We start from the raw sequence: 144,179 nt of genomic DNA, 5'->3' as shown, positions 1-144,179 counted from the left end.
TGTAGATTGCTTTGGGTAGTATAGTCATTTTCACAATGTTGATTCTTCCAATCCAAGAACATGGTATATCTCTCCATCTGTTGGTATCATCTTTAATTTCTTTCATCAGTGTCTTTAGTTTTCTGCATACAGGTCTTTTGTCTCCCTAGGTAGGTTTATTCCTAGGTAATTTATTCTTTTTGTTGCAATGGTAAATGGGAGTGTTTCCTTAATTTCCCTTTCAGGTTTTTCACCATTAGTGTGTAAGAATGCAAGAGATTTCTGTGCATTAGTTTTGTATCCTGCAGCTCTACCAAACTCATTGATTAGCTCTAGTAGTTTTCTGGTGGCATCTTTAGGATTTTCTGTGTATAAGTATCATGTCATCTGCAAACAGTGACAGTTTTACTTCTTCTTTTCCAATCTGTATTCCTTTTATTTCTTTTTCTTCTTGGATGGCCATGGCTAGGACTTCCAAAACTACATTGAATAATAGTGGTAAGAGCGGACATCCTTGTCTTGTTCCTGATCTTAGAGGAAATGCTTTCAGTTTTTCACCATTGAGAATGATGTTTGCTGTGGGTTTGTCATATATGGCCTTTACTATGTTGAGGTAGGTTCCCTCTATGCCCACTTTCTGGAGAGTTTTTATCATAAATCGGTGTTGAATCTTGTCAAAAGCTTTTTCTGCATCTATTGAGATGATCATATGATTTTTATCCTTCAGTTTTTTAATATGGTGTATCACATTGATTGATTTGCGTATATTGAAGAATCCTTGCATCCCTGGGATAAATCCCACTTAGTCATGGTGTATGATCCTTTTAATGTGTTGTTGGGTTCTGTTTGCTAGTATTTTGTTGAGGATTTTTGCATCTATATTCATGAGTGATATTGATCTGTAATTTTCCTTTTTTGTGGTATCTTTGTCTGGTTTTGGTATCAGGGTGATGGTGGCCTCATAGAATGAGTTCGGGAGTGTTCCTTCCTCTGCAATTTTTTGGAAGAGTTTGAGAAGGACGGGTGTTAGTGCTTCTCTAAATGTTTGATAGAATTCACCTGTGAAGCCATCTGGTCCTGGACTTTTGTTTGTTGGAAGATTTATAATCACAGTTTCAATTTCATTACCTGTGATTGGTCTGTTCATGTTTTCTATTTCTTCCTGGTTCAGTCTTGGAAGGTTATACCTTTCTAAGAATTTCTCCATTTCTTCTAGGTTGTCCATTTTATTGGCATAGAGTTGCTTGTAGTAGTCTCTTAGGATGCTTTGTATTTCTTTGGTGTCTCTCTTTTTTCATTTCTAATTTTATTGATTTGAGTCCTCTCCCTCTTTTTCTTGATGAGTCTGGCTGATGGTTTATCACTTTTGTTTATCTTCTCAAAGAACCAGCTTTTAGTTTTATTGATCTTTGCTATTGTTTTCTTTGTTTCTATTTCATTGATTTCTGCTCTGATCTTTATGATTTCTTTCCTTCTGCTAACTTTGGGTTTTGTTTGTTCTTCTTTCTCTAGTTCCTTTAGGTGTAAGGTTAGATTGTTTATTTAAGATTTTTCTTGCTTCTTGAGGTAGGCTTCTATAGCTATAAACTTCCCTCTTAGAACTGCTTTTGCGGCATCCCATAGGTTTTGGATCATCGTGTTTTCATTGTCATTTATCTCTAGGTATTTTTTGATTTACTCAGTGATCTCTTGGTTATTTAGTAACGTATTGTTTAGCCTCCATGTGTTTGTGTTTTTTACCTTTTTTCCCCTGTAATTCATTTCTAATCTCATAGCATTGTGGTCAGAAAAGAGATGCTTGATATGATTTCGATTTTCTTAAATTTACTGAGGCTTGATTTGTGACCCAAGTTGTGATCTATCCTGTAGATTGTTCCATGCGTACTTGAGAAGAAAGTGTAATCTGCTGTTTTTGGATGGAATATCCTATAAATATCATTAAATCTATCTGGTCTATTGTGTCATTTAAAGCTTCTGTTTCCTTATTTATTTTCATTTTGGATGATCTGTCCATTGGTGTAAGTGAGGCGTTAAAGTCCACCACTATTATTGAGTTACTGTCGATTTCCTCTTTTATAGCTGTTAGCAGTTGCCTTATGTATTGGGGTGCTCCTATGTTGGGTGCATATATATTTATAATTGTTATATCTTCTTCTTGAATTGATCCCCTGATCAGTCTGTAGTGTCCTTCCTTGTCTCTTGTAACATTCTTTATTTTAAAGTCTATTTTATCTGATATGAGTATTGCTACTCCAGCTTTCTTTTGATTTCCATTTGCATGGAACATCATTTTCCATCCCCTCACTTTCAGTCTGAATGTGTCCCTAGGTCTGAAGTGGGTCTCTTGTAGACAGCATACGTATGGGTCTTGTTTTTGTATCCATTCAGCAAGCCTGTGTCTTTTGGTTGGAGCATTTAATCCATTCACGTTTAGAGTAACTATCGATATGTATGTTCCTGTGACCATATTCTTAATTGTTTCAGGTTTGTTTTTGTAGGTCCTTTTCTTCTCTCATGTTTCCCACTTAGATAAGTTCCATTAGCATTTGTTGTAGGGCTGGTTTGGTAGTGCTGAATTCTCTTAGCTTTTGCTTGTCTGTAAAGCTTTTGACTTCTCCATGGAATCTGAATGAGATCCTTGTGGGTAGAGTAATCTTGGTTGTAGGTTCTTCCCTTTCATCACTTCAAGTATATCATGCCACTCCCTTCTGGCTTGTAGAGTTTCTGCTGAGAAATCAGCTGTTAACCTTATAGGAGTTCCCTGGTATGTTATTTGTCATTTTTCCCTCGTTGCTTTTAATATTTTTTCTTTGTCTTTAATTTTTGGCAATTTGATTACTATGTGTCTGGGAGTGTTTCTCCTTGGGTTTATCCTGTATGGGACTCTCTGCACTTCCTGGACTTGGGTGGCTATTTCGTTTCCCATGTTAGGGAAGTTTTCAACTATAATCTCTTCAAATATTTTCTTGTGTCCTTTCTCTCTCTCTTCTCCTTCTGGGACCCCTATAATGTGAATGTTGTTGCATGTTGTCCCAGAGGTCTCTTAGGTTGTCTTCATTTCTTTTCATTCTTTTTTCTTAATTCTGTTCCGCAGCAGTGAATTCCACCATTCTGTCTTCCACGTCACTTATCCGTTCTTTTGCCTCAGTTATTCTGCTATTGATTCCTTCTAGTGTAGTTTTCATTTCAGTTATTGTATTGTTCATCTCTGTTTGTTCTTTAATTCCTGTAGGTCTTTGTTAAACATTTCTTGCATCTTCTTGATCTTTGTCTCCATTCTTTTTCCAAGGCCCTGGATCATCTTCACTATCATTATTCTGAATTCTTTTTCTGGAAGGTTGCCTATGTCCACTTCATTTAGTTGTTTTCCTGGGGTTTTATCTTGTTCCTTCATCTGGTACATAGTCCTCTGCCTTCTCATTTTGTCTATCTTTCTGTGAATGTGGTTTTCATTCCACAGGCTTCAGGATTGTAGTTCTTCTTGCTTCTACTGTCTACCCTCTGGTGGATGAGGCTATCTATGAGGTTTGTGCAAGCTTCCTGATGAGAGAGACTGGTGGTTGTAAAGCTGGGTGTTGCTCTGGTGGACAGAACTGAGTAAAATTTTAATCGGCTTGTCTGCTGATGGGTGGGGCTGAGTTCCCTCCATTGGTTTTTTGTCCTGAGGCGACCCAGCACTGGAGGCTACAGGCTCTTTGGTGGGGCAAATGGTGGACTTTGGGAGGGCTCATGCCAAGGAGTACTTCCCTGAGTTTCTTCTGCCAGTGTCATTGTCCCTGCCGTGAGCCACAGCCACCCCCTGTCTCTGCAGGAGACCCTTCAACACTAGCTGGTAAATGTGGTTCAGTCTCCTTCGGTGTCACTGCTCCTTCCCCCTGCGTCCTGATGCACACACTACTTTTGTGTGTGGCCTCCATGCGTGCAGTCTCTGTTTCCCCAAGTTCTGTCAAAGTCCTGCAATCAAATCCTACTAGCCTTCAATGTCTGATTTTCTGGGAATTCCTCCTCCCATTGCTGGACCCCCAGGTTGGGAAGCCCGATGGGGAGCTCAGAACCTTCTCTTCAGTGGGTGGGCTTCTGTGGTAAAATTATTCTCCAGTTTGTGAGTCACACACCTAGCTGTTATGGGATTTGATTTTATTGTGATTGCACCCCTCCTACCATCTCACTGTGGCTTCTCCTTTGTCTCTGGATGTGGGGTATCTTTTTTGGTGAGTTCCAGTGTCTTCCTTTTGATGATTGTTCAACAGTTAATTATGGTTCTGGTGCTCTTGCAAGAGGGAGTGAGGGCATGTCCTTCTACTCTGCGATCTTGAACCAATCTCCTCACAAATATATTAATTTTTTATTTTATGTGCATGGGGGTATCACAGAAAGAAATTAATGCCCAAATCAGCAGTGAGATTTGACAGTTTATAGGGGAAAAGCAGGGGAGGGGACGAAAGGCCACTTATGGGAGAGCAAACGATTTTTAGGAAAGATAAATGAGCCCTTAGGAGAATGGATGGGAGATAATTTTTGACAGTGTCTGTTTGAGCATGGTACTGACTTCTCTCCTCTTTTGTGATAAGAGTCAGTCTTCCCTGGTTGATTAATCTCTGAAGGAGAAGATTTATGACAATTGCTTCTTTCTTTTTTTTTTGGAGGATCTGTTTTTAAGCAGAGAAGGTAATTTCAGAGAAAGCCTCTTCTTAAATTCATTGATTCTCAAATGTCTTCAGCTCAAAATTATCCTTATTTAAGACTGGCATATTTGGGGGTGGCATATTTTGATCACCTGCAAGTTCTATATATGACCACTGAATCAAGATTATTAACTGTGTTGTTTAAATCTACTCTATTCTTACTAAATATTTTTTACTTGACTGATCAGCAATTTAGAAAATCTTTTTTTTTTTTTTTTCTCTCGGTACGTGGGCCTCTCACTGTTGTGGCCTCTCCCATTGTGGAGCACAGGCTCTGGATGCACAGGCTCAGCAGCCATGGCTCACGGGCCTAGCCACTCTGCGGCATGTGGGATCTTCCCGGACCAGGGCACGAACCCGTGTCCCCTGCATCGGCAGGCAGACTCCCAACCACTGCGCAACCAGGGAAGCCCTAGAAAATCTTTTTTTTGGTGGTACGCGGGCCTCTCACTGCTGTTGCCTCTCCCGTTGCAGAGCACAGGCTCCGGATACACAGGCTCAGCAGCCATGGCTCACAGGCCCAGCCACTCTGCGGCATGTGGGATCTTCCTGGACCGGGGCACGAACCCATGTCACCTGCATCGGCAGGTGGACTCTCAACCACTGCGCCACCAGGGAAGCCCTAGAAAATCATTTTGAAGTCTCCCACCAAGAGTGTAAATTTATTAAATTTTCTCCATAGCTCTGTCAATTTTGCTTATATTTTGAGTCAACATCTTTTGATTTATACTACTTAGGATCCTTATATTATATTTTCTGAGTCACCTGAACATTTTATCATTATGTAGTAGCCCTCTGTATCTCTTATAATGCATCATATTTTAAGGTATATGTTGATATATACTAATATAACTACCCAAGGTGGATTTGTGTGTGTGCATGTGCGTGTGTGTGTGTTGACCAAAATTCTGTCCTTGAGCAAACTCTACTCAAGCTCCTCTGAACTTTTTTCAACTAGGCCTTGACTTTTGTACTTCTGTATTCCTCTCTGTATTGCCCAATTTTAGCAAGAATCCTACTTAATCTGCTTAGGTAGAATCCCCTGTAGTCCATATCTGGTCCTTGATATCTGTTGGGTTACTCATCCTCTCCTGTCCCCCAGGTGATGTCTGATTACCCTGGCCTGTCTTAAGCAAGAATCCTATTAGGTTGGCTTAGCCAGAATCCTCCCTTACCTCTGATGTTTCCTCTTAGTAATGTTCCATTCAGTGACCCCCATCCTGCTCCTTGGCTTTAAATTCCCATTTTCCTATGCTGTATTCAGAGTTGTGCCCAATTTCTCTCCCCGACAGCAAGACTCCATTTCACTGGTCTTCTACTTATCACAATAGTCCCACCTTAAATAAAGTCTTACTGTCTTTATACAAATGTCATTGAATAATTGTTTTAAACAGTATGTGTATGTGTGTGTGTGTGTGTGTGTTTGTATGGGTGTGTGTGTGTGTGTGTGTGTGTCTGTCTGTGTGTTTTGGTTAGTAAATGCTTGGTGAATCTTTTTATTTTTACATTCAAATTTTTCTTGTCTCCCTAACTTGTGTTACACAAAGGCATCATCTCCTATCCTTGGGCCGCTGGTCATTTAACATTCAGGTCTCATCATTACAGTAATGAGAGAATGATTCCAGGGCAGCCATAGATTCCACTGTAACTTAACTCTCTGGTTTCCTGCTGCTTCTTTGTTTTTCGCCCTTGGGGATATCCTATCGTTTGTTTTGAGTACTATTATGAATTTGAAACAGCTGTTTTTAACCCAGATAGCATGTTTTGCATCATGTGGTGAGCTTTTAAAAGTACCGATGAACCTCCAACACAAAATAATTAAATCCAAATCTCTGGGGCTGATATCCTGGCATTGGTATTTTATAAGCTCCCCAAGTTGTTATAATGGCAGCTAGGTTTGAGAACTGCTAAGTTTGAGAACCTAGCTGCCATTATAACTGTAACAGGGAAGAGCTAAATCGGACTCCATGTTCAATCTCTTTCTTTGACTTTAACGTTTGATTTTCGTTGCTTTTGTTATTAGAATCATACATAATGGCCGACCTCAGGGAACCCTGCCCTTCTGCCTGAATGTTAAACTAAAGTGCCTCTGTTCAGCTCACAGGGAGACAATCTGACCTCACCTTCCTGTGAATGGCTGCAGAAAAGAAGAAATTAACACATCCCCTCACGGAGGCTAGCCATTCCAGGGGTTGTTTTGCAAGACTGATGGCCCTTTTACCTTACTTCCTCACCGCCTCTCCCTCTCTGATTCTATAAAAGAAACTGGCATCCAGACCCCGATAAGATAAGATGTTTTTTGGGGACCCTAGTCTGCCGTCTTCTTGGTCTGCTGGCTTTCCATAAAGTCATATTCCTTGCCTCAACACATCATCTCCGATTCATTGGCCTGTCACGTGGCGAGCAGAGTGAGCTTGGACTGGTAACATAACCACTTGGGGAGCTTTAAAAACTGCATATTTAAAAAACACTTATTATCTTTAATCCAAGATATTTATATGCTGCATAAAGGTGGGTTTTTGTTTTAAATTACTGTGCCATTTTGCAAGAAATGTTAGTTAAATCTAAGTTTCATGTTTTAAAAACTGTAACCTTAAAATCTGACTAGAAGTTCTGGGCAATGTATATATTCAAAGAATTTTAGAGTGTAGATAGCTTTTGCTGAAACACTGAAATCTTAAAAGCTATTGAGTAATGGAAGAATATCTTTTTTTAAATAGTCAATTGAGAAGGCCTTGCTTTTCATTACTTTGAGCTTCTGCAGCACCCAACAACCCACAGCAGTTCTGTCTTTCTTTTTTTTTTTGTTTTTGGCTGTGCTGCTAAGCTTGCGGGATCTTAGTTTCCCCGACCAGGAATTGAACCTGGGCCCCTGGCAGTGAGAGCACCGAGTCCTGACCACTGGACTACCGGGGAATTCTGGGAAAAATATCTTTTGTCATGTTGGGGAGGAAAAAAATTTTCCTCTACCCTCCTAAGTTCTTATGGTTGGTCTAAGAATTAAAATGATGTGAGATAGAGTAATAGGTGAAAAACCAATTTAATTTTGTATATACAGAAAGATCATGAAAATCATGTTCAGAGAGTTACCAAAAGTAGGCAGCTTTGATATCTTTTTACGTAAAGAAATGTTAAGTCTGTGAGGATTAGACAGCACAAAGAAGCTTAGGTTTGTGTGCCTAATTAGTGAGGAATTTAAGCAAAGTTTGGGCTTGGGGTAGTATATTATTAAAGAAGAAACATGGTTTGTTTATACAGGCTTCTCAGCCTGAATTCCCTATCTCTAGTGATAACGGTGTCTCTTGTTAGCTTCCTAGTGTAAGAAGGGTACCCTTCACACATGGGAGATTTATTTCCTTCATTCAGGGAGACAAAGGAGGGTCAAAGTGTTCTTTCTGAACCAGCTGCTTTTCAAGTAACTTTAATTCAAAAAAATCAATATGCCATTAAAGCATATTTTGGGGCAGCCAGCCCTGGGTCCCAACAATCAGAAAAGTTAAAAATTTCTGTGGATTAAAAATTCCATAAACAAATTACAATTTAAATGTAAAATTGAGAAAAGTATTTGGAGCACACAATAGAAATGGAGTGACTCTCTTACAAATAATTATAGACTAATATCTTGATACAAAAAAATGAAATGTTCAAGTGACAAAAAAAGTCTTATCTCCAAATAAGAATAATTCAAATAAAACAGAAAGGAAGTAAATATTCCTTTATCACATTAGTAATGGTGAAAAGATTGACTTCACACTGTCACTGTCACAATGTTGGCATGTGTAGGGGAGGAAAAATTGTCCTTGACCCTCTTATGGTTCCTAGCTGGGTCTGAAAATAAAACTGACAAAGATTAACAGGAGAAAAACATACAAATTTGTTTATGGGATACAAGAGCATTCATAGGGAAATGAAGACCCCAGGAAACAGTTAGACCTAAGTATTTTTATGCTAGGTTTGATAGAGTGTGCAGCTGTGCAGCAATATGGTAAGTTAAGGACTATGAGGAAACTGTAGTAAACTGGGGAAAACTTAGCAAGGCCTGTTTGTTAGGATTCTTCTAGGTGTCCCCTGTCTTCAGAGATAAGGATGCTCCTTTCCTCCAAGTATAGGGAGAGCACCTCTCACATGAGGGTTTTATGACCTGTTTCTGGAGAGAAGAGCTAGAAGGGCTGGGTTGGAGTTGCGGGGAGAGGTGAGGAAGGTCAGCGTGACCTTCCTGATTTTACTGTGTTGACTTAAAAAAAATGCACAACATGAGAGTTGAGAGTTAAGTTTTATTTGGGGCAAAATGAGGATGATAGCCCAGGAGACAGCATTTCAGATAGCTCTAAGAAACTGCTCCTGAGAGGCAGGGGGGAAGGTCAGTATATATGTGATTTTGGTGAAGGGGGAGTACATGCAATCGAGCACATATTTTTTGCAGAAGGTTTCTGCTAGTCTCGTGAAAGTTACTGCTAGTCAAGAGGAGCAGACATCACCATGAAGGATTTTAGTGTTTTTCTGGATATGAGGAGATAAAAGAATTGGGCTCATAAAGTCGGCTTCTGAAAATATCTAACTATCTGAAGACCTATTCTGCCAGTTTTTCCCAGGGCACAGAGTGCCTCATTTCTGCTCTCCCCCCCTGAACTCCTTTCAGGGGGTGTTGAAAGTCAGCAGCTGCAGCAGCACATGATTTAATCCTTGTAGAGGTAGATGGCAAGTGCCAATGGCGAGGGCCAATTTGTAGTTGACACCTGTTTTCTCAAACTCCTTCAGCTTAAAATATTCAATATCCCAAGGTGCTATAATTTGTGGTAGCATTTCCTGAATCCCATCACAATGTAGGAGTGGAAACATTTCCCCTTCTTCCCTTTTAGGTTCTTTAGCTGGTACAATAATGAAATTGATATGACAGATTAACAGGAGAAAAACAAACAAAATTACATACATACAGAAGCCGCATAAAGATATGAACACACAAATGGCAACCAGGTAACTGAAGCTTATATAACATCCTGAGTTAAGGAAAGGAGTAGGGGTCTGGGGATGCAAAGAGGAGAAAAGCCACCTCAGAGGAGATGTTTAGAAAACAAAGTTTGCCCTGTTATGCAGATAAGTTTCATAGGTAAAAAGGTATCTCTGGTGTTAAAAAAAGAAACAACAGGCCCAAGGTGGAGTCATTTGCTCTGAGAAGAGCAAACCAAGACTTAATTGTAGTTTCAGCCTCTTTCAGGAGTGGAATTTTAAACTAATCAGTCTGGAATTTCCTGGCCATCACTAGTGAGCTAATCTGCTTGAGACCCCCTGCCTTCCCCTAATGGAAGGTAACTTTGCCTGAAATAATCCACTCTTTTAACTTCCCTACACCACCTCCTTTCTGCCTATAAAAACCTTCCATTTTGTACAGCTCCTCAGAGGGCCTTTCTACTTTCCTAGGTGAGATGCTGCCTGATTTATGAATCACTTAGTAAAGCCAATTAGATCTTCAAATTAACTTGTTTGAATTTTGTTTTTTAACACTGGTAATAGCTCTCTTCCTGGTACAGGCCCCTTTCCAATGTAAATTTAGGCAGTTGAGAGGGAGGTGAAGAGCTTTTCCTGAATCTGCTGGGTTTTAATCTGTCTTTTCTTCATCTCAAAATAATCCTCATGCCAAAGTGGCATATTTTGGGATGACAAATCCTAGTCCCCTTCAAGAAGAAACTGGAGGAAAAAGAAAAATTGGTAAAATCTCTATAGAGGACAAATAATACCTGTCAACACATAAAATGCATACACTGTGATTCAGAGATTTCATTTTTGTCTAATGAGTCCTCCATCTCTACTACCTCATATATTCACAGCATATATAAAAGACCGCCTACTGCAGAACTGTATTATCAAGACACTGAAGAAACTCTAAATTTACATCAGAAAGAGTCTATTTAAATACATTTTAGCATTTTTCTGCAACTGAATGAAGTAGTTTTGCATCTCCTGATTTTGAGTGCAAAACATTTCATAGTTGAGTTAAAAACCTTTTGGAATATAAAGTTGAGTGAGAAACTCTCAAATGCAGAATAATGCCTTTTATAAATAAGAGACACACAGTACTGATATACATATGTATGTATATGTCTGGAAGATTTTTGAAAGGACAAACAAGACAACTGTGATAATGTTTACCTCTAAAATACAGGATTATGGAGTATGGAACTAGTTAGAGGGAGCCTTTTCCTTTACTGAATATATGTACAATAAGAATTTTTACCCAGAGCAAGTTTTATTCTCATAATCACTCTTTGAAAAGCAACAAAGGTCCTTTTACTTCTAGGTATTACATAATAAATATGGCAGGTTAAAGCTTCCACTGACCATGACTAAAAAAAATTGGATATTTTACAAAATCATATTTTAAAGGCATCAGAAAACTATGGAAGCAACAATCACTAAATTGACTAAAATTTGGAGATTGAAGAACTGAGCAGATTATTGGTCACTATTTTTCCACTGTGGGCATTTGCTGTTTCTGGGCATAAAGGAAGGGCCACGTCTGGAGAAAGAGAAACCAGCAGAGCTTTTATTTATTACATGGTTCTGGTGTGACAAAACTGGAAATTAGGCCTCAAATACAGAGGCTTTATTATGATCCTATGTAGGAAGGTAAATAGCCAAGCTAAAAGCTTCAGAAGGGCAAAGTAAAATGTCCCGTGGGCTCAGAGTATTTAGGAAAAAGAGACTAGCGAGGAGGAAGGGCCTGCAAAATCAAAACAGAAAAGAAATGAAAGCTCTAAAAGGAGTGATGAGTTAACACTGAGGCTGTATGGTCCCTTTTAACCTGGGGGCATTTATTAATGCTGGATTCATCTAGAGTTTACAAATGTAGGTTGGACCTCGTTTAGAAGGCCACTGTTGGGGGCAAAGATCTGCAGAGATTTTGGCATTCATGTGAGGCTACAATGACAAAACTGGAAATTTGAAAGGCCTCCAAAAAACATTGCTATTTCCTGCTCAAGACGTTTACCAAATTTTGAAGCTGAAAATTTCTAAAGGGCAGAATTGAATCTTTAACAATCTTCCAGGCCAAGGAGACAAAGCTCTACCAAGGTTTCAGCTGAAAACAATGGAGGGACAATGCCATAAAATCACTGACGATGTAGAGGTAAACAACCTTATGAAAATTTAAATCCAGTAAAAATTAACTCAATCCCTGATTAGATTGTCATGACCATCCCTTCCCCCCCACATCATATACTATTAGCTTAATAGACAAAAGGTAGGCCACCTGTGGTAGAAGGTGGCCTCATTTGGAGTTTCTGTGGTTCTTTAATTAATAATGTTGGGTAAACAATAAAAATTATGACACATATAAAGACGCAAGATGATGTGACAGATGTCAAGAAAGAAAATAAAAGATGTCAAGCACCCTCACAGGTGATCAAGATACTGAAGTTAATAGAAAATACTTGAAAATAACTATGACTAGGGCTTCCCTGGTGGTGCAGTGATTGAGAGTCCGCCTGCCGATGCAGGGGATGCGGGTTCGTGCCCCGGTCCGGGAAGATCCCACATGCCGTGGAGCGGCTGGGCCTGTGAGCCGTGGATGCTGAGCCTGCGCGTCCAGAGCCTGTGCTCCGCAACGGGAGAGGCCACAACAGTGAGAGGCCCTCGTACAGCAAAAATAAATAACTATGACTAGAATGTTGAGTTTAATAGAGAAAATGAACAAACAAATAAATGACTGGATTATTTCATCTTAGAATTGGAATCTATAAAAATAATTAAATAGGCATTCTGAAACTGATAAATACAATACCTGAAATTAATAACTCAATGGATGAGTTTAACAGCAGATTGGACATCAATTCCAGAAATGGTTAAATAGGAGCTAGGTTAATAGAAAATACATAAACTGAAGTAAAAAGAGGAAAATAAAATGGATAAAAACAGATGACATATTAAGAGACATGTTAGACATATTCAGAAGGTTGAACATATGGGTTGATGACTAGCATTTTTAGCAATAAAGTATTTTAAATTAAATATGTACATTTAAACAATTTTATTTATTTATTTTGGCCATACCACGTGGCATGTGGGATCTTTGTTCCCCGACCAGAGATCGAACCGAACCGGCACCCCCTGCAGTGGAAGCGCAGAGTCTTAACAAATGGACTGCCAGGGAGTCCTTTACATTTTTTTAGACACAATGCTGTTGCACACTTAATTGACTACAGTATAGTGTAAACATAACTTTTATGCGCACTAGGAAACCAAAACATTTGTGTGACTTGCTTTATTATGATATTTGCTTTCTTACAGTGATCCGGAACTGAACCTGCAGCATTTCTGAGGTATGTCTGTAGTTCATTTATGTATGTTTAGAATTCTTAGAAATCATAACAGGAGAATAGTTTTATGGAGGAGCAGGCAGCTTTCTAGAGAAGACTTCTTTAGCACAAATGTAATATGTCAAGGTAACATATTTTGGGGTAGCATATCCTGAACACCATAAACTTTTTTAGTGTGTATTTTGGGCTGCATATATTTGATAACCTCTTCATATGTCAATAATTTTGTAGTATATTTTGCAGTAGAATGTTTTGAATGATAAGATAGCCTGTTTTTTTTAAAATTTAACATCTACATTGGAGTATAATTGCTTTACAATGTTGTGTTAGTTTCTGCTGTATAACAAAGTGAATCAGCTATATGTATACATATACCCCCATATCCCCTCCCTCTTGCATCTCCCTCCCACCCTCCCTATCCCACCCCTCTAGGTAGTCACAAAGCACTGAGCTGATCTCCCTGTGCTATGCAGCTGCTTCCCACTAGCTATCTATTTTATGTTTGGTAGTGTATATATGTCCATGCCACTCTCTCACTTCATCCCAGCTTACCCTTCCCCCTCCCCACGTCCTCAAGTCCATTCTCTATGTCTGTGTCTTTATTCCTGTCCTGCCCCTAGGTTCTTCAGAACCATTTTTCTTTTTAGATTCCATATATATGTGTTATCATACAGTATTTGTTTTTCTCTTTCTGACTTACTTCACTCTGTATGATAGACTCTAGGTTTTTTCATACTGCTCACACTTTACATCATATAACCTACTTATAACTTAGCTAAAAATATGTCTCCCCTGAATGGAATGTAAACTGTATGGGTACAGAGATTTTTGGGGGCTGTTTTGTTCACACTTCATCCCCAGTACCTAAAGAAATGCCTGGTAAGTAGTAGCTGTTCGACAAATATTAGTTGAATAAAATAATAAATGAATGATTATTGATTGTAAGCCAAATGTGAAGTTTTTTTTTAAAGTTGATTGCATTCAGATGTGTCATGGTAAGTAGAAAATAACCACTTTGCCTCAAATACCAGGAATAGTTCATAAGAGGAAATTGGTAGGCAGAGATAGAGAGGTTGTAAGGCAGCTCACACCTGAAGAGACCCCTAGAAGCCCCAGAGGCCCCTCAGGGCACTTAGGCTTCTCAACAGCAGGTCTGTCTATCTTAGTGGAACCAAGGGTGATCAGGCAAGCTGTGCCAAAAGCACTTTAAATGCAGTCTCACTGTTGTATATGAAGTCAGGTAAATTATGTAAACTCTTGTCAAGTATGAAGCTGTATTACTTCATAGAACGTGAAACTGCAATATTTGTGAGAACTTAATTGTCAGCATACAAATCCCATACACTGCTTTAGGACTGTTACAAGGTGGATTTGATTATGTTAAAAACAAGTGCTTATAATATTAAATTTGAATTGTTACTTGTCTCTATCAATTTTCCTATGGCCTCATATGGAAGATGTTGGGACAATTACAGAGTTTATTGTAATCAACTCCTACTTACCAATGAAAGCCTTAAAGTAGTCTGAAGATAATTCAGACAAACTCTATCAGGAATTCCAACAGTTCAGTCAATAAAGGGAATAGAAGCCTATGCTGTTTCTCATGTCAAGTATATTTTAGTAACACTATTTTGAATTGGCAACTTTGCATAATAAGATTGATAAAAATTTGAGCAACATAAAAAAATGAATACAAAGTTATCATTTGGGTTCAAAATTTATGACTGTACAGTCTTGTGCTTATCTCTTTTGTTTATTTCGTTTTTATAACATTACTCCAAATGGGTTATATTTATTGTGCTTATCTAAGAAGATATAATTATATTTCCTGTAACTGCTCTAATTGTTTATTTATTATAATACAAAATATGACAAAATATATAATGTTTTGTGGTGAGTTTTTTCCCAGTGGTATTGATTGGCATGAATATATTTGGGATATAATTCATTTGCAAACTCTGGTATTTAATAATTTATAATTTTAATAATTTAATGATTTTTATTTCTGTAGTTTATTTCTTGCTGACTTTACAGTTTTAATAAAAACTACTTTGGACTTCTTATTCAAGATGGCAATTATATCCCACATATTTATCACTCCTTCTGCCCTAGTTCTTGTAATTAAAGGAATATAATAATTTCAGTAAACCCTGGATCAGTACTAGAAGTAGGGAAGGTTGCCAGCAACAAGCTCAAATTTCTAAAAGATAATAAAAGACATGATCAAAATATAGGAGTATTGCCATTACTTTGATATCCAGAGTATGCAAAGAAAAAAATCTCCAAAGGAGGTTATTCCAGGGAAAAGAAAAATAGGAGCTAATGGGTTGGAAGAGTAGATAGCAAACCTACTAGCATCAGCACAATGAGGAGTTGGCCATGTCCTTCACTTTAAGACTTAATCTTTCAGAAGACCCTTAGATAATCCTGCTTGCAGGCTAACGGGTTTTGGGAAATTGGCCATGTAAGTCATTCCTCTTGGAAAGAGAAGGGATTGATGCACTGTCACTAGTGTTCCTAGAGCATAATACTAGAAGTCTCTGTCCATTCCATCCCAAGAGATGATTTACACAGGTTGTAAACAAGGGCTGGAAATGGACATATATATTAATCTACAAAATTCTTATGTATCTCATTGTCCAGAAAGCATATATGCATACAACATTTTAATGATTCTATTATAGAATAGGAAAAAGAAATCTGTCTTTCAGTGCCTTGAATGGAGATGAAATGTAAAATGTAAAAGTTGAATTTCATTATTGTGAATTAATACTACTCAGGAAAGTTTATAAATAAAAGCTGAGATCCAGACACTTTTCCCTTTCTAAGCAGTTACAGAATATGACTATGAAGCTTGACTTTGGGCTTGGCTTTCTCTTTGTCCATTCCTTCAATTTGGAGCACATAAAACACTACTGTGACTTCTGAAGAAAGAAAGAAAGAAAGAAAGAAAGAAAGAAAGAAAGAAAGAAAGAAAGAAAGAAAGGAAAGAAGGAAGGAAGGAAGGAAGGGAAGGAAGGAAAGGAAGGAAAGAAGAAAACTCACTAACAGAGATCTGAAAAGCATTGAAAATAATATTTGACCATTAATATTATATTAGGCTAAAAGATAAGGGAGTTGTATAAAAAGTTTGATATTTCTCTGTTTCTTGGTGTCTTGAGATTTTTATCTTATTCATTTTATAAATAGTCAATGAATTAGATGGAGGGGAACATAGAGAAGGAGGCAGTCCAGATTTTGACAAGATACTCAACTAAGGGAATGCGTAATAACTAAAATGAGATCCTTAGTTACAGTGGATTCCTAATGAGAACAAGCATGACAATTAAAGAAGTGTAGTGCCATGGCCATCATATATGGCTGGGCAGATTTTGTGAGGTGCTATACACTTACACTGCCAGAGTCACGCAACTCCGTGGCCCGGGGTGATGTCCCAGGTAATTTAGGGCTAACCCAGTTAAAATCAATTACAGAATATACATTTTGTTATAATATGTTACATGCATTCTAGAAAAATAAATCTCATATCATGCAATCTTTCACTAAAAATAACAAGGTTTATTGGAAAATAAGTTTGAAGCAGGTGATTCAAAACATATGCAACTTTGTAACTAGTGCACTAACAAAAACAATAACAATTTTTTATTTTTTTTGGCCACACAGCATGCAGGATCTTAGTTCCCTGACCAGGGATTGAACCCATGCCCCCTGCAGTAGAAGTGCAGAGTCCTAACCATTGGACTGCCAGGGAATTCCCTAAAAACAATAACAATTCTAACCAAGATAGTACCACAGTTAAAGTGCTCAAGAGGATATTGCATCCATAAAAAGGAAAGAATTTGAGATCAGAAATAATAATATTCAGATTAAAAAATTAAAATATATGCTCAGTTAATAAAATGTTGGGTATTTCAGAACATGAAATCAGTAAATCAAAGTTCAGTTTAAGGGACTTCCTTGGTGGCACAGTGGTTAAGAATCCGCCTGCCAATGCAGGAGACATGGGTTTGATTCCTGGTCTGGGAAGATCCCACATGCCATAGAGCAACTAAGCCCGTGTGCCACAACTACTGAGCCTGGGCTCTAGAGCCCGCGAGCTGCAACTACTGAGGCCTGCGTGCTCTAGGGCCTGCATCCTGCAACTACTGAAGCCCACATGCCTAGAGCCCGTGCTCCACAACAAGAGAACCCACCGCGATGAGAAGCCCATGCATTGCAACGAAAAGTAGACCCCGCTCACCACAACTAGAGAAAGCCCACACGCAGCAATGAAGACCCAACAAAGCCAAAAGAAAAAAAAATTCAGTTTAAGAAATTATGCTAGCACTTGGAAAAAAGGGATGTGTAAATGACTATCATGAATAAAAGGATGAGACATGAAAAAAATGATAAAAAACATCTAAAATGTATATCATAGGATCCTAGAAGCATAAAACAGAGTACATGGCTCAGAACAAACAATAAGAAATTATAGAAAAAATTTCCCTATAGCTATATAAAGTCTTTTCAAACTCAAAAAACCTACCAAGTACTATAAAAAATTAAGGAAAAGAGATCTACATGTATACAGTATTGAATTTTAAGAATGAAGTAAAATTCTACAAGCATTAAAAAAATAACCTGTCAGGAAATTTGGGTAGCAGATATGTAGGTTTGAGGGGAGAATATTTTTATCTACGAATTCTATGCCCAACTAAGCTATCATTTATGTGCAAGGGTAATAAAGAGATAGTCTCAGATTTGCAAAAACTCAGAAAATATACTAATAATTACTCTTCCTGGAAAAATATTGTTTAAATAGTTTTAGAAAACTGAAAATGGAAGTAAATCAAGAGTTTAAGAAATAGGGACAAGTTATCAGAGCCATCACTGAAACCAGTAAGCTTTGAAATTAATGGATGATGTATAAAGGTTATAAAATCAATATTAATGGCAAAAACTCTTCAATATAGAATCTAAGTAATGTACAAAATAAATCAATAATGTGAATATCAGTTGCTGAGATTATTAACAAAAACTAGGTACAAGGAAAATACAAATGAGGGTCTAAAACCATTATCCATATCTCATGTTACATATGAGAAGGGAATAAATATTTTTACATTCGTGTTGGAAATTAAACCAATTCATGTAAATACTGAAAAAGAGCTGGTGAAATGTAATATATCAAAGAAATACAATTCGTCAAGTATGGAAGTAACAAGTTGCCTAAAATAATCAAGAAAGTTATTTAGAAAGCATAAATGCACTTAATTGGAACTAAGAATGTGGACATAATCACTGATTAAAAACCTAAAAGAATTAGATAGTACTTTATCATATCTCCGAAAATATATTTGAAAGTAAGATAAAATTAGTGATTTGAAATCAAAATTCCTTGGAGAAGAGATAGAGAATAAGAAGAGATAAATTAGTATGGAAGAAATTGAGAAAGTTGTCAATGAGATTTCCCTCTAACCCCAAAGAAAATCCCCAGGGCAAGATTTTGTAGCCCCAGAACCCAGGTTTTACAGGTGGAGTCTTTCTAAGCTTCAAGAAAAGATCAAACTTTTTTACTCAAATTCAAACTATTTTAGAGGTGTGGATCAGGAGGAAAGCTTCCAAACTCATTTTATGAAATACTGTTAATCAACATTGAGAAAGATTATAATAATGTAAGTAACTATATTATTTCTTTGTCTCTGATTTCTTTGACATGGCTGAATCACAACTTTTATAGGCTCACAACAACACACACACACGTGTATATATGTATATGTACGTATGTATATATGTAACATAAATATATATATAAATAGTTCTTTTGAATTTTCATTATATACCATAAAATTCATCATTCACCTGTTTTTTTTTTTTCTTTTGTTTTTCTTTTTTGGCCGTGCTGTGTGGCTTGCAGGATATTAGCTCCCCGAGCAGGGATCAAACTGGGGCTCTGGCAGTAAAAGAGCTGAGTCCTAACCACTGGACCTCCAGGGAATTTCTTCATTCACCTGTTTTAAGTGTACAACTTAATTTTAGAATGTTTCATTTGACCCAATAAGATCTCTGCTGCCCATTTACAGTTAATCCATGTTCCTATCCTTAGCCCTAGACAATCATTAATACACATTCTGTAGGTGAATTGTCAATATTCTGGACATTTCATATAAACATAATCATATTTATGAAATATGTGAAGTGAAAATACTGACTTCTTTCACTCCACATAATGTTTGCAAGCTTTATTCATTTGTAGCAGCTATCAGAACTACATTTTTTAAATTGCCAAATAATATTCCATTTCCTGAATCTACCACAATTTATTCATTCATCAGTTGATGGACATCTGGGTTGTTTCCACCTTTTGGCTATTATGAATAATGTTGCTATGTACAAGTTTTTATGTAGACATATTTTTTCCATTCTTGAGTATGTACCTGTGGGTAGAATTGTTGGATCACATGGTAACTCTTTGTTTAATCTTTTGAGGACCTGCCAAACTGCCCTTAGCAAAGGTTCATTTCAATTATTGTACTTTTTAGAGCTATAGGATTTCTATTTGGTTCTTATTGATAATTTCTACCTCTTGATTGATATTCTCTCTTTAGTGAGATGTTGTCATTCTTTCTTATTTATGGTTTAATAGCAGCTTTGAAGTCTTTTTCTGCTGAGTTTAACTGCTGGACCCCATCAGAATCAAATTCTATTGCCTTCTTTTTTTCCTGAACATGGTTCACACTATTTTGTCTCTTTGCTTGTCTAATTTTTTAAATGGATAACTAGATATTTTAGATCATATACTGTAGCAAGTCTGGATTCTGATTACCCACTAGGGCTTGGTTTTTTATTTTTGTTTGTTTCTCAATGACTTGTATAGACTAATTCTGCAAAATCTATTTCCCACACAGTGTGCAGGCCTCTGATGGTGCAACTCTATTTTTTCTCCTTGAGTTTATTTTATTTATATATATAAAAATGTATTATTTATTTTTGGCTGCGTTGGGCCTTTGTCGCTCGTTGCTGTGTGCAGGCTTTCTCTAGATGTGGCGAGCTGGGGCTACTCTTCGTTGCGGTGTGTGGGCTTCTCATTGCGGTGGCTTCTCTTGTTATGGAGCACGGGCTCTAGGTGTGCAGGCTTCAGTAGTTGTGGTGCGCGGGCTCAGTAGTTGTGGCTCATGGGCTCTAGAACCCAAGCTCAGTAGTTGTGGTGCATGGGCTCAGTTGCTCCGTGGCATGTGGGATTTTCCTGGACGAGGGCTTGAACCCGTGTCTCCTGCATTGTCAGGCGGATTCTTAACCACTGTGCCACCAGGGGAAGCCCCTCCTTGTGTTTATTTTTAAAGTCTGGCTTCCTAGAAGTCATCCTTAAAGTTAGCACTGCTTAGTGTTCTGCTAGTGATTTGGCATAATTGGTTCTTGATTCTCGTGAGGCAGTAAAACTTCCATCCTTTGCAGATAAATCTGTGTGTGGCTTGGGGAAGGCTTTCAGATCTGTCCCATGTCTAAAATGTCCACTCTAGTCCCTCCTGAGTGAGTGCAGCCTAGCATGTATGCACAGCTTTCTAGACCTCCAGCAGTGAGTATACTGTTAACAAGGCCCTTTTCTTTTGCTGGTTCTCTCTGTTAAACTTCTCTCTGGTTTTGTTGCTACTAGTTTCATTGCGTTATTAGCTTTCTCTGAACTGCTGACCACTAACAAAGTAAAGGATTATGTGTTTACTTACTGGCTTTACAGTGACTTGAAGTAGTAAGTAATATGTAATATGCTATTTTCTATTCTTCTTTAATCACCTAAGGGAAAATAGTGTACATTTGGAGGGCAGAAGATCTATTGATTGAATCGTAACAGAGAAGTGAACCAAGAGTTTCCAAAATTGAACCGAAGGGTGGTTCCTACAATAAAATGAAGGACCACTATCTTTCCCTTAAGACACTATCTCTTTGAAACAGCCTCTGGTCTGTTATCATGGTATCATTTCAGAAGACCAGGAGGAGTGACTGAGAAGGTGTATAGGTTAATGTATGTGCTTCTCAGTTGCTTTTAGTGAAGGTACTTTCAGGGCACTTGGCTCCCACTCTAATTGTTTTTTTAATTTGGCCACATCACGGGGCATGTGGGATCTTAGTTCCCAAACCAGGGATGGAACCCACATCCCCTGCATTGGAAGCGCAGAGTCTTAACCACTGGACCACTAGGGAACTCCCACACTCTAATTTTTAAAGATGACATATTCCTGAGGTACCATCTGAATTGGGGCATCAGGATCAGGAGGCATCTGGGTGGTTTAGATTATTCTCAAGGCCCAGTAAGCTATATGGCACAGCAATGGCAGTGTAAAAGGTCAAAGTGTTCTGAAGAAACCAATAGAATCACCAAAGTCCTTAGTTTCCACCTAGGTAAGAGATCCAGGCTGTCATGAAGCTCCAGTGGCAACGTAGGCTATGGTTTGTCCAGAGGTTGCCAAACTAACTGTGGTGGTATCTTTGAATTCATTACCTGCTTGAATGCATTTTTCACAGAGCATCCATTCAAAAGAATACAGACACTTAGTGTATAATTCAATAATTTTTAGTAGATTGATAGAATTGTGCTACCATCCCCACAATCTAGTTTTAGGACATTTTCATCACCCACAAAACTTCCTTCATGCCTATTTGCAGTAAATCTCTACTCCTACTACCAGTCCCAGACTTGTAGATTGTACCTCAATAGAACTGTGTTAAAAAATAATGCAAATAAAATCTTATCATGTATTGCTTCTTGTAATATTAATTGTATTTATTGTTAAAAAATAAAATATTTGTAAAACTGAAAAAAATTATACAGATATGAAAGAGGAAAGGAGTGAACAGTAGAGGAAAAGTACTTAATGATGGGGTCCGGAGACACTTGAAACTAGAGCAGCTCCACACTTCAGTGATTTACTGAGAACCCATACCCTTGATGCTCAAAGGCCTGCAAAATTCTCCTTAGAATCATGCAGTGGGGATATTAAATTATATTACCATCCAGGAGCAGCTTTCATGTAAGTTATTGCCAGTTCTGTTAAAAACATACCCTAGTAGGTTTTGGAATTGAATGTCTCTCCTGTTTTTTTTTTCCCTTTGAGCCTTTTTGTTGACTGTCTCTGTTAGACCGTCTTACACAGAAAGATTACTTCAGCTGGGAAGAGCTAAGCTAGGTTTTTCCATAAAAAGCATATGGGTAATTTCTGAATTAAACATTGAAATAAAATTTTAGCCTTTTTGCCTAGTAAAATTAAACTACTTGCTATGGCCTGAATATTTGTGTCCCCCCTCCCCATTCATATATTGAAGTTCTAATGCTCAACATGATGGTATTTGGAGGTGGGTCTTTGGAAGATGCTTAGGCATGAGGCTGGAGCCCTCATGAATGGGATTAATGCCCTTATAAAAGAGGCTTCAGAAAGCTCCCTCACCCCTTCCACCATGTGAAGACATGGCAGGACACAGGCAGTCTGCAACCTAGGAGAGGGCCTTCACCAGAATAGAACCATGCTGACACCATGATCTTGGACTTCCCAGTGTCCAGAACTGTGAGAAATAAATTTCTATTGTTTACAGACCACCAAGTATGTGGTATTTTGTTATAGCAGCCTGAATGGGCTAAGACACTAGTCTTAGAATGAATCCCCTGTTGAAATAGTAATCGTATTTTCTTTGATGTTAGAATGTCATCGGCAACATTATCTTCATCATCAAAATTATTCTATTGTGTTTCAAGCACCCCTTTCATCTTAAGCATAAACAAGTCACTTCTGAGAGAGTTGTCTTTGTCACTATGAATCTCATGTTAGTCGTTGTTTGTTCAATCCTTGTCCCCTTTTCCAACCTATTCAGGGTAAAACTCTCTCATAATAGGGATTCACAGTGGACTATACATGGCCATCCTTATTAATTTTAACGGCAGGAGTGAATGAATTTTAAAAAGGCTATTCCTAACTTGCACTCATCTACTTCTTTACCCCATTTTGAAGTGGTAACACTTGGAAAGATGCACTTTAATATGGGTTGTGCTTCCTGCCCTGGGGAAGCCAGTTTTGCCTATGGGACAGTGAAGAGGAGTCATATGGTATATTGGGAACAGCACAGCCTTAGAAACCAGATAGTTCAGTCTCTGCTCTTTCCAGCAGTGTGATTTAGGGGAAGACCCTTTACCTCACTGACCTTGGTTTCCATTATAGCAAAGTGGAGATTTTTAAATGTATGAACCACCTGTTTACATAAAACAAAGCACGTCTGTGTTTGGCCCCTTGTGAGGTTTTAAGACAGAGAAGTACAAAAGGATCAAGAATAAAGTTTCCTTCTGTGTCTTCCAGTCCAGCTTCTCAGACTCTTAACAAAAAGAAATTTTTTTTAGAATAAAATAGAAATAATTAGAGCTAGACCTGGAGCTTAGATGTAAGGTTAGAAGAAAGTTTATAGTTAGCCCTAAGGGAGGGGTAAAGACAAAGGAAGCATTGGAGTTAATAGTAAGTGTGAGGTTAGAGTTTTGAGTAAGGTTAGAGTTCGCAGAAGGCAGGATCATGGTTAGAGTTAATTTAGAAACAAGAGTCAGGGTTAGAATTAATTATAAAGTTAAGAGCAGGACAGGATACACATAGAGATAGCTTTAAGGATAAAGTTAAGAACAGAAATAATGAGATAGCTTTAAGGATAAAGTTAAGAACAGAAATAATGTTATAGGTAAGACATGAGGGTATGGATAGAGTTAGGATTAAATGGAAAGTAAACGGTAGGGTTAGTTTTGGTTTAAGAAATAGGTTCACTAAATTTCTGTCCCTCTGCTACATGGAAGCAAGTGTGAAGGATGAAGCCTTTATCACCATTTTTTCCCAGAGTAACTATGATGAGAAGAGGTTTCCTGGCAACCCACGTTAGACATGGAGTGTGAGAGCAAAATGAGTGTTTGTTTTGTTAAGCCATTGAGACTTTGGGATTGTTTTTTACTGCAGCTTAGCCTGAGCTATCCAGATGGGTTCAGAAATCTGTTGATTGAGAACACCTTTAGCATGAAAAGAAATCTCATATAAAAACATATATTTATTTTCACCTCCATTTGCCTTGATTTTGGCTTAAGGAACAGGCAGCCAGGTTCTTTCATGTTATTTGTATAGGTGCTGAACTAGGTGGTGAATCTTTTTGAATTAGGTGGTGAATCTTTTCTACTCAATAAATGTACTATTTGTTATAGATGCTATGCTACACTGACCAGATCCTACCTTCAGGGCTGAAGGGTTTATTCCCCAGGTGATGGGAGATTGTGGACTTGACAACTTTCAGGTATAAGCCCTCTTGGGGAGTTGCCTCTGTTGGAGAGAGTGACCTGGCATAAAGTCATATATCTCTCTTGGGGACAGTGGTGCTATAGAGGATTGGACCCTTGCTTCAACTTGGGACAACTCTGAAGCTTCCCATGAGAGTCATCTAAGTGTGATATTGTTTTTGTTGTTCACACCTCTCAATTGTCTTTCCGCTGGTGTTATAGTCTTTGAATACATGCAGAATTAGTCAGGAAAGGTGATACTTTTTGGTTAAGTATGTCTTTTTGAACTTATTTTATAGAATTCAATTTAACTTTCAAAGAAAATGAGGTGAAGTGGTATATTTTCCCTACCAAAGATGCAGGGGGAGTAAGTCCTTATTGTAACTACATCACAGCCCAACTTTTCCCTCTGCCCAGTCATCCTTTTTTCCCTTTCCCCGTGCAGATGGGTCCCAAGATCACTTCCTAATAAACATCCTGCACACTTATTTCCATCTCAGAATTTATATCCCAGAGGACCCATCTTAGAGCTATTTATGTTTAAAAGTGTGTGCTATATGGGCTTCCCTGGTGGCGCAGTGGTTGAGAGTCCGCCTGCCGATGCAGGGGACATGGGTTCGTGCCCCGGTCCGGGAGGATCCCACATGCCGCGGAGCGGCTGGGCCCGTGAGCCATGGCCGCTGAGACTGCGCGTCCGGAGCCTGTGCTCCGCAACAGGAGAGGCCACAGCAGTGAGAGGCCCGCGTACCGCAAAAAAAAAAAAAAAAAAAAAAAGTGTGTGCTATGGGTCACATAATATTTGAGAGCCACTATGCTGTCACCTACTCCTGTTGGCATTGCCTATAAAAATACCTCTTTCTAATATATTCACCTTTCTGTGTGATATGTTAATATATGTCTAGGGGAATATACAAGGAGAAATGGGCCTCAACCATGGAGATTGCATTGACTTAAGGGGGAGCTGATTAACTGTGTGGAAACTGTGTGTTTCTGCTGTAAGCAGAAATGTACTGCTGCCTGATGGCAAGGAGCATCTTTCTTTCCTCAGACCATGAAGACCTTCCTGTACAATGGGATGCGGCACTCCAGTCTTCCTCTGCCCCTCCTTCCCTTTCATTGGTAGTAACAACTCCAGGTCTGTGCCATCAGAAATTTCAACCTTTCTCCATTGCCTTGCTGTTGGGGAAGAGTAGTCCCTAGCTTCAGTGGTACAAGATATTTCTAGCCATGGGCAGCAGTGACGCTGTTGTTTCAAAGTGGCCGTTCAACCTTTATCCTTTGACCCATTCCTAGGACTCAACCTAGTCATGGTTGCAAAGGAATGAGGTATTCCTGCTTTCTTCTCAGGGAACTGAACTCATGCCAGTGGGCTCACTCAGCGTCAGGAAGGTACAAATGTTGAAAGAAAAGGCCAGTGTATTTTGTCACCCATGGCTTCAGGTATGGAGGAACAGAGCAGCTTAGTATGGTGACCCTGATGATTGCACAGGTATCCAAAGCCATTTGGGATAGGGGTCAGTTAAGGTGATCAAGTCACACCACATGACTGAATAGTGGGGAGTTGTAAGACTCCTTCTGGCAACAGGAACAGATAATACAATGCCCACAAATACTGACGCTCAATACGTGTCTGTTGAACATAGAGTGGCCGCTATCAACTGGGGATAAAACCATCAATAAGGTAAACATGGTCCTCTCTAGGGGAGCTTAGAGTTTGATGGGAATAAGATAGCAATGATACCTATAGCAAAGAGAGCATATGAGCCACCCCAGGCCCCTGCTCAGGTTAAGGAAAGTAGGATAATTTGAGACCGCAGTTATTCTGCTTACCAGGCATCAGTGATGTTGTTATTAATATTGCGTTTGTTGTTTACACCTCTTGTCTTTCCTCAAGTGTCACAGTCTTTGAGTACATAGAGAAGAGTAATATTTTCTGGTTGTATTTGTCTTTATGAACTTATTTAACAGGTTACAATTTAATTTTCCAAGAAATGAAGTAGTGTATTTTTCCCTCAAAAGATGCAGGGGGAAAAAAGACAGGTGACATATTAGGCAACATTTAATAAATTTAATAAATTAATAGGAAGTATCACAAAAACCTGGAATGGATAACATACAGGAACCAGGAATAAGACAACACTTTGCAACCACTCACAAAAAGTACCACTTGATGAAAGAAGACTTACAGGAAATAATATAAGGCAGTCTGTTGCACGTGTCTTAAACAGATATACATACATAATAGGACATCAAAATGATCTGTTTGACAGTAAATTCACCACGTTTACACTTATCACATGGACTTTAAAACATTTATAAAAGGTGTAGGTTTAACATTGAACTGTAAGGTTTATATCCAAATGAGTATACTTGTTTCATACCGAACTGCACAGAACTTATGAATAGCACACAATTTGAGAATAATTACTGTGTTGGGTACTATTAAGTACTACTACTTGATGGCATAAGAATTATTAACAAATGTGCTGTAAGCTATTATCGTTCAACTTATTGCTAGTGCTTTTGAAAATCTGTGGTTTATATTTTATTTCTTTGTAAAACATGTGCTATGAGCTTGCCCCGATAGTTCAGGAAAGAAATCAGATGTTTCCAATTTTCTCTAACACTCACCATACTTCAGATCTGATTGCGTGGTCTTTTTAAAGACTGCTGAAGGATTTGCTTCAGTCCTTCTTATATCACCTACTCTGCCTTACATTAATACAAATCGATGGATTTATGCATCATACACGGCATACATGCAGGACACCATCTGTATGTGCAGAACTCATGCTCAGTGCATGGTGTGTTTCTTCAGACATTTTCATTTCAGTAAGAATTAGATCTCACTCAATTTCATATAACTGTTTTAACATGCAGTTCAACAGAGCCAACAGGCAGGTAGACTTTACTTTCATGTCATAATTGGGCATGCTCAAGCAATTGACCGGCATTTGGCAGTGTTGCAAATCACGTAGGGACTGTATGAGTGTCCTCAAATACGTCCGTTGGCTCTCCCACCGCCCTTGTGGCAGACTGTTGGATTTATCTATGCTGTGTGTTGAGGACACACACCAGGGATTTTAGAAATTCAGATTCTGCCTTCACCAATTTCAAGATACTCTAAGGTGTGTAAGTAACTGTCAGGCATAAGAAATAGCATCATGAACTCTTCAGAAATGGATCCACAGTTGTGTGACATGGACACACATGGAAATACAGTTACTGGAAACCCTTGTACACTCTGCACACAGCATAGACTTAATGGTCTGACTTTAGCAATGTTTGAAAACCTTTCACGGTTAACAAACTAGTAAAATGGTACTGAACTCTTAGAGAGCAGCAGGCCCAAGAATGAAACAATGGCCAACACTTACTGTAACGCAACACTATATTTTAACAAAGATTTAAACTTCTGGTACATAATTGCAGTACAATGAAGAGCTTGCCACTTTTACAAATTAGCTGCAGCCTTGCCTGCACTAGAGAGTTTGGAAGGATCTGTAAATGAGATACATTTTGTTTAAAATCCAAATGGAAACTCTGTATTTCTGTTTTTCCCAAAGTTCAGTAAAAGCTTCTTTTTAATTACTTTTTTTTCACATTCTAAGGGCCCAGTTCTGTAGTCCTTAATCAAGCAAAACTTCCAAGCTTTTGATCATCTATGCTTCCAATGCAAGTTTTACTCAAAAATGGACTGCTAAATTAGGTCCTATAGATAGAGGTACCATAATTAATATACTATTTTAATAAGGCTCAAAATGCTAATTTCATTTTGTGTGTAGCACACAAACTTCCAGGATCCTGAGATCAAAACCCAATTGATGATGAATCCTGGATTGGGAAATAACTCTGGGATTTTGTTTCCCAGTTTAATCATGGAATTAGGTATTTACTAAGGACCAGAATGAAAACACTAATTCCAGTTTGCTTGTCATTATAATCGGAATTTGAACATTGTCTGTAAGAAGTGAAAAGCTGTTATTGGTGTATATATCTTGTATCATCCTTCCACTTCTGTAGTCCTGGTTAACCAGCTGCTATGTTAAAATACCACTATGTCTGATGACAGACATTGCAGTAAAATATCAACAGAACATTCTGACAATGTCAAAATTTCCCCTATGTGTGACAACAAGGCTAAGTTCTGCCTTTGACTCACTAATAGTTATGATAGATTATCAGAAGGCAGAACCTATCTTACTGTGTTTATGTGTGTAGATGAGCTGAGCAAGAATTTAAAGTGTATATTTACTGTTAACCCAGAAAATAGATTTCACTGAATTTGTTCAATTTTGGCGTGGTTGAAGTGTAACCACTGTCCTGTGCATCATTCTGGTCTCCTGCAAATGTCACCTGAGATGAAGATCAACACTTCCGTATGTGAAAAAGAAAAAGAGAGAGAGAGAGAAGAGGGAAAGAAAGAAAGCAAGAAAGAGAGGGAGGGAAGGAGGAAGGAAGGAAGGAAGGGGGAAAAAATCAACATGTTTGCATCAAACAACCAAAGTAAATTATTCTCAATCTATTATAAACAGTAAATACAGAACCCTAAATCTCACTACTATAAGCATGATTGTAAAGTACAGGATTGCAAAGCTATATATAAAAACAACTTTTTCAGACAGCAATATTTACATTAGGTTATGACCGACAGAAGAATTATAGAACAGTTTCCTACATTTGTAGCTTTACTGTAGGAAAAGACTGCACCGCTCTTTCTTACACACTACTAATCCTTTCACTAACCACATTGGAGGGATTAACTGGTAGCTCCAAATTCTCCATTTGCATCTCTATACCGGCCTCCTGGTCATCAGCTTTCTTAATCACTGGTTCATTGGTGTGCCGGTAAATGTTAACATTAAGCTCCCTCCCAGACAAAGCAGTGGCAGCAACTCTCGGTATTTGTCTGATCGGAGGCTTTTTATCTGCCTTATAATTGCAGCGCAAATAGTTGGAGAAAGCCCTTCGGTAAACTTTGTTGAAAAGAGTGTACACCAGAGGATTAATTCCTGAACAAACATAGCCAATCCAAACAAACACATTCAGAAGTTTTTCCATTAGCTTTTGATTACAAGCCTTCCCACAAAGAACCGACAGGATATTAGTAATAAAAAACGGGCACCACATGATCAGAAACACAAAGAAAACAATGCCAAGGACTTTCGAGGCTTTTCGTTCATTGTTGATAGCTTGCATGGTGCCCCTTGGCCGTCTTTCCTTCTTCTTCCTTCGGCGTGGGTTCAAATCTTGGTTAGGGTTTGCAGAGTTCTCTTCATCAGTATTCCTCTTGCAGCACTTCAGGAAATCCAGGCTAATTCCGGGCGGTTCCTCCGTGTGGCCGTGCAGTAACATCAGAGCTTGTCGGCGAAGGACGTGGATCGTTAGACAGTATGTAATCACCATGATCGTCAGCGGTATGAAGAAAGCTACGAAGGACCCAATAAGAACGAAATTTGGGTCATTCAGCACGCAGGTGGTGTTGTTGATGAACACCTTGTCTTCATCCCTCAGTCCAATCACTGGGATAGGAACTGATACACCTACAGGAACAGAAAAGAAGGTAGGACATTGTTACAACATATTGAAGGGTCGCACAGATTTGTACAGTGGGATGCATTTAATTGCATTTCACTGAAGAAAATTTAGATCTATCTGTTGAAGGCTATTCACAGCATAAATGGGTAGTCACATGAAAGAGTAGCAGTATGATATCAGAAAATGACAGCTTTTTTCAAGTTAGGAATGCCTTCTCGCCAAATTTCCTGTAGAAGATGTGGAATTATCATTATTGAGATAATTATAGGTATGGTTGTGCATAAGAGTGGTTCGTGTCTTTTTTGTTTTATCTCCAATTCCTAGAACTGTCCTGGCTCATAGAAAGCACTCAATAAATATTTGTTGAATGAGTGAATAACTTCACATCTATACTCAATGACGTCAATAAATTCAACTGTTCTTTTTTTTTTTTTAACATCTTTATTGGGGTATAATTGCTTTACAATGGTGTGTTAGTTTCTGCTTTATAACAAAGTGAATCAGTTATACATATACATATGTTTCCATATGTCTTCCCTCTTGCGTCTCCCTCCCTCCCACCCTCCCTATCCCACCCCTCCAGGCTGTCACAAAGCACTGAGCCAATATCCCTGTGCCATGCGGCTGCTTCCCACTAGCTATCTACCTTACTACGTTTGTTATCAACTGTTCATTTTTAAGCAGCTTCCAAATGCAATAAAAATGATGTGTATGCCACCTACAAGAGTAATTATAGCATATCAGGGTTGGCTGAGCTTTTAGCCAAGGACATCTTTTCCTGAGGAAAGTGGTCAAGAAGAGGAACTTCTGTGTGTGTGTCCTTTGGAGACAGGGCCTAGGAGCTCTGGAGTTACTGGAGATGGAGAGGATAGTATGTCCCCCAAACAGGAATTAGATCTGACCACAGTGTGGACATAATCTATGCAGAAACTGAAAGGATTGTCTTTTTAGTAAGCATTTTCCTGAGACTCTGTGCTTAAGCAGGGTCAAGAGACAGATAGAAATGCTGAGTTGGGAAAGATACAGTCCTCCCATTTCTGTGTGGAGTTTTGAACTCTTTTGTTTTTTAAGAATACTGAGAGGTAGTAATTTGGTAAGCACTTCCATTAATAAAGAAGCTCACAGGCAGAAGATATCAACAAGGAGGTGGGAGCAGAAGGTGCTCTTATGCCTGAGCATAAGTAAGAAACCTAGAAATTTTTAGAAATCATTATGGTAGATCTCGAAGAGGTCCTACATTAATAAGTAGGGATAACTTGCAAGTGAAATTCAAATTTTAATGTTAATTTATTCTCTCTTGTGTCCACAGGAACTTGAAGCCTGGGAAAATTCAGACTGCATTTTTAGGATTCCATCAGAGATTATTATGAGGAATCCTGAGCTGGTGGATATCTGCACTATGAACTGTGAGAGGGGATAGAAGCGCACTCTCAAAGATCATTGTTGGCTTTAGGGAACGGTGACAAATCTGAAACTGAAAGTCCCTATAGATTGTCTTTTTTTTTTTTTTTGCCGCACAGCGTGGGTGATGGGATCTCAGTTTCCTGACCAGGGATTGAACCCAGAATCCCAACCGCTAGGCCACCAGGGAACTCCCCTACAGGAGTCTTAACACACTTTGTCAGGTATACAGTGTTTGGCTGGATGATCAAGAAGGAAATAAATGGTAAATGTTTCTTTGCCAAGAGCTCGCTGAGGATATTGATTGGTAATTAATTTCTAGGAAGACATGAGGAAGAAAGAGTCTTTGGAAAGTGATCTTTAAGCCTTCTAACTCAGACCCTGAATTTCTTAAATGACCGTTTTTTTTTTGTTTGTTGTTTTTTCTAGAGAAAGAGGCCAAGTGATGGTATGAGAACCAGTGATAGATGTGACAAGACTTCTTGGGGTATTGGTATATGCCTGCAACCCTGAACCTGGGCATGCCATTCAAGAAAGTAAAAACGGCTGTGAAAACTAGGAGACACTGCAAACAGAAAGTGTCCTCAGGTAATACAGTGCAGGATCCGGTGAAAAGACCTTTGAACTCTGGATGGGAAGAGTGGCAAGTATCAGAAGGTAATATTCACCCAGTTTGATGAACCACGCAGATTACATTTCTTAAGAGTTATAAAATGACAGGTAAGAATGTGGTCGGTTTGTACTGTTAGGATCTTTATTCCAAAAGTTATAAATATGAGGGAATATCTAGAAAGAGTGTAGATCCAGCTTGCCTGAAAAAAGTCAGTATTGGCTTTATCCTTCATGAAATGTTTTAGTGAGGATTAGGCTGCAGGAAGTTTTCTGGAGTTAAGGAAGCTAATATGAGATTAAGAAAAGAGGGACGGGTTACTTAAACACAAATCATTTACAAGAGAAAAAATTAGAGCGAGAACCTAAGATTAAGAGAGACTTAAAAGACCTATCAAGCATTATAATATGTGGACCTTCTTGGGATCTTGATGCAAATAAATTTTAAAAAATATTCATGACACAGGTGGAAATTTTGAACAATGGCCTTTTGATGATATTAAATAATTTTTGTTCATTAATTTTTAAAAGTGATGTTGATATTGTGGTTCTGTAGAAAAAATCTTATATTTTTAGATATAGAGACTGAAGTATTTAAGGATAAAGCATTACGATTCTGAGGTTTATTTCAAAATAATATGGGAGGGAGAAGTGGATGGAAGTATGGATGAAAGAAGGCAGTCCATAAACTGATAAATCTTGGAGCTGGGTAATGAGTACATGGGTCTTTACTATATAATTCTATCTAACTTTACAATCTTTGGAAGTGTCTCTAACAAAAGTTTAATATTTTAAAAATTGAAGAAATTAAAAGAAGACATAGAAGTCCTTTCTGGAACAGAGAAAGAAATGGCTATTAGACCTCAGATCATAAAAGTCTCTAAGATTTACTACCACTGCTAACTTTGGAAGTGATTATTTCTAGAGCAAAAGGCTTGGCCTCCTGAGTGGAAACGCTCAACATTTTCATATAAATATAGAGAAGAAGGCGGTTTTCTGACAAAATGTTGGTAGAAAACTATGTTATACTTTCTCAGGATCCTATAGTAAGACCAGAGGAGGGGTATAGTGGAATGGCTCCCCTTCCAAACTGCCCCCCTCCCCTGCCCTCTAGCAATGTGAGAACCAGAGCCTGAGGCTAGAAACTTGATCTGGGGAGTTTGCATTCATTCTGGAGGAATCCTGACAAGGGTAGACATATCTACACTCAGGAAACAAGTGCTGGAGTGGAGATTCAATTCCCAAGGAAATGCTGCACAATATTTTAGGTATTTCTAGATATCTGAAGTTTCTAGGGAAGGCCTCACACTCTGATCAGAAGGTCAGTGGAAGTCAGCATTACTCAGAGCCCAGCTCTGAACTGGTATTAGCTTATTTCTGTTAAAAGATTTATTCACTTTCCTAAAGGATTCTTGGGCCTAAAAGTAAGCCTGTTGAGAGACAACAAGAGAGGGTAGCAGAGTGATCCCAGATGAGCTAAAGGAGTTATTGGGTATGTGACGCCAATTTTATCCCTGGCATCTATTTGTATAATTTTATGTACATTGAACAAAGAGTGATTCTAAGGCTGCCTTTTATTGAGTCTATCTTGTATGCCAGGCATTGAGCCATGCATATTACTGACATTAAAGATATAAAATGTATTATCTCAATTTGGTTAAAACTCCTAAAATACAGATATTATTTGGTGAAGGAGCTTAACCGTTTTACCAAATCTATATCATCACTAGTTTTATTTGTTTTTGGTTTTTCAGAAACTGTGAATGCAGTCAACAAAACAAGAAACTTAAGTTCTTTTGTCAGTATCTGGAAATGAAATGTAAATAATAGCAGCTAAAGCAGCATTAATAGCAGTACCTATTGTACAATTTATCTTAATCAATACTTAAAAAACAATTAAAAGTATATGTCAGCAGTTTTCAAAGTGTGGTTCAAGGACCCTGGGGGGCCTCTGATACTCTTTTAGAGAGTTTGCTATGTTTCCCTTTTCCAGCTATTTATCTTTAAAACTGCATTTTCTTTATAAACTTCAACCTAATAACATAAAACAGGTTGAATGCAGATACATAAATGAGAATCCAACTATATTTCCCTAAAACTAAATATTAAAGAGATTTTAAAACTGTAAAACAACGTCGGCCTTCTCTCAATTATTTTTGGGAAATATAGTTTATTTTTATAAAAAGTATTTACATTGACATTAAATGGATTCATTACTGTTATTTAAAATGAAATGATTCATAAATATGTTAAATATTTCTCAGTTTTAAGTTATATTATAATAAATATCAATAGATATAATCCACACAAACAAAAGCTCTTTGAGGTCTTCAATTATTTCGAAAAGTATAAATAGGTCCTGACACCAAAGAGTTTGAGAGCTGCTGTTCTATATTAATGGATGAAGTTACTTAAGCCCTGGAGAGTTAAATTCAGCAAATTTATGAAGTCTTTCTCAGTATTTTAAATTTGTCAGCTAGTAGAAATTCAGGTGATGTTATGTCAGGGTAAACATAAACAACATCAGTAATAGCAACTAAATATTTTACATGCATCATCTCACTCATTGTCGTAAAAATTATGAAAGGCGCATGTTATTTGGTGAAGTTAACTTCAGAAAAGTTAAATTAATTTAGCAAGTATAATGAAGCAGTCTTTGATATTTTTAAACCTTTGATATGTCCAAGGAGAAAAAGTGAAAATGAACTCCAAAGAAGATATACAGATTGCCAACAAACACATGAAAGAATGCTCAACATCATTAATCATTAGAGAAATGCAAATCAAAACTACAATGCGATATCATCTCACACCGGTCAGAATGGCCATCATCAAAAAATCTACAAACAGGGGCTTCCCTGGTGGCGCAGTGGTTGAGAATCTGCCTGCTAATGCAGGGGACACGGGTTCACACCCTGGTCTATGAAGATCCCACATGCCGCGGAGCAACTAGGCCTGTGTGCCACAACTACTGAGCCTGCGCGTCTGGAGCCTGTGCTCCGCAACAAGAGAGGCTGCGATAGTGAGAGGCCTGTGCATCGCAATGAAGAGTGGCCCCCACTTGCCACAACTAGAGAAAGCCCTCGCACAGAAACGAAGACCCAACACAGCCCAAAATAAATTAATTAATTAAAAAAAATCTACAAACAATAAATGCTGGAGAGGATGTGGAGAAAAGGGAACCCTCCGACACCGTTGGTGGGAATGTAAACTGATACAGCCACTATGGAGAACAGTATGGAGGTTCCTTAAAAAAGTAAAAATAAAACTACCATACGACCCAGCAACCCCACTACTGGGCATATACCCTGAGAAAACCATAATTCAAAAGGAGTCATGTACCACAACGTTCATTGCAGCTCTATTTACAATAGCCAGGACATGGAAGCAACCTAAGTGTCCATCGACAGATGAATGGATAAAGAAGATGTGGCACATATATAAATGGAATATTACTCAGCTATAAAAAGAAATGAAATTGAGTTATTTGTAGTGAGGTGGATGGACCTAGAGTCTGTCATACAGAGTGAACTAAGGCAGAAAGAGAAAAACAAATACCGTATATTAACACATATATATGGAATCTTAAAAAAAAAAAAAAAAAGGTCATGAAGAACCTAGGGGCAAGATGGGAATAAAGACGCAGACCTACTAGAGAATGGACTTGAGGACACCAGGAGGGGGAAGGATAAGCTGGGACAAAGTGAGAGAGTGGTAGTGTATATATGGATATATATACACTACCAAAAATAAAATAGGTAACTAGTGGGAAGCAGTTGCATAGCATAGGGAGATCAGCTCAGTGTTTTGTGACCAGCTAGAAGGGTGGGATAGGGAGGGTGGGAGGGAGGGAGATGCAAGAGGAAAGAGATATGGGAACATATGTATATGTATAACTGATTCACTTTGTTATAAAGCAGAAACTAACACACCATTGTAAAGCAATTATACTCCAATAAAAACGTTAAAAAAAAAAAAAAGAAAGAAAATGCCAGGTATAAATAACAACAATTGCAATAATAATAACTACTTTTTACTGAGTGCTTTTTATTTGTCACACGCTGAGTCATGTGTTTTATAATTATTACATACTTTCATATATTATTTAATCCAGACAAAAAACATAAAAAGAAGGAATTATTAACTAGAATTACTAAGTCTTTCTGAAATTAACTTCAATTAATCTACATCATCTTTAGAATTTTAGAAAGAACAAAGATAAGTTATAATTCACATTCGGCTGAAAATATCAGGTACTACTTCAACCAATAAACAGTCAAATATTTTGCATGCATTATCTCATTTAGTTCTCAGAAAATCCTGTGAAAGTGATTATTATTCACTAAGGTTACTTAAACTCAGAGAGAAAAAAATACTTTCAATAAACATGTGGAGTCTTAGCATTTTAGGAACACTGAATTCAGTAATAGTTATAGTTCAAGTTTTTATTGAAAATATGTGTTACTATGACTACCACGACTACTATCATTTATTGAGTGCTTACTAACTTTGGTACTGTATCTGCAGTATATACTTTATATGCATTATTTTATTCTAGCCTCATAAAAGCCATAAAATAACTTGGTGCAGTTATTTTACTTCAGATAAGGCAAGTAAGTTCAGAGAATGTATAAAGATGTTCACATTATTTCTTGAAGCCTTGAATTCAAGCAACACAGATCAATTCTCTTCAATCAGATAATAATACCATATGCCAATCATTCTTAGATGTACATTTCTTTTAGATTTTAACATCTTCTAATGTGTGATGCATCTTACAATTGATAGTATCTTACAATCAGTGTTGGCCAGACAGTAGTCATTACATAGCGTTACATTGTCAGCGTATGTGTGAGCCTGGTCTGATAAACTTCTTTTGACATCTTCTGGTAAGATCAAAATTACCAGTAGCAAAATTTGCAAAGTGGCTATCAGCAGCATGGTAATAGTTCACTGTGAACGAAAAATTATGTCATAACAGGCAAAAAGAGGGAGTGTTCTGAACAAGGCATCCTCAACAGCATCAAATGTCACAGAAGAGTCTAGAATTTGAAACATTTCCTCTGTCTTTGAAAATGAGGTCACTGGTGATTATAGAGAGAACAATTATAGTGGAGTAGTGAAGACAGGAAACAGATTGCCAAGAGATGAATAATAAATGGTAATTAGATAGAGGAAAGAGAGATTATAAAATACATTTCCTGGAGCAGATTGACCAACATCAAAATGAAAACATAGATTAAGGGAATTTTTTTACTGAACTGCAGGGCTATCTCCTAGGTATCTATTTTCATGAGTTTTTCATGGAGAGGAATTTTTTCAAGGACACCTAGGAGGATGACACAATGTCAGGCTGATGGGAATGGTCCCTTGCCTCACAGAGTAATAAGTGAGTCCCTTGACAATGGGAATTGACAGCAGAAGATGAAGGAACTATTTTCAGAGAAGAACATAGAAGACAAAACAAACACAAGCAGTGCTGCCTTAGTTCTCAGGTGACAAAGTGTGACTGAGAGTTGGAGAAATATTTTGCATACTTTGGCAGATAAATCAGTATTGTGATGATGCAGTGGGAATTTTAAGGAAGTCAGAATCAGGTTGAGAGTCAACTTTGAACTTAAGGAGTTTTTAGCTTTGAGAAGAGTAGGAACCTAGGCATGCATGAATGAAGGATATCGAGTAAGGAAAAGACCTTAAATGACTTTGAGGGAAGTGGAACTAAAAGAAGAAGATTCTTCGTAAGCAGGAAAGCATGAGAAGACAGTTCATGAGGTGACAAAAGGAATGCCCAGGGTTTGTAAGATAAACCTGGGTAAGAGTTTCTGGACAGCTGGGTGTTAAAAAGAAATAGCAAGCACCAAATGGAGTCATCTGCCTCCATGACAGCAAACTAAGGCTTAATAGTCTCAACTTCTCCCAATAATGTGACTTTTAAGCAATCTGAAATTTCCTGGTCAGCACTAATGAGGTAATCTGCATAATGACCCCTTCCATTACCTTTTCCCTCAAAAGAAGATGACCTAACCTGAAATAATTATTTTCTTTTGCTAATAACTTCCTTGCCCCACTCTCCTTCTGCCTGTAAAAACCTTCCATTTTGTCCAGTCCTTTGAAGTCCTTATTTATTCACTAGAAGGGATGCTACCCAATTCATGAATCATTGAATAAAGCCAATTAGATCTTACAATTTACTCAGTTGAATTTTATTTTTTAAACAGTGAGGGAGGTCCTAGGGAGGTCCAACTATAATATGGCTGAGTGCATGAGGAAGTGAAATTTGAGATAACATCGAAATATGGCAACATTACTACTGATGGGTAGCAGAATATGCCACACCAAAATATGCGTCTTTGGCGTAAGGATTATTTTGAGTTATTTTGAGAAATGACAGACACAAGAGAAGCTCTGAAAACAGCCTAAGAGAAATTTGCATTTACAAAGGAAATCTCCATTCGTAAACATTTTCCTCTCTGTACCTGGAAGAGAAGGATGACTAAATCATAAGAGAATCTTATCAATGGAGAAGAAGCCCACTTAATTCTGCATAACAAACCTAACCCTTGTTTACCTAGCTTTTCCTGGTCACCTCTTATAACTGGTTTCCCCCACCCCACATCTTTATTTGTCTTTAGCTGAAGATGGTATTTAAGGTGATGGCTTACACCATTTGGGGTAGTTACTTAGTTTTTCTGGGTATCTCCCATGTATACATAACATATACATGTTAATAAACATATTTGTTTTCTCTTTTTAAACTGTGTTTTATTATAGGAGTCTAAGCCCAAAACTCAGAAGGGTAGAGGGAAAATTATTTTTCCTCCCCTACATTGCTCACAAGCTAATGAAGATTGAGGAAACTAAGATTATATTTAAGGTACAATAATATGCTTACACATTAAAGGTGAAGGCCAATAGAATGGAAGAGCTTAAAGATACAGAAAAGAAAGGTTAAGATGTTAGATAAAGGTCCCTGAGGAGGCAAAGTTGGAAACAGTTGGAAAAATTACACTAGGTCTAAAGACTGGTTGTTCCTTTCTATTAGAAGACATAGTAGTATGAATGGGTGGCAGAAATTATTGGGCCTTATACAAAAAGGTAGAAGAGAGATGAGAAGAAAGTGTTAAACGGCAAAAGAACAGAGTTGTTAACTGGATGCACAAAGTGATTTAAATGTATATCTGTTGATTCCACAAAGCAGAAATAAGGAGAGTAAATGCAGATAGATGAGTGTGGATAGTCAGCTTTCTTAAAGATAAAATCAGACAGTTGAACACCCTTACATGCTATTGGAAAAACATTCAGGAGAGGGAGTTTGAAGATGTGGAGAAAAAGACATTGAGTAATGGAGCCAGACCCTGAGAACTTGAGAAAAAATAGACTCATGGGTTCCAGGAAGAAAGTCAAGACTTGGGTAGAGGGTGGCCTCAATTCTCTTGTAACAGGTTAAAAAAAAAAAAGATTATTATACAAGGGAAAGAATTAAGGGAAGAGTAGAGGGGATTGGGAGAATAGACAGATTTTTTGAGCCATTTAGAAGTTCCATTGATAGGATATGGTGATTGATAGGATGTGGCATGTGAGGGAGAGGCAAGAGTTAATAAGTAAATGAAAATTTCTGTTTTGTGTCATTAGGTAGATGGGGATGCCATTAAGCACAAGAACATAGATGAAGGAGCAGGATTTTGGCAGTGAAAGTAATGGACTCACTTTGGATTGTGTAAAGTTAGAGATGTTTGTGAGTATCAATATGGAATTCTCTGTGAATATAGTTGTTTAAAACTCAGGAGACAGGTGCGGTTGGGAACAGGATCTTTCTTATAAAGAGAAACTTCAAGGTCATGATCTTTTAGGGAGAACTTTGGTGAAAAGAAGTCATACAAAAATCTAGGGAAAGGGTTCCAAACCTTTTTGTACATAAGGATCTCTTCTTAGAATAATTTTTTTTTTTTTAGAATAATGTTTTTAATATATAAAATAACATACAGGAGATTGCAAAGGAAATAAATTATTTTGACATTCTGCTATCAAAATATTAAAGATAAAATTTAGAAACAGTAATATATGCAGGTTTTAATTAGCACATTAAATAACAAAATCTAGTAATGGGCCTAACAGCTCCTGAAATTTGAAATAGTGATGAGCATCTATCATATGGCAAGATATCTGCCACAACCGAATATGATTTTCAAGTATTTGTAATGACTATTGGTGATACTCTTACAGATATTGCAAATTACTATTTTGGTTTATTGCTTACATTTGTAATTGAAGTAAATCCCAAATTTCAGTTATAAGTTAGTTAAAATAAAGATGCAGGGAGGGAGTGGCCAAGATGGTAAAGTAGAAAGACCCTGAGTTCACCTCCTCTCATAGGAACATCAAAATTACAACTATTTACAGAACAACCATCAATGAGGACAACCTGAAGACTGATAGTAAAGATCTTTTACAACTAAAAATGTAAAGAAGGAACCAAAATGAGACAGGTTGGAGGGGTAGAGACACAATATAGTCAAGACCCATCCCCCTGGGTAGGTAACCCACAAATGAGAGGATATTACAATTGCAAGGGTTCTTCCTAAGGAATGAGTGGTCCAAGCCCCACGTTGGGCTCCTCGCCCAGGGGGCTTGCACCAGGAAGACAAGTCCCCAGAATGTTTGGCTTTGAAGGCCAGTGGGGCTTACTTTTGGGGAGGGCTGTAGGAAAAAGAGACTCTACTCTTGGCACACACAAAGCCTCACAAGCTCTGAGACCCAGGGCAGAGGCAGTAATATGAAAGGAGCCTGGGTCATAACCACTTGCTATCTTTGCCTCCTGGAGAGGCAGGAGAAAACTTGGATCCACCCTGGGGACATACATGCTAGCAGTAGCCATTTTGGGGAGCTCATTCTACCATGAGGACAATGGTGCTGGCAAGTGCCAATTCTAGCACCAGAGATCACAGGACCCTACCCTGCCCACCAGCAGGCCAGCATTAGCCTCAGGAACCCCTGGACTATGCCACCAGACATGATGGGACACAGCCCTGCCCACCAGCAACCAGCAATCTTCACAATATGCAGGGCCCAGCAGCCAACCAGACTGGGGGCCAGCCTTACCTACAAGCATGCCTATAGTAGTCAGCCCACCACAAAAGAAGGGCCCATGCAGCTCACATAGATGACACCACTAGAGCATGTAGCTCTGGTGACCAGAGGGGAGTGCACTGCTGAAAGGCATAGGAAGTCTCCTACATAAGGCCACTTCTCCAAGGTCAGGAAATGTAACCCATCTACCAGAAACATAGAAATAAAAACAGCAAATTAGGCAAAATGAGGCAGCAGAGAAATATGTGCTTAAAGGAGGAACAAGATAAAGCCCCAGAAGAACTAAATGGAGATAAACAGTCTATCTGATAAAGAGTTCAAGGTAATGATCATGAAGGTGCTCAAATAACTCAGGAGAAGGATGGATAAACACAGTTAGACGTTAGAAGTTTTTAAACAAAGAGTTAGAAAATATAAATAAGAACCAAGCAAAGCTGAAGAATACAATAACAAATAAAAAATAAACCAGAAGGAATCAACAGTAGATTAGATGATACAAAGGAAGAGATCAGGGAACTGGAAAGCAGAGCAGTGGAAATCACTCAGGCAGAACAGAAATTTTTTTTTTTTTAAATATCAGGACAGTTTAAGAGACCTCTGGGACAACATCAAGCCTATTAACACTTGCATTGTAGGGATCCCAGAAAGAGAAGAGAGAGAAAAATGTGCAGGGAACTTATTTGAAGTCATAATAGCTGAAAACTTTTCTAACCTGGGAAAGAAAACAGCCATCCAGGTCCAGGAATCACAGAGAGTCTCAAACAGGATAAACTCAAAGAGGAACAGGCCAAGACACATTGTAATTAAAATAGCAAAAATTAAAGATAAAAAGAGAATATTAAAAGCACCAAAGGAAAAGCAGCAAGTTATGTACGAGGGAACTCCCATGAGGCTATCAGTTGACTTTTCAGCAGAAACTCTGCAGGTCAGAAAGAGTGGCATGATATATTAAAAATGATGAAAGGAAAAAACCTACTACCAAGAATACTCTACCTAACAGGGCTGTCACTCAGAATTAAAGGAGAGATCAAGAATTTTGCAGACGAGCAAAAGCTAAAAGAATTCAGAACCATGAAATCAGTTTCAGAAGAAATATTAAAGGTACTACTCTAATTGGAAAAGAAAGACCACAACTCCACAACCAGAAAAATGAAAATTACAAAAGAAAATCTCATTGCTAAAGACAAATATATAGTGAAGGTAGTAGATCAATCACTTATGAAATTAGTAAGAAGCTTAAAAGACAAAAGTAGTAAAATCATCTATATCCACAGTAAGTAGTTAAGGGATACACAAAACAAAAAGGTTGTAAACTATGATGTCCAAAACATTAAAAGTGGGGAAGGACATAAAAATTCAGGTTTGTTAAAATGCATTTGAACTTAAGAGATAGCAACTTAAAATAATCATATATTTATATAGATATATATAAAGTTCATTGTAACCACAAACAAAATCTATAATAGAAATACACACAAAAAGAGAAAGAAGTCCAAACATAACACTAAAGATAGTTATCAAATCACAAGGGAAGAGAACAAAAGAAGTATAAATGAAAAAATAGAACTACAAAACAGCCCCAAAACAATGACCAAAATGGCAATAAGTACATACCTATCAATAATTACTTAAATGTAAATGAATTAATGTTCCAATCAAAAGACATAGAGTGGCTGAACAGATACAAAAACAAGCCCTATCACTATGCTGCCTACAAGAGACTTACTTGAGATCTAAAGACAAGAGAATGAAACTGAGGGAATGGAAGAAGTTATTCCATGCAAATAGAAATGAAAAGAAAGCCAGCACAGAAATACTTATACCACAAAAAAATAAACTTTAAAATAAAAACTTGTTACAAGAGACAAAGAAGGACATTACATAAGGATCAAGGGATCAATCCAAAAGAAGATATAACAATTGTAAATATGTATGCACCCGACATAGGAGCACCTAAATGTGTAAAGTGAATATTAACAGATAAAGGGAGGAATTGACAGGAACACAATAATAGTAGGGGATTTTAACACTCCACTTACATCAATGGACAGATCATCCAGACCAAAAATCAATAAGGAAACACTGGCCTTAAATGATACATTATACTGGATGGACCTAATAGATTTATATAGAACATTCCATCCAAAGCAGCAGAATACACATTCTTTTCAAGTGCACATGGAACATTCTCCAGAGTAGATCCCATGCTAAGCTACAAAACAAATCTTAGTAAATTGAAGAAGATTGAAATCATATTAAACATCACATTGCAACACTATGAGATCAGAAATCAACTGCAAGATAAAAACTTCAAAAATCATAAACACATGGAGGCTAAACAATATGCTGCTAAATAACCAATAGGTCTCTGAATAAATCAAAGAGGAGATCAAAAAATACATGGAGACAAATGAAAATGAAAGCACAATGATCCAAAATCTATGTGATGCAGCAAAAACAGTTCTAGAAGGGAAGTTTATAGTGATACAAGCCTGCCTCAGGAAACCAGAAAATCTCAAATATACAACCAAACCTTACACTAAATGAACTAGAAATAGAACAAAACCCCAAGTTAGTAGAAGGAAAGAAATCATAAATATCAGAGTAGAAATAAATAAAATAGAGACTAAAAAAATAGAAAACATCAGTAAAACTAAGAGCTTGTTCTTTAAAAAGATAAACAAAATTGATGAACCTTTAGCCAGACTCATAAAGAAAAAAATGAGAGAGGGTTCAAAACTATAAATTCAGAAATGAAAAATGGGGAGTTAAGTCAACATCACAGAACTACAAAGGATCATAAAATATTACTATGAACAAGTCTATACCAATAAAATGGACAACTTAGAAGAAATGGACAAATTCCTAGAAATGTACCTCCCAAGACTGAATCAGGAAGAAATAGAAAATATGAACAGACCAATTTTGAGTAATAAAATTGAATCAGTAATAAAAAAAATTCCAGGAACAGATGGTGACAAAGGGGAATTCCACCAAATATTTAGAAAAGAGTTAATGTCTATCCTTCTCAGACTATTCCAGAAACTTGAAGAGGAAGGAATGTTTTCAAGTTCATTCCAAAAGGCCAGCATCGTCCTGCTGCCCAAACCAGAAAAGATATCACAAAAAAGAAAATTACAGACCAATAGTACTGATGAACATAGATACAAAAACATCCTTAACAAAATATTAGCAAGCTGAATTCAACAATACATTAAAAGAATAATAGACTGTGCTGAAATAGGGTTTATCCCAGGGATGCAAGGATGGTTCAATATTCAAACATCAATCATGTCATACACCATATTAACAAATTGAAGAATAAAAATCATATGATCCTCTCAATAGATACAGAAAAAGCTTTTGACAAAATTCAACATTGATTTATGATAAAAACTCTCCAGAAAGTGAGTATAGAGGGAACATAAGTCAACATAAAAGGCCATATATGACAAGCCCACAGCTAACAACATACTCAGTGGTTAAAAGCTGAAAGCATTTCCTCTAAGATCAGAAACAGAATGATGCCCCACTCTCACCACTTTTATTCAGCATAGTATTGGAATTCCTAGCCACAGCAATCAGACAAGAAAAATAAATAAAAGGAATCCAAATCGGAATGGAAAAGGTAAAACTGTCACTGTTTGCAGATGACATGATATTATATATAGATGCATAAAGATTTCTACAAAAACTACTAGAACTCATCAACGAATTTGGTAAAGTTGTGGGATACAAAATTAATATGCAGAAATCTGTTGCATTTCTATACACTAACAGCAAACTATCAGAAAGAGAAATTAAGGAAACAATTACATTTATAATAGCGTCAAAAAGAATAAAATACCTAACATTAAGTCTAACTAAGGAGATAAAAGACCTGTATTGGAAAACTATAAGACACTGATGAAAGAAATTGAAGATGAAACAAACAGATGGAAAGATATACTGTCTTCATGAACTGGAGGAATTAATATTGTTAAAATGACCATACTACCCAAGGCAATCTACATATTCAATGCAATCCCTATAAAAATACCAAAAGGCATTTCCCACAGAACTAGAACAAAAAATTTCCCAATTTGTCTGGAAACACAAAAGACCCTGAAGAGCCAAAACTATCTTGAGAAAAAAGAACAAAGCTGGTGGTATCATGCTCCCTGATTTCTAACTACACTACAAATCTACAGTAATCAAAACAGTATGATACTGGCTCAAAAAACATACACTTAGGTCAACGGAAGAGAATAGAGAACCTAGGAATGAATTCACAGTTATATGGTCAATTTATCTATGATAGAGGAGGCAAGAATATACAATGGAGAAAAGACAGCCTCTTCAATAAATGGTGTCAGTAAAACTGGACAGCTACATGTAGAAGAATCAAACTGGACTACTTTCATACCTTGTATGAAAATAAACTCAAAATGGATTGAAGACTTAAATGTAAGACCTGAAACCATAAAACTCCTAGAAGGAAATGTATGCAGTGTGCTCCTTAACATTGGTCTTAGCAATATTTTTTTTGAATAAGTCTCCTCAGGCAAGGCCAACAAGGCAAAAATAAACAAATGGAACTACATCAAACTAAAAAGCTTTTGCAGAACAAAGGAAATTATCAACAAAGTGAAAAGGCTTCCTACTGAATGGGAGAAGATAAATGATGTAACTAATAAGGGGTTATCTGCAAAATATACAAAGAACTCACACAACTCACATAAAAAGTAAATAGCCCATTAAAATAATTGGCAGAGGACCTGAGTAGACATTTTTCCGAAGAAGATATACAGATGGCCAACAGGCACATGAAAAGATCCTCAATATCACTAATCACTAGGGAAATGCAAGCCAAAACCACAATGAGCTATCACCTCACACCTGTCAGAATGGCTGTTACCAAAATGACAACAAATAATTGTTGGTGAGGATGTGAAGAAAAGGGAACAATTGTGTACTGTTGGTGGGAATGTAAATTGGTGCAGCGACTATGGAAAACAGTATGGAGATTTCTCAAGAAATTTAAAAATAGAACTGTATAATCCAGCAATTCTACCCCTGGGTATTTATTCAAAGAAAACAAAAACACTAATTTGAAAAGATATATGCCCTCCCGGTTCATGGCAGTGTTATTTATAATAGCCAAGATATGGAAGCAACCCAACTGCCCATCAGTAAATGAAAGGATAAAGAAGATGTGGTATACACACACACACACACACACACACACACACACACACACAAAAGAACATTACTCAGCCATAAAAAAGAATGAAATCTTGTCATTTATGACAACATGGATGGACATAGAGGGTATTTTGCTAAGTGAAATGTCAGAGAAAGACAAAATACTGTATGATTTCACTTACATGTGGAATCTAAAAAACAAAATGAACAAACATAGCAAAACAGAAACAGAGTCATAGATACAGAGACCAAACAGGTTGTATCCAGAGGGGAGGGGAGTAGGGAAGGAGAGGATTGGTGAGGGAGATTAAGAGGTACAAACTTCCAGTTACAAAATAAATGAATCATGAGTATAAAATGTACAGTGTGGTATATATAGTCAACAATTAAGTAATATCTTTGTATGGTGACATACTGTAACTAGACTTCTCATGGTGACCAATTTGAAACGTATAATGTGTAAATAAACAAACTCATAGAAAAAGAGATCTGATTTGTGGTTACCAGAGGCGGGAGGTGGGAGGAGGGGGAATTGGATGAAGACAGTCAAAAGGTACAAACTTCCACTTATAAGACAAATAAGTACTAGGGGCACAATGTACAGCATGATAAATATAATTAACTCTGCTGTATGTTATATATGAAAGTTATTAAGAGGGAAGGGGTTCTCATCTCAAGGAAAAAAACTTTTATTTTTTAAATTTTGTATCTATATGAGATGATGGATATCCACTAAACTTATTTTGGTAATCTTTTCATGGTGCATGTAAGTCAAACCATTATGCTGTATACCTTAAATTTATACAGTGCTGTATGTCAATTATATCTCAATAAAACTAGAAGAAAAATGCAAATTTTTTTCACCATCAAAATGTACAGGGCTTCCCTGGTGGCGCAGCGGTTGAGAGTCCGCCTGCCGATGCAGGGGACACGGGTTCGTGCCCCAGTCCGGGAAGATCCCACATGCCGCAGAGCGGCTGGGCCTGTGAGCCATGGCCACTGAGCCTGGGCGTCCGGTGCCTGTGCTCTGCAACGGGAAAGGCCACAACAGTGAGAGGCCCGCGTACCGGAAAAAAAAAAAAATTAAAAAAAAAATGTACAAACTCCCAGCTATAGTCATGATTCAATAGCTGGTATCAGAGTCAGATTTAACTTCCTGCCACAAAAATCTATAAGAACTTGTAAGTAAATACTATCATTTTCTAATAATGGTGGAATAGTTTATAGAAGACTAGGTCTCCTGCTGACAACAATCAAAAGCTTGAACAAAATTTAAAACAACCAACATGCGAAGATACTTGAGAGTGAACAAAAAGCAGGTATAAACTACAGGGGACTGTGCAATCAGAAAGAGGACAAGCTATAGGCAGGAGGGGGTTTAAAATTTCTGTACAAACTTCCCTCACATTCTTGTTTGACACCTGAGTCCTTTATTTGTGACTCTCCAAGGAACTCATGGAGCAAGCAACATTTGAGAGGTTGAAAATATTTAATAGAGATCTCAACAGTTTTCTACTGAAAAGGAAACAGAGTTGGGAGTTTGCATCACACCAAGTCAGGAAAGCTTAGTAAACACCCTGGCCTTTTCATCTATACTCAGAAGGAGCATGCCTTAGGAAAAAAGCCAATTTCTTGAGAATAAAGGATTTGACCTAGGAATAAAAGCAAACCTGGAACCCACCATAACAAAGCAAAAACAAGGCCTCCATAAGAGTATGTGTATAAAATTACTAAATATACAAAGAAACAGAAAAATGTGACCCATAATAAAGAAGAGAAAATAGCATGCCACCCCCAAATTGAACACTCTTTAAAAGAAACAACACATTCCAGACTCTTTTCAATGTATCATTTCCAGTGCCCTGCATAAAATTACAAAAATATAGATGATAGGCTAAGAAATAAAGATATTAATTACACAAAAAAGCAGTCAATGAAAAAAGATTCCCTGTACCACTTAATATTGGAATGATCAGATAAGGAATTTATAGCAACTGTTATTAAGATGTTCAAGGACTTAAAGGCAAATGTGGTCCTAATGGGTTAAGGGATGCTAACTCTCAGCAGAGAACTGTAAATTGTAAAATGAACAGGATGGAAGTTTTGGAATTACAAGGTTAAATATTTGAATGAAAAATAAACTGCATAAGTTTAACAGACAAGTGGAGATGGCAGAAGAAAGGAACCATGAACTTGAAGATATTTATACAAATTAATCAGAAGAACAAAAAGAAAAAAAATTTAAAAATAGAGTTTCAGTGACCTGTGGGACAATATAAAGCACTCTGACACACTCGTAAACTGGAGTCTAAGAAGAGGATAAATAATGGGGCAGGCAAACATTTGAAGAAATAGTGGTAAAAACTTCTCAAATTTGGTGAAAAGCATTAACCTATAGATCTATGAAGCTCAATAAATCTCTAGTAGAATAAACCCAAAGGAAACAAAACATAAGAATATTATAATCAAAGTACTTATAACCAATATAAATAAGAAATCTAAAAGGTAGCCAGAGAAAAATGACACATTTCATAGAGAAGATTAATATAGAAATATCCAAGGACTTTCACATCAGATTCCATAGAGAATGGAAGATAATAAAACTTTCTTTTAAGAGAATAAATATAAATGATACAAACTCACAGCCGTCAAACCAGAATTTTATGTTCAGTGAACAGATCCTTCAAAAATAAGGGTAAAATTAAGGCGTTTTTCAGCTAAACTAAAGCTGGAAGAATTTGTTGCTAATAGATCTTCATTAAAAGAAATGCTATAGGAAGGTCTTTTGAGGTTGATGGAAATGATACCAGGTGGAAGTTCAGATCTACAAAAGGAAAGAGGAGCATGTGAAATGGTAAATACATAAGTAAATGTGAAAGACTAACTTTTGTTTTATCCTAATTTCTTAGAATGTATAAATGAGGTTTTGAAGCAAAAATAATTTAAATTTAAGGTTATGTCAGTAATATATGTAGAAGTAGCATACATGAAAACAAGAACAAAAAGAAAAGGCTTGGTAAATGAAATTATACTATTTTAAATTTCTTACATTTCTGAAGTCTGATGTGGGAAAGTGGTATATTATTGAATTTAAGGATGGTTATGAGCTAAGAAAGCATGTGGTAATTCCTAGATTAACCTAGATCAACTAAATATAATTTAAAAGATGTATGGTTAAAAAAACAATATAGGAACTGAAATGTAATGTTAATAATATTTGGTAAACAGAAGAGAAAGCAAGAAAAGAAGAACAGAGGAACAAAAATCAAATGAAACAAATAGAAAGCAAAGAACAAGATGTCAGACTTAAATCCAGTCATATCAATAATTATATAAAATGTAATTGGACCAAATACTCCAGTTAGAAGACAGCACTTTTTATAGTAGGATAAAAAAGCAAGACTATCACTGTCTAAGAGATGAACTTTAAATATGAAGACACATACAGTCATATCTTGCTAAATTTATTTATTTATATTAGTAGTTTTCTTTTTAGTATAATAGATTCCTTAAGAGTTTCCACATAGACAATTGTTATCTTCAAGTTAAAAAGTTTTAACTTTTCCCCCAATCTTTTTCTTTTTTTTATAAATTTATTTATTTATTAACCTAAATGACTATGTTACCCCTTGCTCTTTAATGTATGGTCTGTGGCCAGTGGCATTGGCGTCACCTGGGAACATTTTATTTAATTTTATTTATTTTTGGCTGCGTTGGGTCTTTGTTGCTGCACGTGGGCTTTCTCTAGTTGTGGTGAGTGGGGGCTACTCTTCGTTGCGGTGTGTGGGCTTCTCACTGCAGTGGCTTCTCTTGTTGTGGAGCACAGGCTCTAGGAGTGCAGGCTTCAGCAGTTGTGGCACATGGGCTCGGTAGTTGTGGCTCACGGGCCCTAGAGCACAGGCTCACTAGTTGTGGTGCACGGTCTTTGTTACTCCGCAGCATGTGGGATCTTCCCAGACCAGGCTCAGACCTATGTCCTCTGCATTGGCAGGCGGATTTTTAACCACTGCACCACCATTCTCCCAATCTTTGTTATCTCTATTATTTATATTTGCCTTATTCACTGGCTATGAACAAAAGTGAGTCAAAATGGAAAGAAATAGAAAATTGAAAATTCTCTTCATCTATTAAAGTAATTGAACTAATATTTAAAAACTTCTCCAAATCCAAATGGCTTCATTGATTAATTCTTTCAAACATTTAAGAGAGAAACATCAAATTTACACAAATGGAAAAGTAAGAAATACCCCTCCCTAATGTTATGAGGCCAGCATAACCCTGATCTGAAAACCTGATGACTTTATCTGATAGGACTTTTATAGAACAATATCATTTATATACATAGATGCAGAATTCCTCAATAACACCTGTAAATCTGTATATAAACTCTACCTCAATTATTGACTGATCTTTAAACTATGCAGGCACAGAAGAAATATAGGAGGAATACACTAAAAAAGTAGAAGCTAGAAGCCAAGAAAACTGAGCAGAGGCATTAGATGCTGCATAATGTGAAGGACACAAGTTTTATAGTTTGAGTACAGAAGGGTAACTGCCTACTATAAGACAAAAACAATAATCTTCACAAGAGAAAACAAACTCCAGAATATCACAAAGTATAAAAATGTCCAGTTTTAAATCAAAAGTTATTAGCTATCCAAAGGAACAGAAAGGTGGGAACCACAATCAGTGAAAAGAGAAGTCAATATAAGTAAACTATATTTATTGGTCACAGATATTGGATTTAGAAGGGGAGGGTGGGATGAACTGGGGGATTAGGATTGACACATATACACTACTATGTATAAACTAGATAACTAATGAGAACCTCCTGTATAGCACAGGGAACTCTACTCAGTGCTCTGTGGTGACCTAAATGGGAAGGAAATCCAAAAAAGAGGGGGAAAAAAAGAAATCAATTGCATTTCTATACACAAACAACAAAACATCTGAAAAAGAAATAAAGAAAACTATCCCATTCACAATAGCTTCAAAAACAATAAAATACTTAGGAATAAATTTAATCAAGTAAGTGAAAGATGTGTTCAATATAAACTATAAGACCTTGATGAAAGAAATTTAAAAGGACACAAACAAATGGAAAATTACCCCATGTTCATGGATTGGAAGAATTAATATTGCTAAAATGTCCATACTACCAAACCCATTTATAGATTCAATGTAATCCCTATAAAATTCCATTGGCATTTCTCACATAAATAGAAAAAGCAATCCTAAAATTTGTATGGATCCACAAAAGGCCCTAAATAGCCAAAGAATCATGAGAAAGAACAGAACTGGAGACATCACCCTTCAAGATGTACTGCAAAGTAATTTAAATGGTATGGTACTGGCATAAAAATAGATACATAGACCAATGGAAAAGGATAGAAAGCCCCCAAATTAACTCCTACATATATGGTCAACTAATATTTGATGTGGAGCCAAGAACACTCAATGGGGAAAGGATAGTCTCTTCAACAAATAGTGTTGGAAAAATTGCATAACCACATGCAGAAAAATAAAATTGCACCCCTATCTTACATCAATCAAAAAGTTAACTAGAAGTGAATTAAAGACTTAAACATAAGACTTGATACCATAAAACTCCTAGAAGAAAAGGAGGAAGAAGCTCCTTGACATTGGATTGGGCAATAATTTTTTTGATATGATACCAAAAACACAAACAACAAAAGCTAAAATCAACAACTAGGATTACATCAAACTAAAAAAAGATTCTGCACAGCAAAAAATAAATCATAAAATGAAAAGGCAACCTGTGAAATGGGAGAGAATATTTGCAAGCAATATATCAGATAAGGGGTTAATATTCAAAATATATAAAGAACTCATACAACTGAATTTTATGAAAACAACGCAATAAAAAATGGGCTCAGGAACCAAGTAGACTTTTTTTTTCAAAAAAAGGCATATAAATAGCCGTTAGGTACATAAAAAGATGTTCAGCATTACTAATCATCAGGAAAATGTAAATCAAAACCACAATAAGAGGGACTTCCCTGGTGGTGCAGTGGATAACACTCCATGCTCCCAATGCAGGGTTCCCGGGTTCAATCCCTGGTCAGGGAACTAGATCCCACATGCATGCTGCAACTAAGAGTTCTCATGCCACAACCAGGGAGCTGGTGAGCCACAACTAAGGAGCCCTGGAGACACAACTAAGGAGTCCACCTGCCACAACTAAGACCAGGTGCAACCTAATAAATAAATGTATATTAAAAAAAACACAAAATAAGATATTACCTCACACTTGTTAGAATGGCTATCATCAAGAAGGCAATAGATACTAAGTGTTGGAGAGGATGTGGTGAAAAGAGAACTCTTGCACATTGTTGGAGGAAATTTAAATTGTTGCAGCCACAATGGAAAACAATATGGAAGTTGTTCAAATAATTCAAAATAGAACTGTCATGTGATCCAGCAATTCCCCTTCTGGGTATATATATCCAAAGGAAATGAAAAGAGGATTTTAAAGAGATATATTCACTACAGTGTTTATTTTTGTATTATTCACAATAGCCAAAAAATGAGAACAACTTGTGTGTCCATCAATGGATGATATATATGATATAATGGAGTATTATTAAGCCATGAGAAAGAAGGAAATCCTGCCATTTGCAACAACATGGGTGGACCTAGAAGGCTTTAAGCTAAGTGAGGTAAGTAAGACAGAGAAAGACAAATATTATATCATGTCACTTATATGTGGGATCTAAAAAAGCCAAACCTGTAAAAACAGAGAGCAGAATGGTGATTACCAGAGGCTGGTGGGTGAGGGAATTGGGGATATGTTTTTTAAAGGTACAGACTTGGAGCTAGTAGCTACATATGTCCTGGAGAGCTAACATACAGCATTGTGATTATAGTCAACAATACTCTATTATAAACTTCAAAGTAGCTAAGAGACTAGATCTTAATTGTTCTTAAAATGAAAAAAGTAATGACTGTTATATGATGTGATAGAGGTGTTAGCTAACACTATAGTGGCAATCATACTGCAATATATAAATGTATCAAATCAACATGCTGTGCATCTTAAACAATTTTATACATCAATAATATTTCAATTTTAAAAAATGGACATTTCTTTTTCAAATGCTATTTATGCATATATTGAGATGATCATGTGTTTTTTGTTTTTATTCTATTGAGATTAAATCAATCTTTCATATCTGGGATAAATTCCACTTGATCATGGTATGTAATTTTTTAAAATGTTGCCACATTCAGTGTGCTATTATTTTGGTATTCAACTATATTTCTATACACTAGCAATGAACAATCCAATAAATGAAATTAAGTAAACAATGCAACCAAGGGGAGAAAGCGGGCGGGGGGCAGTTGGTGGGATGAACTGGGAGACTGGACTTGATGTATATACACTAATATGTATAAAATAGATAACTAATAAGAACCTGTTGTATAAAAAAAATAAAATAAAATTCAAAGAAAAAGCCCAATGCAATTTATAATAGCACTGAAAAGAATAAAGTACTTAGGAATAAATTTAACAAAAGAAATCTAAAACTTTTAAATTGAAGAGTACAAAACTGTTGAATGAAAGTAAAGAATTTAAATGAATGGAAAAAAGCATATGTCTATGGATTAGAAGATTTAAAATTGTTGAGATGGCAGTACTCTCCAAAGTGATCAAAAGAGTCAACGCAATTCCTTTCAGCATCCCAGCTGACTTCTTTGTATGTAGAAATTGACAAGCCAATTCTAAAATTCACATGGAATTGCAAAGGACCCAGAATAGCCAAAATAATTTTGAAATAGAACATAGTATGAGAACTCACACTTTCTGATTTTAAAACTTACTACAAAATAATGATAATCAAGACCATGAGGTACAGACGTAAAAATAGACATACAGATCACTGGAATAGAATTGAGAGTGCTCAAGTAGACCTATGTATCCATAATCAGCTAATTTTCAACAAAGGTGCCAGGACCATTGCTATGGTCTGAATGATTGTGTCCCTCTCAAACTTCATATGTTGACATCCTAACCCCCAAGGTGCTATTAGGAGGTGGGGCTTTTGGGAAATGATTAAGTCACGAAAGCAGAGTGCTCATGAATGATATTAGTGCCCTATAAAAGAGGCTAGATAAAGCTCCCTTGCCTTTCTGAGATGTGAGGTCATAGTGAAAAGATGGCCATCTAGGAAGTGGGACTTCACCAGACACCCAATCTGTCAGTGCCATGATCTTGGATTTCCCAGCCTCCAGAACTGTGAGAAATAAATATTTTTTCGTTTATAAGTCACTTAGTTTATGGTATTTTGTTACAATAGCCTGTAAAAACTAAGACAACCATTCGAGGGGGAAAGAATAGTCTTTTTAAATGGTGCTGGGATAACTGGATGTCAACATACAGAAGGAGGAAATTGGATCTTTACCTTTCACCATTTACAAAAATTAACTCAAAATGAATCAAAGACCTAAATGTAAGAGGTAAAAATTATACAACTTTTAGAAGAAAACATAGGGATACACCCTTATAATTCTAGTGTTAAGAATGTTTTACTAAATGTGACACTAAGAGCACAAGCAACAAGAAAAAAATAGATAAATTGAACTTCATCAAAATTAAAAACTTTTGTACTGCAAATGATGCCATCAAGAAAGTGAAAGGACAACTCACACAGTGGTAGAAAATACTTAGAAGTCATATGTCTTCTGTGTGCCTTTCATCCAGAATATATGAAAATGCTTGCAATTCAATAGTAACAGATAGATAACTCAATTAAAATTGGGCAAATGATATGAATATGTATCTTTCCAAAGAAGATATACAAATGACCAATATGTACATGAAAATATGTTCGTCATCATTAGCTATTAAGGAAGTGCAAATCAAAATCACAATGAGATACCACTTTATACATACTAGGACAGGTATAATTATATATATAAACAGCAAAAAATGTAGGTAACAATGTGAAGAAATTGGAGTCCTCCTATAAGGGTGATGGGAATTTAAAATGGTACATCAGCTTTGGAAATAATTTGGCAGTTACAATGTGATCAAGGAATTCCTTAGTTATATACGCAAGAGATTTAAAAACAGGTGTTCAAAGAAAAATTGCTCCATGAATGTTCACAGCAGCATTATTCATGATTAAAAAAGACTGGAAATAACCCAAATGCCCATCAGCGGAAGAGTGAAAAAATAAGTGGTAGTATATACATACAACAGAATCTTATTCACACTTAAAAGATTACTGAGTGAAAAAGCCAGTCACATAAGACCACATATTATATGATCATAACTACATGATATCCCATCTATTGCCAGAGTAGGCACACCTATAGAGACAGGTAATTGATTAGTTCTTGCCTAGGCATGGGGGATGGGTAGGTAGGGGTGGTGATACTTATAAGGTTTTTTTTTTTTTTGTGGTGACAAAAGTGTTTTAAAACTAATAAAGGTGATGGTTGCACACATCTATGAAATATTAAAAAACATTGAATTGTATACTTTAACTAGGTGAATTATATCTGAATTATTTCTCAATCAACTGCTAAAATCTAACAAAGAAAGGAAAAAGGTAAACGAAGTACTAATGTATGCTACAACAAGGAAGAATTGAAAAACATTATGATATTTGAAAGAAGGCAGATAGAGAAGGTCACATATTGTATGACTCTATAGAAAATGTCCAGAGTAGGCCAATCCATAGAAATAAAAAGTAAATTAGTGATTTCTAAGGTCTGGGGTGAGAGGGATTGGGAAATGACTCTTTTAAATACTTTTTTTTTGGTGTCATGAAGATGCTCTATAATTAAATAATGGTGATGGTTGTACAACCTTGTGAATACACTAAAAACTATTGAGTTGTACACTTAAAATGGTAAATTTTAGGCATATTAACTATATCATGATAAGAAAAAAGTAAACAGAAAGGTGGAATGGAGCAACAATAAAGATAAAAGATGAATAGAAAACAAATGCCAAAAGCAATATCAATAATCACATTAAATGTAAATTGACTAAACCCTCTAATCAAAAGTTAAAGGTAATCAGATTGAATAAAAAGTTTTAAAAATAAAAGAGATTAAATTTTTTGCTGCTAACGAGATATATTTTGATTATGAACATACATATAAGTTGAAAGTAAAGAATTGAAATATATACTACATGAAATGATATGCATAAAACACTATAGTACATATTAATTTCAGATAACATATACTTAATAATATGATTAGTATTAGAGGCAAAGAGGGAGGTTGCATAACTAAAAATGGGTTAATATAGCAGGATGATATAATAATTTAAAAAAATATATGCACCTAATAACACAGTTCCAAAATACATGAAGCAAAATCAACAGAATTGAAAGGAGAAGTAGATAAATTAAGACTTTTAGTTGGAGTTTCAATATCAAACTCTCAAAAATTAATAGGATGAATAGAAAAGTAGAAGGATATAGTAGACCTGAAAAGCACTATGAACCAATTCAACATAATTAAGATTTATACAACTTTCACACAAAAGCAAGATACAAATTCTATTCAAGTGCCTATAGACTATAAACCAGGACACACTGGAACATATCCAGGGACATAAAGGAAGGTGCAAAAATTTCACGGTCTAAAGGTATTGAAATCATACAGGGTCTGTTCTCTTATTACTGTGGAATTTTGTTAGAAATCACTATCAAAAGGTATTTGGAAATAACCCACATATTTTCAAGTGCAATGTGACATTTACCAAGAGAGATCTTTGACTTAGCTATTGAAAGCGTCAATAAAGTTAAAAGACTGAAAAAAACACAGAGGGTGATTGCAGAGAAGAAAACATTTAAATGAGAAATTAATATCAAAAGATACTTAACCCCCCCCCCATATATTTGGAAATTAAATGTCCACTTTTATATGATGGGTGTATCTAAGAAGCCATAACAAGGAAAATTAGAAAATATTTGGAACCGAATAAAAATGAAAAGAGAATTTATCAGAATTTGTTGGATGCAGCTGAAGCTGCTCAATGCAACTAAATACAATGTGGAATCCTGAATAAGGTATGAAAACAAATAATGGACAGTAGCAGAAAATGTGAAATTTGAACAAAATCTGTACTTTAGTTAATAATACTGTACGACATGATGATTTCCTGTTTTTGATCATTGTACTATGGGTATACAAAATGTTAATATTCAGTGAAATAGGATGAGGGATGTAAGGGGACTCTCTGTGCTATTCTGCAGCTTTTCTGTAAGTCTACAAATTAGCTAAAAAAATAATAAAAACTGGCATTACCAAGTGGCAATGAAATCATAGATCAACTAGAACTCACATATGTTGCTGGTGGGAATACAGAATAGTACTGCCACTTTGAAAACTGGTTTGGTAGTTTGTTTGTTTGTTTCTTCTAAATAAAGATAAACCTACAACTTTGTTTTGACCCAGCAATTCCATTCCTAAGTATTTACCCAAGAGAAATAAAAACAGAGAACCTAAAATAGACTTTGAAAAATAATTCTCATACCAATTTTATTCCTAATAGTCCCAAACTGAAAATAATGTAAATATCCATCTGGAGATAATTGAATAAACAACTGGTTGTATATTCATGCAATGATAGTTACTTAGTAATAAAAAAGAGCAAGTTAATGATAAGTGCAACAAAATGGATGTATCTCAAAATCACTATATTGAAAAAAGATGATAGACACATAAAAGAATGCAATGTTTATTTTCATTTATTTGAATACCTGGGAAAGTTAAAACTAAATATTAGTAATAAAGAACAATGGTTGTCCCATTACAGGTGTATTGCCTGGAAAGTGAATGGGGACAATTATTGAGTGGTAGAATTACTTTAAATCTTGTTTTATTTCTGATGGTTACATAGAAATTATCATCTTTTCTTACTCATCAATCACTATGCATAAAAAGCTGTACATTTTATTGTATGTAAATTATACCTTGGCAACAAAAAACAAGGCTGCACCAAATACATTATACAATTGTTTCTATTTACTGGATAAGCTAAAGTGCAAAGCTACAATCTTTAAGAGACAGGAAGCCCATGTTTGAGCTCCCATTTACACAAGCTTCCTCCTGATGAGCAATTTTGAAACTATGTTTTAAGGAAATAGAGCCCAGTCAAAGTGTAGCACTTTTGCTGGGAAGTTGAGACATAAATAACATTTCAGAGCTGAATGGAGACTTAAATTTGGGTGTTATGCCAGGAGAGAATGGACAGACACACAGGGGATTCTCTGAAACTTGCATAAAATTTCTTCTCATGATTTTGGCCAACTCCTGAGATGCAAATGACCTAGGTAAGCCTCTTGGGGTCCTAGCATATAACAGACACTGGAAGGCTGGAAAGCAAAGCTGAGATTTTAGAGATCGTATACGCATAGTGGACCGTCTTTGGAAAATACTCAGGGCCTTTAGTTGAGACTGAAGTAAGTCTATGCGCTAGGAATCTAATGCAGTATCCAGGTGATATGCTGATAATTTAACTTTCAGTTAGAATAAAATTTAACACTTACGAGAGAAAGATGACAAAATCAAGGGCTTTTATAATATAATACCCACAATGCTGGGCATACAATTAAAAGTACTAGATATGCAAAGAACATTGAAGCAGTAACTGCTGATCAGAAGATGAAAGAGTTAATAAAAGAGACCCTGAGGTGATTGAGTATTGAAAAAAGAATAAGAAAAAAAAAAAGAAAATAACAACAATAAAAAAGGGACAAATAATAAACAGCAAAAGATTAGTTTTAAACCCAACTATACCAATAATCACATTAAATATAAAAGATATAAATATGAGCAGTGGAGATTGCAAGATTAGATAAATAAACAAGACAACTATATTTTATCTATAAGAAACCTAGCTTAATTATAAAGACAAAAGGAGGTTAAAGTAAAGAATGATGATACAACTGAAGGTGACATTAGTGGAAATGGTGATAAAGACATAAAAATGCTCTTATCTATAAAAACAATGAGAACACTGGAAAATATTGTCAAAATCAACCTATCAGAACTCCAGAAATATGCCAAAGTCTTTCAGTAATTCGGGGAGTATTTATTCAAGAAGAAAGCTCTGGCTCGGTGCTTTGTGACAGCCTGGAGGGGTGGGATAGGGAGGGTGGGAGGGAGGGAGACGCAAGAGGGAAGACATATGGGAACATATGTTTATGTATGACTGATTCACTTTGTTATAAAGCAGAAACTAACACACCATTGTAAAGCAATTATACCCCAATAAAGATGTTAAAAAAAAAAAGAAGAAAGCTCTACTTCCGTAAGAACAGTGTTTTGTGGAATTTGAACTTGCCTTATTCTCATTCTTTCATTCAAAATTTGTACCATTTTTTTTTAGAATCCACATATAAGTGATATCATATGATATTTGTCTTTGTCTGACTTACTTCACTCAGTAAGATAATCTCTAGGTCCAGCCATGTTGCTGCAAATGGAATTATTTCATTCTTTTTTATGGCTGAGTAATTTTCCATTGTATATATGTACCACATCTTCTTTATCCACTCCTCTGCCAATGGACATTTAGGTTGCTTCCATGTCTTGGCTATTGTAAATAGTGCTGTGATGAACATTGGAGTGGATGTATCCTTTTGAATTATTGTTTTCTCCAGATACATGCCCAAGAGTGGGATTGCTGGATCATATGGTAGCTCTATTTTTTGTATTTTAGGGAACCTCTATACTGTTCTCCATAATGGTTGTACCAATTTACATTCCCACCAACAGTGTAGGAAGGTTCCCTTTTCTCAACATTCTTTCCAGCATTTATTGTTTTCAGATTTTTTTATGATGGCCAGTCTGACTGGTGTAACATGATACCTCATTGTAGTTTTGATTTGCATTTCTCTAATAATTAGTGATGTTGAGCATCTTTTCATGTACTTTTTGGCCACCTGTATGTCTTTATTGGAGAAATGTCTATTTAGATCTTCCACCCATTTTTGGACTGGGTTGTTTGTTTTTTGGATATTGAGCTGCATGAGCTATTTGTATATTTTGGAGATTAATCCCTTGTCAGTCGCTTCATTTGCCAATATCCTCTCCCATTCTATGGGTTGTCTTTTTGTTTTGTTTATGGTTTCCTTTTCTGTGCAAAAGCTTTTAAGTTTAATTAGGTCCCATTTATTTACTTTTGATTTTATTTTCTTTAGGAGATGGATCAAAAAAGATATTGCTGCAATTTATGTCAGAGTGTTCTGCCTATGCTAAGAGTTTTATAGTATCTGGCCTTACAGTTAGGCTTTTAATCCATTTTGAGTTTATTTTTGTGTATGGTGTTAGGGAATGTTCTAATTTCATTCTTTTACATGTAGCTCTCCAGTTTTCCCAGCACCACTTACTGAAGAGACTGTCTTTTCTACATTGTATATTCTTACCTCCTTTGTCATAGATTAGTTGACCATAGGTGTGTGGGTTTATTTCTGGACTCTCTATTCTGTTCCATTGATCTGTATGTCTGTTTTTCTGCCAATACCATGCTGTTTTGATTACTGTAGCTTTGTAGTATAGTCTGAAGTCAGGGAGCCTGATTCCTCCAGTTCCATTTTTCTTTCTCAAGATTGCTTTGGCTATTTGGGGTCGATGCAGAGATATACCATGTTCTTGGATTGGAAGAATCAAAATTGTCAAAATGACTATACTACCCAAAGCAATCTACAGATTCAATGCAATACCTATCAAATTACCAAGGCATTTTTTCACAGAATTAGAACAAAAACTTTACAATTTGTATGGAAATACATGAATTAAAAAAAATACACATGCTATGAAGACTAATTCACAAAGAAAAAGAAAATATGAATAGACCTGTTACAGTAAAGAGATTCCATTTGACATTAAAAAAACTCCACTAAGCACTGCTCAGGCCCAAATGGCTTCACTGGTGAATTCTATCAAATATCTAAAGAATTAAAACCAATCATTCAAAAACTCTTCCAAAAAATAGAAAAAGAAAGAATGTTTCTCATCTCATTTTATGGGGCTAGTATTACTCCTGATACCAAAAAAAAGACAAAGATGTCATATAAAAAAACCACAGACCAGTACTTTTTCTTAATATAAGTACAAAAATCCTCAACAACATACTAGCCAACCAAATCCAGCAACATATAAAAATTAGTATACATCAAGACCCAGGGGAATTTATCCAAAGAATGCAAGGTTGTATCAGCATGTGAAAATCGATCAATGTAACGTGATATTAATAGAATAAAGGACAAAATGCAATGTGTTTTTATGATAAAATAGTGACCATACAAAAAATAGAAGGGAACTTCCTCAACCTCATAGAGGACATCTGTAAAACACCTACAGCTAACATCTTCTGCAGCATGTGGGATCTTCCCGGACCGGGGCACAAACCCATGTCCCTTGTATCAGCAGGCAGACTCTCAACCACTGCGCCACCAGGGAAACCCTACAGCTAATATCTTACTTCATTATGAAAGACTGAAAGAGGAATTTTTGGTGAAATTAAACTTTCAAAAATATGAAACACACACACACACACAGAGTGAGAGAATGATTATTTCTGGTGGAATTATTGGTAATTACAAAATATTAGAAATAAATGCTCATACTACACAGGAGACTGGTTAAATAAATTACAATATATCTATAAAATGCAGTACTAATGAGCATTTAAAAAAGGAATTTGGCTTTTAAACAGAGTGTTTAGGTCATTTACATGATATTTGGGTTTACATCTACCATCTTACTATGAATGGATAGAGAGGGATTCCCAGGACATATTACAAAGTAAAGAACAGCAAAGTGTTAACATGTATGTAGTATTTTATCTTTTATCTAAGAAAGGAGAAACAAGAATATATATAGTTTTTTGAAAAAATAAACTTCAAAGTGTAGTCTAGAAATTATTGAATGGGTTAACCAAGGGAGAGAAGAAAGAGTGACACTTCTCTGAGTATACTATTTGCATACTTTGGAACATAATATTAAGGTCTTACATATTAAAAAATAAAGGCAGCAAGGTAGGGTAAATCAATACTGAATGCATACAGAAACCAAAAAAATCCCTAACTTTAAAGAATTGGTAACAGAACCACATAGAAGAAAATATCCATATTAATTGTAATATTTTGAACAGAATGCTTTGACATATAACCTCAGTGGGAAACATTCTAAAGGCAAAAAAAAACAACAACCCAAAAACCAAAAAAACAATTGCAATACAATTTTAAACATAGCATTTTATTTATTTAGTGGTATGAGGATAGCAATTCTGAAATGAATTTTCATATTGTAGGATTTAGAAAATATTAAATAAATATCTTGATGCTTTTGAGGATCAGGTTACTCATTGTGAGAAAGGTGAGGAATAACAAGGAATTGGGAAGGTAGCAGAAGAATCCTGTGTTACTGGATTGGAATTAAAGGCATAGATATAGCAATGAGTGTACCTAGATACCATATCTGTCTGTAAAACCTCTGACCACTAAAAAAACCCAAGGGTTCCTTGTATGAAATAACTGATTTCAGAACTGGGACATGGAAAATAAAGGGTAAATCTGGCAAAATCAACGACAGAAAGTAAGAAAGTGCTTAATGTGCTGATGGGACATAACAAAAGGAGTTATTGGACAAATCTGGGACAATTTGAGCGTCAAAATAATTAAGGACAGTAATGAATTAAGTTATATTGATTACAAAAGAATTCAAGAGTATTTACTTATATGAATAAATGAATAACAAAGTGGGAGGGAAAACCTTCCTTACAGTACAATGCCAACTAATAAAGGAAGAAAGAATAATAAAGTGAGAAAAAATCATTAGTTTACAATCACATAATAATAAATGGTTCAGAGAAGAGTCATCAGTGGATTCTAAATCCATTGGGTCATAGTTTATTGGAAAATAATTTCTTAATTTCCAAATATATGTAGATTTTTCTAGTTACCTTTTGGTAAACATTTCTATTTCATTTGAATTTGAATTACTTTATGATTCCAACACTTGAAATTTATTGAGAATTAATTTATGGCCGAATATATGGTCAATTATGATAAATATTTCTTATGCAAATGATAGGAATATGTATTTTCACTTGTCCATTAGTTCAGCTTTTTTCATTGTCCTCATACGATCACTGAAAAGGGTGTGTTAAAATTTTACACCATTATTGTAGACTTGCCTATTTGTCCTTACAATTCTGTCCATGTTTAATTTAGTAATGTTGAGGCCATAATATTATATACATACATTCATTATTCTGTGTCTTCCAAATGAATTAACTCCTTCATAATCGTGAAGTAACCTTCTTTCTTTAAAATAATTGATTTTGCTGAAAAATCTATTCTGATAGATTACTACTATAGCTATACAATCTTTCTGTTGGTTAGTGTTTGTGTGGAGTACCTTTTTAATCCCTTACTTTCCTTATGATATATATGTGTCTTATAAACACATAGTTGGATTATTTTTTCAAATCTTATCTGACAGTCTTAGAATATTTAGTCCCATTTACAATTAATATAATTATGGATATATTTGGTTTTAATTTTGCCATCTTAGTATGTGTTTCTATATTTTCCCACCTGATCTGTGTTACTATTTTTTATCTTTTATTGCCTCCTTTTGGATTTGTTATATTATTCTCTAATATTCTTCTAAAAATTTGGAAGGTAAACGTTTCCTTTCTATTAGTGATTACCGTTGAATGGACAGTTATACTTTATTCATCAAAGCTTAATACTAAATATCATTTTTATTTTTCTCCTGGACAATGATAAAAGTTTACTTTCAACCCTCTGTTCTTATATGCTATTGTGTTGTGCATTTTAGTTCCATTAATATACTGAATGCCATAAGACATTATCATTATTGTTTTATACAGTCAATGTTTATTTATATTTAACTACACATTTACCATTTTCATTGCACTTAATTGCTTCCTGCATCTCCAACCTTCCTTTTGTGGCCATTTTCCTTTGTTTGAAGAACACCCTTTAGTATTTTGTTAAGAAGGAGACTGCTTTTGTCACGTTCTCTTAGTTTTTGCTTGATAATGTCTTTATTTCACTTTGATTCTTGAGGTATAATTTTGCTGAATATATGATTCTAATTTAGCATTCACTTAAAAAAAAATTTTTTTTCACCACTCCCTGTGCCATGCGGGATCCTAGTTCCCAGACCAGGGATCGAACATGCGCCCTCTGCAGTGCAAGTGTGAGTCTTAACCACTGGACTGCCCAGGAAGTCCCAGCATTCACTTTTCATCAGCACACTGACACTATCATTTTAATATCTTCTAGTTTTCACCGTTGCTGTTGAGAAGGCATTCATCCATCTTATCGTTGCTCTACTGAACTAACTTGATCTTTTTTTTTTAAGGTTGATATATGTTTTCTCTTTTTCTGCAGTGTCACAATGATGGGTCTAAATGTTGATTGTTTTTTATTCATTCTGCTTGAGACTTGTTGAGCTCTTCAAATGAGAGAATCGGTGTTTTTCATCAATTTGAAAAGCCATTATTTCTTCAAATATTGCTTTTCTGCCATTCTTTTCTCACCTTATGGAATTCTTCTCACTTTGTACTGTATGTCCATTATCTTCTTATTTTCTCTTTTATATCCTTCTGATTTTCCTTGCTTCATTCATCACAGTTTCTTCTGACTGACCTCCAGTAATGCTCTCTTTAGCCATGTCTAATCTGTCTTTGAGTTCTAAGGTTTTCATATGTTTGAGCTCCAGGTTTTCTCGTTGTTTCTTATATCTTAAATGTCACCCTTTACAGCTTGCAGTTTCTTGCTGAAATATGTAAGTTCAGCTTGTAATTTCCATGTTCACACTACGAATAGTTGTTTAAAGTCTATGTCAGGTAATTCAACTATCTTGAGTGCCTGTGGATTCATTTGTATTATCTTTTATTGTGTTATATCTAGTTCATTTGTCTTGTTTCTTCATGTGTCTGTTTATCATTGTATTTCAGTTACAGGAATTGAAAATTATTGAAAGAAGTCATTTGAAGCCTAGGATGATAAGGATTTTTTTGTTTATACCAAGAAAATTGGAAAGGTGAAGACTATGAAATCACCTTAATCCAATTTCCAGGCTCAAGATTATTTTGCTTAGATGGGTGGCTTGAACCAGGCCTGAACTCCATGCCAAGGGTGGTTTAACCCTGGTTCATCCTTACTTCTAGTGTACAGTCCTTTGGGATCCCAAACTAAGCCCAAGTTCGTTGGCCCTTGCCAGGCTCGTGAGACTTGAATGAGCTTCTCAACCTGTCATCACATCTTCAGGTTTGCAAATGCCTCATTAGCAGACGTGACCCAAAAGTCATAATCATTTTTCCTGGATTTCTGTCTTTTTATGGATGTCTCACTATCTTTTTTTTTTAACATCTTTATTGGAGTATAATTCCTTTACAATGGTGTGTTAGTTTCTGCTTTATAACAAAGTGAATCAAATATACATATGCATATATCCCCATATCTTCTCCCTCTTGTGTCTTCATGATGGAGAGGGTAAAATGTATAAGTCCTTGAATATGTAGGTCAAATTGTGTATATAGATTCACTTTTTTTCTTGGAGAAATTTCATTGTTTTTTATCTGAAGGGATGTGTGTGTGTGTGTGTGTGTGTGTGTGTGTGTGCGCGCATTCACCTATAATAGAACAATCTTAAAACTTAAATTTATTTTATCAATGAACCCAGAGTCAAGATCTTTAGATGATATCAGTAAAGACATCTTGATATTGTAAAATTTATCAGAATCTTTTACAGAAACATAACTTTGAAGAGGAATTATTTAATGAGACACTAAATGTACGTTCCAACTGGAGGAGAAAAAAAAGGAAAATACGGATTGTAAAATCCCTTATATTCCAATTGGTTAAATTTTGTGACTTGAATATTAGTATTGTTGAGCATGAATATTTTAAATAAAAGCAGTAAGATGATCATTTCTCTCCCTTTAACCTCCCCGAAATCTTTAAAGAAACCAATAGATGTTTTTGTTTCTGTATAACCAGAATTCAAGGAGATATTTAAAAGTGAAGGGGAAATAGTATATTTTAGGTTGATTAACAGCATAAATTTTGACATGTTTACTTTGTGAAGATTCATCTTGCACTATAAAGTTTTCCACTGAAGATATAGAATTAGAATAAAAATATTAAGATTAATATTCTGGGATAGATTGATCTCTTCTAAGATTTAAAAGCTGCATTTTAAAAATTTAGATTTTACCATGTATCTTTGTCATCTTCAAATCGTTTTAATTATCTCAAAGGTTATGTGTCTGTGTTGCAGAATTCATTGGCATTTTTGACACATAAAATAATTTAGCAGGATAAATGGAAACTTTACATTTGCATATTTATATACTTTACATTTCTTACATTATTGTTAACCTAAATATCAGATAAATAGGTTAAGAATAATTATTAAATAGAAGAATCCCGATTAAACGCAAATGTTACCAGTCGACGTCTGTACGTTGTTCACAGTACATAATCCGAAAGTATTGAGCATAGCCGCTGCAATTCTACTGGCCAAGAAAGTTAATTACCTAAAGAAATTGCCCAAACAATAGCAATCTTCATGATGGCCTTAGTCCGTGAATTGAAACGGCTATGCTCAATAGGATTACGTATTGCTACATACCGATCCAGCGAAATAGCGCAGAGGTGCATGATGGACGCTGTAGAAAATAAAACATCTAAAGAAATCCAGACGGGGCACAAATATCTAGGTAATGGCCAGACATAATCTGAAAGAGAACAGAGAGAAGACAAGAACATGTTATGTAAATTATACCAACTGTAGTTTTAAATTTAGTCTACGTATTTTTTCTTCTCATAATCTAAGTTTATAAAAGAAAGTAAAATTTGGTAAACATTGTTTTCCATAGTAATGATATGACGATGATGATGATAATGCATTCAGTGTTACATTATTTTTTATTGAGGTAAAATTTACATATTATAAAATTAATCACTTTAAAGTGTACAATCTAGAGGCATTTAGTCCATTCACAACATTATGCAACCATCACCTTTTTCTGGTTCCAAAACATTTCATCATTGCAAAAGGAAACCACTACCCATTAGGCAGTCACTCTCCATTTTCGCCACCGCCCTCAGCCCCTGACAATTTCTTATCTGCCTTTTGTCTCTTGAATTTAGCTAATCTGGTTATTTTATGTAAGTGGAATCATACAATAGGCGACCTTTTGTGTCTGGTTTCTTTCTTTTTGAGGTTCATCCATTTTGTAGCTTCTATCAGTACTTCATTCTTTTCTATGGCTGATGCTCTTATCAGTTGAAATTTTTTTGCATGCTCTCATAAATGAAATTTTCTTAATTTCCTTTATGGATTGCTCATTGCTCTTGTTTAGAACTATACCTAATTTTCATGTATTAATCTTGAAACCTTCAACTCTGCTGAATTCATTTATTAGATCTATATTTTTGTGTGTGGGTTCTTTAGGATATTCCATATGTAAGATCACATCATCTGCAAAGAGAGGTAATTTTATTTTTTCTTTTCCAGTTTTCCTCTGCCTTTAATTTTCTTTCACTTGATTTCTCTAGATAGAATTTCCAGTACAATGTTGAATATAAGTAGTGAAAGCAGATATCTTGTCTTTCTCCTTATCTTAAAGAATAATCTTTCATTATTTCATTATTGAATAGGATATGTTAGCTGTGGGTTTTTCATACATGCCTTTTATCATGTTGAGGAAGTTTCCTTTTATTCCTAGTATGTTCTGTGTTTTTAATGATGAAAGAGAGAGATTGTTAAATGCTTTTTCTACATCATTTGAGATGATCACGTGGTTTTCTTACCTTCATTCTATTAATGTGATGCATTACATTAATTGATTTTTTATGTGCTGAACCACCTTTCATTCTTGGGATAAGTCACACTTGGTCACGGTGTATAATATGATGCCGAATTTAGTTTGCTAGCATTTTGTTGAGGATTTTTGCATCTATATTCATAAGTGATATTGGTCTATAATTGTCTTTTCCTATGATGTCATTATCTGGCTTTGGTATCTGGATAATGCTGGTCTCATAGAATGAGTTACAAATGTTCCCTAATCTTTTATTTTGTAGGAGTTTGAAAAGTCTTGGTATTAGTTCTTCTTTAAATAATTGATAAAATTTGACCAGTGAAGCCATCTGGTCCAGGACTTGTCTTGTTGGAAGGTTTTTTGATTACTGATGCAATGTCTTTACTTGTTATAAAGTCTAATCAGAGTCTTTATTTCTTCTTGAGTCACTTTAAAAAAAATTAATTTATTTAATTTATTTACTTTGGCTGTGTTGGGTCTTCATTGCTGCGCACAGGCTTTCTCTAGTTGCAGCGAGTGGGGGCTACTCTTTGTTGTGGAGCATGGGCTCTAGGCACACGAACTTCAGTAGTTGTGGCACGCAGGCTCAGTAATTGTGGCTCGTGGGCTCTAGAGCACAGGCTCAATAGTTGTGGCACATGGATTTAGCTGCTCCGCAGCATGTGGGATCTTCCCAGATCAGGGCTCGAACCCGAGTCCCCTGTATAGGCAGGTGGATTCTTAACCACTGTGCCACCAGGGAAGTCCCTTGAGTCACTTTTAGTAGCTTGCATGCTTTTAGGAATTTGTCATTTGTCCATTTTATTTAGGTTATGTGGTTTGTTGGAGTACAATTGTTCATTTATTCTTTTATAATCCTTTTAATTTCTGTAAGGTCAGTAATAATGCCCTTCCCCACTTTCATTTATAATTTTAGAAATTTGTGTCTTCTCTCTCTTTTTTTCTTAGTATTTCTAGCTAAACGTTTATCAACTTTGTTGACTTTATTGTGCCTTAAATCTCAATTTCTCCATTTTTTGAAGGATAGTTTAGAGTTTTGCCATATGCAGAATTCTTGGTTGACAGAATTGTTGTTGTTGCTGTTGCTGTTGAGCACTTTATTTATTTATTTTTTGTTTATTTATTTATTTTTTCCAATTTATTTATTTTTGGCTGCGCTGGGTCTTCTTTGCTGCATGCGGGCTTTCTCTAGTTGTGGTGTGCGGGCTTCTCATTGTGGTGGCTTCTCTTGTTGCAGAGCATGGGCTCTAGGCACACAGGCTCAGTAGTTGTGGCTCTTGGGCTCTAGAGCACAGGCTCAGTAGTTGGGGTGCACGGACTTAGTTGCTCTGTGGCATGTGGGATATTCCCGGGCCAGTGCTCGAACCCATGTCCCCTGCATTGGCAGGCAGATTCTTAACCACTGTGCCACCAGGAAAGCCCCTGTTGAGCACTTTAAATATGTCATCCCACTGCCTTCTGACCTCCATGGTTTCTAAAGAAAATTCATTATTAATTTTTTAAAGATCCTTTGTAATTTTGACCATAATGTCTTGGTGTGGATCTCTTGGAGTAATATATGCTTAGCATTCATTGAGCTTAGTAAACTTGATAGTATCTTGTTTCTCTCAGGTGCTGTTCATTTTTCTTCATTTTTTTCTCTTTCTTCTCCTCAAACTGGATAATCTAAATTGACCTATCTCCAAGTTCCTTAATTCTTCCTTCTTTCTGCTCAATTCTGCAGTTGAATTGGTCTAGTAAATTTTTAATTGAATTTTTGTATGTTTCATCCCCCAAATTTCTATTTGATTTCTTTTTATAATTTATATCCCTTTATTGCTATTCTTGATTTGTTGAGACAAATTCTGGTTTCCTTTAGGTCTTTGTCCATGGTTTCCTTTGGCTATCTGAGCATTTTTGAGAGAGTTGATTTAAAGTCTTTGTCTAGTAAGTCTAATGCCTAGGCTTCCTCAGGATCATTTTCTATTAATTTTTTTTTCCTGTGAATGGGCCATACTTTCTAGTTTATTTGCATTCCTCTTACCTTTGATGAAACTTGAATATTTTGAATTTTATAATTTGGCAACTCAGGAAATTTGATTTTGCCCCAGACATGTATGGTTCAGAGGTTAGCTAGAGATTTAAGCCAAGTTTATGGTTCCCCAGAGAAGAATCTATGGTTCCCTCTATCTCTACCCTTTCCTATATGCTCCCTCAACTTTCAGCTTTGAGATTTCCTCAAACTCTGTCCTCAGTTTCTTTGGGCTACAATAACTGCAGATTTTTTGGAGGTTTAGGCACTTGACCTGACATAGACTGCATCTTCCTCTTCGACTGTAAGTCATGAAATTTGGAAACTCAACCAGTGCTGTTCTCTTCTTCCAAGTCTTGAGACCCTCCAGAATCTTTCTGTTTTAGGTTTTTCTCCAGTACCTTTAGATAGTTGTTTTTGTATTATGTTTAGAGTTAATAGAGTTAATAGTTTTTATCTGCAGAGGTGTAACTAACAACCATTGGAATTCAAGGAGCACAACAAAGAAATCAAAGATATTATTAAAAATTCTTCTAAACAAAAATGTTTATGAAAGTCCATTTCTGTTCATCATTATCTTGTAATCTCCTCAGATTGTATCCACCTAGAAGTTGATTGTGTTGAGGGTTTGGGTATTCTCGAACTGTTTGACGTTCAAAAATTATTTTTCAAATTGTGTTTCAAATACACAAATATTACCTCACTGCCATTATGTGGAAAATTTTGTTGCCATAACCACTGGAATATAAGATGCATTGGGTCAATATTGTTATCTGTTTTATTTTTCTACTGTTTTATTTATAATGCTTAGGTCAATGCATGGCACAAAGTAGGCACTAAATAAATATTTGTTAAAGGTATAAAAGAATACATCCCTCTCAACAGATCATAACCTCACTCTAAACCCAACTTCACCATATGCCAATATATAGCCTCATGAGGATACATGTCTACTCTGCAAAGTCAATACACTATCTGGTCATTTCTCAGCAGTTGCATATTTAATAATGGCAAAAATGGCAATAGCTATTGTACAGTACCTGTCATATACCAAGCACAGTGTTAGTTAGGTACTTCATTTTTAGTTATATTCCATACAACACAAAAAATTCTGTAGTGTCAGTTCTGTTATCCTACAGTGTGAGGAAAATGTGTCTCAAAGTTTCAGACTTGTTCAAGTCTACAGTGTGAGTAAAGAATTTTGCTCCAAATCTGACACTTTTTCCTGAACACTAAGGTACCTCCTATCACCATACACTATTTCTTATTGAATAATAAATTCAATTGCTTTTATAATAGAGGACAATATTCCTTGTACAGGGTTTTCAAGAAATCTACTTCGAAACATACAAGATGTACAATTATGGCTGATCACAATTATCCTCTAAGATTCTTATTAAATATATTCCTTCCTGGATTTCACTACAGACCTGTTAATTCAAAATATTTAGAATTTAGTTTTCATATTTGTCTTGTTAAGAAGACAAATGGATTTTTCTAGTTGTCTCAATGGAATTAAAGTGTATTTTATTTAGATAAATTTATGTGATCAGGCACATTCCAGACAAGAAATATGTGAAAAGTTTTGTGGAAGTTGCATAGCAAAAAGGCCATATAGCATAATTTCCATGGGGGAGGTCAATTAGTTGAATGAGATTAAATCTTGTTTTCAGAGGTAAAAATTGTTAGTGTTTCATAAGACATTTTCCTACATTCAGTCATTCATTTATTCATTCACAGATTACGTCAGCCTTAGTAACTCCAAAAATCACAGGCATCCCCACCAATATTGACAATAATGGCAAAGACTGAATAATAGACACTGTAAAATTTCAGTTCATTTGTGCAAATGAAAAAATACAAGGGCTTTATTTCTATGAAATAATGGAGACAAGTTTTGCCTTGCACAAAGTAGACACTCAAAAAATATTTGTTAAGTGTATAAAGGAATAACCCCACCCTGAAAATTATAATCCCATCACAGAAAAAATAATTTTCCAATATTCTGATAATATAATTAAGGAATGTGGAAATGTTGGACTGTAAAGCCATCCCAAAGCTAGAATGGAAATAAAGAAGTTATAATTGATGTCATTAAGTTAACATATATGAAAAGATGAATAACCACAAAAAAGTTTTAAAAATTCTCTAATTCATTTCATAAAATAATACAGTGTCAATATCAAAACTTACAAAATACTGAAAGAATAATACTAGAGACAAATAGCATTCATTGATATAGATTCAAAATTACAAACAAAATACTCACAAATAGAATCCAGCAAAGAGTAAAATGAAAAATGTATTACATTAAAACAAAACTTATTCCAGGAATGCAATGGTAATTTAATATTATAAAAATCTACCAATATAATCCCTTATATTATCATCTGTAAAGAACTTTTATGATCTTTTAATAGATTTTTAAGAATAACTTGATAAAATACAGGAGCCATTCCTAACTAAAACTTTAATTATATAGAGATAAAGGGAATCCCCTTAAATTTGATAACTTACAAAAACCAACAGCAATTATTGTAATCAGTAATGCATTAAATACATTTCAATTACATTAAATTTTAAAATTGGACAGTACAGTCTTTACAAAGCCTTTGAAGCAGCTCCCATAACCACATTCAGTGAAGAAACGGTGGATGTTGTTGAAATTAACAGAAAGAGGACTTCTTGAATAAGACATAGAACTTATGAAAAGAACCAAATGAGGAGTTTAGAGCTGCAGAAAATATCTGAAGGAAAAAACTCACCAGGTGGGCTCAATAGAAGAATGGATATGGTAGATGAAGAGTCATTAAAACCAAATGCAGATCAATAGAAATTATCCAAACTGAACAAGAATGAGAAAAAATTAAAAATAAATGAACATAGTAGGGACCTATGGGACATATGTATGCATCTAACATTTGTGCCATTGGAATCTGAGAGGAGAGACTGATACAGAAACAAACTATTTGAAGAAATAACTAAAATATTCCATATTTGATGAAAAATAAATTTACAGATTTAAGAAGCTCTGCAGAACCCAAACGGTTAAACTCAAATAAGATCATGCCTAGACACATAATAATCTGGTGAAAACAAAAGATAAAGAAAAAACTTTTTAAGCAGCCGAGAAAAATAACTCTTTCATCAGAGGCCAGAAGGCAGTATAATCACAATTCAGAATTTTATATCCAGTGAAAATACCTTCAGAGAATGAATGTGAAAGAAAGAGATTTTCATAGGAGGGGAAACTAAGAGATTGGTTGCTAGGAGACTTACTTTAAATATTTTTAAGGAAGTTCTTCAGAAAGAAAGAAAACTTGTAAAAAAAATATACAAACAGCACATGCAGCTCAATATCAATAAAACAAACAACCCAATCAAAAAATGGGCACAAGACCTGAATAGACATTTCTCCAGGGAGACATACAGATGGCCAAGAAACTCATGAAAAGATGCTCAACATCACTAATTATTAGAGAAATGCAAATCAAAACTACACACAGGTCGGAATGGCCATCATCAAAATGTCTACACATAATAAATGCTGGAGAGGATGTGGAGAAAAGGGAACCCTCCCACAGTGCTGGTGGGAATGTAAATTGGTACAACCACTATGGAGAACAATATGGAGGTTCCTCAAAAATCTAAAAATGGAACTACCATATGTTCCAGCAATCCCAATCTGGGGCATATACCTGGAGTAAACGATAAATCAAAAAGATACGTGCACCCCTGAAGGCAGACAGCAGAAGCAAGAAGAACTACAATCCTGCAGCCTGTGGAATGAAAACCACATTCACAGAAAGATAGACAAAATGAAAAGGCCGAAGACTATGTACCCGATGAAAGAACAAGATAAAACCCCAGAAAAACAACTAAATGAAATGGAGATAGGCAACCTTCCAAAAAAAGAATTCAGAATAATGATAGTGAAGATGATCCAGGACCTTGGAAAAAAGAATGGAAGCAAAGATCGAGAAATGCAAGAAATGTTTAACAAAGACCTAGAAGAATTAAAGAACAAACACCTAGAAGAATTAAAGAACAAATAACTAGAAGAATTAAAGAACAAACAAACAGAGGTGAACAATACAATAACTGAAATGAAAAATACACTAGAAGGAATCAATAGCAGAATAAATGAGGCAGAAGAACGGTTAAGTGACCTGGAAAACAGAATGCTGGTATTCACTTCCACAGAACAGAATAAAGAAAAAAGAAAAGAAATGAAGATAGCTTAAGAGACCTCTGGGACAATAAACCTACCAACATTCACATCATAGGGGTCCCAGAAGGAGAAGAGAGAGAGAAAGGACCTGAGAAAATATTTGAAGAGTTTACAGTTGAAAATTTCCCTAACATGGGAAAGGAAATAACCACCCAAGTCGAGGAAGCACAGAGAGTCCCAGGCAGGATAAACCCAAAGAGAAATATGCCAAGACACAAAGTAATCAAATTGACAAAAATAAAGACAAAGAAAAATTATTAAAAACAACAAGGGAAAAATGACAAATAACATATAAGGGAACTCCCATAAGGTTAATGCTGATTTCTCAGCAGAAGTGCTGCAAGCCAGAAGGGAGTGGCACGATATATGTAAAATTATGAAAGGGAAGAAACTACAACCAAGATTACTCTACCCAGCAAGGATCTCATTCAGATTCAACAGAGAAGTCAAAAGCTTTACAGACAAGCAAAAGCTAAGAGAACTCAGCACCACCAAACCAGCTGTCCAACAAATGCTAAAGGAACTTCTCTAAGTGGGAAACACAAGAGAAGAAAAGGACTTACAAAAACAAACACAAAATAATTAAGAAAATGGTAATAGGAATATACATATTAATAATTACCTTAAATGTGAAAGGATTAAATGCTCCAATCAAAAGACACAGGTTTGCTGAATGGATACAAAAACAAGGCCCTTATATATGCTGTCTACAAGAGGCCCACTTCAGACCTACGGACACATACAGACTGAAAGTGAGGGGATGGAAAAAGATATTCCATGAAAATGGAAATCAAAAGAAAGCTGGAGTAGCAATACTCATATCAGACAAAACAGATTTTAAAATAAGGAATGTTACAAGAGACAAGGAAGGACACTACATAATGATCAAGGGATCAATCCAAGAAGAAGATATAGCAATTATAAATACATATGCACCCAGCATAGGAGCACCACAGTACATAAGGCAAATGCTAACAGCTATAAAAGAAGAAATTGATAGTAACACAATAATAGTGGGCAACTTTAACACCTCAATTACACCAATGGACAGATAATCCAGACAGAAAATTAATAAGGAAACACAAGCTTTATGACACAATAGACCAGATAGATTTAATTGATATTTATAGGACATTCCATCCAAAAACAGCAGATTACACTTTCTTCTCAAGTGCACACAGAACATTCTCCAGGATAAATCACATCTTGGGTCACAAATCAAGCCTCAGTAAATTTAAGAAAATTGAAATCATATCAAGCATCTTTTCTGATCACAATGCTATGAGATTAGAAATAAATTACAGGGAAAAAAGTAAAAAAAACACACATGGAAGCTAAATAATACATTACTAAATATGCAAGAGATCACTGAAAAAATCAAAGATGAAATCAGAAAATACCTAGAGACAAATGACAATGAAAACATGACGATCCAAAACCTATGGGATGCAGCAAAAACAGTTCTAAAAGGGAAGTTTATGGCAATAAAATCCTTCCTCAAGAAACAAGAAAAATCTCAAATAAACAATCTAACCTTACACCAAAAGGAACTAGAGAAAGGAGAACAAACAAAACCCAGAGTTAGCAGAAGGAAAGAAATCATAAAGATCAGAGCAGAAATAAATGAAATAGAAACAAAGAAAACAATAGCAAAGATCAATAAAACTCAAAGCTGGTTCTTTGAGAAGTTAAACAAAATTGATAAACCTTTAGCCAGACTCATCAAGAAAAAGAGGGAGAGGACTCAAACCAGTAAAATTGGAAATGAAAAAGGAGAAGTTACAACGAACACCACAGAAATACAAAGCATCATAAGAGTCTACTACAAGCAACTCTATGCCAAAAAAATGGACAACCTGGAAGAAATGGACAAATTCTTAGAAAGGTATAACCTCCAAGACTGAAACAGGAAGAAATAGAAAATATGAACAGACCAATTACAAGTAATGAAACTGAAACTGTGATTAAAATCTCCCAACAAACAAAAGTCCAGGACTAGATGGCTTCACAAGTGAATTCTATCAAACATTTAGAGAAGAGCTTACACCCATTGTTCTCAAACTCTTCCAAAAAATTGCAGATGAAGAAACATTCCCAAACTCATTCTGCAAGGCCACCATCACCTTGACACCAAAACCAGACAAAGATACTACAAAAAAAGAAAATTACACACCAATATCACTGATGAATATAGATGCAAAAATCCTCAACGTAATACTAGCAAACAGAATTCAAAAACACATTAAGGGCTTCACTGGTGGCACAGTGGTTGAGAGTCCGCCTGCCGATGCAGGGGACACGAGTTCATGCCCTGGTCCAGGAGGATCCCATGTGCCGCGGAGCGGCTGGGCCCGTGAGCCATGGCCGCTGAGCCTGCGAATCCGGCGCCTGTGCTCCACAACAGGAGAGACCACAACAGTGAGAGGCCCGCATACCGCAAAAAAAAAATATTAAAAAATATATATATATAAATAAAACACATTAAAAGGATCATACACCATGATCAAGTGGGATTTATCCCAGGGATGCAAGGATTCTTCAATATACACAAATCAATCAATGTGATACACCATATTAACAAATTGAAGAATAAAAACAATATGATCATCTCAATAGATGCAGAAAAAGCTTTTGACAAAATTCAACACCCATTAATGATAAAAGCTCTCCAGAAAGTGGGCATAGAGGGAAGCTTCATCAACATAATAAAGGCTATATATGACAAACCCACAACAAACATCATTCTCAATGGTGAAAAACTGAAAGCATTTCCTCTAAGATCAGGAGCAAGACAAGGATGTCCACTCTGGCCACTCTCATTCAACATAGTTCTGGAAGTCCTAGCCATGGCAATCAGAGAAGAAAAAGAAATAAAAGGAATACAAATTGGAAAAGAAGAAGTTAAACTGTCACTGTTTACAGGTGGTATCATACTATACATAGAGAATCCGAAAGATGCTGCCAGAAAACTACTAGAGCTAATCAATGAATTTGGTAACGTTGCAGGATACAAAATTAATGCACAGAAATCTCTTGCATCACTATACACTAGCAACGAAAGATAAGAAAGAGAAATTAAGGAAACAATCCCATTTACCAGTGCAACAAAAAGAATAAGATACCTAGGAATAAACCTACCTAAGGAGGTAAAAGACCTGTACTCAGAAAACTATAAGACACTGATGAAAGAAATCAAATATGACACAAAGAGATGGAGAGATATACCATGTTCTTGGATTGGAAGAATCAATATTGTGAAAATGACTGTACTACCCAAAGCGATCTACAGATTCAATGCAATCCCTATCAAAAGACCAATGGCATTTTTTACAGAACTAGAACAAAAAATCTTAAAATTTGTATGGAGACACAAAAGACCCCGAATAGCCAGAGCAATCTTGAGGCAAAAAAACAGAGCTGGCAGAATCAGACTTCCTGACTTTACAGTATACTACAAGTCTACAGTAATTAAGACAATATGGTACTGGCAGAAAAACAGAAATATAGATCAATGGAACAGGATAGAAAGCCCAGAGATAAACCCACACATCTATGGTCAACTAATGTATGACAAAGGAGACAAGGATATGCAATGGAGAAAAGACAGTCTCTTCAGTAACTGGTGCTGGGAAAATTGGACAGCTACATGTAAAGAATGAAATTAGCACACTCCCTAACACCATACACAAAAATAAACTCAAAATGGATTAGAGACCTAAATGTAAGACCGGAGACTATAAAACTCTTAGAGGAAAACATAGGAAGAACACTCTTTGACGTAAATCACAGCAAGATCTTTTTTGACCCACCTCCTAGAGTAATGGAAATAAAAACAAAAAGAAACAAATGGGACCTCATGAAACTTAAAAGCTTTTGCACAGCAAAGGAAACTATAAACAAGACGAAAAGACAACCCTCAGCTGCTGATGAGGGTGTGGAGAAAAGGGAACCCTCTTACACTGTTGGTGGGAATGTAAATTGATACAGCCACTATGGAGAACAGTATGGAGGTTCCTTAAAAAACTAAAATAGAATTACCATATGACCCCACAATCCCACTACTGGGCATATACCCAGAGAAAACCATATATCAAAAAGACACCTGCACCCCAATGTTCACTGCAGCACTATTTACAGTAGCTAGGTCATGGAAGTAACCTAAATGCCCATCGACGGATGGATAAAGATGATGTGGTACATATATACAATGGAATATTACTTAGCCATAAAAAGGAATGAAATTGGGTCATTTGTAGAGACGTGTATGGACCTAGAGACTGTCATACAGAGTGAAGTAAGTCAGAAAGGCAAAAACAAATATTGTGTATTAATGCATGTATGTGGAATATAGAAAAATGGTACAGATGAACTGGTTTGCAAGGCAGAAATGGAAACACAGATGTAGAGAAGAAACTTATGGATACCAAGGGGGGAAGGGGGGATGGGATGAATTGGGAGATTGGGACTGACATATATACACTACTATGAATAAAATAGATTACTGATGAGAACCTACTGTATAGCACAGGGAACTCTACTCAGTGGTCTGGGGTGACCTTAATGGGAAGGAAATCTAAAAAAGAGGGGATATGTGTATACGTATAACTGATTCACTTTGCTGTACAGTAGAAATTAACACAACATTGTAAAGCAACTATACTCCAATAAAAATTAATAAAAAATGAAGGTTCCTGATTTTAAAAAAAAGAATAAGTGAGGAACAACAGAAATGGTAAACAATCTGGGAAAATATAATAATTATTTTTCTTTTCTTAAATCTTTAAAATATTGTGACTGTCAAAAAGAAAAATTATAAAATCATCTGAAGGTTCTCAATGTATATAGATGTACTCCATATTGCAATTAAAACAAAAAGGGGAGGCGCCAAGGGGACGATATGTTTGTAAGTTTTTTATATTCACTTGAAGTGAATAAAGTACTAATTATAAGGAAATTTTGACAGATTAGGTATGTATATTTCAATCTAAGAGGCAATCACTAAAAAATTGTACAGAGAAATATAGTAAAACTTCAACAGATCAATAAAAATGGAATACTAAAATGAAATGTAGAACCCACCAAATAATTCAGAAATAGAAAAAAAGGAATGAAAAAGTGAAGGGATAAATAGAAAATAATAAAATAGCAGACATAATTACAAACAAATTAATAATTGCATTAAATGTAAATGGTATAAGGTGTAATTTGTATCAATTTAAAGAGATAGCCATGTTGGATTAAAAAGAAGAACAATAATACTATATGCTGTCTATAAGAAACCTACAAGTTTATATACAATATGGATAGCTATATAGTAAGAGAATGGAAAAAGGTAAACGATGCAAACACTAATCAAAGAATGCTGGAGTTGCTATATTAATATTAGACAAAATAAATTTCAGATCAAAGAATATTACGAGGGATAACAGAAACCATTTTATAGTGATAAAAGTGTCAATTCCTCAAGGGAATATAACCATAGTGAACATTTATGCACCTAATAACAGAGATTCAAATTTCATGAAGCAAAAAAAAAAAAGAAAACAAAAGTACAATCACTATATATATATGTATATATATATATATATACACACACACACACACACACACACACACACACACACACACACACATATATATATGTACAATGGACCATTGCTTCATCTTTAAAATAATGAAATTAAGATACATGCTACAACATGGAGGAACCTTGAAGACATTATTCTTAGTGAAATAAGCCAGACACAGAATGATGACTCCACTTATATAAGGTTTGTAAAATAGTCAAATTCACAGAGACAGAAAGCAGAATGGTAGTTACCAGGGGCTGGGGGAAGGGAGCAAGAGGAGTTATTGTTTAATGGGTACAGAGTTTCAGTTTGGAATGATAAATTCTGGAAATGGATAGTGGTAACGGCTTCACAGCAGTGTGAATATACCTAATGTTACTGAACTGTATACTTAAAAATGGTTAAAATGATGAATTTTATGATATGTATCTTTTACCAAAAAAAGGAAATAGCACTTTTCCAGCCACCTTAGAAGCCCTTCCATGTGCTCTGACCCAATTGTAAACCCTTCTCCCCCCCAAATTAACCACAGTCCTGACATTTACAGTAACCAGTAACTTAACATTTCTTTATAGCTCTATCAATAAAGTGTGCATTCCCTAGGGGAAAAGAAGTACAATCACAATTATACTTTGAGATTTCAACATCTTTTCCTCAGTAATTAACATAACAAGTAGACAGAAAATTACCAACGATATGAAAGAACTGAACAGCACTAACAACAAACTACAACAAATTGGCATTTACAAAACACTCTAACCAACAATAGGAGTATACACATTCTTTTCAAGAGCTCATGGAAATTGATTGGGAAACAACACATCCTGAGCCATAAATTAAATCTTAAGGAATTAAAATAATTGATATCATATAATGTATATTCTCTGACCATAACAGAATTAACCTAAAAATCAGTAACAAAAAGATATCTTAAAAAAGTCAAAGCATCTGGCAATTAACACAGGTCTACACAATCCATGTTTCTAAAAGGAAGATAAATTAACTTAGAAAATAATTTGAACTAAATGAAAATTAAAACATCAAAATTTGTGTGACAGTGTTAAAGCAGTACTCAGAGGGAAATTACTAACATTAATGGTTTATTTTAGAAAAGAAAAAATATCTCAGATCCATGATCTAAGCTTCCATATTAAATGGACAAAGAAGGGTAAAAATTAAATCCAAAGTATCAGAAGAAAGGAGGTAATGAATACAAAAGCAGAAATCAATGAAATTGAGGAAAGACAATAACAGACAAAATTCAATGAAATGAAATATTGGTTATTTGAAAAGATTGATAAAATTGATAAACATCCAAACAGACTGAGGGAGAAAAATAAAACTAGAAGACACAAATTATCATTATCAGTGATGAAAGAAGAAATATCTCTGTAGACTCCATAGACAGGTATAAGGGAATTATAATTATAAACAATGGTTTGCGCATAAATTTTGTGGGATTTTGGGGTCCTTAGACATGAAATCACAAATTTCCTGAACCATGAACCGAGGCCAGAATTTCAGTGGAGAGTGTGCTGCTGAGAATAAAATAAAATAAAACAAAATTAAATTAAATTAAAAGGATACAAGAGCTCTGAATCCCCAAACCTGAGTCAGCCTTTTCCTTAGCCTAACATTGGCCCACTTGCACTCTTTGAAGACTGCCAAAGCCAGGGCAGTTTACTGGAAACTTAACCCAGATTTGAATGCATAGTGAATAAAGCCTTTTTAGAACTCCAAAGTCTTTTGAGATGGCCAGGTTAATGTGGACCTTAATTAAAGTCTGGAAAACTCAATGGCATCCTAGGCTGTCACTCAGGTTGATGCTATCGACAGAATTGATTATCAGCAGCGTCTCCTATAGATCAGTAATTTTCATATACAGGTCCATAGTGAAATTTTCAGTCTATGGAGAAAATTGAGAAGGTAAGTATGACAGTGTATTTTTAATAAAGCTATATTTATTCCATTTAAATATATTTTAGTTAAATAAATTAGTCCAATAAATATATGGACTTATTTTTATTCTGAGATTATCTTCTCTAGAGAATCCAGAAGTAGAAGAGTCTAGCCCATAAAATTCAGTAAAGCTGGATTTTGCTTTACTATTTTATTCCTTATCCCATGTTTTTGAAGGGCTCAGCCCTGTTCTTGATGTTTCCTATCACCTTGCCTTTGATGGAGTCTCCTGGGTATCATTGGATACTGCATCTTACATCAATTATTTCTTCTAAATGTTTTCGGAGAATGCCACTAACTTTCTCCCTTGGAATCACACCCACTCCCTTGCAACTTGATTCTTCCCTGATACTAGACTGTGTTTGCACCCACTTGAACTTGATTTAGAATTACTGGATCTTCTCTGGGCCACTGCACCCAAATCTCCTGCTTCTGAAGTTGAGACATTTAAGAAAGTATTACCTTGACACTCAGACCTGAAATTCTGGGATGCTTTTTAGGCTATAACCTTCGCTTCTCTCTGCAGTAGGAATTAAATTCTCTCTCCCTCTATCTACTCTGTCTCTGAGCACCCTAAGTAAATATGTCCAACTACTAAACTCACCTACCTTGGTGTAGTGCTGAAAGGAGGAGGTGCAATTCTGGAGGCATTACTTGTATGGCTAGTGGAGTTGCTGGGAACTCTGCAGGTTCTTCATCTGGCTACTATTGTGCAATAATTTCCTACTGGCCCTGAGCTTACAGATCCAGTCATACACCCACTGTGTCTCATGAGCCAAGGTCATAGAAAACAGTACTCTATCCTCTAATGAAGATTTGTCAGAATGCCTTTCTAGTGATGTAGCTTAGCATCTGTACTTCCTTGACACGTAGATTTTATGGTTCTTCAGTGAGGCAGAGTGGTGTTTCTGGTATATGTCCTGATGATGTGGGCGGTCTGGTATGTCTCGACGATGTGGGCGGGGAGATGGGACATCCTACATATGCAACCAGCCAGCCCCCTCTTAGTATAAAATAGGGATTTCCTGGCAGCACTATGCAGGATGTTCAACCTCCCCACCCATGTGACTGTTAACTGCTGCATCATGAAGTTCCTTCCAGTTTCTATCAAAGGGCTTGTCGCTTGATGTGTCTTTGTGTGAACCATTTCAGGGAGACCTCTTCCAAGCTGGTCTTCTGTTCCCGATGAACTGGCTGTGATTACTAATGGCCTACATGATCTAGAAGCCTGGTAACTAATAACCCACCTCGTACTCAAACTTAAACCCCGTATCTCTAACAATATACTTTTCCATCAACTTAAATAAAAAGAGAAAATTCTCTTGACATAGATGCCAAGATATATCATGGATTACAAACACTCTCCAGTTCCACTTCCAATTTTGTCGACCCTTACTAAATAAATACATAAACCTCTAAATTATATAAGCCACTCTAAATAATATAAACACAGACTTCTTATATTACAGTAGAGGCAATTCTATTGCTAGAAGAACCTAGATGGGCTGCATACATTTATCCCAGTTATCCCAGGTTATCCCAGTTGAAATTAACCATCTTATATGTATCACAAGTTATTTGCCAAAAACATAGGTCTAGAAGCATCATCCTGAGACTCGCTGCTCTGTGGCTATGCAGTCTGACTACCACATACTGAAATAAATAAGAAACTTAGCTAAAGACAGATTCTGTCGGCCTCGTTCTTTCAGCTGAATAAATTTTGCATTATGTACTTTCCTATCTCAAGCCTCTCAGCTCTGAGAACTTTTCTACCTGTAAAAATTCATGAACCTGAAGTTCCACCAGGACCAGACACCTGAAAGGCTCAATATGATGTATAATACCTTTTTGAATAACACCCTGGATTTGTTTCCCTGAAATAGTCCCACAACCCATCCACCCTGGAGCTTTCCTTATGATTTGCAATTGAGCTAGTTCCTTTCAAGTTGGCTTCAAGTCTTTCCCTATGGGAATATGGCAATGATTTCCATGTCTCTGTTTATATTTTCTCCAGAGAATGGAAGACTCAGCAATTTTATGGATCTTGGGTGGGAAAGGGAGAAAGACAAAGAAGAAATGATGAGTGTTTTCCTGGTGCTTTCTACCTAACCAAGTATACATTAATGAAAAATTCTGCTATTTGTACTATGTGGCTCTACCCTAGCACAGTAGTGTGGGAAAAAGAAAAGATAGAGGTAAGAGAATAAGATATTATTGTGGCTTTAAATTTATGCCTCTAGATTTTTTGGTTTTGGTTTCATTTTAATACATTAAGCACACCCATAATCTGGTACTTTATATTGAAAAGAAAAAGCCTATTTGACTGTGTCATTTATGTAAGGTGATTGCTAACTCAACAGGAGAAAATATATTTTTAAAAAAGTATCTGGTATTCATAATTTATCAAGTCTTGATGATACTAGCAGGATTAAATTTTGGTAATTCTCCTAGGTACTTGAATGATAAATATGATGACCACCCCATCATTCTAATGTTCACTAAAGACCAAAGTAAACCTAAAATGTTCTTTTGAATAATGCTTTTTTATAATAATCCTTTGAATCTCTAATAACATATTCATAAATACTAAAATGCACATTTTATTAAAGATTAGTATTCAAGTAATGAATAACTTATCCCTGACTGAACAATTTATCATTTGAAATTTTTGGATCAATGTTTCTAAATTTTTGGTGGCTACTAGTTAATTTACTATTTGGGAGGATACATTTTCTACAATATATTTAAACTAAAGATATAGGACAAAACCTGTAAAATCAATTTACTTTTTTTTTTTTTAAAAAGATGTTGGGGGTAGGAGTTTATTAATTTATATATTTATTTTTGCTGTGTTGGGTCTTCGTTTCTGTGCGAGGGCTTTCTCTAGTTGTGGCATGTGGGGGCCACTCTTCATCGCCGTGCACAGGCCTCTCACTATCACGGCCTCTCTTGTTGCGGAGCACAGTCTCCAGACGCGCAGGCTCAGTAGTTGTGGCTCACGGGCCCAGTTGCTCTGCGGCATGTGGGATCCTCCCAGAGCAGGCCTCGAACCCGTGTCCCTTGCACTGGCAGGTGGATTCTCAACCACTGTGCCACCAGGGAAGCCCCTCAATTTACTTTTATCTTAAATTTATATACTAATATTTACTAAAAATCTAGTCAAGTCTAAATTAATAGCTACTGATACTAGTGTCAACAACATGCTGCCAGGTATCAGGCAGATTTCTTAAAGCATGGAGTAGCAATCATGATTTTAGAACACTCAAAGTAGCTACGTCAAAGAGACACCATCTACAGCCTTAATTAGAGCACCCTAGTAACTGCTGTTTGTGAATTTGTAACCCATACCCATATCTGCTTTCTCTAGTTAGTGATCCTTTTGATTACTTGCAGTAAATACCCAAGGCTTAAAAATATTCAATACATCTCCAAGTGAACTCCAGGTATTAACCTTGAATGCCCCCATGACCTCCCTTCTGTTACATCATAGGTTGAAACCAATACTTATTCACTGCCTTTCATATGCCCAATTTCAAACATCCCCACATTCTAAGTTTTAGTAAAGCTTTTTGGTTTTTATTTATTCCCTGTTCAAACAGTTTACTCTGCAGAATGAGAATAGATTAAAAGTTACTGTGGGGCTTCCCTGGTGGCGCAGTGGTTGAGAGTCCGCCTGCTGATGCAGGGGACACGGGTTCGTGTCCCGGTCCGGGAAGATCCCACATGCCGCGGAACGGCTGGGCCCGTGAGCCATGGCCGCTGAGCCTGCGCGTCCGGAGCCTGTGCTCCGCAACGGGAGAGGCCACAACACTGAGAGGCCCGTGTACCGGAAAAAAAAAAAAAAGTTACTGTGAAATTTTAATTAACAGAAAACGGAAACTCCTTCTAAAGCTTCTTAAAGGGGAAAGGAAAGCAATATTGACATCGAATTCCATAGCTAAAAACAAACTATATTTTACATATATATGACTTATAAAGTTGTTGTTTACAATTAAAATATTGCCATTTAAAAAATTTCCCTGAAACTTCCACAAATTTGCTTTAAAATAACAAAACCGTGCCTCGGAGACGCCACCGCCAGCACAGCCGGAGACCTGAGCCGACACTGGGGGCTGTCCGTGGGCCCCGCACTCCCTCGATGAATCGTAGAAGTCCCGTTGTATCAGAGTAAGATGGACGGTAGGTCTGATTGTGATTGTGGTGAGCTGGAGCCACCTGGTCACTAACGAAAGACATTTTGTTAACCAACCGCCCCCAGAGCTTCCTGTTGAAATATACAGCAACAAAGGAAGAAAAGAAGCAAAACGGAAATAGTGCTTGCCAGCACCTTAGAATGATGCTGCTCAGGACCAGTCCAACACTGAATGTATCTGCACTGCGAGGAGAATGTTCATAGAAGCCTGTTGTATGCATATTTATTCACATTTTTGTTAAATGTTAAATCCTTCAGCACAGTAAATCTGAATGTCACTTCATTCCGTTTGAGTTTCTTGAGTGTTTTCTTTAAATGTCTGCAGAGTTGCTGCCCCTTTCTTCACCTATGAGTACTGCAATCTTTTTAATTCTCAGTATGAGTAGAGCTTTTTGAGCTTTAAATCTAAGGGGAACTCAACAGGCCTGGTTGGCATATGCAATGAAACCACCTTGCTGTGGAAGCAAAATTATTATTTTTTCTACCTTTTTGAAAGATCTTTCCTTTTGATGCCAATTTTCTTCCTTATTTACACAAGTTCAACAATTTGAAAGGAAGAGGCAATAGTAAGGGTTTCAAAATGGCAGAGAAATTTAAAAGTCTCATGAAATCTGGGCTCTAGTTATATGGACTTAAAACCATTGGGTTGTGGAGGCAATGGCTTGGTTTTTTCTGCTGTAGACAATGACTGTGACAAAAGAGTAGCCATCAAGAAAATTGTCCTTACTGATCCCCAGAGTGTCAAACATGCTCTACGTGAAATCAAAATTCTTAGACTTGACCATGATAACATTGTGAAGGTGTTTGAAATTCTTGGTCCTAGTAGTAGCCTGTTAACAGATGATGTGGGCTCTCTTACCAAATTGAACAGTGTTTACATTGTTCAGGAGTACATGGAGGCAGACTTGGCTAATGTGCTGGAGCAGGGCCCGTTACTGGAAGAGCATGCCAGGCTTTTCATGTATCAGCTGCTACGTGGGCTCAAATATATTCACTCAGCAAACGTACTGCACAGAGATCTGAAACCAGCTAATCTTTTCATTAATACTGAAGACTTGGTGCTGAAGATAGGTGACTTTGGTCTTGCGTGGATCATGGATCCCCATTATTCCCATTAAGGTCATCTTTCTGAAGGATTGGTTCCTAAATGGTACAGATCCCCACCTCTTTTACTTTCTCCTAATACTTATACTAAAGCCATTGACATGTGGGCTGCAGGCTGCATCTTTGCTGAAATGCTGCCTGGTAAAACCCTCTTTGCAGGTGCACATGAACTTGAACAGATGCAGCTGATTTTAGAGTCTATTCCTATTGTACATGAGGAAGATTGACAGGAGCTTCTCAGCATAATTCCAGTTTACATTAGAAATGACATGACTGAGCCACACAAACCCTTAACTCAGCTGCTCCCCGGAATCAGTCGAGAAGCACTGGATTTCCTGGAACAAATTTTGACATTTAGCCCCATGGATTGGTTGACAGCAGAAGAAGTGCTTTCTCATCCTTACATGAGCATTTATTCTTTTCCAATGGATGAGCCAATTTCAGGTCATCCTTTTCATATTAAAGATGAAGTTGATGATATTTTGCTTATGGATGAAACTCATAGTCACATTTATAACTGGGAAAGGTACCATGATTGTCAATTTTCAGAGCATGATTGGCCTATACATAACAACTTTGATACTGATGAAGTTCAGCTTGACCCAAGAGCTCTGTCTGATGTCACTGATGAAGAAGAAGTACAAGTTGATCTCGAAAATATTTGGATGGAGATAGTGAAAAGTATTTGGAGGATCCTGCTTTTGAGACCAATTACTCTACTGAGCCTTGTTGGCAATACCCAGATCATCATGAAAACAAATATTGTGATCTGGAGTGTAGCCATACTGGTAACTACAAAACGAGGTCATCATCATACTTAGATAACTTGGTTTGGAGAGAGAGTGAAGTTAATCATTACTATGAACCCACACTTATTGGAAAGAACAAAGCAAAGAAAAATCTGATAAGAAAGGCAAGTTAAAATGTGAAAGGAATGGATTGGTTAAAGTCCAATAGCATCACAGCAACTTGCTGAAAAAGAAAGGGAAAAGAATCAGGGATTTGATTTTGATTCCTTTATTGCAGGAACTATTCAACTTAATTCACAACATGAGCCTACTGCTGTTGATGACAAATTGAATGACTTGAATAGCTCAGTGTCCCAACTAGAATTGAAAAGTTTGATATCAAAGTCAGTAAGCCGAGAAAAACAGGAAAAAAGAATGGCCAATTTGGCTCAGTTAGAAGGCTTGTACCAGTCTTCTTGGGATAGCCAGTTTGTGGGTGATGGGGAGGACTGTTTTCTCATAAGTCAGTTTTGTTGTGAGGTAAGGAAGGATGAGCAAATTGAAAAGGAAAACACTTACCCCAATTACCTGGACAAGTTCTTTAGCAAAGAAGAAGATATTGAAATGCTAGAAACTGAGCCGGTAGAGGATGGGAAGCTTGAGGAGAGAGGAAGTGAGGAAGGATTTCTGAACAACAGTGGGGAGTTCCTCTTTAACAAGCAGCTTGAATCCATAGGCATCCCACAGTTTCACAGTTCAGCTGGATCACCACTTAAGTCAATGCAGGCCACATTAACACCTCCTGCTATGAAATCTTCCCCTCAGATTTCTCATAAAACATACAGCAGCATTCTGAAACATCTGAACTAAAACACTCAGCAGGCATTTCTTTTTGTATTCTTCATGAAATGTGTTTTGTCTTTGTTATTACTAGTGTTTAAGTCAGTTTTTTACTTGAATCAGATGGTGTCATTTAGAAAGCATTTTTTTCTTGGTTTTTAAAATCCAGACTTTTTTTCTACATGTGAGATGGTTTTCATTTTAACTGGCATGTCATTTGCACACAAAAATAAAGAATGGAGCAAAATAATGCAATGCGGGAGGAGACAAAAGAAATGCACTAAGACAAGTAAAAAACATTCTCTCATAGAACAATGATCTGTTTTACAGGAAACAAAAATCTTGCCTTGAAATTTACACAGTGAGACTACATAATTGCATGAAAATATATATTTTTTTCTTAAAATATTTTTCATTCTTGAGTATTTCCAAGTTTTTCCTACTGTACACATTTCTTTAAAACACATGATACCAGCAGCAACTGAAAATGAATGACGAATTTGGTACACATGTGTTATCTACCTCAAGGTAACAGAAGTATGTGGCAAAACATATACTACCCATAGTGCTTCACAATATGCACTTCTATTTAGCCAGCGTTTATTGCAGTATTCTTAATAAGATTCACTCACCGTTTATAAATGTTCTGGTATGCATTCTTTATAGTGAAGTGTTACTACATCACATCTTATTTATTTTAGCAAATCAATATATTTTCTGTATTTAATTCTAAAAAGTTAACTTAGTTTTTGAAATTTATTTGCAAATACACTTTTTCCATTTGGCACTATGGTTTGTTGTCTACTTAGGTGAATATATGTCAGCTTATCCTAAGGCTGTCCATGTACTTAATTTACTTAAGTATTCATTTTAAGTAAAGCGCTCACTGTGTATAGGAATTTGCATTTTGGAGGTACTTGATCTATCTACAAAGAAAAATTAGGAATTACTTTATTATAAAATGCTCCTAGAAGTCTTAATTGTGTTTATTTAAAAAGAAAACTGTAATGTTCGACATGTGTGCATGGAAGTAATTAAGGTACATAATTATTGTAGTTTAAAAGTTGTACATGATAAGACATATTTTGTTTCTATTGTATGTTTTTACTGAATGACCTATTCCCCATCCCAAGGCAAGCATGAATAAAATTAGGTTAAATGTAAAAATAAACAAAACAAAAAACCCCACAAAACCAGTGACAATATGTTTCAGGAGCCAAGTATTGAAGTAACTACTACATTGTATAATAGGCATGTTCTTTTCAGAGTAATACATTACTCAAATTATTAGTATGAATTGTTAATATGATAGAAATATATTGAAATGAATTTTAGGAGAATTGGTATATTTTATTAATTTATGGATTTATTCTCTTCCTTGTTCCAAAATAAGTTTAAGGTGTTTTACTGATGTGGCATTGATTTATGTATTTAATAAATATTAAGTTCTTAATATATAGTAGGTAGATGGAGATAATGATACAGAAGGCAAACATTATACTTGTTCTCATGATTTTATAGTATAGTGAGAAATATTATAAGATGAAAAACTAATTAAATAAATTAACTGGACAAAAGAAAAGCACACATGGAGTAGAAGGGCATTTTATTTTTTTTCACATGCAGCAATTAAGAAAGAAGAAAGCCAATGGAAAAACAAAACAAAACCAAAAAACAAACAAGGAAAAACTTGGGATTTTCAAACGGCATCTTAAACCAGAGAATGGCAAACATTTTCTGTAAAGGGCTAAGTAATATATATTTTAGTCTTCGCAGCTACTCAACTCTACTTTTGTAGGTTGAAAGCAGCCATAGGCGATCCTTGAAAGAATGGGTGTGACTGTATTCCGAGAAAACTTTATTTATCAATATCAGTAGTCACCAGGATTTGGCACATGGATGTAGTTAGCCAACACCTGACCTCAAGGGCTAGGAAGGGGGAACTGAGGTGTGGTTGAGGGTTGATGGAGATGATTCAGTATTTTTTTTTTTAGTAATACAACTTTATTCTTAAAATATCATTTTTTTGTTTCAGAGCTAAATACTTTTTTGAATTTTATTTTATTTTTTTATACAGCAGGTTCTTATTAGTTATGTATTTTATACGTGTTAGTGTATATATGTCAATCCCGATCTCCCAATTCATCCCATCAACGCTCCCCGCCCGTCCAGCTTTCCCCCCTTGGTGTCCATACATTTGTTCTCTACATCTGTGTCTCTATTTCTGCCTTGCAAACCGGTTCATCTGTACCATCATTCTAGATTCCACATATCTGTTTTTATCACAAAAGGGGTTGGATTTTGTCAAATGCTTTTTTGAGTCTATTAAGGTAATCAGGTAGTGTTTTTCCCTTTATTCTGTTAATAAGGGGCATTATATTGATTGATTTTCACAGGTTGAACCAACTTTGCTTTTTTTTTTTTTTGCTGCCAAAAGCTTTATTGTTTCCATTTGGTCCAAGGCTTGGGAGAGGGCCCCAGGGTGGTTACAAAGCCCTAGTGGCTGCAGAGACGGGCTTCAGGCAGAAGCCCTGACACCAGGGGGGCTCCTCAAAGGCTTCTGGGCTCTGGAGGCTCCTAGTTGTGCTTGAGGGTGATCCTTTCAAAGAGATACTGGCTGAGCCCAGCCTGGGACCAGCCAGCCTGTGGAGGTTAGTCGGGTGGTCGCCATCTGCTTGATGAGTTTCAGCTGCTCCTGCAGGAAGCGGCTCTCCAGGAAGTCACAGGGGTGCGTGTCTGCGCGGGCAGAACCCAGGGCCTGCGGGTCCGCAAGGGCCTGGCTCAGGTTCTTCTCCATGAGAATGGCGGTTTCCATAGCATCCTGGGTTTTACCCCACTCATCTTGGGACGGCTTCTGTGCTCCTGGAGGAGGGTGCGGCTGCTGCACTGGTTTTGCATCTTCAAGAGACGTTGGGCGCCCTCGTGCTTCTCCTTGGCCAATTCACAGAAAAAGTGGCCCACGTTCTCCAGAGCCACATCCTCGCGGTGGAAATAGAAGCCCAGAGAGAGGTAGGTGTAGGAGGACCCAGATGCATGTCAACTGGGCGGTTGATGGCAGCCTCTACCTCAGTGGAATAATTCTGAGGAATCTGGGAGCTCATGGTTGATCGGTAATACGGAGTTAAGCTCAAAAAATGGCGTTGGCTGGTCCCGAAAGCTGAGGGTGGCTGAGTGGCTGATTCCGAAAGTTGCGACTGGAAAAAAGGTTGGAGGGTGGTTGGAGGCTGGAGCAAGGGGCGTCCCTCGGTCTGTTTTGCCCCAACACTGTTGAAGCAAAAGACAGATCCGCAGGACCGCCTGAGCGGCTTGCCCCAACTTTGCATTTCTGGGATAATACCCATTATATTGGTGTCCAACCTTTTTCATATATTTGCTAGTATTTCGTTAAGGATGTTTGCATCTATATTCATACAGGATATTGATTTATATATTTTTTCCCTTATGCTATTTTTGTCTGGTTTTGGTATCAGGATATTATCAGTCTCATACAAAGAGTAGGGAAGAATTCCTCTTTTTAAAAAAATTTTTTGAAAAAGTTTTTGAAGAATTGGTGTTAATTCTTCCAGGGGACCACCAGACATGTCAAATAATGACAATTCTCTGGAAATGAGGCTCTGAAGGAGTGTGCTAACTCTGTTCCCTCTGGTAGGTATTGGGCTGCTAGTTTGCACTGAGATTGCAGGCTCTTGGTTTTCAAGGCTACCGCGGAGCCTGAGACGGGTAATGAAATAGGGCAAGTTAAAATGCTACAGAGACTGCTGCTCTTAGCAAAATTCAGTCATTTTTTTTGAATAAACACTCCCTGGATTGCTTTGAGCTTTTAAGTAACTTCCAGAGTCCTGAATTAGTTGATTCTGACAATTTTTGTAAAATTTCTTGTTGCTTTTAAGGAAGAGAGAATTTTGGAAGGACTAAAGACTTATATCCACATATAATTTTTGTGTTGTAAACACATCTTAAAATTTTATAATCTCACACAGTTTAGAAATTGTAGAAAATTTTGCACACTGAGATCGTATTACTAATATACAGAATGGAAATGGTGATTTTGAACAGAAGTATGAATGAGAATATGGAAACATCATGTTCATATTCATTTCCCAGTATCTAGGGGATGCATTATACACTGTTCTTCTAAATAAACCTATAGGTATATTTTATAATATAGTATTTTAACACAATTGTTAAATATTTGAGACAAATATTTTATGTCAGTCATTGCTTTATCTTGTAATTTTGCTTATGTTTGTTTCTTGCTGCAATTATTTTATCCCAGTCTACTTTACGTTTTTTAAAAAATTTTATTGGAGTATAGTTGATTTACAATGTGTTAATTTCAAATGTACAGCAAAGTGATTCAGTTATACATATATCCATTCTTTTTCATATTCTTTTCTCATATAGGTTATCACAGAATATTGAGTATAGTTCCTTGTGCTATACAGTAGCTCCTTGTTCCTTATCTATCTTATATAGTGGTGTGTGTATGTTAATCCCAAGGTCCTGATTTATCCCCCCCCCCCCACGATGTTTCCCTTTTGGTAAGCCTAAGTTTGTTTTTGATATCTGTAAGTCTGTTTCTCTTTTGTAAATAAGTTCATTTGTATTATTTTTAAAATTAGATTCCACATATGATTGATATATATTTGTCATTTTCTGACTTCACTTAATATGATAATCTCTAGGTCTGTCTATGTTGCTGCAAATGGCATTATTCTGTTCTTTTTTTATGGCTGAGGAATATTCAATTGTATATATATATATATATACACCACATCTTTATCCATTCCTCTGGCAAAGGACATTTAGTTTGCTACCATGCCTTGGCTATTGTAAATAGTGCTGCAGTGAACATTGGGGTGCATGTATCTTTTCGATTTATGGTTTCTCCGGATATCTGCCCAGGATTGGGATTGCTGGGTCATATGGTAGTTCTATTTTTAGTTTTTAAAGGAACCCATACTGTTCTCCCTAGTGGTTGTACCAATTTACATTCCCAGCAACAGTGCAAGAGGGTTCCCTTTTCTCCACACCCTCTCCAGCATTTATTGTTTGTAGTCTTTTTGATGATAGCCATTCTGACCAGTGTGAGGTGATACCTGCTTGTAGTTTTGATTTGCATTTCTCTGATAATTAGTTATGTTCTACTTTACATTTTAAAAAAATGTTTCTGTAGTCAGAAATGTTATATTTTTATGTAGCCAAATCTCTCAGTCTTCTCATTTGTGTAATCACCTATGGTTTCTTCATCTTAGATGTTAGGTAAATATCCAATAGCTGGCTAAATATCCTTTTCAATTTCTTCTTGTGTTTACTTGGATAGGTTTTAAATAGTCAACTTTTTAATCTTCCTAGAATTTATTTTCGTGTGTGAAATGAGGCCAAGAGTCTAAATTTATCTAACATGTTTTCTTTTATCATTGATTTTGATGTCTCATCTATCATAAATAGTATGACCTATTGCTGTACTTTTAACTTTTTAAAAAATGTTTTTATATGTTTAATCCTACATCCACACATTGTTATTATACTGGCTGTTGACTTAGAATATATTAAGAAATGACTTTTCTATTTCCGTCTTTGAAAAATGTTTATTAGAAATATGCATTGAAGTTTATTAAATGATTTTCAGGCTCTACCAGGATTAATTGTAGTTTATTGTGTTTAACCTATCACAATGCCATATTTATATATTTCATAATATGTTTAAAAATCCTTAAATTCATTAGATAAAAAGAAACTAGCATTAGTTAGGTATATTTTTTTTCCAGGAAACTTTACAGATTATGTCATTTATGCATCACAGTAACCTCATAAATTAGTTACAGATCAAAGCCCAAAACCCCTGAAGTTTGGTTATATTAACACTGAAAGTGATGCAGTTGATAATTTGGATTTGAATATACATATTAAAAGCCATGACTTCACCCTGTTAATTCAATTTGTATTGTGTTTCATTGAAAATTTTTCTATGTTAATAACTAGGGATTCGCTGTATAATGGAGAGACAAACATGCAAACAAAAATTTCCCTACAATGAGTTAAGTGCCATGACAGAGGTAGTGCACATGATATTCTGGAAATACTCAGTATGATAAACTTAACTCTCTCCAGGTTTATAAGATAAGTCTTCTCAGAGAAAGCTGGAAAGGGAAGAAAGTAAAGTTTGGAGGAAGCAAGAGAGTTGGACAAAAGTCAAGGAGGTCTGCAATGATGTCATAGAACACAATATTTGTGAATGAAGGAGTTAAAGGGCTGGAAGGAAGAACTTTATATTGAGATTGTAGGAAGTTGATTACAGTAGACCCGCTCTTAATTTTTGTCAAATTATAAGAGTAGCTATAAAAATTATGTGGCTCTGTGAATTTACAGTAACGTGCTTTAAAAAATGTTTATTCCCACATTTGGCGTATATACGCCAACTATATAGTATTCTATACTTTCTCTACTGCCAGTTTTTTAGATTAATGCAGATTTTCTAGTCTTCCAGCTTCCCTTGTCATATCAGGAAGTTGGAAAGCAAGACTGAGAGTGAGTCAAGATCTCCTTTTACCACTTTTCCATCCTAACCGAGGAGATAGAACTTAGGTTGAACATGTGAAAGGAGCAAGGTCAGTAATGACTGAGACGTGCCCTGAGGACCTCCATGTTCACTGCTTGTGCTGAACTTTTGCTGAACAGTCTAAATAAAACTGCTGAATAGTTGCTGAGTTGCCAAAAGGAAAAAAAAAATGCTGAGAACTGTACTTTTTCTGAACTAGAGAAAACATACCTTTCCGTAGTAACAGATGAGATATGCTCAATAACCCAATTGTATTTATAGAACAAATTTATCCTCCAATCCAAATTCTTGGGAAACAACTTTTCTAAGCCTGCATGAGCTTCCCGCTTTTTCCCGTAAAAACCCCTATCCATTTCCTCTGATGGGACACTATTCTGTGTTCCTCTGGAATCTGTGTTCCCAGAATAGCAATTCTAAGACCCCAAATAAACTACCTTTTGGACTCTTTATAGTTTGTGGTCCTTTGGTTTGACAAACTTTAGTATTGTTTCTCATTCTAGTCACATCATTCTGGTTTTTATAAACATTTAAAAGTTCTACCATGCATCCAATACTCTTTATTAATTTCTGCTGGGGTTTTAGATTTCTTTTTGTTTGATTTTATAGGACTTGTGTGAAATGCTAAGACCAGTTTCCAGCATTTTTACATATTCTGATACTTTAAGGTACTTTAAGGTAAAAGCTATTCTTTTAGTTTTAGCTTAGGGTTGAGGAAAAGTATCAAGGGGAAAGGTGAGCCTGATTGTCTGATGTAGAATATCTTTTTCAAGTCATCATCCGAATATCTCTTTAGCCCTCCTAAACATTACATATTGATTTTGAAAGGAGACAGAATGGAAATTTATGGTCAAATAGCCCAAAATAGGGCAGTGCTATTAAGTAGAAGCAGATAAAAATGAAAGACTTATAGAAAAACACTCTGCTAGTTAACACAGTCATCCCTCGGTATTGGGGGTGGGGTTCAGATTGGTTCCAGGACTCTGGGTAGATGCTCAAGTCCTTTACATAAAATGGTGTAGTGTTTGCATATAATCCTCCCGAATGCATAAATCATATCTAGTTTACTTATAATACCTAGTACAATGTAATTGCTATGTAAATAGTTATAAGTACAATGTAATTGCTATGTAACTAGTTGCAGCTGTGTGGCAAATTCAAGTTTTGCTTTTTGGAATTTTCTGGAATTTTTTTTTTTTTTTAATTTTTGACCTGTGGTTGGTTGAATCTGTAGATGAAGAACCTGCAGATACAAAAGGCTGACTGTATTCTCTGGAAAACCTGGCAAGGATAAGTAAAACTTTATTTTAGTTAGGGAAAGGACTGTTTACAAAACAATACTATTTATTATATAATTTTCTGTGTGGAACTGTATATATACTGTATAATAATATATATTATAATATATATATATTTATAAAATTATATATATATATATATATATATATGTATAATAATCCCAGGAATAACCTAGCTAGCATTTCCCACAAAACTGGAAGAGGCATTTTTTAAGTTATTGAACTTCTACTTCCTAGTAGCTTTCTTTTTACCTCCTAGTTTCAAGTGACTATTTTCCATGCTTCCCCTAGGTTTATGCTATTGTGTGCTGCTCTAAAGTGTCAGCCCTGGGAGAGAGTGGTAAGAAAGGAACAAAGCAATAGCTCACGACTATCAGGAATCCTATATTTGAAAATACTCAGGGGATGAGTTAGAGTGAACGATGATGATGAGTTAGGGTAATGGGCTTCCTGTGGGGGGGAAATTAATACACAACAAACCTCTCTTGTTCCTTTTAAAGTGCCACTGACACAAACCAGGCCCTAGCATCTTCTTTTGGTACCCTGAGTTCCCTGGTCGGGGTGGACATGAAATGGGGGAGGGTGTTGAGGATGACCGTTTCATGCTGAAGTCACAGAGCTCAGGTTCAAGGTAAAGCCTGCAAGACTGAATGGTTGCAGAACTGAAGGCTGCATCTTAGAAAGTGGAAGTACGGAACTGAATATGGACATGTGCACACATGTATCTCTTCCTTGTATAAAGTAATCAGTCTCTTGAACGATCACTTTCACCATGATAAGTTTGTCACAGAGGAAGGCAGTGGCCATAGCTGCCTGGTATTCTGGGCTGGTTCGAGGGGATAGATGCTGTGGTGAATGCAGGTATGTTCCAAAAATAAAAGGAAAACAGAGAAAGAGAATGAGCAAAATGAAAAAATAGGAGAAAGAGGAGAAGGAGAAACCAAAAATGAACAACAAAGAAAGAGTATGAGGTGGCCCTGCAGGTGTTCAGATGAAATATTCCCGCTTACACTCGCTCACTGTGTTTTGAAAATCAGTGTCACTTCTAAAGGAACTGTCCAAATTTTCTGGATATTCCTTGTCCTTCATCTGGTTGGTATGATGTGACTGCTTATGCTGGTAAAGGAAGCAGCTCATGGTGCCGATGGTGGAGAAGATGATGAATATCACCACTGCTATTACTCCTCCGATGAGAGCCGAGTCACTTTGCACTGCATTGGTGGTTCATCTGTCTTCTCAAAAAGATCTGATGAAGAATGCACCATGGTCACTGCATTCACATCCGAATCCATCATTGAGCCACAGCTGGATTCTGTCAAGATCCCTTGGATGGTTACAGGTGCGGTGGTGGCATGGCACAGGGCTGCCTTCAGTGGTGCTATGTGGTTGTATTGGACTGAAGCCAGACAGCCAACAAAACCCAGGGTGTTTGCTTTAGCAACTTCAGAATCCAATCGAAGATTCTCTGTGACTTTGCCCAAGGTGAGGGACCTGATAGCCCTGAACTCAACCTCTGAGGAGAAGTTATAACTGAGTCAGAGTTGCTGATCCATCTGAATGGTAAGCCCTCTGCCCTCTCAGTTAATCTTCAGGTGGTGCAGTCTTCTCTTGGCAAAGTTCTCTGTATAAATGGTGAATACATGGGTTTCTTCCTTGCTTAGCTGGTAGTGAACTTGTAAGCTTCCTGCTAGTGTTGGAGGGTCTGCAGAGGCGGGGGGGGGGGGGGTGGCTGTGTCCCACCGCGAGGACAAGGACACTAGCAGCAGAAGCTCTGGGAAGCACCCCCTGGCGCGAGCCCTCTCGAAATCCTTATTTCTTGAGTCTGTTTCTGACATTATTTAATCATTGAGGTTGTAGTTTTAATGTTTGCATGCATTAATAAAGGAGATCGTGAAATATATTTTGGATGTGTATGATGGATTTTGGGTAGATTTTCATCTACGGGGTGGCATGACTTTTTATGAGTGCAAAGAATTTAATTAGATGAAACTATAAAGACCTTTTTGACTACCTAAGTCTGCAGTATGTTTAAAAAAGTTAATCATAAACTTAAATATCAAAGGACATTTTGTCTGGTAAAAATATTCAAATACTTATTATACTGTTCGTTGTTTTTTACTTTTATTTAACAAAATATCCACTCTTTAGCATAATAATTCAATTTATAAGCCAGCATTACTTGGGAAGTTTGGAAATTAGTATCAGCTACTTCAATTCACTAACAGTTTATTTGAGTTTAAGATGGCATTTTCATCATTCTCTTTAAACATTCTGGATCCATGTTAGCTACTAGACAATGTCTTCATAGAATATGGCCCGGTTTTCATAATGTAGGTTTGTTAAGTGTATAACCCATATAAGGGATGGAGAACAAAATTGGGGTAACCAAGGAAGGAGTCATAGAGTTTCGGGGTGGCTACCACTCTAGATAATGATTTCTACAGAAAAGCAGTTTAGGTGAGTAAATAACCATTCACAGAATACTAAGGGACATAAGAGAAGGTAGTGGGACTAAAAATATCTCCAAAATTGTGGCTGCATAGAGACAGTAGGAAAAAAAGTGACCCTAGGAAGAAATGGTTGTTTTGCCATGAGGAACCTTGAATGTTTGGAGCATGAACCGGTGGTTGTTAATAAATAGATTCCATGTAAATGACTAATGAAGGCTCATGCTGGGAGCAAGTAGTAGCTTTCCAGAAAGCAAAAATGTTCCCATGAAGAAGCTTCCTGCAATAGCTCCTCTCCTATCTTCTATTCAGACTATGCATTTAGAAATATAGTGACATAAAACATTTAGCCTTGAGAGACAAACTGTAGATTTAATATGCTAATATATTTCTCAGTGAATTAAGTCTTCGTAATGAATGCCTGCAATGGGAATATTATCATGACTTTTTTTTCCATAAGGCAGATATTGTCATGATTAAAGTGACGAGAAATGTCATGTAAAGGTAAAGAGGAAATATGTAAGGTTTTCCCCAGTATGAGTATTCCATATTTATATGTGACATCTGTATGTTCTTTGGATATTTTGCTATATTTCTATTGTCATTGTACTACTTAAATATATGTCATTATCCAAAGACTTTAAAGGATTCTATAAACGTTAGCATATTAATCCTCTAAAAAATATGTAGTGGGGGGGTCTGGGGAAAATTATGAAAAGATGAAATTGGTCCTTGGACACTTTCATTACTTTCAAACCTCTTTTTCCCATTTATAGTACCTATATTTTAATTAAGCAATTTGAATATAAATTAGATTTCTATGATTGGAATTGTAGGGAAGGCAAAGTGACAGGGAACAATTTTGGCTGGTGTGGGAGGACAAAGCAACTTTCGCAGTGTCCCTCAAATTACACCTGATAAGAGGCTTACTCTGAAGTTCTAAGAATTCCAAGAACACACTTAGCCATTCTATCTATGATATAAGCAGTTTGTTAGTCTAACTATGTCACATTTTATCTGTTATTGATTAATATTCAATATAATATATAAAATATTTTTATAAATTGGTTTTTAAAAACAGAAACTATACATTTTAGCTGAACCATCACTATCATATAATCACTTTGGGGTGAAGTATAAGAATTTTTCTTTTTTTGTGTGTGTGATGAAAGTCTTGGTTCAAAATTGAAATTGAAGACATGAAATGGCAAAAGAAAAGGTGTTGAGACAGTTACAGGGATGAAAATAGTGGATGGATGGTGAAACCATATGACAAGAGAAGGCCCTGAGCCCTGGTTAAGGAGGCAACAAAGGTTAATCAGGAAATGAAGCTGTTATGTCTACACCTTGAGGAATAGATGAATCTTTTAAAGTATGAAAATCAGATAAGCAGGGGGAAAAAAAGGGAAAAAAGGCAAGAAGAAATGGCTGGAAAGTAAAATGGAGCAATTGCGGCACCCCATGGGACTCAGCAGGATAAACAGGGAAAAGTCTCCTTTAACCCATTGGTGAATCCCAGTTCTTGTCCTGCCTGTTTCCCTCAGATTAAATGTACTATCTGGCTACATTCCTAACTTTCAACCTTTATGTTTTATTCCCTGGATTCTGATCAGCTTCCTTTTGCTTTGGCATGGCTTTTTCACAAACAGATAAGCTTTCCTCTTGGCATAAAAATATTCATAAGATCTGAAGATAAAAAGCTCAAAGTGGTGAAAAAGCTTGCGGCCTGGATTTTAGATTTGGGTGTCATCGGCAGATGGTAGCTGAGAATATGAAAGTAGATGTGTTGTCCAGGGAAAGACTGTAGGGGAAGTAGACACCGGACCAAAGACTTTGATAGCTTTTTGAATTACTTTTTACCTGAAATTATGGTACTGCAACAAGTCCCTAGAAATACCAGTTGCAGGCTGATTTTCTCCTTCTAAAATGTAGATTACAAAAGCTTACTCCAGAATCCATATACTAAAGCTGAAGGCTTCTAAATTTTTATTTTATTCCTTTTGATCACTTTAATGTCTTTTGGATATTGCAAAGTTTTACAAAATCAGAAAGTTATTATATACAATTTTAACATTACATCATTTTGGCAGCAATTATTTCTTAATGATTTTTATTCTTCTTATCTCAACAACCTTATATAAAATAAAAGCATGCTATTCTTAGATTCAGCAACATTTAATTGCTAGTTCAGCATTGTACAACCTCTGCTCTTACACTATCGTGAAATGAACACAGACTTTGAAACTAGACAAACCTGAGTGTGAGACACAATTTCACTAGCTTAGGTGTCACCACCTCCATGAAGCCATTAGCTAGTTTCTTTTTGTCTTCTCAAGAAACTGACATAGATCTAACTTGACATTTATACCACCGTGTATTAAAATTATCAGCTGCTGTGTCAGTTTCCTTCATTACGACTCCTAACAGGCAAAGGAATATGTTTATTCAACATAGAGCTCAGCACGTGTAGGTGCTCCTTTTAATGTTTGAAAAGACAGATGAATAGACAATACTCAAGTGGCTTGATTTATCTTCTTCTTACAGGAAGAATGAAAAGAGAAGGATGGTAACCTTTTTTCAGCTATGTAGATAAAAAGAACCTAAGCACACTGTGTCAGTAAAATAAGACCAGAAAATGTAAAGCTAAAAGGCATTATCCTGAGCAAAACTCGATGAAGTAAGTAGAGACCCTTATCAACAAAATCTCTGATTGTCATCATGGACTACATAATAATTGTCATCTGGTTAGGGAGACAGAGGAGTTTCTAGAAATTAATTTGGCTCTTTGGAAATAATGGAGCATATTTCTGAGAAGAAGGTAAATTGTGAAACTCTATGGCACATTCTAAGATGACTGCCCCCTTTTGTATTTAATTAGCTCATATTCCTAATGGAGGTGTCAGGAAATAGCACAGAAACTCCGTGCAAAAGCTCCTGACCTCACTCTATGATTTCCCATCTCTGTGTTTAATAGTATCATTAGACCAGACTTTGAAGTTGGCTTCCATAGAGACTCCTATTTGCTCAAGTAAAAGGGATAGATGAGAAAGCTCATTATCTTGTATTTGGAACTTTACGCAGCTCCATAAAATTGTATATGAATACCTCATAGCTGGTGCTAAATATTCACTAGATAGCTCCCATAATTCTACTGCAGAATCCCTGATTGCTGATTCCAAAATTACAATGCCTCAATTTAAAATAAGTTATTAGGCTCTCAGGAATATGGTAAAAGTTTCATAAATGGACCTTTTTGGAATAGGGGAAATTCTTTATTGTCTCTATACCTCATTGCACTACTACTTTCATCAAAGATGCTTTGTGACTTAGAAAATGCATCCAAATTTAGGGAAACTGCAGTAGTCTTTTAAAATTAAAATCATTCATTTGAATATATATATATATATATATATATATGTATATGTATACAACCAGGTTTTCCTGATGATAAAGTTCTTTGCACAGTTAGAACTTGTCAAAGGGGTTATAGTTGTCCATAAATGCTCAGATTCTATCAGAGAGTGGATGTTTAACTTGGTAGGAACTAACTCATAAAATTAGGCGAATCTAAGTAAAGTATGCCTTGCTAGCATGGAGGCAAATATGTCACCATGATGGTAAAGAACAGGGCAGAAAAGCTAATCTTGATTGGAGCTCATTTTACTGCATCTAGGCATCACATCTATCCATAGCAACAAATGATCTTGCATTCCTTTCTATCCTAGATTCCATGTAAATTGCTTTTTCTTGGATGCATTGATGATGAACTTTGGGGAGAGCCTGTATGATTCTGAGTGGAATCTCTACTGTGATCTAGGCAGATGTCTTCAAATGCTTATTGGTTAATGTTGTATGTCTGGGCAACATAGGAAAGCCAGAGGAAAAAATTAACACTGGAAATGACACTTGACGGAAAAAAATCATAAATTAGGGCTTGGTATCTGTGTTAATGTGTAGGTCTGCTCTTCTCTTCTCCACTGCCTAATAAAGACAGCTGAACATTCTCAACTACCTAATAGGGGCTCCCTGTGTTCTTTACTGTTGCATTATGTTCCCCACTGCTTGAAAGGCTGCCTTGAGTCCCTCTGTGACTAGCATGAGCTGACACACACACGGAAAGGCTTATTGAGCCATATCTTATAATGAAGTGAGAGTTGCCTCAGTCATAGGAGGGCTAAATAAACTGCCACAAAAACTTGTTCCTATGGAATGGGTGCTTTTCTAGCTTACTCTAATGTTGACACACCCAGTATTCTTACCACACAGGGTTAATTTCCCTGATCACATCATGTATTCTTATTTACCACTCATTTTTATGTCATTCCCACTACTTACAATGTCAAGCCCTACTCCTTCTCTGCCTGTCAAAATCCCATATTTTAAGAACTCTCTTGGCCAGCATATGGAATAGTGCTTCATACACAGTAGATCCTAAGTGAATACTAGTCATTGAATAAATGAATGAATTAATGAATGAATTAGTGAATGAAACTTCTGAGCTGATATATTCCTATCGGAAGTTTGTATATACTTCTAATTTAGCATCTATCAAATATTATCATAGTGGAATGTATATAAACATATGGATATATTTATAAATATATAAATATATACTTTTCCTAGTACTTGTGTATTTCAACATGGCTCTTCAATGACTAAAAACTTCATTGCATATTATAATTTTATTAAATGGGAATGTGAACAGAAGGATGCATAACTTAAGGGATTTGACTGATGTGTCAGAACAGTAGTATGTTGCCTACACACAAAAAACTTTCACGTAGTGCATATATAAATATGTCCAGGTGTGTGTGTGTGTGTGTGTGTGTGTGTATATATATATATATATATATAAAATACAAAGTAAGTGTCATACTTGGTATTAACTTGTTTAATGCCTGATAAATTCAAGTCTATAATACTTGTTATATCTTTTCATTTAATGAATTTTTTGTAGTCTATTTTTAGATATTGAAGAGTTCATTTTTCTGCCCATTGTGGGAAAGAATATGTACTAAAATTTCCAAATATCCCTCAAAAAAAGAAGAAAGAATCTTTGTAATTAAAATAAATCTTTTTATTCTTAAGGGAGGAGGGATTTTGAGTGACTCTTGACCTTATGGCTCCTGCCAACCATTTGTAACTCACGAGTGGTGATATAAATCATGCTAATAAATGCCAAAGAATGCATAATATTTCAATTTGCCTTATTGTCACTTTATTATTCTGAGTGGCATTCCTTACTAGAGAGCTGTGCGGAGACTGTTTACCTGAAAAATATCATCTTTTTTTTTATTGAAGTATAGTTGATTTACAATGTTGTGTTAGTTTCTGGTGTACAGCAAAGTGACTGATATATATATATATATATATATATATATATATATATATATAAATAACTGAATAATATATATATTCTTTTTCAGATTCTTTTGCATTATAGGTTATTGCAAGATATTGAGTATAGTTCTCTGTGCTATACAGTAGGACCTTGTTGTTTATTTAATATATAGTATTTTGTATCTGATAATCCCAAACTCCTACTTTATCCCTCTCCCCCTCTCCTCCCCGATTCCCCTTTGGTAACCATAAGTTTGTTTTCTATATCTGTTTTGTAAGTAAGTTTCTGTTTTGTAAATAAGTTCATTTGTATCATTTTTTAGATTCCACGTATAAGTGATACCATATGATATTTGTCTTTCTCTGTCTGACTTACTTCACTTGATATGATAATCTCTAGATTCATCCATGTTGCTGCAAATGGCATTATTTCATTCTTCTTTATAGCTGAGTAACATTCCATTGTATATATATATATACCATATCTTCTTTATCCAAGAATATCGTCTTGGAGAAATTAACACATTGAAACTAAAGTTTTCTAGCCCTTGAAATTCACTAATAGTAACTTTGAGGTTCAAGAAAATATCATTTGAGTTTGATATTGTCTCAATGAGTCCCTCTCTGACTGTTAATCCTTAGTCATCCCTCCCTTTTCTCACCTCACATGACACATTGTGTATGTGTCACTTGGTCTAAACTGCTTTGCATTGTTTTTTATCTCTTTCTATAAACATCAAGGGTAGAGATCATGTCTTGTATCTCTTTGTCACTTGAGCCTAGGTACATAAACATTTGAAGGGGAGGAGAATGAAAATAATTGGGGGGGCTCTCTCTCTGTCTCTCTGTTGTGTTTTTAATAGCAAGGAAATAGTCATAAACTGGTATGGTCAAAGTTTAAGTAAAATTTAGACTATATAGACAATATTGAAATTTAGAATGGAGAGATAATTTTAAATATAATTAATTCAATGCTATATAGTACTGAAGACTTGAGCAATGTTCTCCTTTTGTGGGGAGAAATACATATATACTGTATATAATATATATATTTACACACTACTATGGGCTATTTAATTTTATGTAAATAACTCTCAAAATAGTTTGTTCAATAATTAACCATGGAACTCACAGGAGATGTTTCTTAATGTTTTCAGAGTCAAGGATTTAGAAATAAAAGGTAAATATATACAGTGAGAAAGTTGTTTTTAGTGCTATGATAATACACTGTCTTTACTATGACCAACAACAGCATATTACGGTTAAGCAGTGTTTTTATGTGATAACTAATGCCGCAACATATTTAACTTTGTATAGAAAATATGATGGGTTTTAATTGTAATCTGAAGAATATAAGCATTACTTGAAAGTTCTTTGTGTGTCGGCAACATACTACTGTTCTGACACATCAGTCAAATTCCTTAAGTTATGCATCCTTCTGTTCACATTCCCATTTAATAAAATTATAATATGCAGTGAAGTTTTTAGTCATTGAAGGGCCATGTTGAAATACACAAATACTAGGAAAAGTAAAGAATTAGGTCATTTCCTGACATTAAAACCCCAAGCACTGTGACTGGGTCAGATTAATCAGTTCCTGGTGTAACCAAGGCCAGGTATGCCTGGGAAGCTCTAAGTGCCTAGGGCTCTCTTGGTTTTAAAGGACTGCAGTCTGGTTCAATAGACTCTACTACTGCCTCTGAAACTACTTACCTTTGTGTCTAGAGTAATCAGTTAACCACACTGAACCTTAGTTTCCAAGTCAGTAAAAGGAGGGAAGCTGAGATGTTTGAATTTTAAGGTCTCTTTTAGTCCTCAGACTCTGGGTATAAACTAGTAGGTTGTCTTCCTAATTATCTGGGGAATATAGAGATGGCCAAGCCATTCTTTCAGGCTTATTGAAATCATATTAACAGGACAATGTTAATACTAATATAATTAATTTACAGCAAGATTAACACTCAGAGCTGTGTGAAATCACATGAAGGAAGCAAATATTCTTACTGAAATTTGGCTATTTCATATATGTGATTTCCAAAGACCCCTATCTTAGCACATGCATACCATAACATCTCGTATAGGTGACAAGTACAAGGTTAATCTTACTACTGTGTCTCAATGGGACATTGCTTGTTCCCTTTCTCTAACTGATGATGATTCAGTCCCCATATCCCAGAAATAAATCCCTTTTCATATATGCTGTTCTGGGCTACAGCCAGATGCTCCATTTATGAGAACAGACCTCATCCAGCCTGACTAGGGGTATTTCAGCTACACAGTGTCCGCCTTGGCAAAATTTTCTTTAGTTTGATTAAGCCTTATTGCCAACTTCCCAAGTGAGAACACTTATGGAACAATGGGATCTTTTATAGCCACTAACACTACTTAATCCTGGTAGCACAACAACTAATTGCTTCTTTAATTAATTTAAGGGTAAGAAGTAAAATCTGTAGGCACTTTTATGCCCATGGATGGTTAACTTATATATACTATAGCTTAGGTTAAAAACTCAAAACACAGTGTTGCCTAATCAGTGAAACTGAACTCTTAATAATTAGAAAACCTTACATTAAATGGCCTTCACCAGAATTTACCTTAGGCCAACTACAGGTGGATTGGAGTTAAGAGGGCCACAATTTGGCAGAAAGAATGGTATAGTGGAAAGAAAACAGGGTCAAGGGTGACACATGATTTGTGGTTCCAGTGTTAACAATTACTGTCATAAGCATATCACCTTCTCTGGTTGTCAATGGAATGAAAAAAAAAAACACACTTGGTTGCAGACGTGGCACTCAATTCTCCACCATATCTTGATACATGAGAATAATGATAGTGCTTCAGCCATCTACCTCTTTGTGTCACTGTGCTTATGAAATGGCGTAAAGAGCTCACGCTTTGGAGTCAGACAGAGCTGAGCTCTGTAGTACAGCCAGACCTGGAACCTAAATCTCCTGACTTTCAATCCTGTACTCTCTTTATTACACCATGCTTGAGACTGATCAATAGAGGAGAAAGATAACTATGAAAATCCATAATGTCCCCTTACAGAAAGGTGAACATGGGTAGTACAGGTAATGTGTGTAATGAAAAGATTATTCTTTGAAGATTATTTGAAGACTATTGATTTATAAAGTAACTTTTCCTATCAAACGTTAATTGTCCTAAGTCCAAGGGACAATGAGAAGCCAGTGATACCTAGCTTCAATATTTGGAAGTGTAAAGATTAGGTCAGTTAAACATCACTATCTTCCGGGGCTTCCCTGGTGGCGCGGTGGTTGAGAGTCCACCTGCCGATGCAGGGGACACGGGTTCATGCCCCGGTCCGGGATGATCCCACATGCCACAGAGCGGCTGGGCCCGTGAGTCATGGCCGCTGCACCTGCACGTCCGGAGCCTGTGCTCCGCGACGGGAGAGGCCACAGCAGTGAGAGGCCCGCGTACCGCAAAAAAAAACAAAACAAAACAGAAAAAAAAAAAAAACAAAAAATCACTATCTTCCTAAGAGACTCACTGTTAAATAATAAGTTTTTTTTTAAAGATTGTGCAAATACTCTCTCTCCCTCTGCATTGGCTGAGGTCAATATATTATTGTATGGGACTTTGGTCAAGAAGATAAAAAGGCAGAATGACCCTTAGAAAATTATTGTGCTGCTGCTCTCATATGTCTGGACGGACCACAGGGCTTAGTAGCAGAAACTGTCTTTCTGAAAGAAAGATCTTGATAGAGAACAGTGAGAGAGATCTTTTTTTTCCGTTGAGTTGGGTGTTTGTTGCTGTGCGCAGGCTTTCTCTAGTTGCGGCGAGTGGGGGCTACTCTTTGTTGCGGTGTGTGGGCTTCTCATTGCGGTGGCTTCTCTTGTTGCAAAGCACGGGCTCTAGGTGCGCGGGCTTCAGTAGTTGTGGTGCGTGGGCTCAGTAGTTGTGGCTTGCGGGCTCTAGAGCACAGGCTCAGTAGTTGTGGTGCACGGGCTTAGTTGCTCTGTGGCATGCGGGATCTTCCCAGACCAGGGCTTGAACCCACGTCCCCTGCATTGGCAGGCGGATTCTTAACTACTGCACTGCTGGGGAAGTCCCGAGAACAGTGAGCTCTTGATAGAGAACAATATATTTATGGGAAGGTGAGCAGTGCTATATTCTAAGTTGGAGAAAGGAAAGGGTTATCATTTTCTACTCTATATCTCTAATAAAAATGTATATTGGTTTGAGTGCTTATTTTTCAACTTAGCTTCTAAAATGAAATTTTACAAGTACAGTGGAATATCTATCTATCTATCTTTTATATATCTTATCACAATGAATTCCCATAAAATAGAAAATTATTTTTTCTATAAAGAACTGATATTGTCTAACCTAAGTGGTTCATTGGCTGGGATTCAGAAATCATTTTGTTTTTGTAAAACATTTCAACATAATGGTACTTTTGGACTTTATTTGCCTCAAACAGTTAATTCAGTACTTATGGAGATTCATGCTACTAAACATATCCATTTGATAGGAAAGCAATTGCATCTCAAATAGATTATTAAGACAGTAGAACCAGTGGAAAAAATAAGGGCTTGGAAAGACATAGAAGTAAATATTCACATTTACACCTATTGTGGAAATTTTTTTTGAATATCATGAGGGCTTTGATTATCCTGAAAAAGAATAGTAGGATCTTTGTTCCTAGATATCTTGAAGAATGGGACAGACATCTAACTACATGTACTATATAGATATTTTTAGATATTTTTTTAAACATGACTAAAGAACAAAAAAAATGCAGTAATGTCCTTCACAGACCAACCAATCTGTTATTGTCTATTTAGAATAAACAAAGCAATTTATTTTATGCAAAATGTAGCCAAAATATAAGTACTTAGATGCACAAACATAACTCAGCATTGTTCAAAAGATACTCTAAGGGCCTATAGATAATATAAAGACTTGGTAGGAAGCAAAATCCTTAGAATACTAAACATATTATTTACAGCAATAGTAAGTAATATATGTTGCTTACTATGCACCAGGCCCTATTCTAGGAGTTTTATTTATTACCTTACTTAGTCCTCAAATCATGTAAAGTACTTACTATTATCATCCCCATTTTATGGATAAGGAATTTGGAGTATATCTGAGCCATTTTCTCATCCTCCAAACTCTTGTCTAAACATAAGAGAAGACTTTCTTACTTTTTCCCCTTCTTATCAATATTGTCCTTGGTTGTGCGTGTGTTAGCAGTATTTCCCATTTGTGGCCTCCATGCTTTTGCTAAGCTCAAAGCTCACTTTTCGAGTTATTAGAGGTCCTTGGCAATTTTCTTTTTACCTTAATATTTAGGATAACTTCTAATTAAGATCACTAGTAATTATAATTACTGGTAATTATTTTCTTTCTGAGAAAGGCCTGTAAAAGGTTAGCTTACTTTCAGGAATCAACTGAGAAAGAATTAAATGACTTTTTTTTTTTTTTTGCGGTACGCGGGCCTCTCACTGCTGTGGCCTCTCCCATTGCAGAGCACGGGCTCCGGACGCGCAGGCTCAGCGGTCATGGCTCACGGGCCCAGCCTCTCCGCGGCATGTGGGATCTTCCCGGACCGGGGCTCGAACCCGTGTCCCCTGCATTGGCAGGCGGACTCTCAACCACTGCGCCACCACGGAAGCCTTAAGTGACATTTTTAAAGGTTTTAATTTCCAATGAGAAGCTGCAGCACTGGGAGGATTTGACTCAACATTGTATAGCGTGTATGCCTGAAATTAATGAGAAATGCTGGGGTATTTGGTTCCTTGTAAGTGTAAAGTAAGATAAAGCATGAATCATAATTCTCTTGTACAGTAACAAAATAATGACTACACCAAAATACTTGGCATTCTGCGACACAATTAGAATCTCAAACAGTTTTCCATTCTGATTACCACAAAAGGGTAATTAAACTGTTTCAAAATCTTTCCTTCAAAACTCTCCCTGGGCCAAAAGTTTGAAGCAAATTATTTTCTTCTTGAGCTGGTATCACTAAGTGGGGGGGAGGTCTCAGCTTTCTTGAGAACTGCAGTTTTTCTAATGCTTCTTCTAAGAATAGACCAGAGCAAGTGTACTTTGAGGAGACTGACATTAATAAAGTCATTTCCTCCCCAGACATAAGTTAAAGTAGGAAGACAAAAACTTGGATTTGAGATATAACAACAAATTTCCCAAAATGTCCCTGACACTGTCCTAATTTCTGAACCTGATTTCATCTGAATTGGGAAGGTTATATTGATGAAGCATAAAACCTCATTAGAATCTGAAATTTATCTAGTTAATAAAGACTTACAGCTAGTCTGGAGGTAGGGGCAAAGGGGTGGAAGGGCAGAGACAGGGAATTCCTTAGTTTTTCCTAGTTTTATTAATACTATTGGATGAATAATGCAGGACTAATCCCTGAACTTCAACAGAGTGTTCTCATCCTCCTAAACACAAAATATATATAAAAATGAATTTCCTCATTATTGTAGGGAATATTTGGGGATTTTAAAATTTAGCTTTGGTGTGTTTATTTCTGCATGAAAAGAAAACCCCAGCTTTGAATCATTAGAAAAAGGTCTACCTTTTAGGCCAAAGTTACATTGTCATTTTATAGCTTTCTTTTTCCAGATTATTTAATTTAATTCAATCTCTTATACTTAAGACAAGTTGTCTCAAGCATTTGTGAATTTTAATTCATTTTTTCCATAACCAACAAATAGATATTTCTGGTCTGTGAAATCATAAAGACTTTCTTGTGACCAAATTTTTCATGACTTGCTTGTCATCTTCCTTTATCTTCTGCTGTCTTCTTAAAACCTTGAACTATAATTCTGAGAGAAATTTCTCTGTGTGTATAAATTGATGCATTATGTTTTCTTATTTGCTTCCATGAAATTTTGGAAGGATATTTCAAACTTGGTGGGCTTGTGTTGTATAGACTCCTCTAGGGGACGAGGTGCAGGGACAGATGGTTTACTCTCATTCTGTGTATAGGGTGACCCAGAAAAAGATTCTTACGAGTTTTTAAGTTAGGAAAGACTCTGTTGCCCAGAAGTGGATGACTAGTACAAATGTATGCCAAAGACTGTTTTTCTCGGCAGATGTTGACAGTTGTTATTGCTTTCATCATTTCCATCCCCCATGGTTAATCAGATTGTTTTGCCCCACAGTCACTTAACAAAATGAGAACTGGAAGAAAGAATCAACCACAGCCCTTTAGCAATGAAGGCTTTTAGAGGAAAAGAACAAAGGAAACTTTTTTCACGGATAAACGACAGCTTAGAAAGTCATTTTGAGTGACAGAGCTAAGGAGAAGTAGGCTGATACATCGAGCAAGGTGATTTCAGGCCAACGGGGCTTAGAATTTAGGAGAGCTATTAGACTGAACCATATGAATTTGCTAATACTCAACTCTTGACTTGCAAAAATGCCAGTTTCATATAGTTCAACCTAATAGTATTCATTTCCTGCAAAACAAATTTAACAGAGGCAGCATAGTGTAATAGCTGAAGACTTTAGGGTTAGATTGCGTGGAGGCAAACCCCAACTCTGTCACTTAAAATTTGTGTGATTTGGGGTAAATAGCTGCACCTCTCTGTGCCTAAGCTTCCTCATCTGTATAGTATTTGGTTATATTACCAAAGGCAGCAACTTAAGTATCCATTTTATTATTGCTTATACAATTTAGTTCCTTTTAGTTTGGGGTAATTACAAGCAATGCTGCTACAAATAATTCTTTTACACATATCTTGATGCTCAGGAGTAAGCCTCTCTCTATACTATATACCCAGCAATGGACCTTCTGGATCATAGGGTACACACTTTTCTAGTATTGCTATATAATGCTATATTGTTTTTAATTATAGTTGTGTCAATTTACATTCCCATCACAAGTGTATGACTTCATGTTGTTCCATATGCTTGCCAGCACAAGTATAGTCACACTTTAATTTTTGCCGATCTGGTGAGTATTTACCAGTACTTAATTGTAGTTTTAATTTCCCTGATTACTGATAAGTCTGAGCATCTTTACATATGTTTATTGGCCATTTGGACTTCTTTTGTGAAGTACCTCCTCAATTTTGTCTTTTTGTCAATTGCATTGTTTGCTATTTCCTTATTGATGCACAGGGGCACTATATTCCAAGAATATTATCAGCTAAATTTATAGCTTGAATTTTTTGGACCACTGAAAATGTGAGTTCTGGCTTATGGTTAAAAATTATCAGGGACAGGTTCCCTCTGCCCCTCAATTCCAAGTCACTTTTCCTGGCAGACCGTAGGGGTGAGGGTGTGGTTCTGGTTTACCTCTGGATCACCCTTATATTAAGGTATAGTCATTTAGGGTGCCAGCTTAAAATGGGAATGATCTTCTGCTTGAGTTCTTGTCTGCATACTCTCAAGCTTCCTTTTTAAGCAGATTTCTGCAGAGTAAACATCCTGAGCCGATGTCTGGGTTCCACTCTTGACTAAAATTTTGCCTTGATAATTCCTTACTTATATTTGCTTGGTAGTGTTGTTCAAACAAACTTAGACTGCCATATTTCAGAAAACAGAACTCATTGCTAAATAATCTTATAAAGTCTCATCTTGTACCTAATGCCTTCACTTCCCCTACAAATAAGTTGAGGTCCCACAAAGGGAAACTAAGCTCTGAACTAGAGAGATTTTTATTGAAATGTAGAGTTATCATTTGAGATAGCTGCTAATCTTTGAGTATGACACCCCCGCCTCTCCAGTGGCTTTCCAGAGTAGTGCATTGTGAGTCTGAAAGAGCTCAGGGCCCCACTGTCCATGTGAAGCAGTGATCCTGCTTGAGTTTAAAGGATTTTTGCCTAAAATAAGAAGCTGCATTGGAGATATTATACATTACTGTTAATAGGTGCTTAACTCTCCTTCCAACCTGCAGGGCACAGGAGAAAACATTCTATGGTTCTAATGAGTATGGTTCTAATGAGGAAGGGAGGAAGAAGATTTGCTTTGTCACATACTATCTATAAGTGTGTATCCACTTTGGGATTTAGTTGGATTTTTTTCCCTTCTGAAAACTCAAGAAAATTACCTGTTTTATCTACTTTGTAAGTTGTTTGAGAATAAATAAAAATGTGTATGAATGGGTTAAATATTTAAGATAGCAACTATAGTCTTCCACCCAAGGTAACATACCTCTGCTGCTTATGCTTCAATTGTCCTCATAAGTTACCCAAAGCACTGAGCCAGTGTTGGGCCTGTGCACTCTTCGAGTCTACCTCAAAGGCCTATGTAGACAATTGGAAATTAATGTTGCAACAGGAGGCAATTTTATCTTCTATCAAATGTCTTTGGAAATGGAATGCTGGGGAGGTTAGTCAGTCTGTGATTAAGGATATGGGATTTATACACAAAACTTTTAATATTCTCTTTGATTATTTAGCCCTGTATATTTTTTATTCTCCATTTTTCTTTTTTTTTGTTTATGTGGAGTTTGAAGAGATAGTAAAGAGAATCTGGATGGGAACTGGATGACCAGCCTGGAAGTTAAAGTTTTCCATGCCTGACGTGGGAGAGCAAAGATTCCTTATTATACAGCCAACCCTCCATCTATGTCCCAGACGGCCCGTCACTGTCTCTTATATAGGAAGCTTCATCTAGGTGGCTCTGTTTTCATAATGACAGATACAAACTTTTTTTTTTAAACATGGAAATGGCAACAAAGATATATATATGAATGGGAAAACAAAGTATGTATGATCATTTCCCACTCCACCAAGACATATATGCTGCACACAAAAGCGCTAATCAAATCCTACTCACAAAGCTGTAGGGCACTTCCACTTGTAAGCTGACTTGTGAGATATTGTATTCTTAAACAAAGGCACAGAACTAACCTAAAAGACATTCATTCAAAAACAACCTACTTACATTTGGTAAGAACAGTGGCATCTGTGTTTCCCTTGAGGTTGCTCCTATTCTTCTCCCAGCTCAACAGTGGAGCACAGTAGCCATGAAGAGCAGCTGCCAGTGGAATGGGGCCTTACTTGTTTTGGAGTTCCTTGTAAATTTCCATCCCCATAGCACTATACATATTTTTATAATATTTACAGTAGTTTCCTTGAAACACTCTATTCCCAGGGCATGTGGCTATTTGATATGACTCTGAATTCAGTCCCTCAGAAAAAGTCCTATACCTTGGGTATTATTGAAACAATAGCAATAAGTTGGATTCAATAACACTGTAGTTGTGTAAGGCTGTGAATTCAGTTGGAACAAATAAGAACCTGGCTAAAAGTTTAGAAGGAATGCCTTTGTAATAGGAATATGACAAATATAAAGGACTTTAAAAAGCTCCAACATATTCTAGGAGACCTAAAGAGGCTGCATACATGCATGGCTGTGCATATGTCCAAGAAAGCCTGGAGAGGACCCCTGCTAGTTCATCTCTTGCTTTCCTTGATTCTCTTCTCAAGTAAGAAGTAAAAGTAAAAGTCTTAACTGACTTGTAACCCCCCAGAAATTTGAAGGTATGACTTCACACACAAAAAATCCCCATGGAAAAGGGTGGAAGTATAACTGGCTTAAAACATTTAATGAAATATTCTGACCAATCATTGACTGATCAGACACTATGCAGATTCAGGGGTGACTCCTAAGAAGCCAGGCTTAAAAATAACAACAAGAATTAAAAAAAAAAACCCACCAGAAAAAATAGCGACCATACATTGCAAGGAATATAGAATCTATAAGATTAATCTAGGAAAGTCACTAAAGCAAGCAGGAATGAGAAAAAAAACAGCAACAACAGAAAACACCAGAAGGCAAGGGGTCTAATTCCAAAGTTGTTACAATATATTATTTAAAATGTCCAGTTTTCAAAAAGAAAATACAAGATAGCAAAGAAACAGGAAGGTATGGCCCATAGGCAGGAATAAAAGCAGTCATTTTCTAGTATCCAGGAGGGGGTTCAGTTGTTGGACTTATTGGACAAAGTGTTTAAATCAACTATAAAAATACATTTAAAGAAGTAAAGGAGACTATACTTAAAGAATTAAAGGAAACTATGATGATAATGTCTCACCAAATAGAGAAAATCAATAGAGGGATACAAATTAGTCTAATATTTAAAACAAAACCAAAAACAAATAGAAATTCTGGAGTTGAAAGGTATAATAACTGAAATTATAAATTCATTAGATGGATTTAACAGTGAATTTTAGCAGGCAGAAGAAAAGATCAGTGGACTTGAAGATAAGTCAAAAGAGATTATCCAGTCTGAAGAACAGAAAGAAAAAAGAATAAGAAAAATGAACAGAGCCTGTGGGACACCATCAAATGTATGCATAATGGGAATATGTATGCAGAAGGAGAGGATGGAGAGAAAGGCAGAAAAAAATTTTGAAGAAATAATGGCTGAAAATTACACATCTAAGAAGCTCAAGGAACACCAGTTAGGATAAACTTAGAGAAAGACATCTAGACACTTCATAGTCGAAATCAAAAGACAAAGACAAGGAGCAAATTCTAAATACAGCAAGAAGTAAATGACTCAACATATGTAAAATGACCCAAAAAAGATAAACAGCTGACTTCTCATTGGAAACCAACAAGTCCAGAAGGCATTGGGATGACATATTCAAAGTGTTGACAGAAAAAGACTGTCAACCAAGAATTCTATGTCCAGTAAAACTATCCTTCAAATATGAAGGAAAAATAAAGACATTTCTAGATAAACAGAAATTGAATTTGTCATCAGCATATTTGACTTACAATACCTATTAAAGTGAATCCTCCAGGTGAATTGAAAGGCTAGATGGTAACTTGAATTCATATGAATTAAAACACTTTTCTCCTAAATGTGAAAGACATGAAAAATTATGTAAAAGACAACTACATAAAACAATAACTACAAAACTATTTTGATGTGTTATAATGTATAAGATGCAATATGTATGACAATAATAGCACAAAGAAGGGGGAAGGAATGGAAGTATATTGGCACAAAGTTTCTATATACTATTGAAATTCAATATTAATCTTAACAAGATTGCTTTGAGCTAAAATGCATATTATAGAGAGTGACTGCTAATTTGTATGGGGCATCTTTTTGAGGTGATGAAAATATTCTGGAATTAGATAATGATGAATGCCCAATTTTGTGAATATACTAAAAACCACTGAATTGTATACTTTCAAAAGGTGAATTTTATGGCATATGAATTATATCTCAATTTTTTAAGAGGAATGAAAATAAAGAGATGCATATTATAAGACTTGGAGCAACTTCTAAGAAAATTCAAAAAACATAGTAGAAAAATTCAACAAAGTAAGTTAAATGATACAATACAAAATATCTCTATCATTTCCATTTAGTTGACAAGGGTAAAAGATAATTAAGAATCTTTTGTGACTAGCAGTAGTTGGTCTTTCAAAATCCAGAAAAATATTGTCATAGTGGTAAGAAATTGAGCAGAAAAATAATGACCTGGACATTTTTCCATATGTGTCATTCCTTATGTGGTATATGTGAGGGGGTTGGCTGCTTCTTTAAGGGAAAAAATGATTAAACCACTTGTATAATTTTTACTTATTAGCACACTGTTTTGAAATCACTACAAACTCATTTTTTTCCTCCCCAGCTTTAAGTATAGATAATGATACCTGTAACAAAAGACTGTTTTGATGTTTTAGTGAATAATATAAGTAGAAATATTAAATCTGAGAAACTATTATTTGTGTGACACAGCAAAGCAGACTGAAAAGAGCATAAACTTTGAGGTTGAATCAGTTGTTCAACCTGAACCTAGATTTCCTCATCTGTAAAAGATGAATTGTAACACCTACATTATGTAATATTTTTAGGTTAAATCATAAGATTTGAGTAAAGTGCTTGGCATATAGCTGGGCCCCAATATAGACATAGCTATCACTATTATTGGTCTTACTTGTGTTATTGTTTTGTTAGCATATAATAATTTCCTTAGGCCATAGCTCTGCCCTACTAGGCATGAATTAAAAAAAAGCAATAGGTAAGAAAGCAACGTGAGTCTACCTACCACTTTTACTTTCTGTATTCTTTTATTTTTTCTACTATCACCTTTGTGTACTGTTTAAATTGTCTCTTTTTTTTCAAGTAATCCTAACACATCTGAAAAACAAATTCTAAGAGAATATCAGGTAGGCTACAAGTGTAATATTTTTACTCATTTTTTGTTTGTTTCACAGTAAAAATAGGGTAGTTCTTAATTACAGTGTTACAATATTTTACATCAGAATTAAATACAGTCAGATTCTCTCACTATATTTCCCCTCTTTTGTTCAGTCATTTATATAACTAATTTAATTAGAGTTCACTAATCGTGTAAAATAATATTGTGACTAACCTAAAATTAAACTTTTAGGTGAGTAAGCCATGGTAAAAGTTAATTGAGTAATTTGTCATAGTATTGCATGCTAAAAAAATTATTTATGAAATATTGGTCTTCAAAATTTGCCTTGTATTTTTTTTTTTTTTTTGCGATACACGGACCTCTCACTGCTGTGGCCTCTCCTGTTGCAGAGCACAGGCTCCAGACGCACAGGCTCAGCAGCCATGGCTCACGGGCCCAGCCGCCCCGTGGCACGCGGGATCCTCCTGGACCGGGGCACGAACCCGCGTCCCCTACATCGGCAGGCGGACCCCCAACCACTGCGCCACCAGGGAAGCCCTGCCTTGTATTTTTTTTTTTTTTTTTTTTTGCGGTACGCGGGCCTCTCACTGTTGTGGCCTCTCCTGTTGCGGAGCACAGGCTCCGGACGCGCAGGCTCAGCGGCCACGGCTCACGGGCCCAGCTGCTCCGCGTCATGTGGGATCTTCCCGGACCGGGGCACGAACCCGGGTCCCCTGCATCGGCAGGCGGACTCTCAACCACCGCGCCACCAGGGAAGCCCCTGCCTTGTATTTTTTAATGAAGTAAGTTTTGGCTAACTGATCCTTTAATTTTCCTACTCTAATTAAACTACAAGAAGCTTACTTACTTCATTATAATTAAACAGAAAATTTATATTTTATATTATATTATAGTTAAACCAAGAAAATACTTCCAGAACATTTGTTTTGGTAGATGTGGAAATACATAGTTTATATTTTCATATGCACATTATATTTAAATTTAGATAGAGACTTGGTTTAATGTAATACTAAAAATAATAATATCTTAAAATCGTGTAGAGGCTTACAGTTCACTAAATAATTTCACTTTCGGTCTTTAATAGTCATAAGTACCTGTAAAGTATATGCTAAGTGACGTAATGTAGGTTAAAATACTTAGCATGATAGGTACACAATAAAAACTAATCATTCATAAAGGAGAATCTAATTCTTAGAGATATCCACTGATTTGCTCATAGTCACAATATTAATATGGCATTATTGGAGTCATTTGATCAAAAAGATATAGTTAAAACACAATATTTCTTAGGCAGAATTGGAGCTAAGGATATAAAACTATCAAAATTCAAATACGTATATGATTATCTTATATTCATGTTTGGCTTTTGTATAATTTTTCTATTAAACCGTTTCCTTTTTATTGGTAACTAAGCAAAATATAATTCAAATCTTTGAAATAATTATCTTTATTTTTTACTCCAATTTCCCTCCTAGAGAACACCCTGGTTGATTACAATGGTTTATATGCCACCCACTGGTGAAATTCATGTATATACAGAGATTATAATCCTAGGTTTTTGAGGAATTGAAAATTAGAGACTTCATTCTCTCCCATCATGAGAAATACTTCAAAGAACATAAGGATTTTACTTTTCATTATTTATCTGTGCTCTGTTTTGAGTATATTTTCCATTTGAAATGAAATACATGAAAGTTAGCTTCATCTATATTAGTCCAATAGCACACATTTAACTTCCTCTTCTGTACTTGTTCCTAAAATAGGAAACTCAGAAAAGTCCTTTCTGCCTACAAATATGGAAATTTTAAGCTGAGAGTATATAAGATGGGGTTAAAATAAAATAGAAAAATGAATAAGTGCCTAATAAATATTAAATGCCTTTCTTTTAGTTCCCCTTCAAGGTTTTTGCTACATAATTTTGAGGAGAAACTTTTTTTTTATTAGCTAGTGAATTCTTTTGGGCTCTAGAATAAGGAATACTTTTGCTCTACAGAAGGTGTCCTGATGTAGTTATCTCATGTGTACCTACTAATTCAGAATACTTCCTTTCCTGCTTCATTCTGAATAGAGTTAAAAATCCACAGTAGCTTTGATCTTATAATTACATAGTAAACAGTGATTAATAATCTACAATGGTTTGGGCTCATTTGAAATTGTATACTTCCATAAAGACCCTCAAATATCTCTTGCCATGTAATTAAAGAATAAAAATAAAGATACATAGGCTGGTAATTAAAATTCTGCTTTTACTACCTATTTTATGAAATATTTCTCAGTGAGAAGATCCATACTAGAAAAAAATCTCATTTAACCTTGACTGTCTTGGTGATATTCTTATTAAAAAGAAACAGTGGCATCAAGTCATGGAAAAACAATTTATGAAGTATATTTTTGGAACTTAGTGTTATGTGAATAATGGGTGAGTAGCTTGCATTTGCTATATTTTGAATGCAGAAAAATTAGAGTGCAGGGCTTCCCTGGTGGCACAGTGGTTGAGGGTCTGCCTGCCGATGCAGGGACAAGGGTTCGTGCCCCGGTCCGGGAGGATCCCACATGCCGCGGAGCGGCTGGGCCCGTGAGCCATGGCCGCTGAGCCTGCGCATCCAGAGCCTGTGCTCCGCAACGGGAGAGGCCACAGCAGTGAGAGGCCCACGTACCGCAAAAAAAAAAAAGAAAAAGAAAATTAGAGTGCAAAGATTTTATATTTCTGATATCTTTTACTTGGAACATGAAACGAATTTTAGCACTTGCAGAATATAGAAATTTAGTTTGACTAAGGAGGAAAAGAAAGAAATCAACTTTTAACAATTAGTCCAAGAACCCGGATACTACACAGTTCAAGCACTGTGTTAGGAATACATAGATATAAATGAGAACAATTCAGATTCATCGTTGTAAGCGATTCTATTTAACATATGAAAGACAGCTTTCAAGATTGAATTACTGCTCTTTGAGATAAAGGCTAAGTAGGCTATTCTTATTCATCTCATAATGTTTAAAAGTGAGGGTTTTGGATATACAGTCCATTCATTCTTAGCAAATTTTCTTTTATGTTCACTTAGATGGCAACAAGAGATAAAATGTCTTCTGAGTTGTTAAAATAATATATAATTAATGAGTAGGTTTTTCATCCAGGGTCTCTTAAAAGCACATGTAAAATGTAACCCTATTGTATGAAATAGTAATTCTTCTTTTCATCTCCCTGTCATTCCTTCTACTTCCGTAATGATAATTTCAGACTCCAAGTAACTCATTCAAAGTGACATCAGTAGGAAACTTAATGATACAATCTGAAAACATAGGAGGAAACACAGAAAGTATCTAGTGTAACTTCCTATTCAAAGCAGAAGTTCCTTATATAACCTCGGTAATGGAGTGGTTCCTTTCTTTGAAAGATAGAACTTTTCATTGATAAAGAACATTTTAATGAACTCTAATCTGCTTCTTTCTGTATCTTTTACCATTTATTTTGGTTTTACCTTTTGGAGCCATGAAGAGCCTTCAACTATTTGAAGATATATTATGCCCCTCCCCCACACCCCCTTAATTCTATTTTCTAATCACATGGCAACAAAGGTATTGAAACCTGGGCCTTCAAACTCTGTGTCTGAAGGGGATGTTAATAGAGTCTAAAATGTACTGAACAGAAATTACTTTGAGCAAAGCTATGTTTCTAAAAGAGTGTCTATCAGCTAAAATGGTGTATAGCACTGATATGTGTAAAAGAACTGTGAACTATTGTTATCATTGTAGGGCTTGGAGAAATTACTCCTGGATATACAAGAGATTATTTTCTTAGTTATGGTACTCTGTGTGTCTAAAGCTGTATCAAGACAGAAGCAAGAATCAGCATTTGGTTTTTCAGGAAGATATAGCAAGTTCCACATTTCCATGGATGAGTGGCAAAAATATCAGTCTGAGTAGCAGGGGGAATGGGGCCCTTAATGTCATTGATCTAAGTGAGAATGGATATTAGCCTTTTGTGGCCCTAAAATCAGGTAAATTGTGTGCTTTAGTTTTCCTCATCTGTAAAGTGGCGAAAATGTAAAGTTCTACCTATACCATCCCCCAAATATGCTGCTTTGGCATAAGGATTCTTTTGAGCTGAAGGCAAATGAGAAACAGCCAATATAGGAAAAGCTCCTGACCCTCCCCGTTTCTGCCTAAAGTCAGGTTATAAATTTCCCTTTGTGAAGGTGTCCGCATCCCCACCTCTACCAGGAAGAGGAGAATGACTCAATCACTGGAGACACACTTATCACCCCATACTACACAAGATTGAGGCTTCATAACAAACCTTACAAACGTAACCCTTATCTTCCATTAGTTTTCCACATATATTTACCTTCCCACAATTTACCACCCCTAGAAGCCCAAACTGCTTTTCCTTTGTCTTGTCACTTCTCCACAATTTATTGCTCTTTGTTAAAATGATACATACACCCTTGGAGTCTAACTGCTTCTTTGGGTTTTCACTTCTTTTCTATGAAGAACTCAGTATGCATAAGTAATAAACCCTTTCTCCTGTTAAACTGTCTTTTGTCAATTTAATTTGCAGGACCCCAGACAAGTTTTCCTTCCCATACAGTGCTCAATTAAAATTAGCTATAATAATTATTGTTATCATCATCTTCTTTAACATCATCATGGAACCAAGTTAAAAGGCTCTTGGATCACACATACCAGATTAGGGGAAAGAGTCTTTGGAAATAAGAGCTGAGAATTTAGCTTTCTAGGAATTGGCACATCATAACATGATACAAAGCCAGTGAACGTTTCCATGAAAAACAATGAGATTTTCCAAACTCAAAAAATACCTATATCAGGAATTGTGTTTGGGATTAGCCAAATAGAAGTAAAGGATAAAATGAAGTGAATCTTCAGAACATCAGCAATGGGTACTCTACCATGAAACCCAAACCCAACTTGAGAAGATAGAAGAGAGTTTCCTGTTAATGTAGAAAATATAGGGGGATTTTTCCCAACTTGGCAATAGATCATTGGTAGTACTTAAATTCTTGGTGCTTTGATCTCCCTACCTGTTAAATGGGGATAGTAAATGTATAGCACTTAGAATAGGGGCCAACACTGAGCCAGCACTCAGGTGTTACTTATTAGTGAGCTTAGTGCTGCCTATCTGTCTGTAAGTGAAGTGATTTTTGCAAGTAGAACTGGAATGTTAACTAAAACTACATTATGAATTTGTTGGAGAATAAAAGAAGTAATCTGCAAAAGTTGTTCTAAGGAGGAAAGAAGAAAGTACAAAGAATTACTAGAGATAGCAGACTCTAGAGGTAAGAACAACAATCAGGACCTCTGGACTGTGTTCTTTAATATATGTCACTGTAATTTTCTGTAAATATACTGAATGCCATTCTTCCCGTTTACACTTGGAATTAAAATTTACTTGGTAAAGAAAATTTTCACCCCAGGATAAAGAGCCTGTAGTGAAATGACTATGTGGATTGGGACAGGGGATATTGGGAGTAGACATTTAAACCAAAAAGTAAAGATTCACAGTTCTAGATGTGTAGGGCTGGGCTATCCCAAGTATCTAACCTCATGAATTAATTTGCAAGAGGGAAAGAAACCTTCATTTATCCATTAAAAAATACCAGATACAGGGATAAATGCTGGGTTACAAGACTGAGAAGATCACTGCTTAGCCTTTCAGGGAGAAGTTTTTATGTGGATGCTTGAGGACAGAAATTAAGGCATCAGCAAATATACTCTAGATCAGTCCTATAGAATGTAAGCCCTGAGGAAACTACAGTAAGTAAAAAAGAAAAAAAAAAGAGTTGTTTTACAGAGGGATTTTGTGAAGAGGGCAAGGACAAGCATTGCTTTTTCCATGTTTAGATAACGAAGTGTGCTACATATTCCTAATTTTTGCAGGGAACACTAATACTGAAGCAAATGCAGCACCATGTGGTATCTTGAGGGTTTGTAGGTTTGGCTATACCAGGTGACAGTACCCAAGACAGGTAAAGCAGCATTCTCATGGAAGTCACGGGTGGTGAAATGGCAGAGCATCAGCAGAGACCACAATGCCTGGTGGGAGATTGTGGATTCCCAACAGACAGGGCGGTACTCAGCAGATGCCCAGCAAATGATGATGGATGCCCAGTGGGCGATGATGGATGATCAGTGAGAGATGTTGGATTATCAGCAGATATAGTGAATGGTGGCAGGTGACGGTGGATACATACGTGCTCGATGAAAGCCCAGAACGGTTGCAACAGTGAGTGATGCAAATTGATTTATTCATGATCACATGTGAGATAACTCTTGGGGACTTCTAGAAGTATTTGGAGGGAAGGTGTGTATCTTTCTAGGGGATTGGAGTAACTTTGTTAGCACATGGGGATAACAAGCCAGTGAATTTAGGGTATTGATATCAAGGTTGTTTCTTTTGTGCCCACAAGCTGTGAGTCCTGTCACAAACTTAAATGCTTTTAGGGACCAGGTAGGTTTATAATCAGTGAGTAAGGCAGCGAGGTGTAAGAAAATGGGGAGTAGTAGAAACACAGCAAAGTTGGAACACATACACAATTGAATAAAAGATATTCAATTTACAAAGTTCAAAAATCATTGGTTAGGGGCTTCCCTAGTGGCGCAGTGGTTGAGAGTCCACCTGCCGATGCAGGGGACACGGGTTCGTGCCCCGGTCCGGGAAGATCCCACATGCCGCAGAGCGGCTGGGCCCGTGAGCCATGGCCGCTGAGCCTGCGCGTCCGGAGCCTGTGCTCCGCAACGGGAAAGGCCACGACAGTGAGAGGCCCGCGAACCGCAAAAAAAAAAAAAAAAAAAAAAAAAAAAAAAAAAAAAAAAAAAAAAATCATTGGTTAGGGTACAACAAAACTCACCTGCAGGCAGAAGTCAGATAAAGAGCTACAAGATAGTGGCATCTGGTTTCGGTGAACACTAAGTACCAATGTCCTAGAGCCTAGTACATCATTTATCTAGGAATGTGGTACCACCTTTACACAAATAAGAAAATTGTTTCATTTTGAGAATGAACTCCAGGTATGCAAATTTTGGATATATGTTAGGTACATGAGAAGATTATCTTCTACTATTTGTTAACCAATTCAAAGAAATCAGAAAGATTCTATTTATCACATGTTTATCTCCATTAACTCTAGCTTTTCTAGAATGTTTTAGGATAAAGGCTTTTTCACTCAACGTCTTTAGAGCTAAATCACATACTTTAAAAATTATATTTTAATGTTAATGTTATAAATATAATGCTGTGCTAATATTATAATTGTATCAATATTGATAATATTTTTACCTTTAACTATTAATAAATATTAATTAGTAATAATGTTGATATTATATATTAATATGTTTTATTAAGTGATTCCCTAATATAGGGCCAACATAGTGTTACTGGAATTAATCCCAGTTCATCGTATAATATTTTTTAATGTGACATTGGATTCTGTTTGCCAATTGTTTATAAAGAATTTTTGTCATAAGTGATGTTAGTCTATAATATTCCTTCTTTGTGCTTTGTCTTTATTTGGTTTATGTGTTAAACCTATGCTTGCTTTGTATAAGAATTAGGAAGGTTTTTAAAAAATTATTCAATGGTCTTAAACAATTTAGGGAATATTACAACTATCTGGTCTTCAAACGTTTTAAAGAATTCCCCAGTGAAACTATCTGTATCTGATGTTTTTTTTGTGTGGTAGGTCCTTGATAACTTTATTTCTTCTACTGAAATTGTTCTCTTTCTTTCTATATCTAATGAGGTTAATTTTGCTAACCTGATTTTCCCTGGGAAACTACCTGGTTTTTTTTAATGTTCTCAATTGATTTGCATATAAACCTACAAAGTAATCTAATTTTTAAAATTTACTTTGCTTCAATGGTTATTTTCCTTGTTATTTCTTATTTTGAATATTTTTGTTTCTTCCTTTTTCCTTGTTTCAGTTAGCTAGTGCTTTTATTTTGTTTAAAAGTTGCTTTTTAAAAATGCAGGATTTTGATTTATTAATTAGGTATATTGTTTTTCTATTCTCTACCTAATTAATTTCTGCTTTTATCTTTAGTTTGTTTCTTTGTGCTTTCTTTTGAGTTACTTTGCACTTCTTTTTCAAGGTTGCTTTCTAGGAATTTAATTCATTTGTATACCTTCATTTTTACTTATAAAGGTGATGAGGGCTATGAATTTTCCTTTGATCATTGCTTAAGTATCTTCTATAGATTTTGATATGTAGTGTGTATTCTATCATATTTCTAAAGTAGTCTGTAATTTCAGTTTGCATTTGTCCTTTTGACCAACAGTTGTTTAAAATTTGTTATAACTTCAAGATCAGATGGTCTTTAAACTTTTGTTGTTAATACTTTCAAGCGTTATTGTGTTCTTATCAGAAAGTATTTTTCATAATAGTTTTACTTTTCTAACATTTTCTTTGTGGCCTAATGGATAATTAATTTTTGTGAGTGTTCCATGAACTCGTGAAGAAAATATACTTTCTATGATAAGGGTATAAAGTTTAATATACATCCATAAAACCTACATGTCCAATTTTTTTGTACTGAGTATGATATTTAAAGTCTCCCATTAGTAGAATGTGTCCATAAATGTATCCTTCCATGTTCTTTAGTTTTTGCTTTTAAAAGAGCATTGCTGTGTTATTGGGGGCATAGATATTCTTAACTGCTATATACTTGTTAATTACAGCTTTTAATCATAAACAAACATCCTTTTTGGGGAAAAAAAGCATCATTTTTTTTACTCTTACTGTTTTTTTAATTTTTTATTTAAAATTTACTTTGTCAGATATCAACATCACAATTTCTGTTTTCTTAGTGTTTCTATTTGCTTACTATACCTTTGCCCATCCCTTTATTTTAACCATTGTGATTCACTGGGTTATGAGTTCCACTAAATATAGAGAGTATAGTTGGGTAATTTGTTGTAAGCCAACTTGAAAATCTTTTATTTTTAATGGTAAGTTAGGTTCATACAAGTGTATTGCTATTACTGGTATGTTTGTTTTCAACTCTGTTATTGTATCACTATATAATGTTGAGAGTATTGTTTTATTTTCTTGTGTTTCTTCCTCTACTTGACTTTTTTTTTTTTTTACTCTTCTATTAATTGCATTTCTTTTGGTTTTAGATAGATTTGTCTTTTTGTTCTAGTGGTTAACTTTATATCATGTTTATATCATGTTTTCTTTACATCCTGTTTAATACTCTTAGACCTCTGTTTTCTTATGAAATCTAGTTTTTCTGGCTTGCCATTTTTTGGAGTCATATAAATTAACACCCATCTTTTGTTTATAGAAAAATCAATGAAATTATTCTACTTTCTTCTTTCTCTTTCCCTTTCTCTTTTCTTCCCAATTTTTAGTTGCATTGCTTCTAAGTTGTTAGACTATATAACAAATAATATATATCATATAAGATATGACAGTATTCTTATGCCCTTATACCACCTTTATTTCTGTCTTAGCTCTAAAATTAAATATATTAAACACTCATGATCCATCTTTTTGAGGAAAAGTTCCCAATCATCCCTTTGTTAGATGAATCTTATCCATTATTCAATTTCTTAAGAAGGGCTATGGGTTCAGAATTCTCTGGGTTTAAAAAATATTAAACTTTTTACAGCTTGATGGCCAACTTGTCTGGATACAAAATCTTGGTTTGAAACTTTATTTGAGTATTTTTCTTTTTTAAATTTCAGGTATAACTTACATACAGTAAAATTCACCCTTTTAAAACTGCATACTAGAATATATAGTTTTTAAAATTTTGAGAAATATATATACAACCACTACCACCATCAAGATATAGAACAGTGCCATACTACCAAAGTAAATGCTCCTTTGGAGTCAGCATTGCTTGTTCAGACCCTGGAAACTAATGATCTGTTTTCTGTCTTTATAGATTTACTTTTGAAAGAATATCATATAAGAGGTTGACTTTTATATAAATATTGCTTCAGTGTTGCTTTGTTTTGTTATTTTTTAAAATTATGAAGCCAGTCTAATTCTCTTGCTTTTGTAAATTATTTCTTATTTTTGCCTGAAGATTTTTCTTTCTATTTAACACCTAATGTCTCAGATATATCTCAGAGTTGACTGTTCCAGGTCAATTTTTGGTACTGGGTTGGCCCTATCAATATGTACATTGAGACCCTCTTTTATTTCTGGAAAACTTTCCAGGATTATAGTTCTAAATATTAATTCTGTTCCATTATATTTTTTTCTTTTCAAGGATTCTCATTATACACACATTGGCTCTTTTATTTGATGGTCTTCCATCTCAACACTTTCTTTTTGACCTCTTTTACTTCTTTCTCCATCTCATTTTCATTCTTTCTGTTGTTTCCGTGTTTTTCTTTAGTGCCCCTTATTAAGTTTTCATATTAATCTATTCTTCTTTAGGCACTTTTAATTTAATGTTCATTCCAATATGATTTTATCTTTTTCTCCTATTTTATTCTCCTGGGTTCAATCAACTTTTGCTTTATTTTGACCAATTTTTTTATCCATTTCTTTTCTTAGTTTTTAGATTTCTACTTCAAGGTGTTTTTTTTTATAGATATATCTTTAAATGTTTGAGAAAATTTAGTTTATCTTGAAGTATTTTGTTACAGCTTTTTTGTTTTTTGATCATTCTTTATTTGTGGGAACTTTCATCAAATGGCTTTTTTTATTCTCATGTTCTGCTTTCTTTTTATAGTAGCTTGGTATAGATGAAAGTTGGTTGCATCTTTGAATTTGTATGAACATGGCTAGCAGTTTGTGGGTGGTTTCCATGGCTAGTGGTTTGTGGGTAGTTTCCAAGATTCCAAGCTCTGGAGCACCCTTTTCTCTTCATGTAACAAAGTATGATTTCTTTATTGGAGGACTTTTGGGGTACAGTGGAGGGCAGTGGGGGGAGGGTTGATGGGTTCTTACATGTTGACATTTTTTTGTCTTGTAAGTTGATGAAATTTCCCCTCTTGTTTCTTTTTCCCTTCACTGTGCATTTTTTTTCAAAAGTCACCTCTCCCTTTTAACCCTTTTCTACCTCCAAAGAGTTCCTCTCCAACACTGCTTTCTTGAGTCCTATATACACTTCTAAGTCAATTCTCTAAAGGATGAGCTTCCAGAGAAGTTTCTCAGAATTTTCATACTTGGGGTAGACTTTCTTTCTTATGATGATTTTAGATCAATCTTAGGCTTCCTACTAGCTTTCCTCCTCTCTCTTTCATCTAGTATTTACTGGACTGCCCTTCCTCTTCACAACAGCACATGGTGGGAGCCTAATAGAAAGCTCATTGTGATCTCTTATTTATTTTCTGCTTACAGATTATTTGGAATTTGAATGTTCTCCAAATTAGGTGGTGGTATTGTGTAGTTTTATTTGTTTTGTTTTGTTGTTCTTTATTGCTTGGGGGTGTGGTGATGGATGTGTTAGGACATTTGGATTTAGGCTGATGCCATTTTTTGACCACTCATATATTTTTAAGGGAGAAACTGGCAAAATGAAATAGACACCACAAGACGAAGTATACCTTCTAAAGCATATTCATTCCAGTGACCTTTTCTTACATAATTTGGAGCTATAGTGTGGTAAAATGCTCACAGAGAAGGTAAAATACTTATACTTTGAAATTAATGCATCATTCAAACTCAGTAAATATAAGGAAAGCATATTTCCTGAGAACACTATTTATAAAATGCCTATTGAGACAATCTATTACCACTGTGTATTTAGAACAGGATAATTAATTTGTAAGTTCCATGAGAGATTATTTTCTAGATGCAGTAATCTTCTTTTAGGACTTGAGAACTAGATACACTTTCAGTATTAGTCCTTCCAGTCTAATTCCATTATACACTCCAGGGAGAAGGGAGTCTATTTCACTGCCTTGTGAGATGAGCATATCGGCAATGAAATTCAAACTGGGTTCTCCAACTCCCTAGGAAAGAAACTTTGCAGTGTAGTATAAGTGGTTTTGATTGTTCTTAATAAATATTAGCTAGAAACAAAAGTTAGGTTAAAACGAATATGGCAAAGATATGGGAGAAAATCAAAAGAAAAAATTTTTATCACTGTCTCCTTTTAAAAACATGAATTATAGACTCTAGGAAGAAGAATAGCTGTTATTGAGTGCTTATTATGTGCCAAGCACTTAGTTTGTCAATATTTAGGAAGATTACTTAAAATATGTTTTTAAAGATGATGAGCCTTGGGGACCTTCAAGATGGCAGAGGAGTAAGATGAGAAGATCACCTTCCTCCCCACAAATACATCAAAAATACAGCTACATGTGGAACACCTCCTACAGAACACCTACTGAACGCTGGCAGAAGACCTCAGACTTCCCAAAAGGCAAGAAACTCCCCGTGTACCTGCGTAGGGCAAAAGAAAAAAGAAAAAACAGAGACAAAAGAATAGGGATGGGACCTGCACCTCTGGGAGGGAGCTGTGAAGGAGGAAAAGCTTCCACACACTAGGAAGCCCCTTCACTGGGAGACACAGGGGGTGGGCAGGGGGAAGCTTTGGAGCCATGGAGGAAAGCACAGCAACAGGGGTGCAGAGGGCAAAGTGGAGAGATTCCTGCACAGAGGATCGGTGCTGACCAACATACACCAGACTGAGAGGCTTGTCTGCTCACCTGCTGGGGCGGGTGGGGGCTGGGAGCTGAGGCTCAGGTTTAGGAGGTCAGATCCCAGGGAGAGGACAGGGGTTTGCTGCATGAAGACAGCCTGAAGGGGGCTAGTGCACCACAGCTAGCTGGGAGGGAGTCCGGGAAAAAGTCTGGACCTGCCTAAGAGGCAAGAGACTATTGTTTCAGGATGTGTGAGGAGAGGGGATTCTTTCCCTTTCTGCCCACAGAAGGCAGAGCACCACCTAAACGAGCTCCAGAGACAGGTGCAAGCCATGGGTATCAGCTTGGACCCCAGAGACCAGCATGAAACGTTAATGCTGCTGCTGCAGCGAACAAGAATCCTGTGTACAAACACAGGTCACTATCCATAGCCCCCTGGGAGCCTGTGCAGCCCACCACTGCCAGGGTCCTCTGATCCAAGGAGAACTTCCCTGGGAGAACACACGGTATGCCTCAGGCTGTTGCAACGTCATGTCAGCCTCTGCTGCCACAGGCTTGCCCCACATTCCAATTATAACTACTGTACCCCTCCCACCCCCCAGCATGAGTGAGCCAGAGCCCCCTAATAGGCTGCTGCTTTAACCCCGTCCTGTCTGGGCCAGAACAGATGCTGAGGGCAACCTACATGCAGAGGTGGAGCCAAAACCAAAGCTAAACCCCAGGAGCTGTGCGAACAAAGAAGAGAAAGGGAAATTTCTCTGTACAACCTCAGGAGCAGTGGATTAAATCTCCACAATCAACTTGATGTACCCTGCATCTGTGGAATACCTGAATGGACAATGAATCATCCATCCCAAAATTGAGGCGGTGGACTTTGGGAGCAATTGTAGACTTCGGGTTTGCTGGCTGTGACTGATTTGTTTCTGATTTCTTATGTTTATCGTAGTATAGTTCTGAGTGCTTGTTATCATCGGTGGATTTGTTTAGTGGTTAGGTTGCTCTCTTTTTTTAAATTATTATTTTATTTTAATATTTATTTATTTATTTATTTATTTTTTCTTTTTTTCTCCCTTTTCTTCTGAGCTGTGTGTCTGACAGGGTCTTGGTGGTCTGGCCTGGTGTCAGGCCTGAGCCTCTGAGTGGGGACAGCCGAGTTCAGGGCATTGGACCACCAGAGATGTCCCAGCCCCACATAATATCAGTTGGCGAGAGTTCTCCCAGAGGTCTCCATCTCAACACTAAGACCCAGCTCACCCCAAGGGCCAGCAAGCTCCAGTGCTTTATGCGCCATGCCAAAAAACTAGCAAGACAGGAACACAACCACACCCATTAGCAAAGAGGCTGCCTAAAATCATACTAAGTTCACAGACACCCCAAAACACACTGCCAGATGCAGCCCTGACCACCAGAAAGACAAGATCCAGCCCCACCCACCAGAACACAGGCACCAGTCCCCTCCACCAGGAAGCCTACACAAGCCACTGAAACAACCTCACCCACTGGGCGCAGACAACAAAAACAGTGGGAACTATGAACCTGGAGCCTGCAAAAAAGAGACCCCAAACACAGTATTTTAAAAAAAATGAGAAGACAGAGAAATATGCAGCATGAAGGAGCAAGGTAAAAACCCAATAGACCAAACAAATGAAGAGGAAATAGGCAGTCTACCTGAAAAAGAATTCAGAGTAATGATAGTAAAGATGATCCAAAGTCTTGGAAATAGAATGGAGAAAATACAAGCAACGTTTAACAAGGACCTACAAGAACTAAAGATGAAACAATGATGAACAACATAGTAAATGAAATTAAAAATTCTCTAGAAGGAATCAATAGCAGAATAAATGAGGCAGAAGAACGGATAAGTGACCTGGAAGATAAAAAAGTGGAAATAACTACTGCAGAGCAGAATAAAGAAAAAAGAATGAAAAGAATTGAGGATAGTCTCAGAGACTTCTGGGACAATATTAAAGGCAACAACATTCAAATCATAAGGGTTCCAGAAGAAAAGAGAAAAAAAGGGACTGAGAAAATATTTGAAGAGATTATAGTTGAAAACTTACCTGACATGGGAAAGGAAACAGTCAATCACATCCAGGAAGCACAGAGAATCCCATACAGGATAAATCCAAGGAGAAACATGCCAAGACACATATTAATCAAACTATCAAAAATTAAGTACAAAGAAAAAATTTTCAAAGCAGCAAGGGAAAAGCAACAAATAATATACAGGAGAATTCCCATAAGGTTAACAGCTGAACTTTCAGCAGAAACTCTGCAAGCCAGAAAGGAGTGGCAGGCCATAGTTAAAGTGACGAAAGGGAAAAACCTACAACCAAGATTACTCTACCCACCAAGGATCTCATTCAGAATTGATGGAGAAATTAAAATCATTAAAGACAAGCAAAAGTTAAGAGAATTCAGCACCACCAAATTGGCTTTACAACAAATGCTAAAGGACCTTCTCTAGGCAGGAAACACAAGAGAAGGAAAAGACCTACAAAAACAAACCCAAAACAATTAAGAAAACGGTAATAGGAACATACATATCAATAATTACCTTAAATGTAAATGGTTTAAATGCTCCAACCAAACGATATAGACTGGCTGAATGGATACAAAACAAGACTCGTATATAAGCTGTCTACAAGGGACTCACTTCAGACTTGGGTACACATACAGACTGAAAGTGAGGGGGTGGAAAAAGATATTCCATACAAATGGAAATCAAAAGAAGGCTGGAGTAGCAATTCTTATATCAGACAAAAATAGACTTTAAAATAAAGACTATTACAAGAGACAAAGAAGGACACTACATAATGATCAAGGGATCAATCCAAGAAGATATAGAATTGTAAATATTTATGCACCCAACATAGGAGTACCTCAATTCATAAGGCAATGCTAAAAGCCATAAAATGGGAAATCAACAGTAACACAATAATAGTAGGGGACTTTAACACCCCACTTTCATCAATGGACAGATTATCCAAAATGAAAATAAATAAGGAAGCACAAGCTTTAAATGACACATTAAACAAGATAGACTTAATTGATATTTATAGGACATTCCATCCAAAAACAACAGAATATACTTTCTTCTCAAGTGCTTATGGAACATTCTCCAGGAAAGATTATATCTTGGGTCACAAATCAAGCCTTGTTAAATTTAAGAAAACTGAGATCATATCAAGCATCTTTTCCAACCACAACGCTATGAGACTAGATATAAATTACAGGGAAAAAACTGTAAAAAATACAAACATGTGGAGTCTAAACAGTATGCTACTAAATAACCAAGAGATCACTGAAGAAATCAAAGAAGAAATAAAAAAATACCTAGAAACAAATGACAATGAAAACACAGTGACCCAAAACCTATGAGATGCAGCAAAAGCAGTTCTAAGAGGGATGTTTATAGCAATACAGTCCTACCTCAAGAAACAAGAAACATCTCAAATAAACAACCTAACCTTACACCTAAAGCAATTAGAGAAAGAAGAACAAAAAACTCCAAAGTTAGCAGAAGGAAAGAAATCATAAAGATCAAATCAGAAATAAATGTAAAAGAAATGAAGGAAACAATAGCAAAGATCAATAAAACCAAAAGCTTGTTCTTTGAGAAGATAAACAAAACTGATAAACAATTAACCAGACTCGTCAAGAAAAAATGGGAGAAGACTCAAATCAACAGAATTAGAAATGAAAAAGGAGAAGTAAAAACTGACACTGCAGAAATATAAAGGATCATGAGAGATTGCTACAAGCAATTATATGCCAAAAAATGCACAACCTGGAAGAAATGGAAAAATTCTTAGAAAAACACAACATTCTGAGACTGAACCAGGAAGAAACAGAAAATATAAACAGACCAATCACAAGCACTGAAATTGAGACTGATTAAAAATCTTCCAACAGGGCTTCCCTGGTGGCGCAGTGGTTGAGAGTCTGCCTGCCGATGCAGGGGACAGGGGTTCGTGCCCCGGTCCGGGAAGATCCCACATGCCACGGAGCGGCTGCGCCCGTGAGCCATGGCCGCTGAGCCTGCGCGTCCGGAGCCATTGCTCCGCAATAGGAGAGGCCACAACAGTGAGAGGCCCGCATAACGCAAAAAAAAAAAAAAAAATCTTCCAACAAACAAAAGCCCAGGACCAGATGGCTTCACAGGAGAATTCTATCAAGCATTTAGATAAGAGCGAACACCTACTTCTCAGACTCTTCCAAAAAGTTGCGGAGGAAGGAACACTCCCAAACTCATTCTATGAGGCCACCATCACCCTGATACCAAAACCAGACAAAGATGCCATAAAAAATGAAAGCTACAGGTCAACATCACTGATGAATATAGATGCAAAAATCCTCAACAAAATACTAGCAAAAAGAATCCAACAGCACATTAAAAGGATCATACACCACGATCAAGTGGAGTTTATCCCAGGAATGCAAGGATTCTTCATTATACACAATTCAATCAATGTGATATACCGTATTAACAAATTGAAGGATAAAAACCACATGATAATCTCGGTAGATGCAGAAAAAGCTTTTGACAAAATTCAACACCCATTTATGATAAAAACTCTCCAGAAAGTAGACATAGAGGGAACTTACCTTAACAGAATAAAGCCCATATATGACAAACCCACAGCCAACATTGTTCTCAAAGGTGAAAAACTGAAACCATTTCCTCTAAGATCAGGAACAAGACAAGGTTGCCTGCTCTCACTGCTATTATTCATCATAGTTTTGGAAGTTTTAACCACAACACTCAGAGAAGAAAAAGAAATAAAAGGAATCCAAGTTGGAAAAGAAGTAAAACTGTCACTGTTTGCAGTTTACATGATACTATACATAGAGAATCCTAAGATGCTACCAGAAAACTACTAGAGCTAATCAATGAATTTGGTAAAGTAGCAGGATACAAAATTAATGCACAGAAATCTGTTGCCTTCCTATACACTAATGATGAAAAATCTGAAAGAGAAAAAGAGGGAAACACTCACATTTACTCTTGCAACAAAAAGAATAAAATACCTAGGAATAAACCTACCTAAGGAGGCAAAAGACCTGTATGCAGAAAAGTATAAGACACTGATGAAAAAATCAAAGATGATACAAACAAATGGAGAAATATACCATGTTCTTGGATTGGAAGAATCAACATTGTGAAAATGACCATACTACCCAAAGCAATCTACAGATTCAGTGCAATCCCTATCAAATTACCAATGGCATTTTTCACAGAACTGGAACAAAAATTTTACAATTTGTATGGAAACAGAAAAGACCCCTAATAGCCAAAGCAATCTTGGGAAAGAAAAACGGAGCTGGAGGAATCAGTCTCCCGCACTTCAGACTATACTACAAAGCTACAGTAATCAATACAGTATGGTACTGGCACAAAAACAGAAATATAGATCAATGGAACAGGATAGACCTCCCAGAGATAAACCCACGCACATATGGCCACCTTATCTTTGTTAAAGGAGGCAAGAATATACAATTGAGAAAAGACAGTGTCTTCAATAAGTGGCACTGGGAAAACTGGACAGCTACATGTTAAAGAATGATATTAGAACACTTACTAAGACCGTATACAAAAATAAACTCAAAATGGATTAAAGACCTAAATGTAAGGACAGACACTATAAAACTCTTAGAGGAAAACATTAGGCAGAACACTCTATGACATAAATCACAGCAAGATCCATTGAGAAATGGAAATATAAACAAAAATATACTAATGGGACCTAAGGAAACCTAAAAGCTTTTGCACAGCAAAGGAAACCATAAACAAGATGAAAAGGCAACTGTCAGAATGGGAGAAAATATTTGCAGGTGAAGCAACTGACAAAGGATTAATCTCCAAAATATACAGTCAGCTCATGCAGCTCAATATCAAAAAACAACCCAATCCAAAAATGGGCAGAAGACCTAAATAGACATTTCTCCAAAGAAGGTATACAGATTACCAACAAACACATGCAAGGATGCTCAGCATTACTAATCATTAGAGAAATGTAAGTCAAAACTACAATGAGGTATCACCTCATACCAGTCAGAATGGCCATCATCAAAAAATCTAGAAACAATAAATGCTGGAGAGGGTGTGGATAAAAGGGAACACTCTTGCACTGTTGGTGGGAATGTAAATTGATACAGCCACTATGGAGAACAGTATGGGGGTTCCTTAAAAATCTAAAAATAGAACTAGCATATGACCCAGCAATCCCACTACTGGGCGTATACCCTGAGAAAACCATAATTCAAAAAAGTGTCATGTACCACAATGTTCATGCAGTTCTATTTACAATAGCCAGGACATGGAAGTAACCTAAGTATCCATCAACAGATGAATGGATAAAGATGTGACACATATATACAATGGAATATTACGCAGCCATAAAAGGAACAAAATTGAGTTATTTGTAGTGAGTTGAATGGACCTAGAGTCTGTCATACAGAGTGAAGTAAGTCAGAAAGAGAAAAACAAATACTCTATCCTAACACATATATATGGAATCTAAAAAAACAAAAAGTTCTGATGAACCTAGGGGCAGGACAGGAATAAAGACACAGATGTAGTGAATGGACTTGAGGACACAGTGAGGGAGAAGGGTAAGCTGGGGCGAAGTGAGAGTAGCATTGACATATATACATGTAAAATAGATAACTATCTATTTTACATGTATATATCTACCACATGTAAAATAGAAAGCCAGTGGGAAGCAGCTGCATAGCACAGGGAGATCAGCTCGGTGCTTTTTGACCGAGGGGTGGGATAGGGAGAGTGGGAGGGAGACACAAGAGGGAGGGGATATGGGGATATATTATACATATATCTGATTCACTTTGTTATACAGCAGAAACTAACACACCATTGTAAATCAATTATACTCCAATAAAGATGTTAAAAAAAAATGAAGATGATGAACTTCTTTCATCTTCTTTGTATAAAAGCTGGTACTAGGTATGTGTACTGCCCAGAACATAGGGGTAGGCACATGTTTCTTTCACTGTCACAATCTGTATATTGGAAGGCAATTGTCATTGTTTACAAATGACACTGAGCAATAGAGTATCTATATATGATTTTAATATATTATAAAACATTTGTTTTGCTTTTTCAAGAGTCTGCTACTGATTTATTTAATAAATATACACACATCCAATTTCGTCTGTCACACAATTTTCTTTTCTGTTTATTTTCCAAATGATACAAGTAGAATAATTAACTTTCTGATGTTTTACGATACCTGCCACAGATTTATGACATGATCTGAGATCAAAATACTAATAAATTTGTACTTACCATAAAGGATTGCAAGCAGAGACAGTGGCATGACAAGTAGTCCCACTAGCATATCAGCAATGGCTAGGGACATTAAGAAATAATTGGTGGCATTGTGCAGTTTCTTTTCCAAGCTTACTGCCATGATAACGAGAATGTTGCCACCTATTGTCAAGATTATTATTATGACGATTGAAAGTGCTGGCCAGTTTTGTACCCCGTCTGGGAATTTGAAGCGTCCACCATCGGAGGTATTGAAAATGTCAGTTACTATGGCTGCTACTGGGCTCACAGAAATATCACATTGCCAAACCAATAGGCCAATCAGGTGCACACTGAAAATTAAGAAAAAAATAATCAGGTATATATTATATTGCTTGTACCTAATAAATTACTTACATAAATCAACTGCTTTTCCTTTAACAATCATTATCATCATCATCATCATTTCTACTCTCAATTAAACTTCAGTATCTCTTCTTTCTCTCCCCCAAATACTTTTATTGAATGCTTAATATGAGTCAGGCACTTAGTTTACTGAAATATATATGTGTAATCTCATTTGATCTCATATAACATCCTCATGAAGTCAGTACTGATTTATATCTATTATGTATAAGGAGAGACTGAGGTTCAGAGAAGTTAAGTAACTTTCTCAAGGAAATATAGGCAGTAAGTAGCAGGGGCAGGGTCCGTACTCAAGTCCCGTTGAATTCAAAGCCTGTGTTTTAGACTTTTACTCTCTATACTCAATCTGAAACCACAGTATTGTTTGACTTGCTGAGTGACTTTATGCTGGCCCATAATTTCTTAATATCTGTCCTGTAAATTTTCCTTCTACCTGACACTCTCCCCATTTCTGTCCTATGTTTTCTGGTGTTGTTCTAGGTTAGAAAATGATTTGTGGTGATAATTAACTCCTGTGGGTTTGCTACTTTCCTATGCTGGAAAAGAAATCTCTTAAGTCATTTAAAATGTACACCTCTCATGATGGTACTTATGTAGATTTTTACTGGTAGGAATTTCAGGCCAAGTGGCAGACTAATGCAAAAGAGACAGACGTGGTTATGTTTTGTACATTCCAAATTAATTTCCCCTGATGGTGATATGAGATTTATTCAGGTTTCATACATTAATGTAAGTCCGTAAATTGTCTCATGTAACTAATATTTATTTTCCTTAATAAGATAAACAAGAATAAGGATATTCAATATTTCCTGCTTAAAAGCAAGAATTATTATCTGTGAATGACTGTCTTATGTGTATTCTATGTTCAGTAATAGTTATTTAATGAATACTAAGCAACAACTATACTATATGTACTAGTTGTTAAACCCTGATATTATTTATAGAGAAGAAAATTTCCTCTACTGGTACAATATGTGCTAACCAATTCTCTATGCAAGAAAATTGCATGGGGGATGGAACACATGACATTACAAAATCCAGAGTCTATGAGTTCTCCATGTAAAAGTTTTGATTTCATTATCTCATTCACTTGTTCTTTGAGCTAAAAATATTATTTCTACAGGGAAAATATATGTGTGATTAAATTGACTATCACTTATTATCAATCATCAGAGAAACTTGCAGTAGTAACACTAGATGATTATGATTATCATAATTGTATCTATAATATTATACACACACACACACACACACACACACACACCATACTTTCTGAACCAGAACTGGAACACTGAACCTGAAAAATTATTGGCCTTATTTAAACTTAAGTAAAATATTATAATAATTTTCTACCACGTTTAAAAATTATTTCTCTTAATATCTTGTTAATATACTTTATGTATTTTAACGTAATGAAGAAATCATGAAAATATTTTGACTTTCTCATTCTACAAGGGGTGAAAACTAGTACTTCGGACATTTAGCTTAAAACTACTTCCTCATTAGTCAAAGCTGCCTGATATCCTAAGCATCATGTCGGTGGGAGACATACATAATAATTTTCTTCAAATCATGAGAAGTAATCATTAAATTCTTTCCAATGCTGGATGTATTCTTTTTTCCTGAGACATAAAAAATAAGCTAAAATAATATGTGATTCAAAAAATCTGTATCATAATTAATTTGTGATTAAAGTGAATAGAAATTATTGAAATAAAGGACCAAATAAATAGAAGCAAGGTATTTGCTTTCAGCTTTGATTACTCTGTCACTGTATTTGTTGTATTTGGCATGTGGCTAATGTCCTGGCTACCTGACCTAAATGATTTTTTTTGACCAGTCACTTAACCTCTCAGAAGATCAATTTCCTCATCTTTACAATGAGGATGATCACATTATTGTTGTGAAAATTAAATGATACATGTAAAGTCTCAAAATAATACCTTTGTTGTAATAGGCCCTCAGTAAATGTTGGAGCTTACCTTCTTTCTGCCTTCAAAGTTAAACAAAAGTATTTTGTGGTAGCTATACCCTAAATGTACTTCAAAATTTGTCAAGAATTTAAGTCCTGGTTTTATTTTAAGAAGGTACTTATTTATGCAGAACTGGCTCAGATAGTAATTTTAAATCCAAGGTCTTTTCTGGCCTAGCTGTTGAAAAACATGTTCTGAAATTTAAAAAAATTCTGGTTTAAATTAGTTGATGATCATTTCAAGTAGTCCCACAAGACTTTATGCTCACAGTGATATGCTGCATCTTCAATTTTCAGTTGCAGAATCACAAATATATTTATTCTTAAGCCTAGATAATATGGTCCTAACAGGATATGCAATGCAACTTCAAATTTTCTCAGTAAATTGTGAAAACATCTAAATCCTTTCACATTTCTGTAAAAATAGTAGAAGAATACAAAATAAAATTGTATATAACAAAAGTACACGAAAAACTATGTCCAATTATGAATTTTATGATTTGAGTATCTTAGAACTTTGGGGTACAAAACCACTTAAAACATTCATCTTGCCTACCTCTGCTGGTCAAATATATTTTTACTTTTTATTAAAGAGTCCATGAAACAAATACTGAATTATTGAGGAAGCTTGTAGAATCTAACTATATCTTTTGTGAATTATTAAATAAAATAATGGTGTTGGGAAAAATCCTGACAGAGTTTTTACTTCAGTTTCCTGATTTCAATTCAATTCAATTTAATAAATTCTTATTGAGCACTACTTATGAGCAAATTATTATGATTTTTACTGCAGTCAGTCCTATTTTCTACAGTATTATAATCAAGAATTGGCTGTATTCTAATTAAACCTAATTTGTAACATTTACTTGTTCAGTGAAAAACATACAGTCCTTTTACAGAAGAGGAGTAATCTAGGTCTTGTTTCTAAAGCTTATGCTGATTGCTATTAAGCCCACAGAAGTCTCATAAAATACGTGCACAAAAATCACAATTTCTATCTGAACAATTGAAATAACTTATTAATTGCTACTAAGTTTTGAATGAAAATATCTGACATTTTTAGTCGATAAACAAAATTATAATTTGATTTAAAAGTCTGAGTACATTTTAAATCTACTGAGTTTTTGCATGGCATATGACAATGGGCATTATTAGAAGAGATGAATGATCCCTTGTTTCTCTTAATGTAATGGAAAAAATTCTATGTGAATTCTTTAATTCCATAGCAGAATAATTTGGTACTCTTTAAGGTAGCCCTGCATTTGGTATATGGATCAAGGCCTATATACTAAGTTGTCCTTTCATTTTCCCAGACCTGGCTCTTTTTTTCCCTTCTTTATCACTGTCCTTCACCCTTTCCTTTTCCTCTCTGCTCTAGTTTTCTTGGAACCACGTATCCTTGAGACTATCATCACTACAATGTACAATGACATCCAAGATGGACTATAATGGTGCATATTGCAGAGGATCCAGTGTTGATGTACTTTATATCTACACTGCTCTGTAAACTGTTTCCTCAGTGAGCACTTTTATAGAAATCACAGAGGAGATTGTGCAGGAGCAAGGTGATTCAAGGCTTCTCAGTTGTACTGATCAGAGTTTACAGAGCCCTGGATCTTGTTTTCCATGCCCCCATTCCTCAAAGAGTAGGTTTAGAAGAAAGCAACCCAACCTTTTACTAAGTTAAAAAGAAGATATACCTGGATTAGATCATGTTTTGAATTGCTTAGTGCTTGAATTCAATGCTTTCCTTATCACTTTTATGTTATGTTCTATTGACTTTAACTACTGGTTCATTGTTTCAAGGCTACATCCTGTCCAGCTACATCCTCCAGCCCCTATTCCCTGACCTCTCGCTCATTCTTTTGCAACCTTAACTATTTTTCATAGAACCAGAGACTTGTAAAGACATTTATTCTCTTGGCTGTTTAGTTCATGCAGGAAGGAAGAGGAAAGAACCTTTCTTATTTCTACATTTTAACCATACAGAAAGGAACCACAAGTATCAGAATTATTTTTGAATGATATTACTTGTTTGAACATATGAGTGGTTGTGTTTAATTGGAGTTCAAGTTATTGGTTTTTTTCCCATTTATTGTTTTTGAATAGAAAACACCAGTAATATTAGTCTATTGGAATGCAAGTCATTTATACAGATTGAGGCAAATATAGCTGAATAATCATATAAAAACCTTTTTAACATTTTTGAGCAAACTACTATGAAAAGTTATTTTAAAAAAATAATAGGTAATAACATCCTTACAGGAACGAGTGCACTGCCTTCCTCAGGTTCACCATAATTGCTTCAGTCTTAAGCAACCAAAGTTTAAAATTGAGAAGAGGAAATTTAACAGACTGGATTCATTATGCCATCCTTTCTGGGGAGAGAAAAAAGAAAAAGAGAATTAGTTAAAAGTTTAAATAACTTTAATAACCTTTGATTAAATAAAAATAAATATATTTATTAAGTGATAAGAAATAATCAATACTAAATTTAGCAAACAAGCAAGCATATTATATAAGTGATAAAAAATGGCAAGGAGAATAGATTTTTCATTTATTTACCAATATACAACCATCATAATTTTTCTAAAATTTCTTGTATATACTTTCTTTATATGGGGCTTCTACTAAATCTCCCCCTGCTGGAGTACAAAGCAGTGTTTTGAAAAAGAAATTAAGAATATATGCTTCTTAATTTGCAAACTATTGGGGGAAAGTTTGTGATCTAATAATTAAGTAGCATGTATAAAGTAAAAAGGTTTCATCTTATAGAGCAATGAAAAACTAAAACAAGTTTTAAGCATTTTTATAAAGTGAACATACTTTGTACAACATTTCTAACTTTTTTTCCAGTGAAGCAATCTGCTTTTTCATAGATAGCTTTCTTTATACTTTTGCATGAACCAACAATATTATCCAGAGGGTAGCCACAGGTTTATACCAAAATAAATGAGTTGATTAAGTTTACCTAATTAAATATAGCAACAACCCTATGAACCAACTAGTTAGTATCCAACAGATAATATGCTGCAGTCAGAGCACATGGGATAATGTTGAAAATTGCAAACAAAAGGTCAGTTGCACTCGATGATTGAAAAACAAAATTTAGTTTCATTTATTGATTAAGAACTGACAGTGCATCTTCAGAGGAATTAGGAAGGAAACATGAACACTCTACAAACATCAAAGAATTTCAGAGTGAGTACCTTTGATTTCTGTAGGCTATTTTTGAAGGAGTTATTGGTTGCAATGCAAAACCCCACCAAATATTTACATAAGAGATTATTCACCACTTAGCCCTCACTATATTCAGTGTGCTAAAATGTTGGCCAAGAGTAGACTGGATGCAAATTTGCTGAGGATCTCTGCTGTGCTCCTTGTGGAAATAATATCTTTACACGGAGTAAAACGTGTCACTGTGAATTTTTACATTGATATTGAAGAAATACCCAGAGTGAATTCTAATGATTAACATAGAGACCCCTTGGTTTTTCTGCATAGCACTTCTTAACTGGGAATAGAGTAGGTAAACCTCTCTGTTTTTCATGTTGCCTTCTCTATATCTTCTTTTTTTGGATTTTGATTTTACTCTCTTCTCATACCAAACATGTAACTGTATTCTTTTTGGGGATCACAAGCTATTATGAGAGTCAAGATTGTGATGTTAAGTTTGCAAGTAGTGGGCTGTCAATGAGAAAAATTTACTTGTGTATGTTTGTGGGTGGGGAGAGAGAGAAAGGGAGAGAGAAAGGGAGAAAGAGAGAGTTGAATAGCTTGAGAACATGGAATATTGAAAGGTCATCGCTTTTGTTTAATTTGTAAGTATTTTCAAGGAATATGATAAAAATTTGTCAGTAATCTTTTTTAATGTTTTCTAGTTCCTTTTAGAAATTTGGAAATAAAATTTTACCAAAAAAACTTGCACCTCCCTATGTTTCCCATCTTATTCAACAGCACTCTTCTAGTCAGTCAAGCTACAAATTTAATTTTTTCTCACTTCTTATCCCTCAACTCTCACTTGTGAGTTCTCTTAGTGCTACCTACACAAAAATTTATCCCCAAATCATCCCCTTAACTACAGTATGAGAAATGTTCTGTGAGTAATTCTACAAAAAGGGGAGGGGGTGCAAAATCTCTTAAAGCCTTGGATAAGAAATTAAGAAGAGAAACAAACAAACAAAAACAACTCTAATTGAACACTGATCTGCATACCTCTCAGATTCCACCAATCTTTCATAACGGAATTCTCATGATTGTGTGAACACAAACACAAAAATATATGTGAGTTCAAGTATTCAAATTTGGGAGGACTTGTGTTTTATAAAATAAATTTAAAAATCACATGGGATAACTGACAGAGTAATTGATTAATTTTTAATGAGAATTTGTGATTCTTATAGAAACTATGATCATGTAGCAACATAATAAGAATATATATACACATTTATATGTGTGTACATATGTATATATGTATTTGTGTTTGTGTATATATATAAATATATATATAAAATTTTGTGTAGAGAAAAGTATTGATTAACCTGAAATTGTCTCAAGCATGCAGAGAAAATTACAGATTAAGTCACAGAAATAAGTAAAGGATCAGTAAATACACATTCAGAC

The 144,179-nt window shown here is 36.0% G+C and overlaps 1 protein-coding gene, 1 long non-coding RNA gene and 2 pseudogenes across 5 annotated transcripts; 2 read left to right on the top strand and 2 right to left on the bottom strand.

The window, feature by feature from the left end:
* Positions 1–28,961: 28,961 nt before the first annotated feature.
* On the bottom strand, positions 28,962–141,854 carry HTR2C (5-hydroxytryptamine receptor 2C; the record flags this gene model as incomplete). 2 transcript variants are annotated; one of them, XM_079911137.1, is made up of 4 exons in its annotated part: positions 28,962–29,785; positions 66,631–66,831; positions 137,198–137,511; positions 141,820–141,854. In XM_079911137.1, 4 exons carry the CDS (start codon positions 141,852–141,854, stop codon positions 28,962–28,964), a joined length of 1,374 nt encoding a protein of 457 aa, XP_079767263.1. The 2 variants fall into 2 exon arrangements, with proteins under 2 accessions (XP_079767263.1, XP_079767264.1); XM_079911138.1 differs by having other exon boundaries at positions 29,746–29,785; positions 66,726–66,831.
* LOC307180746 lies at positions 29,652–31,973 on the top strand. Its single transcript, XR_013825770.1, has 3 exons — positions 29,652–29,805; positions 31,090–31,186; positions 31,611–31,973. It is a non-coding gene; the product is annotated as an uncharacterized lncRNA (long non-coding RNA).
* On the top strand, positions 86,464–88,585 carry LOC307180551 (mitogen-activated protein kinase 6-like; annotated as a pseudogene). The gene has a single exon. The product of its transcript is annotated as a mitogen-activated protein kinase 6-like (transcript).
* Positions 91,042–91,656, bottom strand: LOC307180196 (ferritin light chain-like; annotated as a pseudogene). The gene has a single exon. The product of its transcript is annotated as a ferritin light chain-like (transcript).
* Positions 141,855–144,179: the final 2,325 nt, after the last annotated feature.

The sequence above is a fragment of the Stenella coeruleoalba genome, assembly GCF_951394435.1.
Source record: "Stenella coeruleoalba genome assembly, chromosome: X".
Lineage (NCBI taxonomy): Eukaryota > Metazoa > Chordata > Mammalia > Artiodactyla > Delphinidae > Stenella > Stenella coeruleoalba.
This window is presented reverse-complemented; position numbering and strand designations above follow the sequence as displayed.